Here is a 137479-nt window from a genome sequence, read left to right as displayed (position 1 = left end):
CACGTGCCGGGCGCGGGAGCCCCAGCTCCTCCTCTCCGCAGCGCCTTCCCCCCACTTTCCGCCGAGCTCCCTCGGCCCCGCCCTCTCGCCCCGCCCCGGCGCGCCCCGCCCTCCCGGGGCGCCCCGCCCGCCCCGCCGCCCGCCCCGCCCGCCCCGCCGCCCGCCGGGTGCTGAGTCATCGCCGCCGCGGGCCGCTCCCCGACACCCCAGGCGGCGGCCCCCCCACCCGACACGGCCGCCCCCCCACCCCACACGGCCGCCCCCCGGAGCGGCTGGGCGGGTCCCCGCGGGCCGGGGCGCAGGGGGAGCCGCGGGGCTGCGTCCGGCCCGTCCCAGCTGCGCTCGCGGGGGGGGGGGGGGGGATCCCGAAGTGGGAGGCCTTGGGGTGCCGCCACAGCCGCGCCCCCGCCCCGCGGGCCTGCGCCGGGCCTCGGCCCACGCGGTGGCCTTTGTCTGTTGAGGCTTCACCAGAAGCCAGTATGTAAAGACCACGCATGTTTTTGGGGGTGGGGGAATCAGACCCCCACTGTGAACAGTTGGGGCGCTCGGTGGCCGCGGACCCCCGATTCCACGAAGACAGCCCGCGGACACCGCCCTCGGCCGCAGCCCCCCCCCCCCCCCCCGTGTCCGACCCGGGCTGTTTCTCCGACGGGCGCGGGTGGGGGGCTGCCCGGGTGACCCCGCGGCCTCCGAGGCCCGTTTTTCCATCATCCCCCAAGGCTCCCCACCTGGCTCGGCGCAAAGGGAACTGTCCTGTGACTGGGGGGCCCAGAAGGCGGCCTGGGGCAGAGGGGGCCCCATGGAAGGAGGTGGCGCAGTCATGACCCACCCGGGCGGCCCCCCTTTAGAGGCGGTCCTAGAAACTGACCCCCCCCTGCGGGCAGTGTAGGTGGCTTCTGTTCTTCCCTGGGGGCGGGAGCAGTCGGCAAGGCTGGCAACGCCTGTGATGCCAGCCGTGCCCCAGGCCCCGGAGCCCCTGGGCTGCGTCCGAGGGCTGCAGACGGGATGGTGGCCCTGGATTGGATTCTTCTCTGGTCTGGGGCCCTGCACCCCGCAATGGTCCTTGTGAAATGTGGAGGTTCTGGAGGACTGGCTGGGGCCTAGCCCCCACCCAGGCCAGGCTCGAGTTCCTGGCACCTTCTCAGGAGGGCATGGCTGCTGGCAGCTAAGAGGAGCCCCCACACCAGGCGCCACGGGCCGGGCCGCACCCTGAGCCTCAGTCTCTCCTTGCTCAGCTGGAGTTGGGGCACTTCACGACTTAAAAAAGGGAAGGCAGGATCCCCTAGCAGGGGAGCAAGGGGAGGAGGTGTGGGGGGACCCTGTGGGGTGCCCGCAGACGTGAGCCCACCAGCGGCATGGTGAGGGACGGCGCTGTCCAGCCAGGCCCGCTGTGGCCGCCACCCCGCCCACCCGCGTGCTGGGCGCTCCCCTCCCGTCCTCGCTCCAGCCCCACTGGCCGCTGTGGGCCCGTCCACCATCTCCCCGGGAGGCCTCCTCCATGCTGTCCTCCCGCTCCTAGGTGCCTGAGACCTCCTCAGGCTCAGCCTCAGCTCTGTCACGTCCTCAGAGGTGCCCTCCTTGATCTCAGAGTCTGAGAAGCAAGGGTCTGGGGGTACACCCTATGGAAGGAAAGAGAACAGAGGAGCCAGCTCCTGAGGCTGCCTGTACGCAGGGAGATCAGGGTTTTGTCTTCGAGTCTAAACTTATTTGCAGCAACTTGGGGACGGGGGTGCTCAGGAGCCAGGTGCTGCCCCCTCTAGCCTACACAGGGCTTTTTGCAAAAGAGACAAAGGCAGGGCATGGGCAGGCTGGCGGGGCCATAGCCCAGCGCCCGCCTGCCCTCTCCCGGGTGCCCCTTTACGCCCTGTGCCACCTCACGGGGCACCCGGTGCTGATGCTCCCCGCCGCCTCATGCCCGCCCTAATCCTCTGCCGGGATTAAGTTCCATTTACAAACTTTCTTACATTCCATAAAACTCTCCCCAATGGAAACCGGAGCTCTTGGGAACGAGGGACTTAAGGCCGCCCGCCCCTGGCCTCTCTTCTCCCGAGGCTGAGACCTCCATCTTAGCCCTCCCCAGGGCCTGCCGCAAGGGGAGAACCTTCCAGGCCCCCCTGTGTGCAGGAGAGAAGGTGGGGCCAAGCAAGGTGAGCAGCGCAGTCGGGGGCAAGCTGAGGTCTGGGGGTGCTCGCTGAGGAGCCAGGGTTTCACTGGGCTGCCAGCACAGGTGAGGGGAAGGTGCTCTTTGCCGCGGGGCCAGCAGCAGCGGAGGCGCAGAGGGAGACAGGTGCAGTGTGTTCCGGCCGAAGTGGACCCCGTCAGGCTGGCCTGCTGGGAGCTGAAGTCAGGACATCACCTGTAGACCGCAAGTTTCAGGGAACAGCTGAGAAGCACCCTCAAGGCCACACGCACCCTGATTCATGCGTTTCCAGCTGACGGCGCCCCTTGATTTAGTCAGTAAATGCTCGGCAACCTGGTGGCTGGGGCTCCCTCCCTGGAGAGCCACCTCTGCGGCGCGGGTGGAAAGCCCGCCGCGTGAACAAGGACTGTCCCTCGCCCTCCCCGCGCGCTGCCCGCTTCCCTGGCGGGATTCCCGTGAGCTTCGCTGACTAGCGGTTGAGCGCTGGGTTGCGAAGCTCCCCGCGGCCTCTGCGGCGCCGGTTCGATCCCCGGCTGCTCCCCGGCCACCGGAGGAGGGTCCCACATGGCGCGCAGACCTCTCCTGCCGCCCGCTGCTCCCCTCAGCAGTGTCCTTCGGTCCCTCTGCCTGCTCTGCTCCCTGCTCTGGCTCTGGTGAATTCTCTCGCCCTCCCGCGCTTCTGACTGTACCCAGTGCTTGCATAAATAAATAAATAAATAAAAAATAAATAAATAAATCTTTAAAAAAAAAAGACGCAATTACTATAAAAAACAAATAAAGTATAATATTCTTAAAAAAAAAAAAAAAAGCTCACCAGAGCGCGCACAGATGCAGGCTTCCTGACTCTTGAAGACTGGAAGATGCACGGGCAGCAGTCGAGCGGCTGAGAAGGGACAGACGCTTGCCGTAACCCTGGGGTGCTGCCGTGGGCCGCAGCCGCCCGCTCTCCAGGACCTCCCTCCGCCCGGCCGCGCTCCTGAGGGCCGCGTTCCTGAGGGCCACGCCTGGCCGGGCCGGCTGGCCATCTCACAGACACGTGGCGGTTGTGAGGAAAATTGATTCCGGCCCTTAAAGGCCAGACGCGGAAGCTGGCCGGTGCCTGCCCTGAGGGAAGTGGGGCATCACCGAAGGCCTCCCGCTCGCAGGGCACACCTCTGCGGGGGACGCTGACAAGGTCCTTGTGGGCCAATAAGGACATGCAAGAGCAGCGTGACAGCCCGGAGTGAGGGCACACCAGTGCCAGGGCTGCTTTTTTTTTTTTAAAGATTTATTTCTTCATTTATACATACAAGCACTGGGTACAGTCAGAAGTGTGGGAGGGCGAGAGAATTCACCAGAGCCAGAGCGGGGAGCAGAGCAGGCAGGAGGACCGAAGGACACTGCTGAGGGGAGCAGCGGGCGGCAGGAGAGGTCTGCGCGCCATGCGGGACCCTCCTCCGGTGGCCGGGGAGCAGCCGGGGATCGAACTGGTGCTGCAGAGGCTGCGGGCAGCTTCGCAACCCAGCGCTCAACCGCTGCGCCACCGGGGAGGCCCAGGGCTTCTTTTAATCGGGTAAATCACAGGCCTCGGCTGACCAACAGGCTGGTGACCAGCAGGGATCTGAGGGCCCATGGGACTCCCCCCGGCTCCCCTGGCCCTGCCGAGCCTGACCTCAAAGGAGGAACTTCTGATGAGGAGGACGGTGACTCCGGGGAAGCCAGCCGCGTGGGGGTGCTCTGCACAGGTTGGGGAGAGGGAGCCTCCTGGCACATGGCGGGAGGGTAGCCTGGGAGGGTAGCCTCCATCCCAAGGCAGGGCTCCCCCCACAGGTGTCCGGTTACTCGCCAGAGGAGTGGCACTTGCTTGGCTCAGCCTGAGTGAGTCACACTTACTCTTTCCTTTTTCTTCCAAGATAATTGTTTTCCCTGCTTATAAGAACATGTCCTCGTTAGAAAAACTTGGAAAATATAGAAGAAGAATAAAGATTTTGAAGGTGATAATAATCACCTGCTGTGCTACCACCCAATGCCGTAACATATTGGTGGTTTTCCTTTTATTTTGCAACTTTCTTTTTTTTTAAGATGTATTTATTTATGCATACAAGAGCTGGGGTGTAGGCCAGAGGTGCAGGGGTGAGAGGATCCACCAGAGACAGTGTGGGGAGCAGAACAGGTGGGTCTACTGAAACACACTGCGGAGGGGAGCAGCGGGGCTCCCAAAGCTGACCTCGCATGAGATCCTGCAAATCACATCCATGCAGTGAGACCCGCAGGGCAGAGACCTGCAGCAGCTGGACCTGAGCACAGTGCAGGGTCTGGCCCCACCCCGCCTGGCCACAGTCCCTGCCTGCCTCTGCCTGGGACATCACCCCCACCCCACCCCTCCATCCTCCAATCCCTACCCACCCCCCCTTCTTATCCCATTTTCCACCCCCACCCTCCCTGCCCATCCCGCGCCCTCCCCCACCTGCTGCTCCGGGTGCTTCCACAGTCTTGCATCCCCTTGGTCTCAGTTCTGGGGGACTTGGCTGTGCTGACAGGGCACCCAGAAGCTCAGCCCTTCAAAAGGCAGCCCTTCCTGGCCCCCCCCCCCGCCCCAGGAAGAACCCCCAACTGCTCAGAGTACGCAGAGACCTGCCTCCACCTGCCCCAGGCTGCCCTGAAGCTCCTGGCCCGCAAGTTGTCACCTTAACCCCAGCTTAGCCTCTAAACAGAGAGACTCCAGCCCGAGTGTGCCTGGTCCCCAGGTGTGACTGTCGGCAAGTGACACACAGCTCACCTGGATCCCACCCCCTTCAGGGGATGGCGGCGTCCCAAATGAGTCACTTAGTGTGGCTCCAGGAACACCATAAACTCCCGAAGTGCTCGCTGTTACCACAGTTCTCAGCTGCCCTTGGCCTCCACCTCCTACTTCCTGAAGCCCCGCCCCCTTCCCCGACACTGTCTGCCCTGCACACCTGGAAAGTCTCCCCTTTCTCCACCCAGCGGGCTCCTGCACACCCTTCAAAGCCCTATGTGCAGGGGAGGGGGCGTCTCCATCCTGCGGTTCCTCCCTCCTCTGGCTGTCACCCTCTCACCCCAGGAACCACACAGCTCACCTCTGGAGGGACCCTGTGCACCCCTGAGAAGGTCGTTCTCAGCTCCACCCATCTGGGCTCCTAACCCAAAGTGACTTGCATCAGGCTCTAGAGGCAGCTTCCGTTCACAGGTGTCTCGGCATCAAGGAACAGGTAAAGTAAGGCCGAGAAGCAGCCAGGCCAGGCCAGAGTGACGCTGTGTGTCAGGCCGGCTCTCCTATGGCCAACGTCATGAGGATGAAACAAAAGCCTGGGGAGGGGATTCTAGATTGAGAGAGACTTAGGAAACCAACACCTAATGAAGATGCGGTTCCTGACTGTACCTACCTTATTTTTTTTTTAAGCTTTAAAGACCACGTTTTTATTTTGTTTTATTAAAGATTTATTTTATTTATTTATGCATACAAGAGCTGGGGTGCAGGCCAGAGGTACAGGAGAAAAGAGGATGCACCAGAGACAGAGTGGGGAGCAGAACAGGTGGATCGACTGAAATACACTGCTGAGGGGAGCAGCGGGGAGACAGGAGAGGTCTGCTGCGTGTGTGGGTCACGTCCCTGGCCGGGGATCACACTTGCCTGCAGTAGCTGCATACAGCTTCATAGTGCTCATGTTTAACCTTTTGTGCCTCCAGGGAGGCCCCTGTGGTTTCTATTTTAAAGATGGGTTTTTAGACAATTGGGGAAATCTGACCTTTAACCAGATATTCAATGACAGAAGGAAATGGCTTATTCTTCGAGATGGGGGACACCTAGTGTGGCACTGGAGAGGGCTAGGCCTGGGGGTGTGCACTTGGCCACCAGTGTTTAGGGCTGAAGTGTTTAAACATGTGCCATTAACTTTAAAATGGCCTAGCCACAAATTTTATATAGCATGAGATGAAGTGACTATGGTCAATGCGATAATGTTAAATCTAGGTGGCCAGTCAGCATACAGGGCTCAGCTAACCCTCCTTTCTGCTCTCCCACATGGGCCTGCATTTTCATAAGGCTTGTTTTTACTGAGGTTTAATTGTCATACAGCATGATTAGCTTCAGATATACGGCATGTTGATTTGATATATGCATACACAACTAAATGATCACCATGGTCTCTTTAACCTCCGTCCCACCCAGAGTCACACTTTTTTTTTTTCCTTTTTTTTTTTTTTTTGTGGGACCCTCACCGGCGCCCGGGGATCAAACCGGCGCTACAGAGGCTGCGGGCAGCCTCGCAGCCCAGCGCTCAACCGCTGCACCACTGGGGAGGCCCTTTTTTTAAAAAAAAAAAAGATTTATTTAATCTTTAAATACATTTTTTAAAGGATTTATTTATTTATTTATACAAGAACTGGGGTACAGGCAAGATACATGGGAGGGTGAGAGGATTCACCAGAGCCAGAGCGGGGAACAGAACAGGCAGACTGACGAAACACACCGCTGAAAGGAGCTGCAGGGACAGCAAGAGAGGTCTGCTGCGCCATGTGGGACCTTCGCCGGCTGGCCGGGATCGAATCGGCACTGTAGAAGCTGCGGACAGCTTCACAGCGCAGCGCTCAACTGCCTGCGCCACCAGGGGAGATCCTAATCTTTAAATAAATTAAAGGCCAGCTGGGGCTCGAACTCATGCTGCAGTGCCCAGCAGCCCCAGGCCATGGGCAGTTCTGGGTGGCTGCAGGTGGGTTCTCGGCAGCATAGGCGAGAGGCAGGCAGCTTCACAGGGTTTCCTCTGTCCCTCCCTGCAGAGCAAAACAGTGTGGGGGAGGGGTTTCGGGGGGAGGAAGGCGTGGCCCTGGCTGTACCCCTCGCACTGGAGCATGGGAAGCAGGGAGCATGGCCTCTCCAGGCTGACACCCCAGGATTGCGGCTGGCAGTGACAGCGCCCCTGCTCCAGGCAGGATACGGGCCGCTGGGTACAGGTAGCGGCTCATTTCATCCTCAGGACAGCCGGGACTGACAGGCGACCGTGGCCCTGGGCGATGGAACGGGCGGGCCCCGGTCACAGCACCCAGTGGCCCTGGGCTGTCGGGGCAGAGGCAGGGGTGAGAGGTCCCTGCCAGGCCTGCCCAGGACAGCCCGAGATAGCAGGGAACCGACGCCGGCCAGCCTACTGTCGAGCGCGGATTAGCGGCTCCAGAGTCACAGAGCAAAACAATTCTCCTTCACCAAGGCCTTGTTTTATATCAGTCATAGCAGGAGCCAGTGACCCGCCACTGAGGGCTCGCTCCTGGCAGCCACTGGGCCAGCACTTTACGTCTGTCATCTTGCTGTCGTGAGGGAGAGGCCTGGCGGAGTGAGCAGAGCCAGCACCCATGCCCGGGAGGCCCAAGGGCCCCTGGTCCCGCTGAGCATCAGGCCTGGCTCTGCTCTGGGTTCCCCCACCCACCAGGAGTGCGACGCATTCCCTGCTCTCAGCCTCATTCCCCTGGGACGTGGGCAGTGGGCCTCGTTGGTGTGCAGCCCAGGGAGGCCCTATTATCCGGCCCTTTAGAGATTTGCCCGTCCTAGTCTGAAGCCTGTCAGACTCCCACGTGACGGGAGCCGGTTTTCTTCCCTGGACGTCAAACTTTACTCCACCAGGCCCAGCTATGCCTGGTTGTTTCTCTTTTCATAACATTATCAGTTCGGGCCTCCCTGGTGGTGCAGGGGGTTGAGCACAGCGCTGTGAAGCTGTCTGCAGCCTCTGCAGTGCCCGTTTGATCCCCGCTGGCCACGGAACCACCCACATGGCGCAGCAGACCTCTCTTGTCTCCCTGCTGCTCCCCTCAGCAGTGGATTTCAGTCCATCTGCCCGTTCTGCTCCCCACTCTGTCTCTGGTGAGTCCTCTCACCCCCCCCGTGTATCTGGCCTGTACCCCGGTTCTTATATAAATAAATAAATCTTAAAAAATAATAACATTATCAGTTCGATCACCTAATTCATGCAAAATGGTGATATTCCCAGTCAATCTTTCTTTTCGTCTTATTTGTCAGAATGCTTATGTAAAGAGCAGCTTTCTCAGGCCTCCCCGGTGGTGCAGCGGTTGAGCGCTGGGCTGTGAAGTTGCCCACAGCCTCTGCAGTGCCGGTTCGATCCCCGGCCACTGGCGAGGGTCCTGCATGGCGAGCAGACCTCTCCTGCCGCCCGCTGCTCCCCTCAGCAGTGTACTTCGGTCCTTCTGCCTGCTCTGCTCCCCGCTCTGGCTCTGGTGAATCCTCTCACCCTCCCGCGCTTCTGACTGTACCCAGTGCTTGTATAAATAAATAAATAAATTTTAAAAAATGCAGATTTCTCTCATCTGTTTGGTTGCTCGAGGCAGAGTTCTTACAGGAAAGACAGAACAAATGCTTAATTGTTTCCCTTCCTTTACCAGTTCTCAAGATAATGACTTGACTCCTATTACCTTCCAAAGATGATGGCTGAGGTTTTCTTTATTTTTAAAATATCACTGTGAACTCGTGGATTTAAATATTTTTGATGTTTTTCAACTCGTGGTAGTTGCTTTCTTTACTGATGCTCAAATTGTCGTGACTCTGGCCTTTGGAAGTCTCTCCGGGCTGTGTTCTGAGTCCTCGGCCTTGACTAACTTCCCTGAAGAGTGACGCTACGAGGCAGTCCGCGTACACAGCCTGCATGGCCTGGGCCAGAGCTGGACTCAACCACTGACTTTTTTTCAAGGAGCCTGGTTCCTTTCTGTGGAAATGGTATTTAGACACCGCTGTCTGGATACTGATGGTGCCCACTAAAGTACTGGTCACTGTTCCTAGACCTGGAAACAATGGAGAAGGCTGCAGAATATGGTTGGTTGGCTGGTTGGCTGGTTTTCAGATCAGCTACATCAACGCTTCACAGTGAAACTGTCAGAGGAACAGTGGGGAGCAAACTGAGGTAGTGAATAATGTCTGAGTAGACTCCACTCCCATCGCCACGCCTGCCGCACCCAGGACTACAACCCCCAGCATGCCGTGACCCCGACTTCCTGGGGGGGGGGCCCTGGGAGCTAGAGGCAGAGTTAAGGGGCCATGCTGGGCTTAAACCTGACTATGGGAGTGTTGCTATCTGTTGCTTTTCCAGCTTTTGCTTGCACCCTGATACCTCAGTTCGGATGGTGTTGCTGGTAGGATGAGTCAGGCAACTAACTTTTCTCTCTCTCCCTGTTTCCCTCTTCCCCCACCCTTGTAAATGAACCTTTTAAAAATTTCTGTCTGTCTGCTTTTGGGTCTTGTCCCAAGTTATCTTTTTTTAAGATTTATTTATTTATGCATACAAGAACTGGGGTGCAGGCCAGAGGTGCGGGTGGTAAGAGGATTCACCAGAGACAGAGTGGGGAGCAGAACAGGTGGATCTACTGAAATCCACTGCTGAGGGGAGCAGCGGGGAGACAGGAGAGGTCTGCTGCACCTTGTGGGTCAGCTCCCCGGGATTGAACTCAGGCTGTCGTGATGATAGCGCTGACACTTAACCCCTATGCCACCAGGGTGGTCCTGAAACTTACAACTTTATTTTTTTAACTTTTTATTTTTAAAGGAGGTGGGATCCTATGATTGGGATCATGTATATATATATGTGTGTGTGTGTATATATATGTAGATAGATGGATAGATAGATTTAAATATACCTATATATTTAAAGATTTATATTTATTTATGCATACAAGAACTGGGGTACAGGCCCGGTGTGGGGGGTGAGAATATTCACCAGAGACAGTGGGGAACAGAACAGGCAGACTGACTGAAGTACACACTGCTGAGGGGAGCAGCGGGGAGACAGGAGAGGTCTGCTGCGCCATGTGGGTTGCTCCCTGGCCGGGGATCAAACTCGAGCTGCAGTGGCTGCGGACAGCTTCACAGGTTGCGTCTCAACCCCCTGCACCACCAGGAAGGCCCTGCAGTGTGTGGGCTCACAGCCTGGGTCACCTGTATTTACCCTGGGGTTGTCCTATAAGAAAACCTCTGGTTCAGATTCAGATTATAAGCTTTTCACTTAATGCTTTTCATCCTTTCCTGTGTATCTCCTTCTCACATCCAAAGGCCTGCTTCTCAACAGCAGCTGGGTGGTAACTCATTTGCCTTACCCCACATAACCTAGCCAAATCTCAGGATCGCAGTGCCAGCGCAACCACTTACAGGACTGAAAATAGGCAGCCTTTTCAAAAAATCAGACTAACAAATTATGAAAACGAAAGCGGGAAGGAACTCAGCAGGAGGGGCTAGACCCCACGTGACTGGGGGCCCTCGACATCACTGCCAGAACTTGGAATACTAGATTCTGCGGGTCCCAATTTTATGCTTCAGTGTGATAAACTCTAAAAATCACAGTCCTAAAAAAAAATCACAGTCCTTGCTCTCTGGGAATTTACAGAGAAACATGAGGGGACGGCAGTGTAGACGAGTAGAATGACCCTTGAGCTGGTAACCCACACAGCTGGTGAGCCCCAGGCGCCAGTTTCCCTACTTGATGCATGAGGATAAAGAGAGGAAGAAGAAATTTGCAAGAGGGGTTTTGGGGGAAGTCAAGTCGTCTCTCTGAATCATCATTTAAAAGGGCCTGCGTGGATTAGACGGCACTTGAATTGCAGCAGCTCTTGTTCTGTTCTCTAAACACGCCTGCCTCAGGGCCTTTGCACTTGCAGGTCCAGCACACGTACCCAGCACAGCGAGTGTAGACTCACACAGGCCTGACTGTACGACGGCACCTTTATTTTTCCAACAGGACAGATCCACTTTTATTTATTGGCTTCTCAATAAGTTCAAATCCTTGAGGGGTATGGCGTCACGCAGATTCTGTGTCCACAGCCTCAGCAGGAAGGTTGCTGGGGAGTTTGACACCTCCCCACCCCCCCATCCCCCCCACCCCCGCCCCCTGGCTCCCGTGGACACAGTCACCTCTCCTCTTAGTCTCATCATATTCGCTTTGCCACCAGGAGTCACTGTGTGGCTCTGTGCGCCCAGCACATCTCTCGCCTAGGAGATTCCAGCTCCCCCCGGAGCACGAGCGCCCTCAGCTTTACGATCGGTGGGTGGGCTCCCTCTCGCTCCGGAACCCTGCTCCAGGCCCACAAAGCTGGCCCTGCACCACAGCCTTCCAGGAACACGTCAGCAGCCCTGTTCCCAGAGGCCTTCACGGGGTCCGGGGTGGTACAAACGAGCACACCACTTTGGAGAGACGCTGGGCAGTGGGTGGCTTGCCCAGGGTGTCCCCGCCAGCCTGGCGGCCCGGCCTGGCGGTGTGTGTGGGAGTCAGAGCCAGGGACCGCTGCGGGGCCCGCGCACTGCCCGCCCCAGAGCAGTGTGACCCGGGCAAGTCCAGCAACCCCCCAAGGGCAGCGTCTCCGTTCGGAAGAGACGACACCCTAACACTCAGGTCTGTGACATATGGCAGCTTTGGGAAGTGGCCCGCTGGGTGCCCTCCACCCCCACCCCACCCCCACTCCAGGCCGCCCTGGGTCAGGGACAGCGAGGAAGGCAGGCCAGGGCCAGGGCGTGGAGGAGGGGCAGCCAGCTGGCTGCCAGGTCTGTTTACTCACCTGAGTCCCCAGCTGCCCCAGTGGCTCACCTGCTCGGGTAGGGAGGGAGGGGGCCCGGCTCAGCCAATGAGCTGTGGTCCTTCTCTTAAAGGCGCCAGGCTGGCAGGAGAAGCAGCCGTGCCACCTGGAGTGCCCCGGGAGGCTGCCAGGAGGCAGCTGGGCTGGCAAGGTGGCGCTGAGCCCTCCGTGGCCGCGGTGACCCCAGGTGCGGTCACTCCATGTCCCGGAGGTGCTCGCTTCAGGAAGGCCTCCTTCCCCCTGCCCCGAGCCCGCCTTCCAGGCGGCGGCCACGCCCGGCGGCCCTGGCAGGTGCCCAGGAAGGAGAGACAGCGTGGCCTTGGCAGTCACCCCCCGGGAAGGAGCCCCGAGTCCCCAGGAGGAAGCCCCCGCTGGGACCCCTGCGGCAGCCCCGGTGAGTCCTGACACCCGGGTCCGGGCCCTGGGCAGGCGTGGCGGCGGGACAAGGCCCCCGGGCGTGCCTCGGGGTTGGGTGACCTCCTGAGCCATGCTGTCCCCCGAGGAGACGAGCCCCGAGTCGCGTCAGCTCTCCCTTCGCTTCCCCTTGTCACACCCCTTGTGGGGAAAGACTTTCGCCTGCCAGCCTGGAGCTGTTACACAACCCGTGCTCATCTTCCCTCGAGGCTCCCGCGGCCTGGGGAGCCGCTGGCTGGCGGGGGGCGGGGGGCGAGGGGCCGGCTCTCCCCGGAGCTGGTGTCAGCGAGGAGCAGGGTGCTCGAGTCCGCCTGGGGGTCGATGTGTGCTCTCCGTGGGGCGCGTTGACTGGCGAGGAGCAGGGTGCTCGCGTGAGGCCAGGGGGTGGGCGCCCGCGCCGGCCTGCGGCGTCAGGGCACCGGGGAAGTGCCGCCGTCACGCCAAGCCCAGCAGCGTGTCCACGTGCTGCTGCCCACGTGGGTGCCTGCTGGCCTGGAAACGTGCCTGATGGGGCTGGCCTGCTCCCAGGCGTCCCCACACCAGGACGTCCCCCTCGAGCTGAGGCCGGGAGCCTGGATGGGGAACTAGGTCTCCCTTAGGCCTTGGCTACAGCGGCCAGGGTGGCGATGGGGACGGGCGGGTGTGAGCCAGGGGCCCGAGGCCAGGGGCACTGCCAGCTCTGTGAGCGCAAGCAAGCTGCCTGCCTTGTCTCACTCGGTGTTGCCAGGAGTTAAATGGGGGCGCAATCTAGGCGATGTTGGCCTGCTGGGGTTACTCTTCAGTGGGGTCGAAGAGTCTGTGTCCTGGAAGCTTAGATTCCACAGGTTTTTGGTTTTTTTTTTAAATTAATTAATTTATTTATACAAGCACTGGGTACAGTCAGAAGCACAGGAGGGTGAGAGAATTCACCAGAGCCAGAGCGGGGAGCAGAACAGGCAGATTGACGAAGGACACTGCTGAGGGGAGCAGCGGGTGCAGCAGGAGAGGTCTGCGCGCCATGTGGGACCCTCGCCGGCCGGCTGGGGATCGAACCAGTGCTGCAGAGGCTGCAGGCAGCTTCGCAGCCCAGCGCTCAACCGCTGCGCCACTGGGGAGGCCCAGATTCCACAGGTTTTAAGATGCACCTCAAATTCAAAGATTGACAAACCCCACAAAGTTGCATTTGGGGATCAGCAGGTAGAACTGGACTCCAAACTGAAGAATTAACCCAGCTTAGGTGCTGCTGTCTGTGTTCACGAGTATGTTTTGGAGCCAGCACAGCCCCATGTGCACGGGCGCCCCCTCCTGCCCCCCAGACCCAGTCACAGTGCCCACAGCTTCCAGGGCTGCCTGCCCTGTCCCCCACCCCACCGCCCCTCTGCAAGGCTGTGGGAGGAGGAGGCGGCGAGAGCGCTCGAATGGGTTTTGCACGGAGGGTGTGCGAATGCCGTGTGTCCATGCCTGCATGCGTGTGAGCACGGAGCTAACAGAGAGTTGAAGCATGCTCGGGCCGGGGGGCTGCCAGGAGGCCTTCGCACCTGCCCCTCTTGGGACAGGCACCTTCTCTACCCAGCCCCGGGAGCAGCTGCTCCCCAGGGAAGCCGCCTCCACACCCGCCCTGGTAACCAGCCCTGGCATCTCAGGCCCTCCCAGAGCGTGTGCAGAGGATGGAGCGTGCCTGAGGTTGATGTCTGAGTGAGAGACCGTGGGCACGGGGCACCCAGATCTCAGAGAAAAGTAAGTTGGAGGTGGATGGACTGGGGTGCAGGGAAGGGATCAGGGTAGCTCCAGTCCCGGTAAAGCTCAGGGCACTTGGGTAGAGGAGCTGGCCACAGTAAAGACAGGGCCAGGTATTTTGAATGCCTCTGTGACCCATGATGTGACCATCATGTTATTCCCCTTTTACAGAGGAGCCCCCGGGGGGGGTGGGGGCCAGGGGGCATCCGGGGTGGGGGGAGGTGGATTGTGAGTGAGCTTGCTCAGCTGACCCTGCAGAACTGTGGTTCAGATCCGTGTGTCTCAGTTGGAGCCTGGGGGCTTATCCATCCCTCCAGAAGTTGCAAATCAGGCCAAATACCAAAATCTGCAGGTTCGTTCTGTTTGGCTTACACAATGTTTGTTTGAATATTTAAAAGATTTAGGTGCCAACATTGAAAACAGCTATTTAATACAAAAATCTGGATTCTGACCGCTTTACAAACCAGGAGGACTGAGTGGCACTATGGGTCTGTAGTCTGTATGCCAAGAACCAACCTGAACTGACTACCAGCTGCCACCTTTAACCAGGACTTGTGCCCTCTCTTTAGCCACAGACCCCACCACTCCCTACTGCTTTCCTCCCAGCCCACTTTCTTGTTTGTGATGCCTGCCTGGCCCCACAGGGCTGCGTAGACCTGGGCCTTGCCCAGCACGAGCTTGAGCTGGCTGTGGACTGAGGTAGGTCATGGCACCTACCTGGGCTGTCGCTGCCACCTGGGCCAGGGAGGGCTCTGAAATCACTTCCTACATGACTTTCTGGCTGTTTGGGGGAGGGAGACCAGAAGCCTCCAGCACACCATCTTGTGGCCACTGGCTGGTGTGACGGGAGCTTGTGTAAACGTCACCAAGAGTGACGCGCCTTGCTCACTCGTCATCGGTCCTCTGCACTGTGTGGGTGTGAGGCGCTGCCCGCTCCCAGCACTGGGGTCAGCGTCTGACTTCCACAGACTTTCCCTTCATCTGCCCCAGGAAAGCTTTGCTGCGTCCTGCTGAGGCCAGGAGTAGGAGTTTTCAACTCAAGAAACATTGCGTCTTCACTCTAGGTAAATTTCAGGTGCACAGCACTAAAAGGCAGCACTTGTATGTATCACATGAAGCGCATCATTAAAAGTCCAATTCTAGTCTCCATACCCCGGTGCCCTTTGGGATTTACCCAACCCACTCACTCCGCCTTCCCTCCCTCTGGTAACCTGGAATTAGTGTTACGGCCTGAAAGGTTTTTTTACTTAGTTCATCCATTTGTTTGGTTTCTTTACATACCACGCATTGCTGAAACAATACAGTGTTTTTCCTCCGTCTCTGTCTGACTTACTTTACTAAGTATAACACCCTCTAGGTCCAGCCGGGATGCAAATGGCGTGATTCTGTCTTTTTCATGGCCGAGTAGTATTCCGTTATATTTCTGTATCAGTCTCTGTCAGTTCGTGGCTATTCAGAAGGGGCTTCTGAAGCTGTACTAAACATGGGGGTGTCCTCATTGGTATGCTCGTGAGCCAAAAAAAAACCTGTCTATATCTACATATTTATATAGATATAGATATAGATATAGATATAGATATAGATACAGATATAGATATAGATATAGATACAGATACACGAGCTGTTTGTAGCTCTTCAAATTAGTGTTTTTATCATTCTCAGGTAAATACCCAGAAGTGGGGTTGTGGAATTTGCGAGCTCTCCGTCTCTTCGCGTCACGGCTCTACCCTTCTCTCCACGTCCTTTCCAGCCCCGTTTTTGCTGTAGGGTGCACATGAGCACGTCCCCTCCCTCCCTGTTACACACGTGCACCCACATCTCGTGTCCAAAGTACCCCAAGTTCTGGGTCTTGCCTCCCCTCGTGTCTGCTTGGGGGTCTGAGGGAGCTCCCCGGGGCCACGCGGCAGCGCAGATGGGAAGGTGGATGTGCCGAGGACTGAGCCCCGTCGCTGCTCCGGTCAGCCGCCTGGGCTCTGGCTGTGGCCGGCGCTGGTGCGCCTGGGGGTGGTGGGGCAGCTTGCAGGCCAAGGCCTCGGCGGTACCTGCTGCTCTGTGGCACAGAGCTGCCACCTGCTTGTGCCAGCTTGTGCAGACAGGAAAACCAGGAAGGGAGAAGCCGTGCTCAGAGGCATTTGCCAGGCCCCGGACTACCCACCCCGCCCTCCCGAGCCACTGTATTCGCTCTGAGGAACAGGCAGCCGGGGAGGCAGGGGAGGCTGGGCCGAGGACCTGGCTCCCCGGGGCCTGCCTGGTTTGGGGCTGAGCCACTCGTCCTGCCCCCAGACGGAGGCCGCCAGGCAGCCCATGGCTTCTGCTCCACTTCCGCGGTCCCCCTGCTCCTGCCCCACTTTCCCGGCTCACTTTCCCGGGGCTCGGGAGTGCGCATCCGAGCCAGGCCTCTGGGGAGCCCGGCCCTGCATACCCTCATTTCCAGGCTCCGCCAGCTCCCCAGCCCCCTCAGCCCTGGCAGGAAGCCCCAGCACAGAGTCCTCGCCACGGCCCCACAGACCCGCTCAGAGCACTTTCAAATGTCCTCAGATGCGCCAGGCCCGGGCGAGCCCGGGGGGGGGGGGGGTGATTATGTTGAAATGGTCGTCAAGACGCCTAACAATGCTCATGGGATGGCGCCATGGCCTCTCGATGGACACTGCACAGCGAGGCCTGAGAGCCGCCGCCGTGACCGCTGCGGCTGTGGTGCCGGCGTGAGCGTGGATGTCTGGGACGTGCGGGCCGAGGCCCGAGAGGCCCCACTGGCCCTGAGACGCCCCGGGGGCTTGGGCACCATCTGGTCAGCACCTGCCTTCATGGCGGCGCAGGCTGCTTTCCTGGGGTGAGGGCTTGGTGAAAATACAGGGGGATTCTATTTCCCGTCCAAGTCCGGAGACCGTGGACCCCTCCCTGGGCGCCCGGGCAGAGACGCCCTTGCTCCCGGGTGTCCAGGCAGGAGGCGGCCAGGCCAGTGGTTTGCAAACTGCACCGCGGAACCCGGGGATTCTGAATGTGTCGGGGTGCTGCCGAGTGGGGGGGCCAGCGAGACCACCAACCGGGGAGCCTCTGGATCACCCTCGCAGCCTCAGTCTGAGCAGCTTTTTCTCTGTTTGGGCTCATTTCAGTGATTCCTAGAGGTTCTTTGTGAAAAAGGGGTCCCTTCTTTGGGTCTGAATACTCAGGACCTTTCCTTGCCCCCCCATCCCCACAATATAAAGCAGGCATGGGAGGGCCTCGGGGGGCACAAGGCCTTTTGGTGGTGGGTTGGGATCTGGGCGGGGGCTTCCGTCACCTCAGCAGCTGAGGGGAGCAGCCTTCTCTGACCAGGTGCCGAGCCAGGCGTCAGCAGGGCAGAGCCCAGGCCCCTGCCTGGCCACGACTCCAGTCGCTCATCAGCAAAACAGAGGGGTACAGGGCCCGCATGAGCAGTGGGAGAGGCTGCAGGCAGGGCCGAGAGCCTGAGACCTTCCCTCGGGGCCCCCCGCGAGCAGGCCTCTCCCACACACAGTGTGACCTGACACCCAGATTTGTCACCCAGTCTGCCAGGGGCTTCCAGTACTCCCTCCTCTTGTTCCTGTTGCCCTGACCTCTCCCCGGCCTGGTGTCTCCATGCGCCCCCTCTTCCTCTCTGCCGCAGTCCACCTTCCGACAGGGACATCTGACGTGTCCTTTTGCCCCAAGGCCGTGGTGTCTCCTCGCTGCCCACAGGGCCGTGTCTGGCCTTCGAAGCATTGGCAACCAGGCTCCTCGGGGTCTATCTCCAGCCTCACATGTCCTCCTTATCCTGCACCCCTACTTCCCTCTGCATGGGGCGGGGGGCAGAGCACTCCTCTTGCCAGAATCTTACCAGTTGTCTGCGAGAGGCAGGACATCAATGCTCAGATGACAGCGCGGGCCAGGGCGTCACGTTGAGTCTGAGCACAGGAATTGAGGCCTGTCCCCCTAACTGCCCCAGGCTGATGTGGCAGCAGGGCCCGGACAGGTGCCTCTGCCCTCTGCTGGGGCAAGTGGGGCTTATTTCTGACCTCAGCCTGGGAGCTGGGAGCACCTGCACCACCCGGGAGAGCTCCTGGGCCCCAGGCAGGAACCAGTCACTAGGAGCAGACCTTGGCCATGCATGCGGGCATTCAGGGACTCCCCACTTCCAGAAGGTGGGGCTGGAGGAAGCACGTGCACCTGCCCTCTCAGAGGAAAATGCAGCCCAGAGAAGGGACGTGGCCTGCCCCCAGTCACACAGCAAGTTGTAGGCAGAGCCTGGATGGGAGCTGATGTCTGCTTTTCTCCCCACCGTCTGGTCCTGGGTTCTGCATTGGGCCTCCTATGGGCAGGCGGAGCAACAGGCTTGGGGGTGCAGGGCCACAACGGGCTGACGTGGCACCTGTGGGCAGTGCAAGTACCTGTGACCCCAGAGGTCCCCTGGAGGCAGTGACAGGAAATAGGTGTGCTTTTCCCCTTGACGCTCTTTCCTGGGGTGTCTCGTGAGCCTGCGTCCCTCTCACATCCAAAGACACACTCCATCCGGGTGCTCTCCACAGCCTCACTCCCACCCGCTGCTGAGAGCCTTGCGTGGCCGGGCCAGGGGCCAGTCCACGGCTTAGCGTTTTTGCCACCCCGGAGCCAGCCCTGCAGCAGCAGTGGGGGGGGGGGCCTTGTCTTCAGAGGGGGGTCTCTGACATCGACGGGCCCTGCAGCCCCAGGCATTTCAGCAGAAGCTTGCTTTCTTTGCAGAAGCACCCCAACTTACCATGGAGAGAGGCAGAACTGAGAACCCCATCACTGTCCCCACTTCCAACTTGCAAGCGCCTGAGGCTGGCAGGGGTTAAGCAGCAGGCCGCCGCCACTCAGCGAGCCGTGGGAGAGGCGCTCGATGTAGCGCTTTGGAAAGCCGAGGGTCCGTGCCCCCAGAGGAGTGCGCTGACCAGCGGGGACAGCGTGGGGGCCAGGGACAAGGCCAGGGTCAGGTCTGTGTCACTGACTGTGCCGCTCTGAGCAAGTTCCTTTACCTCTCTGGGCATCGGCCCACCCCTGGCCCCAGAGGTGTGTGCGAGTGCACATTTCCAGGGTCGGAGACGGGGCTCGGCTGTGATTGTGGGCCAGGAACCTGGGGTGCTGTGTTGAGAAGGAGGCTGGGGGTTGGCCCTGGGAGGTGGGCCGTCTGGCTGCTGAGTGGACAGTAGGTTAGTGGATAGAGGAAGGTGCGTGGCGTGGCCCGGCCAGCACCCAGAGCCCTCCCAGCCCCAGCTCTGGCTTGTTCATTAGCCCCGGCTGACCCACCTGGAACGTTCCGTGGCTTGGGGCTTCTGGAGGGAGGTTGACCTTCAACATATCCTTGAAGCAACTATCGATAGCCTTGGCGGTGGGGTTGGTGAGCAATTTAAGTAACATCAGTTGGGCGTTTGTGGCTGACGGAGGGGGGAGGGGCGGGGAGGGGCGGGCAGGACAGCCAGTCCCCAGGGCCACGGGCTTTGCAAGCTGGCTGCAGGGGCTTGGACACAGCTCGGACACTGATAAATAAATGTGCACCAGCAGTTTCACCTCCATTTTCTCATCCGCAGGGAGGATTAAATAACAGCACCGACTTCTCAAACGGCTGTTGTAGGAGAGAAGGGTGTCCAGCTCAGGTGAAGCTTGCTCTAATAGGAAGGATTTATTATTGTTTTAAAAGATTTATTTATTTATTTATGCTGGGGCACAGTCCAGAGGTGCTGGGCATGAGAGGATTCACCAGAGACAGAGTGGGGAGCAGAACAGGCAGATTGAACTAAGCACACTGCTGAGGAGAGCAGCGGGCGAGTCAGGAGAGGTCTGCTGCGCCATGTGGGTAGCTCCCTGGCTGGGGATAGAACTCCTGCTACAGTTGCTGTGGACAGCCTCACAGGTTGTGTCTTAACCCATTGTGCCACCTGGGAGGCCCATTATTATTTTAAAAGTAATGATTAGCAAAGATGTCTAATATATCAAATAAACCCTCAAAAATAGGAATTCAACTTAAGTAAATTTGGTGGCCATTGAGACACAGAGCTGGGGTGGGGTGGAATGTTTCCTTGCTGCATTTTAATAAGCAACAAAGTATTTATTTAAAAAGTATAAAGGTTTAACAATACAAATTAGCACAAAGCACAAGATCAGTTCTCAGAAATAAGCACTGTTCATCTCTGGTGCACAGTCTACTGAGGATAACGTAAGATAACGGAAAATAGCACAACAGGAAAGGACATTTGGGGAAAAAAGACTGTACTCTAGGCCGTCGATGTAACCAGCTGTCTTTTAGTGAGTAAAGGGGGGTCTACTGGCAAAAAAATCCCTTTTTATTGACATAAAAGACATAAAATTTATCATTTTTCAGTGTCTTTCACACTTCAGTAGTTGTTAAATATATGCACATGGTTGTGAAGCAGATCTCCAGAGATTTTTCGTATTGCATGTTGGAAACTCCACCCATTAAACACCCCAACCCCACACCTTACGACCACCATTCTCCTTTCTGTTTCTATGAGTCGGGTTGCTTTTAAGATGCCTCATAGAAGTGCAATGGCACAGTACCTGTCCTTTGGTCGTTGACTTACTTCATGGAGTGTAAAGTCCTCAAGGCTGATCCATAGTACAGCACATGCCAGGATTTTCTTCCTTTTGAAGGCTGCATAATATTCCACTGCACATGGCCACCACATTTACCCTGTCTGTTCAAGCTCGATGAACATTTGGGTTCTTTCCACCTTTGACCATTGCGAGTGGAATCTGCTCCAGGAACCTGCTGTGTGGTTGGGGAGAGTGGAGGTGAGAGAAAGACTTAAGTGTGTGCAACCGTGTGTGAGAGGGAGGTCTGTGTGAGTGTGAGCATGTGTGCACGTGTGTGCCTGAGCTGGCCTTCTCCAGCCTGTGCCTCAGTAGGCTGGGTCCCCACGTGTGCCCTATCGTAGAGGAATGTTCCCCGCCCAAGCCAGCCGCCAGCCAGCACCGTCGCCTGGACCAGGGAAGAAGCAGCAGGCACGGCCGGGCTGCAGAAACACCCGCCGGAGAGGACACCAGTGCCCGCAGGCCACCTCCCCACAGGTCCTTCAGATGCAGGCGCTCTGCCCGAGGCTGGCCTCACACACCACCACCTCGCCCCACAGGACTGGACCACACGTTATCACTTTTAAAACCCGAGTGAAGTTTACAACAGGCTGTCCAGATTTTAAGTTGCCTCCCAGAAGTTTCGATAAATGAATGACAAGATTTTGATACAAAACCAGCTACTTGGGAGAGACTGCGGAAGTGCAGAGGCCGCTGCGTAGAGCCTGGCATCCCGAGCAGAGGCCCGCGGGCCCGGCAGTCCTTGCCACTCGGCAGCTGTGTGACTCTGGGCAAGTGCCTTCCTTTCTCTGGGCCTTGGCTGATGTGACGGGACCGGCATGGGACGCAAGTCACAGACCCCCTGGACACGGGCAGAGCCGCTGGGCCCGCTGGCCTCTAGGAGATGGCTGAGCAGGCCCCAGCAAGTCCCTGAGAGCAGAAGCTGAAGCTCAATGACTCCAAGAGCAAAGATGGCGGAAATCAACACCCGAGCGAGCCCCGCAGCCCGCAGGGGTGCACTAGTGCCTGTCCTCACGCCCTGCTGCTGCCTTAGCCGCACGCTCGCGAATGACGGGGCTGTGGAATCGGCTTCACTTTCCAGACAAGTGGCAAGCACACGCCGTTGCCTGGAGGGTTGGGTCTGGCTCCTTGTTGTCTGGAGGCTCCCGTGTGGGGCTGCAGAAGGGCTTCCCCATGAGCCGGGGCCCCTCACACTGCGGAGCTTTGTCCCGTGCAAAGCCTCTGGCCTGTTTCTCGCTCAGTCTACCCAGGTTCGGGGCAGGAAGTGGGGCAGGCGTTATTCTCTCTCCTCTTTTCAGAGGAGGCTACTGAGGCCTCGGAGAGCAAGCGGCAGCTCTTACGGCCACCAGAATTCTGCCCACCCCTCGAAATTCCAGGCCCTGTCTCTGGCCTGGTCTCTCGTAAACCAACCAAGCCCCAGACGCCCAACCCAGAGCTGCTCCAGGAGACCGAAGTCTCGGCAGGTGCAGCTGACAGACGAGCGCTCGCCGCGGACCAGCACAGCAGTGAACGATGAGGCTGTCGACGGTGCAGCAAGCGCTGCCCTCCCGCTAGCCCTAATGCCGGCGCCTCTCCCCGGAGGCAGCAGGGCTCCCTGTTCACAGGAGAGGCAGTGGAGGCTCCGAGAGGGATCTTGGCTCCCTCAAGCTCACACAGCGAGTAGATGACAGGGGTGGGATGGACCCGGTCACCTGGCTCAGAGGACAGGCCCTTGACCCCTCATGCTTCCCGGTGCTGCCGGTCAAAGAACTTTCTAAACAAAGCTGTTCCGCGCAGGAGGAGCTGCAGGCGAGGCCTCTGCTCTCAGTCTGGGTGGGCAGGGATGGGCAGTGGTCAGCGCTGGGCAGTGTCTAGAGGACAGTTGGGCTTAGGGCAGCGGCCAGCGGGCCTGCTAGTCAGAGGTCACAGGTGAAATCAGGTGAAGTCGCAGTCGAGACTCCTGGCACAGGGCTTCCCACGGAGCCTCTGGCCCGCCCCTCGGCACTGGGACCGCCGAGTGCAAGAGCAGGTGCTGTGTGCAGATCACGCTGGACGTCTGACAGCACGACCCAGCCAGCGGGGGAGGAGGGGCAGGAGGACGGAAATGACAGCAGGGCCGCGGTCTGATGCGTGCAGGGAGGGCTGCAGAGGCGACACGCCAGGGCGGGCCCCGGGCCCAGGTATCAGTCACAGCGGTGGCGGCAGCCACACTGCCCCCCACCAGGGGAGGCCACTTTCAGGACGCCACACAGCATTCAGTCCACACTGACCGTGCGCCAGGACTGGCCTTGGGGCTGGGAGCACTCAGGGCCAGCGACAGAGCCCAGACTTGTGGCCAGAGAGCAAGTAAACATCTCTCTGGGAGGATTTGTGCCGAGCTGTCTGAGGGGATCTCCTCGAGAAGGAGCCACTGGGGCTGGGGCTTGGCGGGGAGCGTGGACAGGCTCGTGCCAGGGAGGGTGGGGTGCAGGGGGTGGGCACGTGGCCCAGGCACCTGTGCCCTCAAGCTCCAGGCTGACCTGAGCTCCACGCGTGGGTCTGAGGCCTGGGGGGCGGGAGGGGGAGGGGCCCGCTGCCCGTTCTGCTCCTATTTCTCACGCTGGTGACTTTGCAGGCACTCAGGAGAGTCCTGCCCGGTGGACACTTGGTCTGGGCCGTGGCCCACCTGGAAGCGCTGCGAGGGAAGTGCTTCCTAAAGCAGCTCGCCCCACGGCGCCACGGGGGTCTCGGCAGATGTGCTGTGACTTTCCCCACTCTCCTCATTGAGGGGGCCCCCCGGGAACCCCCACCCTGGAGCTAGCAGGAGCTGATCAGGCCGGCCAGCCTCCCCCAGCGGCCCGCTTCCCCGGGCGCTCTCCGGGGCTCTCTGCGCCTTACCCATGTCGGTCTGTCGGTTGGTCATGAGGCCCCACTCCCTTCCCCAAACCCCAATTCTCAGCGTTGCCACAGGCAGACCCAGACACTCGGGGTTACCCCAAGCATTGGCTCCCAACAGCGGGGGGTGGAGGGGGGGCCTGGTGGTGGCTCAGCCCTGCCTGGGGGTGGGAGGCGCCGCGGGGGGGCGGCTGGGCAGAAGCTTCCAGCCAGCCCGGCTCATTGTTTTCTAGAAATGGGAAATCTAAAGTCTGGAGGAGAAAAGACTTTTTCTAGGTCCTATAGGAAGTAGCAGCACGACCGGAGGGGAAACCGGACCTCTTCCTGCTTCCCACCGCCCGGTGCTGCCACGGGGGGCGGGGGGGCTGCGGGGCACACCTGGGCGGGCATTCCTCAAAGTGGGTTCCACAGAACACCGCTGTATCACATGCCTTTGGGGGAAGCTGCAGTCACCCCCTTCTTTGATTCGCCATGAATGCCACTTGATTACCCTGGCTTAATTAATTAAAGTAATAAAGCAATGATTAATGACAGTGACAGAACCCATCGTGGTGGACTGTCTTTTCAGTCTGAGAACACTCTTTGGGGAGTGCCCCCAGCCCCCCAGCTAACGACCCCCTGCCACAGCCCCTGCCAATGTCACTATTATTATTACTGCAGAGCAGACGTGATATTTCACACTTTGGCTCATGGTCACACCTCCCTCCCGTGTCTGACACAGATCACTTCCTCAGTCGACAAACACTGGCAGCGTTGACTCTGGATCTCGGGAGTTACCTCACCTATGAGAAGGGCGGATCCTTTCTTTCCTCTCTATCAGAAAATAGACCTGAGGAAGCACAGGCGTAACACACCTGAAGCTCCTCAAATGCTCAAGTAATCTCTCAACCCCCCTAACCTTCTCTTAAATCTAGATAAATCCCACACCCCAATTTTAAATCTTAACTCAAGTACAGCCACCTCCAGGAAGGCCTCCCTGGCTGCCTCTCCTCTGTTGCTCTGCTCTGTGGTCCTCTCTGCTTCCCCTTTAGTCTCCCGAGCTTGTCTACACCAGATGCTTAATGACTGTGCAGGATCTAAAGGAGTAACAAACGCCAAAAGAGCAGTTGGTCCTGAGGCTTCCCATAGGGTGCTGGGCCCGTCTACTCACACTTAAAGTTATTTTTAAAAAATACCATGTGGGCCAAAGAAAACATGCCTATGGGCAGAAGTTGGCCAGGAGGTTGGCAGCCTGCAGCAGCTAGCATATCATCCGGAGGGCAAGGCGCTGCGTTTGGAATCCTCACACATCCCAGGCCCTCACCATGTAGCGGCCACTCCATATGGGACACCTCCAGCGCTGAGGCTCAGCTTCCTCATCTGCCGTAGGGTAACAGCTGCTTTGCTTTCTTCATGGAATTTGGAGACTGCTTCTCTTGGCCTTATGGTCATCACCCCTTTATAATAGTAGAGGGCATTTATTGAGACTTACTAACCACTAAACCAGAGCCTGTTCTAAACACTTGGTGTGTGTTCACCCACTCAGTCCTGACAATGCCCCCAGGAGGTGTACCCTGTTGTCATCCCCATTTTATAGATGAGGAAACTGAGGCAGAAAGGTGAAGGAACTTGTCCAACATCACAGAGGTGGTGGGCAGCAGAGCTGGGATAAGAAAACCCTTTCAGGGCCTCTCTGGTGGGCAAGGTGTTAAGACTCAGGCTATTCCACTGCTGCCTGAGTTCAATCCCCGGCCAGGTTGCTGACCCACACAGCACAGCAGACCTCTCCTGTCTCCCCGCTGCTCCCCTCAGCAGGGTATTTCAGTCAGTCTGCCTGTTCTGTTCCCCACTCGGTCTCTAGTGAATCCTCTCACCCCCTCTACTTCTGGCCTGCACCCCAGTTCTTCTACACAAAATAAATAAATAAAATTTTTTTAAAAAGATAAAACCCTTTCACAAACATTGGTTCATTAAAAGCTCTCAAAGGCGGCTCCCCTGCCTGCTTGTAACTATGCAGGTGCCTCTTTTCCTTTCTTCCTTTTCTAATAAACCTCACCCTTTAAAATGTAAAAAAAAAAAAGAAAGAAAGAAAGAAAGTTCTCAGAGGCATAATGATTTTTTTTTTCAGGCAAGTGTTTCCCTTTTAACCATTTCCTAGAGAAAGACACTGCAGCTCAGAGAAGCCAGCAGCTCACACGGTGTTGCACAGTTGGGAAGAGGCAAACCTCAGCCTCCAGGCAACTCTTTGCTCTTTTTCCTGTGTCTCAGGTAAAGGACAGGGAAGAGGTCTTGACGTGGACAGTGTGCAGGTGGAGGGGTTTTGTTCAGGGCAGAGAACAGGCTTGCCCCTTATTATTTCCACGCCAGTCCCTAGGGGGAGAACCTGCCCTCCTGGGAGCTTGGCACCCGGGAGGAGTTAGGGTCATGTTGCCAGAAAATTGCCTCCTGCCTTTGTTTTGGCTGTGGATTTCCACCAGTCTCCATGAACTTGGCTGTTTCCTGACCCTGAAATATGTATACATGGTTACTGGCTTTGTCTGATTGTGGGGTTTACACTTTCCCTTTGGTAACTGGGCTCTCTTGTGGTCGTGTGGGGCCTGGGTTCTGATCTCAATTCTACTGCCCTGGCCTCCTGAGGCAAGTCACTGAGCTTCCCTGGGGCTCAGCTCTCACCAACGAGACACAATCACAGCTGTCCCGTCCCGATAAAAGCCCTTTGGAAAACATAGTGTGATTTGATAGCAGGTGGGTTAATGTGAGGTACACCCGGGATGCACTCAAGGGACAACACAGAGGATTGCCAGGGACAGGATCTCTAACAATGTGGAGACAGCCTTTAAGGTACAGAGTCATGCAGGAGGGCAGAAAGCCAAGCTGCAGAGTGTGCAACACGGTTTCGATGGTGTAAAATATACACAGAAAAAAGACTAGAAGAAAATACACCATGTTGTCAGCAGTTGCCTCTGGGTTGTGGGCTAATGGGTGGGTTTTGCTTGATGTACCTAAAATATTTTTCTGTTTGCTAAAATTAGCACTTTGTATTTCTCCGCTGTGTATTTTACTTAAAAGTATATGTTATATTTTTATATTTACTATATGTACAATGTTTCCTATGCGGGATATAGTATAAATACCATAATATATAAACATACATTAATATATATAAAGTATATATGTCCGTAGACATTGTGTTTCTATGGAGTATACACATATGTGTTGTGTATATATACAACTTAGCACGTGGCCCCTGATATTGTGCTCCAGTTACCAGAACTTGATGTGACCCAGAGTGACCCCACATTCATTCATGAATTCCTTCATCTAGAAAATAGACTGAGGGCCTGCTGTGCAGAAGGCACCCCTCAAGAATATTACAAGGCGCTCTAAGAGGCAAAGGTACAGTCCCTGCCTGCCAGAAACATCGCCGAGGTGGAAGAGAAGGCTCACTCGCAAGACACCATGTTTTAAGGGAGAAAGTAAAATATACAATATGTTTTAGGGAAATTGCCTAAGAGTGAAGAAATCTAGCTGTGCGGATTAAATAAGATTTTGGGAAGAGATTGGCAGTTGGTGTGCTACCTGACCTGCAGGGACGAGTGGGCCGCTATTGTCAGTAACGAGAGAAACGAAAGGTGATATTTACTTGGCACATGTTGTTCAGTGACCCGGTCCACCAAAGACTCACCGGGACGGAGGTAAGTGGTACTGGCCCCTCCAATTTACAGATGGGAAAACTGAGGTTTAGAGAGAGCAGCACGACCCAACGTTGGTTGCAGGAGGCCCCAGCCGAGAGCTTCTCTCCCAGACCCTGTCTTTCAACAGCTGAGTCACTGGGAGAGAAATAAAGAACACAAAGGAGGGCCTCCCTGGTGGCGCAGGGGTTAAAGTCAGCGCTATCAAGCTATTGCCAGCTACCCACAGGACGCAGCAGCAGACGTTCCCTGTCTCCCCACCACTCCCCGCAGCAGTGTGTTTCAGTCAGTGTCCTGTTCTGCTCCCCACTCTGTCTCTGGTGAACCCGCTCATCCCCCACACCTCTGGCCTGCACCCCAGCTCTTGTCTGCATAAATAAATCTTAAAAAAAAAAAAAAAAGAACACAAAGGAGGCAGGAAAGGTGAGGCCCACGGGGGATTAGACAGGGACTCCTCAAGCGCAGGGAGCATGTGCGTCTTGCTCCCCGTCTTCCCGAGCGCACTGCAGGTGTTCAGCAAGTATTTGTGAGTGAGGGAAAGTGAGGGGTCCATCTGCTGGAGTGGAGGGTGTAAGGCTGAAGGCAGCCGGACAGGGCGGGGTATGAACTTGGGTATGAAGTCACAGACTTAAGCAGAGGTGGGGAGGGGGCGAGGCCCATCGGGGTTAGTGGCTCAGCAGGTGCTGGGCTGCATGTTGGGGAGGAGAAGAGTTTGTGAAGTTGCTGGAATTTCCTGGGAAGTGCAGAAGGTCCAGGAAGGTGGTGGGGCCACAGGAAGAAAGGATGAGAAAGAGGCTGGGAGGGCGCCTGTCTCCAACTCAGAAGTGAAAGTGTTAGAACTTGCTTCTCTATCAGCCCTTGCTTGCAAAGCCTCCCTCCTTCTCTACCAAGCCTTGGTCAGCTGAGGCCCGCACGGAGCCTACATCCTCATTTAAAGTGAACACAGGGACATCCTTAGGGAAAGGGTTGCCTGGGGGTTACCCAGTTATTAAAAGAACAGTCAGTATTTTCCCGGACTCTACCTGCCCCCTGCTTTAACCACTGCGGTTGGCTGGCATCTGGCTGGCATCTACCACACCTCATGCTGAGCCTCCCGCCCAAGAACTGAAGTCAATTTCTTCTCCAGGGTTTGGAAAAACACTCCTTAGCTGGCACTGTTTGTTTTGCCCAAGGCCCCTCCCTTGTGGACCCCGCCTACTCCTCCAAATCTTATAAAGTGGCCTCACCCCAGGAGCCCCAGTTATCTGGAAAGATAAAGATACAGCTCCAGTTCTCCCAGGAACCCAAGGTCCTTTGGAAAATCAAACTCGAAGAGGAATAAAACGGGGATGCACACAATCCCCGTCCTCAGAAGCAGAGAAGGACGTGTCCTGCTTTTTACCCGGGCCCCCGAAAAGAACTAAGTTTCATGAAGACTTGGTACTTCTTCACCCCCCCATACGCCAGCTGGGTGTTATGCCCCTTGCTGTGTGGGTGGGGCAATGCAAGCCAGGCAGGCTCAGGAGGCCGCAAAGAAGTTCTTTGAGCCAGAGATGGGAGGTGATCGAGGAGCAGGGCTCTGGGGCTCTGGGGTCCCTCCCTGGCCGCCTGTCTCCCTCTAGGCACCTGTCAGCACCATCATTCATTCCAAGTAGCTATCTGGACCTACTTTCTAATTTTTATTTTCCAAGTGGGATTTCCAGAGCGGGCTTCTCACTGTTCTAAGGCTGCGTCGGGACAGTCGCAGCCCTGGACACAGCACAGGTTAGTCTGGTCCTTGTCCTTTGTCCCCTGAAGTATATCTTGTCTTGCCTCTCTTTCTGGCCTGAGATCACCTATTGCTTAATTACGGGGTCCCCTACCCCCACCCCTGGTAAGAATTCACCTTTTGAAGAGATAGGATTCAACATTTTTAGTATCTTTCCCAGACCTATGTTTTGATGAATTTGCACCAGAAATCCTTGTGCAAATGGTCTTGGAGAGAAGAGACGCAGGCCCAATAGTGGGGTGTGGTAGACCAGAACAGGGCCGGGGCCATTAGACTGCCCTGAAAAAGCCCACTCTGCTACTGAGCAGCTTGGTGGGGGGGGGGGGGTGGTCACTGCAGTCTCCCACCTCCATCCCTTACTTTCTTCTCTGGGGTTTAATTGATTTTCTTTGTAAGGGAAGATAGCAATAGTCCCCCTCCTTAATTTCTTTTCTGAGCTTTAATTGGTTTCCTTTGTAAAGGAAAATAATAGTCCTGGGGCCTAGCTGAGTACCCCCCCCCAAGATAGTAAGGCCTCAGCTGATAATGGTGTAGAGAATAAATACTTTATCTCATTGAGTTATCCTGAGGATTAAAGTAAATGCTGAATATCAAGTATGTCTCAAGGAACTTAGCATATAGTAGCTACTCAATAAAAGCAGTTTAACACTGTGGTCTTTATTAATATTTAGAACTGAACAGAAGCCTATGGGTCAGGAATAAAAAAACCACCACCCTGAATTCAAATCCCAATTCCATCATTTTATGTAGAAAAAAAAGCACTGGATTTGGATCTGGAAGAGTCAGGGCTGAGATGTGGCTCTGCCAGACCTAGCTGTGTGGACTCGAGATCATAGGTCACATCTCTGAACATGTGCCGACTGAGGGGGTGGCGTAGACCCCCTCCGCCAGTTCCCACAGCCTCCACCTAAGACAGTGGGTCAAGCAGCTCTCGCCTTCTAGTGCCCCGGCCTGGGGGGACGGACCCCCACCCCTCAGCGAGGGTCCACACCGTGGGGCCTGGTGGTGCCTATTCAACTGGCTCTGGGCAGAGAAGCGTGAGCAGCTTGCTTGTCCACAAGAGCCTGGTCCCCTACCACCAGGGGACCCCTTCCCCTCTACCTCTAATTCCAAGCACTATGGGAAAGAGCGGCCAACTGCTATTATGCCCCTTCAGAACACGTTTCAGAGGCTCCTGTGGATCATTCCTTCAGGAAATACTTATCAATAAGCAAAACAGAAATCAGGCATTCCAATGGCGAGATGCAGGCCGATGACCCTCTCATGAGGACATGCACAGCACAGGCATGAAGACGCCTGCTTGAATTCCAGGGGTGCTCCTCACTGCCTTCCTGGTCACCTCTTTGGAGGCACCGACTGGCGGCTTGTCATTTACAAGGCACCTGAGAACATTCTCTCTCTGGACGGCAGAACCAAAACAGGCATCAGGGGCCCAGGGAAGTGGAGAGCTGTCCAGAGGCGGCAAGTGGGGGCTGTGACCGCCTGGCTTCCCCACCAGCACCTCTCCCCAGTCCTGGTTAGGACACCCCCCAGCCTTGCCCAGGGGCAGGTCCCCCAATCGGCCTGCCCCAGACAGCCGTGGTGACCCCCATTTGCTGCGGGCCCTCGGTGAGAGCCAGGTGGCATGTCGCGGGTGGGTGGGAGCAGGGCCAGCGCGCAGGCCTTCTCCCAGTGGCCTTCTCTGAAGGGGGCCAACTGGTGGGGAGGCACGCCCAGGGCGGCCAGCGGTGCTGATTTCTGGGTCCATCCCCGGTGGCAGCTGCATTCAGCCTGAAGCCACTCATCGGGCGTCACTACTGCAGCGATCGTCCACGAGGACAGAGACGAGCAGTTTTTGTCGCCTAATTTGATTGACTTTCTCTACTTGAGAACGTGAATTCCAGGAGGCGGGGGGCTTGTTACCCTGTTTATTGCCAACCCCGCTTCCTCGAAGCCCCGAGGCCGAGGCCCATGCGCTTGGCCTGGGAGCCCTGGAGCCCGCAGCAGGCCGGGGAGCCCTGGAGCCCGGCAAGAGGCCCGGGAGCCCTGGAGCCCCGCAGCAGGCCCGGGAGCCCCGGAGCCCGCAGCAGGCCCGGGAGCCCGCAGGAGGCCCGGGAGCCCCAGAGCCCGCAGGAGGCCCGGGAGCCCCATTGCCCGGCAGCAGGCCCGGGAGCCCTGGAGCCCGCAGGCGGGTGGGGGTTGGCCGGGGCGAAAGCCTCAGCTGCAGCTCCACCCCGCCGGAGCGGTGCTTCAGGAAAAAACGAGCTCCTTTTGAAAGAAGAGGCATTTCCTGCCCACAAATACTCGCTTTCGGGGCGCGGGGCCGGGGTGGTTCCCGCTGCGCCCCCAGGGCGCGGGGCCAGCCGGCGGGCCGGGCGTCGAACCCGCGGCGGGGCGGCGAGGGCGCCGGCCCAAGGTCACCGGCGCGGCGGGCCGGGGCGGCGGGCCGGGGGCGGCGGGGCGACCCCGCCGGCGGGCGGCCGCGGGGGCGCCGCCCGGGGCGCCTGCCCGGGTCGGGGCGCCCCACCCCGGCGGCGCGGGCAGGCCGGGCGGCCGCGTGGCCCGGCCCATGTGCTCCACCTGCGGCCGCCGCCCGCCGCCCGCGCGGGCCCTTTAAGACGCCGCCCCGCCCGCCCGCCCCCCTCGGCGTCCCCCGCCCCCCCGAGTTGCATCAGGCACGTGCTCGCCCCCGTCCGCCCGGCTCCCCTCACCCCGCGGCCCGCGAGGCGCGGCGCCGAAGGCGGGCGGGGCGGGCCTCGGGGCGGGGCCGGCGGCGTGCGCGCGCGCGCCCGCCGCGCCGCCGCCGCCCCGCGCCCTGGGCCGGCCGGCGGGCGCGCCCCCGCGGCGCCGCCCCGCCCCTCGCCGCCGCGTCGGAGGCGCGCGCCCGCCGCCGCCCGCCGCGGATCGCGTGGTCGCCGCTGCCGCCGGCCGCGTCCATATTGCTGCACCGAGCGGGCCGCGGCGAGAGTCGGGCGAGCGCCCGGGCCGCAGCGAGCGCCGGCGGCCGCGCCCGAGCCGACGCAGGCCCGGCCCGCCCGCGCCGCCCGCGCCTCGACGGCCGCCGGCGGGGGGCCGCGCCGCGCCGAGCCCGGGCCGCCCGGGGGCGCCGAGAGCCGGCCGCGGCGGGGGCGCGGCGCGGGCGCCCGGCCGATGGCCGCCCAGGTGGAGCCGCTGCTGCCGGGCGCCGCCGCGCTGCTGCCGGCCGAGGAGCGCGGCGCGCGGGTGCGGAAGCCGCCGCCGCCCGCCGAGGGCCCGGCCGAGCCCGGGCCGGGCGCGGGGGAGCCGGACGCCGGCGCCCGGAGAGCGCGGCCGGCCGGCGCGGGGGCCCCGCGGGCGGCGCGCGAGAGCCCGGCGGGCAGCGACGGCGAGGAGGGCGGCGGCGAGCCGGGGGCCGCGGCGGGCGCCGGGCGCCGGGACTTCGTGGCGGCGCCGCCGCCCAAGGTGAACCCGTGGACGAAGCTCGCGCCGCCGCCGGGCCCGGCCGCCGTGAACGGGCAGGCGCCGCCAGGTGGGTGCGCGGCTTCCGGCGGCGGTTGGCCGGGCCGGGCCGGGCCGGGCCGGGCCGGGCCGGGCCTGGTCCGGGCGGCGCGGGGCCGCGGGGGCCGCCGGGGCGGGGGCGGCGGGCCGGGGGCGCGGGCGGCGGGCGGCGGGCGGCGGGAGGGAGTGGCCGCGGTGACAGTTGGGCGCCATGCGCCGCGGCCTGCGCGCGGCCTTCCCGGCATTCCTGCGCCGCGGCCCCCCCGGCGGGTGCGGGGAGTCCCGGCCGCCGCGTGCGCGCGGGGGCGGGGGGCGCGCCGGGCTCCCCGCGGGTCCCCGGCCCGGCCCGCGCGGGGCGGCCGGGGGGCGCGACCGTCGGGCTCGGGGTCCCCGGGAGCCGCCCGGCCCGCCGCGGTCCCGGGCCCCCCCCCCGCCGGCGCCGCCCGCCGGGAACCCCCCGAATGGGGAACATGGAAGGGGGCGCCGGGGGGCGCCGGGGGGGGGGGGCGGGCGCCGGGCCTCCCTTCGGGAGCGGACTCGCCCCGGACCTGGGGAAGCCGGCGGCGTGTTGCAATTCTTGTGTCTTTCAAGGTTGCTTCATTTGGGGAGAAACACGGTGGGGGGGGGCACCCCAGGCCGCTCCCCCGGCCCCCGGCCCTTCCCCTTCCCCGGCCCGGGCCGCTTATGCAAAGGGCCGCGCTGAAACCTCCATTTTCTTGCAAATCCCTCCTGACCCACCCACAGAGGGAGGGAAAGCAACTTTGAGACACTCTTTGGTCCTGCTCCCCCTCTTTAACTCGCAGGGGTATAATCATCCCGGGAGAGCGCTGCTCTCAGAAGTTTAAATGGGGCTACTCACCCCGCTGCTGCTGCTCGGCTCGTGGGGAACCTGCCCTGTGGGTTTTAAATCAGCCATGACATCAGGTGGTGCTGGGTGCCTGAGCTGGCGTTTTGTGCAAGTCCCGGGCCCTTGAGAGGGTGCGTCACTGGGCTATTGATCGTGGGAAGAAGGCGGCCTGGCCGGCTTCTCGCCTTCCCCGGAGCAGAGCCACCAGCTGGTTCCGAGTGCGCCAGGGACCTCTGGGTCTGGGAGACGGCTCTGCTCACAGCGGGATCTTAAGGCAAGGAGGTGTCCTGTCCACTCGCTGCCTCCCAGCTTTGGCGGCACTTTCCCCGAGGATCGGATGGACCCAGCGGCCGTCCGTGCCAAGGTTCTCGTTGGGGATCCGGTGCCTTTGCAGGGAGAATCCTGGGCTGGCACTGTCTGGTAAGGCGCCAGGATTGCCCTCTTTGGCGTCTCCATGGGTCACTATGGCCCTTCTGCGCCGGGACCAGGCTCAGGGTGGCCCGGGAGCGGCAGGGCAGCTGGGGCCCGTGCGGTGGTGGCCGCGGAGGCTACAGAAATGCGGGCCTCGGAGCAGGCTTTCCAGCACTTGCTTCAAATGCCTATTTTTAGCCCTCCTTTTGGCTCAGATGCCAGTGTTTTCGTTCTTTAAGGGACACATGCAGTAACTGGTAATAAAAGACGTTTCGCCACGGCCCCCTTTCTTGTGGGGTTCTTTATTCTGGTTTAATTTTCTACAGCTTACGTGGGTCGTTTCAAATCTTGGGATTTGCATTTTGGGTTTTGGTATTTCCCATCCCCAGACTGTTTTGACAACGCTTAAGAGCTCTTCCTCCTGTCCCCTCGCCTCAGCTCGCCTCACGCGAGAGGCAGGGCGCAAGCTGAAAGAAGCGGAGGCTGCAGAGGTTTGGGGCTCGGGTGCCACCCTGCCTCTTGCTGGCCGTGCCCCCGGCCAGTTACCTCAGCGTGCTGGGCCTCAGGCCCCCAGGCTTCCCGTGGGATGACCTGGTGTCACCTCTCCCTCACGGCCTTCATGTCCCTCGTGTGTGGCGCTGCAGTGATGGGCGTGGAGCCCGGGCCCAGTGCTGGCAGGGCCCGGCCTGCGCCCCCGGGGGACTGAGAGATGGGGGCTTTTCCTGGGTCTCTGCCCCCCCCCCCCCCCCAGGGAGACCAGGGGCTGGAGAGGCAGCACTTCCCTCCTTGGGGTTTGGGTCAGGTCTCTCAGAAGTGGACTTTGCTGCCCCTGACCCTGATGGGCATTGCAGGGCCACCCAGAGGTTTGACTGCTGGTGCTTTGGAGTGCAGCAGGGTCAATGTTTTAAACGGAAGTGTTAATTTGCTATTCGCTTTGTAGAGATGACCTGCGGGGGTGCCGCGTGCTCTGGGGGCCCGGGGTAGGCAGCCTCAGGGGAGGCCAGCTGTGCGGTCGCCCCCACCGGCCTGCCATGGGCATCCGTGACAGGTTGTGTCACCCCTTGCACGTGTGAGGTGAGAGAACTTATCTCTTTCTGTGTCCCTTTAAAGTGCAGCCGGCTGGCAGCACAAAATGAGAACTTGGTTATCATCACGTGTCACCCAGGCGGACCCCGGGGCCCGCCCACCCCACGTTCTGGCCCTAAGTAAAGCTCCACTTTCCTTCCCAGGCTTGGGCCCCATTCCCGTTTGCTCGGGTGCAGCAGTGGGGCGTCTGGGGCATCCTCGCTGCCTGAAGATCTCTGTGCTGGTCACCTCAGACTCTGACCTGGAATCAGAGTCTGCACTTCTGAGCCCAGCTTCTGCCCGCTGTGCTACCTGGGGGGGCTTGCACGGCCGCCCTGAGCCGCCGTTAGTTCAGACTCGAAATGAGTGTGACGACAGGAGCTGTCTTCTGCGGTTCTGAGGGGCAGAGAAGGCAATATTTGCAAAGCCCGTCACAGCACAGGGCCCAGCTCAGAACGCCTGGCCAGCGCTGCCGCCTTCATAATCGCCGCTTTAAGGAGTTTTCATTCTCTGCGGCGGCCGTTGCATGTGGGGTCCACCTCCCACTTGGCTCCTCACCAGCACGGCGGGCCCGGCCGCTCCTGTCTTTCCCCGTGCCTCTGTTTCTTCTCCTGTAAAACAAGGGGCTTGGACTAGCCGCGGCTTCTAGGTTTTTCTCATTGCACTTTGTCAGTAAGACTCTTCCCCTGGAAAGGGGGAGAGGGGCCGTGTGTGCTGCCTGCGACCAGGGGGCCCGTGCCGTGGGGCCCGGCAGTGCAGTGTGCTGTCCGTGAGGGTTACCCCTCGAGCCCAGGCCCCGTGGACCCGCACATCTGTGGGAACCGACTTCTGAATGAGGAATTCCGCAGGACAGAGTACCTTACCCGTCCCTCGGCGGCTTTTAAAAGGGAGTTGTGATGGGTGGAGTCAGACGTTCAGGTTGCGCTGGGGCAGCACGCACGGCGAGTGCATCTGGCTTGTTCTAAACCCCGTGGCTGGTTCCGTTGACGCCCCTGCCACGCGCTGCCAGGTCAGCCTCCACAAACAGGACTTGAAGCTCTTTCCCTGCTCCAGACATCTCGCCCTCGGAGAGGAATTCCCTCAGAGTGGAATTCTGGCCCGGCCTGGGAGGAGGCAGCCGCCTCCCTGGAACCCGGGGCTTCTGGCCGCGAGGAGTGCCAGCTACGGGCCACGAGGTGCTGAGCTCCAGGGCGGGTTCCAGCAGTCCTGAACCCTGCGCCTCCAGGGGCCCGGCCCTCGCCTCCGGTGGGACCCAGGCACAGAGAGGATTGGATGGCTGTTGCTCTGCACCCCCACCCCGCCGCACCCCCCAAGTTTGGGAGGTGGGGAGGAGGAGCTGGCCCCAGACCACAAAAACCTCTTTAAAATGGAGAGCTTGGCAGAGGGGAGTGGCCGTTTGCAAAACCCAAGAGGAGCTCCAAGGGGGTAATTAGGGTGTTGGGGCCTGGGGAGGACCCACGGGTGCCCCGGCTGGGCTGGCATGGTGGGAGGGAGTGGCCAGGAGAGAGGGTGCAGGGGCTGGCCTGGGGCTCCAGGAGGGAAGGAGGCTCTGATACCTGGCTGTGGGCACAGAGGCTGGAGCCCGGGTGAAGTCAGGACACGCCGGAGCGCGTCTACTCTCACTGTCACCCCGGACGGCCCGCCTGACCGTGTCCTCGGTCACGGGAGCCTGGTGGGGCCTGGGCCGTCGGAGGTGGTGGCCCTGCACTGGCAAATGCTGCACGTCCAGAAGGCGCGGCCTGCAGCTGGTGTGTGTGTCTCAGCTTCTTCCCCTCTGTGCGCTGCCCGTGCCTGTCCTAGCAAGGAGGCGGCTCCAGGGGTAACTGCACGTGAGGCCCCCGGCCAGCGTCCCGGGGCAGTTAGCCTGGGGCCTCTCTGAGGGGTTTCCCCAAATCACAGGGACAGCCTGGACGCAGCGTCTCTGGGCTGTGCCCGTGGCCCTGCGAAGTCCCGGGTGTGGGGGTGAGGAGTCTGAGCCTTTCTTGGTGGCGGTGAGGTGTCATAAATACCCTCTAGACTGGCTGCGGCCCCCGCTGCACCCCCAGAGCACAGAGGCAGCGGCTGGAGGTCACTGCTCTCTGCCCCACCCTGAGAGGCAGTCAGGGCCTGCGGAGGCGCTGTGGTTGCCCGGGCGTGGTCGTCGCCCTCCTTTGCGCTTAAACCAGCTCTCCCCATTTGCTCGGGCCCCCTCCTCACACTCGGGGCTCCTGAGAGACACCCTGAGGCACTCTGTCCCTCCAGGGGCTCCCGCTGAAAGCCTGGGGCCATCCTCGCAGCCCTTTCTCTGGCACTGCCCATCGAGGGCGCAGCTCCTGGAGGGCGCAGCTCCTGAAGGGCGGCTTCCCACCTCCCGACCAGGCAGCCCCACCCATGGGCCCCGCCTTCCCGAGCCTTTCAGGGAATCAGGTCCTACCTCCTGGACTTTCACAGCTTCTCTCCCAGCAGTCCTGCTTTTCCTGGAGCTCCTGTGCACCCTCCAGCTTCGGGGCCTTTGTTCTGGAATGCTTATCCCCCGGGGCGCGCGGCTCACACCCTCGCCTTCTTCAGGCTCTGTTAAAATGTCTCTGCAGAGAGGCCTTCGCAGACCACCCTGCCCAACACGGCGGGCCGTCGCCAGCACTGCCCATGCCTGGCACACAGCAGGCAGCCCGCAACGTGTGCTGGCAAGCGAGGAGGTGACGCCTGCGCCAGCCACGCACATGCACACTCTGGGGCAGGCACAGAGGCCGCCACCGTGGTGGTAAAATCTGCGAGAAGCACATGCCGTCCACGTGGGAGGCACTGTGTGGGGAGAGTTGGGGTTCTTCAGGCGTTCGCAGGGCTCAAGCTCAGAGAAACCTTCTTAGAGGGGAAGGTGGCTGGGCTGAAGTGGCCCCGAGGTGCACTCTGGAGGGGCAGCGGTTTCGGGACGGAGGAGCTGCCTGCTCTTGGCAAGCGGCAGTGGACACCATCCGAGACTCAGGTGCTAACGGCACCACCAGAATCTTCTTTTGGAAGGTGGTTCTGGCCACACAGCGTCAGCTTTTAGGTTAAGGACAGGTCATTTGGGGTTTGCTGTCTGACTCTTTGGGGTCTGCCTCTCCTGGTGCCACAGGGACACACTTGGAAGGCGTTCCTGGAGCGTCGCCTGCGGCCATAGTCAGTCAGCTGCCGGCCCGGGCCGGGAGCAGCTGCAGTCTGTGGGGTCTCCGGCCCTTCAGAGAGGCCGGCTTAGTTGGAATGCGTCTCGGTTGGGAGGACGAGAGGAAGCGCAGTTCTGCTGGGCTGGGCTGGGCGCCTGCTTGTCCTGCCGGGCCAGCCAGGTGCCGGGGCGGGCCCTGGAAGCACAGCCAGGGGAGGCCCGTGCTGTGAGACTTCTAGGTCTGGCTCCGTGGGCTTCCCCCACATGGCCACGGCGCTGGGTTTCCGCCCTACCGCAGGCCTCGCGGCTGCAGCAGCGGTTAGCGCACCCCCACGGGGTTGGGGGGGCGGTGCAGGGTAGTGACTGTGCCAGAGACAGGCTTCCCCTCCCCGTTCCCCAGTTTCAGCCTGGCCCCACAGGTGTGCCCTGGGGCTTGGCCTTCCTCTCCTCCTCTCTGGGAGGAGGGAGTTTAGGCTGGGAGGGATCCCAGCCATCAGAGAACCTGAACCCTCATTTTTAGGTGGGGGCTTCAGGACCAGCCAGGACAGTGGAGTCGGTTCAGGGCAAGGCTGAGCCATGAACCCACGTCCTGGGTTCCCACTCTGGCTCGTGTCACTGCCTCCGGTGGCCAGGCACGAACTTTGGAGTCAGCGCCCCACTGTTTGCCTTACTTAGCCCAGCCACCTCCAGCCCCTGCCTCTGGACAGGTTGGTCATTTGTGGGCTCCAGTAAACGTGCTTTGGTCTCGAGTAGCCGTGCGCTGGGTGGGACGTGTGGGTAGGAGCAAGGAAACGTGGGTGCTCGGCTGGAACCCGGCATGCAAGACGTAGGCGTTGGTGCCATCCTCTCTTTTTGGCCTTAAACTTGACCCAGATCTTCAACCTACTGGCAGCGGTCAGGTGCCGGAGCGGCTGTCCTCATCCTCTGCCCTTTGACCCCTGGTCTTTGGCCCTGAGCATACACAGCAAGGTGGCCCGTGTCGCTTCTTAAGCCAGCCCTTCAGCCCTGCCCTCCCTGTCGCCAGCTCCGCAGTGGAGGGGAGTCCAGGGAGTCACGGGGCTGTGACCCTGGGGGAGAGAAGCCCCCGTTGTGCCCAGGGGCAGCCAGTCTGTGGGGAGGGGGTACAGAGGCTTTGCAGGGAAACCCTCCCACTCGGTCTGTGGTGTCTTTCTACAGCACTGGGTTTTTGTTTTTCATTTTTTTAAGATTTTATTTATTTGCTTTTACATAAAAGTGGGGTGCAGGCCAGAGGTGTGGGGTTGAGAGGATTCACCAGAGACAGAGTGGGGAGCAGAACAGGTGGATCTACTGAAACACACTGCTGAGGGGAGCAGCGGGCAGACAGGAGAGGTCTGCTGAGCCATGAGGGTAGCTCCCTGGCCGGGGATCAAGCCCCGGCCCTAGCAGTGCTGGTTTGCGGTGCTGGGTGTGTTTGGGGGTGATGGTGTCTCTGTTGCCAGCGCTGAGGGGAGACAGACGCAGTAAGCACTCACTAAACAGCGTCTCTGAACGAGGTGGTTGTGTCCAGCGTGGTCCTCAAGTCCTGAGGGAATGGGGCTCTCCGAGGCCCAGCCAGGTGTCCGGGCTAGTGCTGGCCTTGGGAGACCACTGGGGTGCCGCCTCTGGGGATGTGGGGACACAGGAAGTTGGAATCTCGCGGGGACGCGGGCACCTCCTTGGGGCCGGTCCAAGGAGCCAGCATGATTTTGCCTGAGAGGGTCGCTTGGGGTGGGTGTTCTGGAAGACGACATGAGGGGCCGCGCCTCAGGTGTTTGGGGAGCTTGTCAGCTTTGGACGGGTGCAGGGCTGCGGCGGCCGGGGTGCGCTTGGGCGTGTCCACTGGGTGAGGATTGAGGGCCTGTGCCGCGTCAGCCCGGGCTCAGGGGTAACGGGACACGTCGCTGCCACGGTGGGGCTCGGGTCCTCAAAGACGGGGGTCAGCCAGGGCGCCCCCAGGTTCTGGCCGGCCTGCACTAGAAGACAGTCTGTCCGGCACCCTAGAGATTTGTGGCTGTGTTTCGTTTTCATTTTTCTGTTTACAGCTTTTCTTTCAAAGTCAGGCTCTGAATACGTTAAAACAAAAAAGCCACTGAATGCACACCTTGATGGGCACGCGGCGTGGCGTGAGTCACACCGATGAAGATGTCACGGAGGAGATGAAGCCCCGCCCGGGCCTGTCTCTTGGTGACCGCTTGCCCCTCAGACGGGCCGGCGGGGCAGCAGGGACTCCGGGAGGAGTCCCCTCCGCGGAGAGGGCGGCTCTCTGGCCAGCCCGCCAGCACAGGCGCGTCCTCACAGGAGGAGTCTGCGAGCAGAGCACGGGGGAGACCTGAGGCCTAGGGCAGGAGTTGTAGTCCCTTGAAGGGACGCCCCCACCTTTGAGCCAGGGGATAAGACCCGGGGATTCAGCACTGCAGCCCGACGCCCCCACAGTGGCCGGCAGCTGTCAGAGTTGAGGGCGCCCCCATGTGACTGGTAGAGCATCTGCCCCAAGTCTCCGAAGCGCTGTCCAGCGCGCCCTCCCCGTAGGTCCTGAGAGCTGCTGAGGCAGGTGTTGGTTGTCGGGGTGGGAGCGGCCTCATGCACCCTGGCCCCGTGTCTGGGAGTGGAGGAAGGGGCTGGAGCGTGGACTTCTCTTTGGGGATAGCAGCGGCCCCTGGAGAGAGGCTCCCCCAAGTGGTGGTGCCGGCCTGCAGTCCTGGCCCCTCGCCGAGACACCTGGGGCGGCGCCCTGAGCCCCTCTCTGCTTCCCCTTCTGCGAATGAGGTGCCTGAGCTGGCGGCCTCTCCAGGTCCCTCCCTGCTAGGGTGGCGTTGCAGACCCGCTGGAGGTGGAACTTGCACTTGGGAGAAAGAGCTCCCTGAGGGGCTGCCCCTCCGCCACTCGGCCGGGCAGCGGCTCGTCCATCAGGCAGGGGTGTTCCACGCAGCGGCATGTGGCTGCCAGCCGTGCCGTGCCGTGCCAGGAGGGTTCGCAAGACGGTGCCGCCGCCTGCTCCCAGCTGGACCCGCCAGGCCTTCTGACCGGGGTTGAGCACCCGGGCCGTCGGGGCCCAGAAGCGGCGAGTGCCGCAGGGCCAGGCTCGCGTCCAGCCTCTGTGCGAAAGCGCCTGACTCGGCCGCCCCCAGAGGGAAGGTCATTCATGCTGCACTTGACTTGAGTCGTTGCCCGTGGGATTGCTGGCCGGATGCCACGGCAGAGCCACCCCTCACGTGAGGGTGGACACTCACGGCCAGACCAGCCCCCAGCACGGCGGGCTGGACGCCTCACACATGGCCCCGAGACCTGAGTGGCATGAAGTGCCCTTTGAGTCTCAGATTTGTGGGCTGGGACTTGGACAGCGCTCCTGGGCAGGGCGGGGGCGGCAGAGGCAGTGGGCAGCCTGGTGGGCAGTGTGGCTGGGCATGCGTGCCGGACGCCGTGGCAGCACTGGAGTCCGTGCCCGCAGTGCCTTCACCCCAAGGTGGGGCTTAAGAACAGTGGTGCAGGGCTCCTGGCGATGTCGGGTTTCTCCAGGGTCCACGTTGCCATCTGAGGGTGGGGCAGAGCCGTGGGCCTGCCTGGCAGGGGACGGGCAGAGCAGTTCCTGAGAGGGCAAAAGGAAACAGCCTGGCTGTGACAGAGAGGGGGGCGCCTCCGGGGTGAGCAGAGTGCCCTGCCAAGGGCCGGGGACGCGCGACAGGCCCACGTGCGGGGAGCAGTGGCTCCTGTTCCGCGGAGCCGAAGGGGCGTGTGGTCTGGCCTCTGCCTCTGGACCGGCGCCGGGCAGCTCGGCGGCCTGGGCCTGATTTCTTAGCTGGCCGTTTTCCCCTGAGGCGAGGCCACTCGAGAGGAAGTGCTCTGCTTGCTCCCGGTACTTCCTCCGTGCCTGGACCTCCGCCTCGCGCTGGTTGCGTCACACCCGTGGTGGTGGGGTGGGGGGTAGCCAGGTGTTTCCCTGGGCTGGACCTCTGAGCCCCCGAGTGGAGCTGGGGTGAGGGCCTGGGGCCACTGTGGGGCTCCCCTGGCTGGGCTCTTAGGGCCACCCTCTTCTGTTCCTGACCTGAGAGGCGAGGGTGGCCGTTCCATTTCAGGGAGGTGTTCGGGTGGGGTCGGAGCCGCCTGCCTGAGCGGAAGTCTGGGGTCCGGGTTCTGGTTTCTGCCTCCCTCTCCTTTCTCGTCGCTGGCAGCCTGGAAGGCCGGCCTGGGCTGGGGCTCGGGAGCTCTTGGCGAGGACGGACGCCCTAGTCAGGCTGGCCCCTGGCCTGCACCTCTCGTGTGTGAGCACGTCTGGCCACCCCCGCGGCCCCCACGTTGTTTCGGTTCATCTTCACAGTCACGACGCGGGGTCTGGCTGCAGCGACGGTCTTCGTTTTCCAGCCAGGGGCGGTGAGAGTCCTGTCGTCGCCTCAGACAGGCGGTGGTGGCCGGGGGCTGTGTTCGAGCTCGGCGGGCCCCACGCCAACTCTCAGACCGTGGGTGGGGCATAACCTCCCAGCCGGACGCCTGCTGCTGGGGGACCCGCAGATCCCATCAGATGGCAGAGGTCTGCAGAGGACCCGGCGCCATGGCCGTTCCCTGGGAGCCAGGCCCTGCCCAGAGGTGCCCCTCTTCAGCCCCACGGGCGGGTGCAGCCTGCTGGGGGCCTGCTGGCCTTGCTGTTGGTTGCAGGTGGGACCCCTGGGTGGGGCGCCGGGGTGCTCTCTAGCCCATGCTTCCAGCGGGTGAGAAATACTGATCTGTATTTTTTTTTTTTTAACTATTTTTTAACTTCTTTCAAAGGGGAACTTTCCCACCCGCAAGGGGGAGGGACACGCTAACTCTGTAGGAAATAAGTTGGATGCGCTCTAGCAAAAGGAGAGCAAATCCCGCCATCACGGCCCCCATGCGGCGGGCTTGGTGGTGGCCGCTGGGAAGGCGCAAGGGCCCCGGCGGCCCTCGAGAGGAGTCTGTGCCGACAAAGCGCTCTCTCCGCACAGCGCTCTGGCCCGTGCGTCTGCTCGGCCGCCGCACGCGCGCTCAGGACGCAGGCCTGGCTGGTGGCTGGGTCGGGTCAGCACAATTCTAGACTTTTCTTAGAGAGTGAGTGTGTGCGCACGCGCCCTGCTTGGTTGAAATGGGGTTATTTTGTGAACTGTGTTTCCACACTTGGGCACATGGGTTCTCGAGGACCCCTGCCAGGGTGGGGCTGTCACAGCAGCCTTGGGCGGGGAGGCCGCGTGCTTCTGACGCCGGCTGGTGCGGCCTTGTGCGCCGCGCTGCCCGCTCTGCTGGCCCCTGGCTGACTCCCCGAGTGCTTACTGAGGGGTGCTGCTCTTGCTGCCTTGGGGCCCAGCTGCTTGGGTTTACAAGTTGCCACAGGGCGAGAGGAAGGCCACGGGGCAGCAGAGGCCTCCATTCAGGTTTGTCCTGGGGGCCCCCAAGACCACAGCACAGCCCTGGTGGCAACTGACCAGCAGGAGAAGGGGAAGACTAGAGTGGGTGCAGAAAGGGGGGCAGGGGTCAGGACTTAACAATCTCAAGTGATAGATTATTCGCATTGAGCCGCCCCGCACCCCACCCCGCGCAGGGCTTGCGTGTGTCAGTGCGGGGCCACTCCTGTGCCATGACACTCCTTCCTTGAAGGGCCTGAGGTTTGGGGGAGCTGCACCCCGGTTTTCCTTTCTCCCGCAGCAGAAGGGCCGCTGTGCGGCTGCCCTCCATGTGCCGCCCGCCCCTCATCCTCGCTGGGGGCCGGCTGTGGGGCCTTGCTATGGGGGCAGAGGGAAGGGGAGCCGCACTGCCTTGGGGTGGCCCTCACAGCTTGGGGACACCTGTTCACACCTGGGGGGGTGCTTTTATGGAGAAATTCCTTCTCCAGAGCTTAGGAGATGAAGGGACCTGCCCAGGGTCAGCGTTAGGAACTCAGGAACTCGCAGGGCCAGTTTGCTTCTCACCTCTCTGGGAGCAGGAGGCAGCTGATGGGGGGCTGGGAGGGTGAAGGAGAGGAGCTTGCTGTCTGGGGCTGCACCTGCACAGCATGGCGACAGCCCGAAGCCCAACTGGGCCTGGGGGCACCATGAGTGGTGAGAGGCGGAGGCCTTTAGCAGCCTTGCCCGGCCCACCCGTCATGGCATGGCCCGCAGGTGGCAGCCCTCTAGGCGGGGACCCTGGGCCTTGGGAAGCCTTCTGGCACTTGTCACGTCATAGAAAACTCAGGCGTCTCTTGGCCAGAACCTCCAGCGGCACCGGAGGAACGACTGCCCTTGCCAGACCTTCTTCCCGCCTGTCCCTTCCCGGGAAGAGGCTCGGGTCCCCTTGGACATGAGAGGAGGAAGGGCGAGCCCGCCCTGCTTCCGGGTCTCTGCCTCCAGGAGCCCCCGCCCCACGCCACCCGTGGGCGCTGCAGAGACGGCCACGTGAACCTTGGAGGCACGCGTGTCAGTGGCCTTGGTCCGGCGTGCACAGGCGGCTCCAGAGCCATGGCTGTGCCCCACGGGTTGGGTTCCTGTGCATCGGGCGCTTTTACAAACGCTTTACAAATATGAGCTCGTTGCCACTGCAGGCTCGTTAGAGTGCAGACCTGCTCCCCACCGCGCGGCTCCAAGCCAGGACTCTGGGCACTGCCCACGGCCCTCGCCGCGTCGCCGCGTGCGCTCTTCCCGGATCCTGCCATAACCTGGAAGAGCCGGGCCTCAGGGTTGTGGGTTCGGGAGGGGACGGTGACCCCTGAGGGGAGGAACATTGGCCTGTGGCAGTCTTTCCATCTGCATCCACGCCGTGAGTGTGCGTGTGCGAGAGCGCGTGCACGTTTGCCGGCTGCGGTGACGTGCTCAGGTGGTGGCTGAGTTCCACTCCCAGCAGACACTGCTCATTGGTCTCAGGCAGTCGAGTGTCCCCTCCCAAGCGCTGTGTAAGCTGACCCTCGGGGTGGGGACTGCTTGTTCACTGGCACTGCCGGGGCCTGGCACCCGGACCCTGCGGGCACCAAGTCAGCAGGGGTCAGGTTTCGGGGTGGGGGGGCAGGAGCAGGCTAGCACGGCAGGTGATGCTCCCACCTGCCCCCGGCCTCTGTCTCTGTCTCGTGCTGCTGTGTTAGGGGCAGAGCCATGACTCGTGGCCCTTCCTGCCTCTGGCTGATAGCGAGAATTCTGTGGGGCATGGTGGGAGCAGGAGCGCCTGCCCTGGGGCTGGGTGCTGGCTGGATCCCAGGCCTTTGGGTGGCAGCAGGTGGTCCTCGAGCGTGGCCCATGCTCCGGAGGCACTTGATGCCTGCCCAGGCCTCGTGTCCCCCCTCCCCCGCCATGGAGGACATGGGAGGCCAGCTGATGGCCTCTGGGGGTGGGTGTTCCCCTGTAGGGCTGGTGTCAGGAATGCTGAGTGAGACCCGGGGCTGCCGGGGCCATCAGCCCTCAGGGAGACACCTGCCTGTGTGTGACCTCCAGGATCCTCTCCCTGGGGCAGTGGTTCAGCGCTGGCTGAGCTCCGGTGAGCCGAGGGGGAGAGCGTGGGTGCAGCGGGTCCCCGGCCTGGCTGCTTGCACAGCCACCGTTTGGAGTTTGTTAGGAAGCTAAGGCCCCAGGCCCCCTTGGGTGCCCCTTGGTGGCCTCAGAGTCTGTCAGGACTCTGCTCTGTGGCTTCCTGGCCTGACCAGCTGACTCCTGCTGGGTCAGGGGAGGGGTCGGCCCCTCATGCCCCCTCCTCTGCTGCTGTCGGCCTGCTGCCTGTCTGCCAGGCCGGGATCCTGGACAGGGTGGGCACTGCGCCCCGTCCCGGCAGCCCCCCTCATTGCAGCCCAGCTCTGCCCCTCCCCCCACCAGGCCAGGACTCACTGCCCCCAGGTGTTCCATGAGCTCTGGGGGGTAGTGCCTGCTGGTGGTGGGGTGCATCCCACAGGGCCCTGGGTCGGAGCTCCAGCGGGCAGGGGTGGGGCGGGCTTGGGCTCCATTCCAATTATGGCAACTTTGCTGCTGTTTCTCTTACAGAAACTGAAATATTTAATCACATAAAAACATTAGTGTAAAAGGGGAAAAATAGCCTGAGTCGAGACCCTGCATAGCCTCTGCCGTCTGCTGAAGCCCAGGCACTCGCGTGCTTCTGGGAAACTGGCCCCTGTCGGGATTAGCAGCGGAGACCCAGATGGACGCAATAAAGTAAAAAAAACAGCTGAAAGCCCCAAGTGTGTCCAGGACAAACCCACCTTGGCCGATTCCTGGTCCCGCCATTCCGGAACCAAAGTCTCCAGGGTGGGGGGCCGAGGACCCTCACTGCTCCTCGGCCGATCCTTCCACAGCCCTAAAGCCTTTGGTCCTTTGTGGCGGTGGCTCAGGGCCGCCGCGCCCGTGGTCAGAGCGAGCGGCGCGTGAAAGGGCGGGATAACCCCGCGCAGGGCAGGTGCCGCGGGCGGGATGCCCCGATGTGCAGCGGCGCCCTCCAGTGCCAGGTCTCCAGCGCTGCCTGGGACGTGATTCTCGGAGCCACTTCCCGGGCTGTCTGCCAGGCACATGCCGTCAGGTGACCTGAGCTTTTCTATACTCGCTCTGGACAAGTTCCATGTTTGCTTTTTTAGCGCCCCCTTGAAGAATCGCCTCAGAGATTGATGCGCTCGCTCTGGCCGTCGGCCGGTCCTGCAGCCGGTGGGGAGGCTGGTCTGGGCTGCAGGCCCCTTGCCTGTCACTGCTGCGTGGTCCTGCCGCTCCCCAGTGGCCTGAGTATCAGGTGGGGCCGGGAAGCCCCAGGATTCCCAGTTGAGGTGTAGCCTGCGGTGCTAAAGGGGTCTCGAGGCTGGCCCTGAGCACACTGAGGACCCCTGGCTTTGGGGCGCTGCTCTCTGCTGCCAGCACATCCAGCACGTCCCCCCATGCTCTGGAGTTTTCCATTTACCACGTCTGTGCGCAGCCTGTGGGGTGGGCTCAGTGCTCAGTCATTGCAGGGGCAAGAGCTTGAGGGCCAGCGAGGGGCCTGCCTGCCACCCCGATGGAGAGTGGCCTGGCCTCCCGCCGCCGCCCTTCCTCCCCAGACCACTCCTCGGCCTCTGTCCTTTGCTCCAGCTCTGTGGAGAAGCCGCTTTATCCTTGCCAGGCAGGGTGTTCAGGACGGTTGAGCGCCGGCAACAGCAGGGGGCAGTGTGTGCTGCTGCTGGGCTTGAGGCCCGGCCTGTGAGGTGTCGGGTGCGCTCGGGATTGTGTGGAGCCTGGGCGGCGCCCCAGCCTTCCGGAAGGCTCTGCAGCAGGAGCCTGCGGCTCATGCCTCCCTGTGGTGATCCTCGTGTCCCCTTGCGCACACCCTGCCCCTCCTGGGTCTCTTTCCCTGTTGGTACAAAGAGATGAGTTCTCAGCTTAGTCCGGGAACCTCCACCTCAGCAGCAGGCGTCGTCGTAAGCGATTTCTCGGGGATTCAGAAGCCTCTTAGAGCAAAGAATGCCCTAGATACAGGATGATAAAAACCAAGTGCGCTTTGCCTGAACTGGGGGTGGCCCATTGTGCCTCGACCTGCCTGGATGGTGGCCTGCAGTCCTGCGGGAGCACGGGCTGCCAGAGCCAGATACCCCAGATGTGGCGTGGGGGGCCAGGTTCCCAGGGGAACGAAGCGTTTGGGAAGCAGGACTGCTCACCTGCGAGCCGCGCTGGTGGGCGTGGGGGCCGCGCTGAGGCTTCTGCTGGGGCCTCTGGGGGACCCCGGGCTGCAGCCACCCCACACTCTAGGTAGACGCGCAGGTCTGGGCCCCCCCCACGCCTGCGCTGTGCGGCTGTGATGCCGAGGGCTGGCCCTCTGAGGAGCCTGCTGTGGCCAGGCTGCAGTCCTGGGCCTGGGCGCCGGCTGAGGAAGACCCTGCCCTCTCGTAGCTCCCACTTGCCCTGCAGAGCGCCCATCACTGTCTGGGCCGGGGGTCACCCGACTTCCCTCCCAGCTCTGCTCCCCGTCCGTCTCGTGACCTGGGTGGGTCGCTTGGCTGTCACCTGGTGGGGGATGGGAACCCACCTGCTCGGCGGGGAAGCCCCTCATGCGGTGGTGCTGACCCGGTTCTAGACCCGTTTCGGGTGTGGTCCAGAGCAATGTCGGGAGGTCTCCTTGGGAGGAGTCCACACAGGCGGGCGAATAAGCGGGGGTGGGCACCTGCCGCGGGCACTGTGTGTGGCCTTGGGCACGTCCCTGCCCTCAGTTTCGCTTTCTGAGCAGCTGGAGCAAGAGGGCGGCTCGGGAAGCCGCTGTGCGAAGCCCCCCAGCAGCAGTGGGCACCTGGCGCCGGCGGGTTGCAGCTGTGCCTATTCTTGGCTTCGGGCAGGACGTTCGGGACTGGCAGCGGCGACGGGGGTGGCGGGCCGCAGGGTCCCTGTCATCTGGGCAGGGCGGTAGGGACACCAGCTGCCCGGGTCACCGCAGGCTAAAGATAGTCGCCTGGGGCTGGCTGGGGCCGGGCGTCACGTGCTGGGAGCTGGGCTGCCCCCAGGCCAAGGGGCGCACTTGCCGCTGTCTGCGGCTGCTGCCTTTGGCGCACCCTCGAGATGGTCTGAGTGGAGGCCCCCCCCCTCTGCCCACTCCTCCCTCTGAGCGCGGCGGCCCCCTGCGTGGCTCTGCGTGGCTCTGCGGCGTGGTGGGGGCAGGCCGGGCGGGAGGGCTGGGCAGAGAGAGGCTGGGCGAGCGGCGGCCAGGTAAGGAGCGCAGCCAGCCCTGCTCTGGGGGTGTGTTCCTGCCCGCAGGCGTGGGGAGCCCCAGCGTCTCGTGGACCCCACTCTCCGCCCCACAGGGCCCTGGGCTGCAGCGCAGGCAGCGGCAGGGGCAGATCCGTGTCAGGGGACCCGCACCTGGGGTGAGCAAGGGTGGGGGCCCGGGAGACAGCCGGGTGGCCACTTCCCTGCCCTCTTCGGGCAGGACAGGAGCAGTTGGCCTGAGGGTCACCTGCTCCGCTCTGTGGCCTCAGGCTTCGCGCAGCCACGGGGCTGACTCGGAACCCCCGCCCAGCAGTCTGGGCCAGGCTTCCTGGCTTCGGGCCCTTTCGCTGCTTTCTGGCTGTGGGGGCCGCGCCCCGCGGTGAGCCCCATTAGAGGAAGCAGCTCTGTGTCCGAGACGCGTCTGGCGCCTGGTCGGTGCTCTGGGCACAGAGCTTGTGCCAGCCCGTTGCCTGCCTTGATGAGGATGGGGGTCGGAACCTCGCCTTCCCCCGCGCTCCTCACAGCCACTACTACTCCCTCGGTGGTGGAGCAGGTGCCCCCGGGGGGTGCTGGGCTGGGGCCTGGCTTCTAGAGCCTGTGGGGTCTCTGCCCCCGGGAGGGCTGGGGCTCTGTCTGTGGGCGCAGGAATTGGCACTGAAAAGCAAAGCCCCTTTCTCTGGTGTGAGACCCCAGCAGGGCGCCCCGGGTGCCTCTTGCCCTGGGCTGACTGCAGTGCCTGGTTCCCGCCGCAGGGAGGTGAGCCCGGGAGGCAGCCCCGGGCAGGTGGGCAGCCCCTGGTCCTCACAGGTGACCTTGCTGCGAGGTAGCAGTACTTCTCAGTCACGGCGCACCGCCTGCCCGGATGCCAGCCTCCAGGAGGTGGTGCCAGTCTCCAAGTAAGCCTTTGGCTGACCTGGTCCACTGGCCTGAAGGCTCGCGTCTAGGCGCCCTCGCCGCCCGCCCTGGCCTCCGTTCTCTCTTCAGCCCACTTCCTTCCCATGCTCTCCCCAGGCCCGCGCGTGCCCGTCTGTCCATCCCTCCCCCCAGAAGCTTTCACTCTGTTCCCGTCGAGCCAGGACCTTGCTCCTTGGACCCCCTAGAGCTGCCCTTCTGACCGTGTCAGCGGCCACCATCTTCCGCCCCTTCCTGCGGCGAGACAGGGAGACCACCTGGCCTTTCCCCGCGGTGCACGGGCTCAGCCCCGCGCTCTTCCTCTGGGGGCGTGGCCCGGGCTGCCTTGCCAGGGGGGCTGGATGGGCAGGTTTCCCTTCCCACACCCTCCAGAGCAGCCAGCATGTGAGCTTTCCTTTGCTGGGCAATGCCCTGGAGCCAGCCTGGCTCTGAAGGGCAGTGTGAGTGCCCCCCTCCTGCGGGCACTGCCCGGAAGAAGAGGGGCCTGGTCTGTAGTGGAGCCCACGTGCCCTCGGGGTGTCTCCCACTCTGCCGCGTGCGTGCTGCGGGCTGCAGGCTTGCTGGGTGGCTTCTCCGCCTCGGGACAGGGACGGCTGGGAGAGCAGCTTCCTGAGTCTGAGCTGAACCCTGCGCACGCGTTGAGCACGTGCCGTGTGCGGGGTCCCGGCCGCCTTCCAGGTTCTCCTGTCTCGTGCATTACAGACGAGGGTCTGAGGTTCATAGGGGCTCCCCAAGCCTTGCAGGGACAGCCATTGGAGCTGTGCGCGTGGGCGGCCATCCTGCCTCTCCAGGCGTTTGAGTGGGGGGCTGCGTGGGTAACATGCGCTCGGCCGCTCCGCTTCCCAGGGGCCCTCTGCCCTGCCACCCCAGGACCCACCGCTCGCCCGCACCACCCAGCATCCTCCGTACCACCCCACTAGCGCCCCACCCCCACCAGTCTAAGTAATCTCGCATCCAAACGGTGGGTCTGCTGTGCAGACAGCTCCCAGCAGCACGCTGGAGGGCCCAGCCTCCCGCACGCTCAGAGTGCGAAGCTTAGGTGTGGCTCGAGCGCGCCTTGCCCTCGCGCCACCAGGCTGGCTCTTGCCTAACCACAGGACAGAAGGTGCCCTTCTCAACACCCTGGAGTGCCTGGTTTGCCTCAGGGGTGGAGCAAGAGGCCACTGGCCTGCTGCCCTCCCCTCCAGTGAAGTACCCTTAGATGGCACAGAGAGTCTCCCTGCAATGGACAAATAGAGCCCCCAGGGAGCTGGAGGGAGCACTGGACAAGGGCATAGAGGCTCCCGGCTCCCGCCTGACTCCTGGCTGGAGAAGCCCTCTGTTCCCCGTCTGCAAATAGGGGGTTTGATGCTGATCTTTTTCACCCCAACCAGCACCCCACAACTTTTTTAGGGCAGGTGCAGGACAGTGAGTCTAGTTTCCTTAGAAGGGGCTTGGGACGGTGACAGCCAATGCACCTAACCTGGCCAGGACGGGGCTTGGTTTTCACTGGGAGCCATTTTACACTCAGGCCTTGCTTGTTGCGCACCGGCTATGGGTGTGTGCACACACACCTTTGCCTGCCTGGTGAAGGTGGGCGGCCAGGAGGGGACTTATAAAGGGGTGAGCAGTTGAAGTCAGCTCTCCCTTTCCAGCCTCCTGCAGGTCCTGCCAAGTCCTGCCAGGTCCTGCCAGGTTCATGGGTGCCTTCCTGGGCTTCCCCAGGCCTGGAGGCTTCTCAGGTGGCAGGATTTTGCTTCCCAGCACAAGTTCTCTCCCCCAGGGGGCTTTCCTCTCTGGGACTTGTTCTTCCTGGGACAGAGCTGAGGGGGGCGCCGTGGATCCTACGGAGACCCAGGCCCGGGGCCTGCTTTTCCAGCCAGTCTTCTGTGGCTCCGTCCTGCCGCTTCCTCTGGCTCGCTCGGGCCCTCGCAGGGGCAGACCAGCCCTTCTGTCCATCGGAGACTGAACTTGAGTGCCTGGCCAGGCCACGGTGATCTTGGGGAACAGGCTGTGAGCGGCGCAGCACAGCAGGTGTTCAGGGTTCTGGAAGCGTTTCTACAAATAGCGGCGATGCCTTTTGAAAAGCTCCCTCACCTTTTCCAAGGACGTCTTCAGGGGCACCTGCCTGGGCCCCTGCCCCGTCGCCTCTTCCACCTTGCTGCTGTAGACTTGCAGGGTGGGGTCAGCCACCACCCCCCCCACACACACTGCTCAGCCCTGGGGACGGGGTACTGTGGGCTGGGCGCCATGGCCCCAGCTCTCAAGAGACACGTTGTGGGGGTCGTGAGGAGGCAGTGGCTCTAGTGGGGGGCAGAGGCCGAGAATGCCGTGGCCTCACAGCCAGGCTCGAGCTCTGCTCATTAAGAGAATGTGGGTTTGATCAAAGGGGGGAACATTCCTTTTGAGGCCACTGGCCAGCAGTGGAGGCAGAGTGCAGGGAGAGGTGTGGGAGAGCAGGACCCGGGGGCACCTCCGCAGGTCTCTGGGAAGGAAGGTGCAGAAACCAGGCTCAGGCCTGCGCTGAGAAAGCAGGGGAGCTGAGCTCAGGCAGGCATGGGGGGCCTCCTCCCAGAACAGGGACAAAGCACACGGTTTCCTGCTTTAAAAGCCCGCGTCTGTCCCCGGTGAAAACTAGTGGAGAGTTCCAAACGCCATCAGTCGCTGCAGGCACACTGGCCTGGTGACGGACGGCCGCTCCCCTTCCGCCATGTCTGGAAGCAGAGGGTGTTTCGAGAGCATGTGCATGCGGCTCTCACGGCAGAGTTGGTAAAAATATTCCTGTGTCGTCGTTGCTGCTCATCCCTTACTGCGCCTGATTTGCGCATTGCACCTGCCTTGGGTACGCGCGCACGCAGGACCCGGGCGGGCACCCTGCTTGGCTTCGGGCACCTTGGGGCCCTGGACTGGTGTCCTCAGAGCCGCACTGTGGCTGCCTGTTCGCTTTGGCCACCTTGTCCCGTGGGCTCAGCCCCCAGTGGTGGAACCGTCGAGTCACATGGGGCTTGCGTTTTCCTGGGAAGCTGCAGAGGCAGAGGGGGTCTCCCCTGAGGGGCCAGTCCGTGTTGACCACAGGCGTTGAGGATAGTTCTGCCTTAGAAGATGCCCCCCGACTTTTCGTTTGCCCGCTTAGGGTTTTTATCTGGCCTTCACTGACTGTCCCAGGTCTCTTCACATTCAACAGTTCAGGCAGCAGAGCCAGAGGGGTCTTTGTGACCCTCCCTACAGGCCTGAGCTATGGAGCCAGCTGGCGTGGCCTCAGTGTGCCCTGCACACCCCCTCCAGGACTCAGCCCTTTTCACGAGAGGGCGTGGGGCTGAGGGGAGCTGCCTGTCTCCATGCGCTCACTGTGCACGATTTCTTCAGAAAGGGGCCAGTGACTTGGTGTGGATGTTTGAACACTATCATTCTATCCGTCATGGTCCCTCCTGGCTCATCGTCACCCCCTCTCCCTTCTTGTCCTACAGAACATTCTGCTCCTGCCAAGGTGGTGAGGGCAGCAGTCCCTAAACAGCGCAAAGGCAGCAAGGTAAGGAGTAGGGGTTGGCAACCCAAGGGGACTTCCTGGAGGTGATGGCCTTTTTCCTGTTCCAGTGAGTGGCACTCAGGATCTGGTCCCTTGGGAGCAGCAGCATGGATTGTCCTTGTGGTCAGAGGCTTTGGCCTCTGCTCTCCGGGTAGAGCTGTGTCCTGGGCAGGGGGCTGCGCAGCAGGGCAAGGGTCTCCCCAGGGCCTCACAGAACGTGCCTTGCAGGTTGGGGACTTTGGAGATGCAATCAACTGGCCCACACCTGGAGAGATAGCCCACAAGAGTGTGCAGGTGAGTTGGGGGGGGCGGGTGCATGGTCAGCCGTGCGGCAGCATCGGCACAATTCGGGGGGACCCTGCTACCGCGGCTTCCTTCCCTCTGGCCTCACCACGACTCCAGGCTCACTCCTCTGCTGGACGAGGCCTGCACAGACCCCCAGTGGCCGTGCGGCCTGGGAAGTCAGGCTTGTGGTACTGCTGTCACGACCTTGCGGGCCTGGGCCATCAGCGTGCTCGGCGGCCGCCTCCCGCTCTCGAGGGCACATCCTCGGGAGGCACCTGTGGTGTGGCTCTCCTGAGCTCCCGAGGAGGGGGCGTCCCGGTCAGCCTTCCCCCGCAAGGCCTTTGTCTGGGCCGATGGCCTAGGGCCCTTGCTGGCTGTGGCCCCTGGCCCAAGTTCACAGCCAGGTTGGTGCGGACAGCCCAGGGGCCAGCATCTCCCCCTTGGCGGACCCCATGGCCGCAGCGGGCCCGTCACTCCTCCCCGCGGGGCCTCCCTTCCCAGCGGGCTCTTCGCCGGGCCAGCCGCTCTGTCCCGGCTCCCAGCGGCAGGGACTCCCCTTCTTGCCCTTCCCGCTGCAGCCCCAGCCCCATAAGCCTCAGCCGGCCCGGAAACTGCCCCCCAAAAAGGACATGAAGGAGCAGGAGAAAGGAGAAGGGGGCGAGAGCAAGGAGAGCCCGAAAGCCAAGTCGGACGAGTCTGGGGAGGAGAAGAACGGGGACGAGGACTGCCAGCGCGGGGGGCAGAAGAAGAAAGGTGGGTGTCTCGGGCCCAGGGCCGTCAGACCCCCGGCTGAGTCACCGGAGGCCCCAGGGAGGCCCAGCGACCCGGGCCACGCGCTTTCATTTCCTGCTGTCATGGAGAAGCATTTGGGGAGCCTCCAGGCCCCAGCCCCGGGGTGGGGTGTGCACACGTGTTCAGAGACGGGCGGCGGGGGTGCGGGCCCGGCCACTTGTAGGCCCGAGTCTAGCCGCCTCGCGGCCGAAGTCCCGCTGCTGCGGCGTGTGCTGGCCGGGCCGGCAGTGCCAGCTCCTAGCACCTCTGTCTCCCTGTGGCGGGAGGCCCTGCCCTGCAGGGAGAGGGGAGGGCGGCCCCTGCCTTTTGGAGACGCCTCCTGGAGCTGGCCGCTTGGCTTGGCACACGTCTGCAGGCAGCGGGGCGTGCAGGCTTCCCGTGGTCGCCGCATCTGGCCCAAGGGTGCTGCTCTGACCAGGCGAGGGCCTGCACGGCGCACCCACGGCCTGCTTGTTTGAGACACGATGGAGGGGCCCCATGTCGCCACATTGAGAGCCGCAGCCAGGGCAGGGGCGGCTGGGAGAGCTCCCCTTGCGGCCCTCACGAGCCCCTGCTGTCCTTCAGGGAACAAACACAAGTGGGTTCCGCTGCAAATTGACATGAAGCCCGAAGTGCCCAGAGAGAAGCTGGCCTCGCGCCCTGCTCGCCCGCCGGAGCCTCGCCACGCCCCCGCCAGCCGCGGGGAGATGAAAGGTCTGCGGGGTCCGCTGGAGGGACTGGGTGTGGGGGCCCCCTCGGGCCTGACCCGCTGCCCTCTCCCTGCAGGGGCTGAGCCTGCCGCCTATGTGCCCGTGCCCGTGGCCCCCCCCACCCCAGCCTGGCAACCAGAGACCAAAGCGGAGCCCGCCTGGCCCGACCAGGATGAGACGTCGAGTGTGAAGAGTGATGGGGCTGGTGGGGCGCGGGCTTCCTTCCGTGGCCGTGGACGGGGGCGCGGTCGCGGCCGGGGACGCGGCCGGGGTGGCGCTCGAAGTACGTGAGGCCCCTTTGGGCTCCGGGATGTCCGAGGGTGCGCGGCAGGGGCGGCGGGCGGGGCTCTCCTCGCCCTCACGGCCCTGTTCCCCCCCCCCCCCCCCAGCGCACTTTGACTACCAGTTCGGCTACCGCAAGTTCGACGGTGCAGAGGGTCCTCGCACCCCCAAATACATGAACAACATCACCTACTACTTCGACAACGTCAGCAGCACGGAGCTCTACAGCGTGGACCAGGAGCTGCTCAAGGACTACATCAAGCGCCAGATGTGAGTGGGGCGCCCCCGGCTGCGTGCGGAGGGGCTCGGCTCTTCCTTTCGGCACACTTTCCATCACGCGCCTGCCGAGGCGGCACCGCAGTTGCCCGGAGGTCAGACAGCACCACTGACAGAGGCGGGCGGTGTCTGCGCTCGCCTGTCGCCCGCAGGCGTCCGCCCAGCCCCTCCCGCCGGGGCCAGCGGTGCCCTGAGTCTGCCCGTCGGGTGGTGGCGGCTCACGGCCTGGGACCATGCTCTCCTGGAACTTGGCTCCTGGCCGCTTGAGACACAGCCCTCGGCGGGGCGGGGGAGGCGGGAGACCTCTCAGATGTGCCTTCTGTCAGCCCGGGGTGCGCAGGGAGAAGGGACTGGCCCTCTGGGTCTGGGTGTTTATGGAGCAAGAGGAGGTGGCGGCTCAGGAGGGTTGGCCCCAAGGCGGGTCGTGAGCAGAGCAGTTCTTTCTTTCGCCTTGAAGACTGTGTGCCCAGCAGGACTGGGACGTCGGGCTCCCTGGGACACTGTGTGGCCAAATGGGGAGCGCATGTGTAACTGTCTCTGCTCCCCGCCAGTGAGTACTACTTCAGTGTGGACAACCTGGAGCGAGACTTCTTCCTGCGACGGAAGATGGACACTGATGGCTTCCTCCCCATCACGCTCATCGCGTCCTTCCACCGAGTGCAGGCCCTGACCACTGACATCTCGCTCATCTTTGCAGTATGTCTCCCCGCCCGGGGCTGGGTGCCGGGGAAGGGCAGGTCCTTGCTTACGGAGCTGCCGTTCAGGCCAGGGCAGAACTCCCTGGAAGACGCCCCCCCTTGCCCCCCAGCTTCCTCCTCCTCCTCCTCTTCTCTCTCGCCTTTTGAAATATTTCAGGCTTTTATAAGAATAGAAAGGTCCGATGAACCCACCGCCGGCCTGGCGGTTGCCACCAACTCGGCCGGCCTTCCTCTGTCTCTCTTCCCGCCTGTCTCCGCTCCCAAAAGATTTGGGAGGCGCCCTCAGGCCATCTGACAGACAGTGCAGCAGTGTTTCCGTTCCTCTCCCTGACAGACAGGACTTAACAGTTTCTTAATGTCATCAAATATTTAGTCGGTTGCGCATTCACCTCAGGAATTTGAGGACGCAGAGCCCCGAGACCACGTAGCGTTCAGTGCGTCTCCCCCCTGCTGTCTCTCCTGGCAGTCGTTACTTGAAAACACCAGGTAGTGTGTTCGGTAGGATTTCCTACAAGACACGGTGGTGTTGCGTCACCTGCACTTCCATAGTCCTGACCGTTCATAAGGCAGTGATTGGATTCAGAGGTTTCCCTTCCTCGTCAAGAACCTTTACGGGTAGGGTAGGCTGTGGGCGGACGCATGTCTCTGCCACGGCCCGGTGTCCAGTGGCTGCAGTGGCTGCTGTAGGCTGCCTGGTGTTCATTAGGGACTGGAGAGTGGTGGCGTGCGCCGGGTCCTGCCCTCGGTCCTCGCGACAGCCAGGATGCTTCCTGAGGGGCAGCTTTGCCTCGGCAGCTACCCGTTACCAGGAGGTTTGGGGCGGGCGGGCAGGTAAGGGCAGTCTCTGCCCTCGTGCACGAGTTTTCAGAGCTGAGTTGACCCCTAAAAGCGTTCAAAGGTCACCAATGAGTTTTGGGTTTTTGTTTTGTTTTGTTTTTTTTAAGTATCATTTGGTGCCTTCACAGACTTCACAACTCACACCCATTGCAGTTAACACACTGAGCCATGCCCATCTGGAATTGGCCATTTTGTCGAGGACTTCTAACCCCTGTTTCAAACAGATGGTATTTATGGCATTCAGATTCCACATAGCCACTTTACAGGGGGTGCTTGTTACTACCTGGCTGATCATTGTTTCTAGAAGTTCCTTCTCATTAATAAAACACATTATGACCCTATAGTGATATTTTCTGTTCAAGTTCAGGACTATGGGGTCTTCACTTAATAACTAAGGATCTTCTGTACCTAACTCTCCTTTTCTGCCAAAAATTGTGATCTGTATTGACGTCAACGTAATTATACATTTTCCGACTCCACGGCTGACAGGCGTGGTTCTGACAGTGCTTCCACGAGCACGCGGAAAGTATTTATGATTCCGAAGTCACGGGGCATTCATGGAGGTCTGGCTTAAAATGCCCTCCCCTCTCAGTGTCTCCCTTTCTTCCCCCGAAGACACCATTTGTGAATCAGTCCCCCCATTACGAGTCAGTCGGTGCCACTGTGCTTGGCAGCCTGCCCCTTAGAAGGCGCTGCCATCACGGTTTCTGCCTTTGGCTTCTGCTCCACTGTGTGGAACACTGCAGGGGAGACGCAGTGGCCACTTTTCGTTCCTTCTCGCCTTTCTGCAAGTGTCTTAGCGGCGGTCTCTGCCAGTGTGGACTGGCCGCACGCCGGCCGAGGGCCATCAGCCTGCCAGCAGGTGTCCCCACCCCGTCAGCCATAAGAGACTTGTCTTCTTTCCACCTGTCCCCATTGCAGTTTACCTGGGGTCCTGAGGTGGTCTGTGATACTTGGGTTTCCCTTACACACTCAAATGCCAGTGAACGCTCAAGCTGCGGCCCTGCGGCTGGGGCATCCCTCTCGTCTGGGGGCGCTGTTCTTGGGTCCGGGCGGGCGGCACTGGGTCTGCTGACGGTGGGGGTTCAGGCTCACACGCCACCCCACATGCCTCCCCCACCACTCAGGCCCTGAAGGACAGCAAGGTGGTGGAGATGGTTGATGAGAAGGTCCGCCGGAGGGAGGAGCCTGAGAAATGGCCTCTTCCTGGCCCCCCAATAGTGGACTATTCCCAGACCGACTTCTCCCAGCTTCTCAACTGCCCAGAGTTTGTGCCCCGCCAGCACTACCAGAAGGAAACAGGTGGGTCTCTGGCATTCGTGATCCTGCTGGCGCTGGCTGGGAAGCGCCTAGAGGGTGACATCTCGCCTTCCCACCCTTCAGAGTCCGCGCCGGGCTCGCCCCGTGCAGTCACCCCCATGCCAACCAAGACAGAGGAGGTCAGTAACCTGAAGACGCTGCCCAAGGGCTTGTCTGCCAGCCTGCCCGACCTGGACTCGGAGAACTGGATCGAAGTGAAGAAGAGGCCTCGGCCCTCCCCGGCACGACCCAAGGTGGGTGGGCCCCGGGGCCTGGACTAGGGGCAGGCCCAGTAGCATGCCGGCTGTGTGGCTCAGGGTCATCCTGCTGCTGAGGTCACCGGAGGTGCAGGAGAGCCAGTGAGCCTGTTCCGTCCTTGGGAACCACCCTCGGGCCCAGCAGCCACTGGTTCCTAGCTGCCTTCTTGGAGGGGCTGCAGACTGGCTGCGATGTCCCAGCCTTCTCCGTGCTGGGCTGTTCTTTTTGCCCTGTCTGAACCCCTGGGGCTACATTGTAAGTGCCTTTCCCTTGAATTTCCCCGTATTGCCCTGGGCGAGCCCAAGGCTCTCAGAAGAGGGAGCAGGCGTGTGGTCATCTCCAGGCATGGGCCTCTCCCTCTTCAGAGGAAGAGTCAGACTGTCCGTGACATAGCAGGCAGTCCTGGGTCTGACCTGGAACACCGTGCAAAGCGAGCTCGTGATCAGGTGTCTACTGGCCCCTCTCCAGCCCCTCTGGGAGAGACCTGTGGTCTGCAGCTTGTGAGCAGGCTCAGATGACCTCGGGCCCTGGGGTTTGTGGAATTGCAGGCTCTCTTCCCCACCCTTCCTGCGGGGGCTCCCCGCTCCAAAATTTCCCTCCCTCTGGCCACAGTCCTTGAAAAAGCTGGTCAGGCTGGAGTTGTGGGGAGACGTGTTAAGTGGAGCGCATGCCGTGTAGGCCCCAGACTTCAGGGGCTGGAAAGGCAGGGCCAGGCTTCACGACCCTGCACCACTGGCCCCTCGTGCTCGTAATGAATGTAGGTTTAGGTGTGTGGGCAGCTCTTTGTCCAGCAGAGGATTGTTGAGATTTTTCCCCTCCCATCACAGATAAATTCAGCCTGTCCACACTAATGTCCTTTTCTTTTTGCTTTCTTTTTGCTGATAGCATCGTTTTCGCTTGCTGGGGTACATGCTGCTATTTGCGCACCTCTAACCATCACCACCTCCAGGCAACCCTCCATTCCCCATGCTTCTGCCCCACTGGTTAGTGGGTCGACTTTTTCCCCACTAAACTGAGCTCCTTAAGGTCAGGGACCCTGTCTTGTTCCTTAGTCTGCTGCTAGACCCTTCACACCCTAGTCAGCGGGTGCTTGCTCTTCATCAGACAGCAGAGCAGCTGCCATCACCAGGCCCCAGGCCGGGTCCTGAGGACGTGCTGGAAAGCGGGCAGCGGTGGTCCTTGTCTCGTGAAGCCCCAGCTGCTGGGGCATGGTTGGGTAGGCGAGAAAGGATGGCCGCCCAGGGGCCGAGCGGGCACCCACAGCCAGTGCTATATGAAGGGCAGAAGGCGGAGGCCTTGGTGTGAGCTGTGAGTGGGGGTGCCTGGAGTCCCCGGCGAGGTGCCCTGGGTCATGACTCCCACTCCAGGTCTGACACTGGGCCTCGCTGGCGCTCGCAGGGCCTCAGGGACAGCTACGTGGACCCCAGGTCATCCCTCCGCCCTGGCCTGTCTCCATTCTAGAAGTCCGAGGAGCCCAGGCTGCTCCACCCCACCTCCCTGCCTCCGCAGCCGCCCTCTCAGCCGCCACCATCCAGGGAGCAGGAGGAGCAGGAGGAGCTGGATTTCCTGTTTGACGAGGAGATGGAGCAGATGGACGGACGGAAGAACACCTTCACCGCCTGGTCCGACGAGGACTCTGACTATGAGATCGATGACCGGGACGTGAACAAGATCCTCATCGTCACCCAGACGCCACCATACATGCGCCGGCACCCGGGAGGGGACCGCACAGGAAACCACACCTCTCGAGCCAAGATGAGCGCCGAGCTGGCCAAGGTCATTAACGATGGGCTCTTCTACTACGAGCAGGACCTGTGGACTGAGAAGTTCGAGCCCGAGTATTCCCAGATCAAGGTGAGGCGCGGCAGAGGGTGGCGAGCGGGGCCGGTGACGGCAGGCAGAGGGGGCTGCTGAGCCGCCGGGACTGAGCCTGGAGCCTCGCGTGCGGATAGGAGTGGTGTTGACACGATGCGGGCCTCCGGGGGCGCGAGTGCGCGGGGAGCTGTGCCGTGTGCAGGGGGCTGGTGGCGCCGGGGTGAAGATTAGACGGCCCTCGAGGAGCCAGGCCGCAGACAACGGTGGCGATAAGGGCAAGGCCGCATGTGGAGATGTGCAGGAGGCCTGCAGTGAGCTCTTGGGTGCTGCAGAGCGGGTCGGGCACGAGCTCGCTCCCCTGGGCTGCGCGCTCTGCCCAGTCACTGGGTGTGGCTGAGGGCAGAGCGCCGGGCCCGCCCTCCCACTGCCTGCACAGCTCCATCCCCAAGCAGGCTGGGGCGGTCCTGCCGACTCCTCGTCCCGCCCTCCGTCCTCTGCAGCAAGAAGTCGAGAACTTCAAGAAAGTCAACATGATCAGCCGGGAGCAGTTCGACACACTAACCCCTGAGCCCCCTGTGGACCCCAACCAGGAGGTGCCCCCTGGGCCACCTCGCTTCCAGCAAGGTGAAGGGGCTGACACGTGGGACCTGCCAGGGGGTGCTGGGGCCTGCAGGGGGCTGCCCGGTTGCTGACCACCTGGCCTCTGCAGTTCCCACAGACGCCCTGGCCAACAAATTGTTTGGTGCCCCAGAGCCCTCCACCATCGCCCGCTCTCTCCCCACCACTGTCCCAGAGTCGCCAAACTACCGCAATGCCCGCACCCCTCGCACCCCCCGGACACCACAGCTCAAAGACTCAAGCCAGACCTCACGGTTTTACCCCGTGGTGAAGGAGGGACGGACACTGGACGCCAAGGTGAGTCGCTCCTGCGGCACCAAGCGTGCGTGCAGGCTAGGCTGGAGGTGGACGGGCGGCGTGCAGCTGTGCCAAGGCCTTGAGGGGCGTAGGGTCCTGGGTGGGTCGGGCTGTCCTGCACCCGGCGTGCGTGCAGTGAGGTGGGCCTGCCGGGGCTTGGTTCGCGGCTGCGCGCACGTGTGAGCAGCCAGGAATGACTTCGCAGACCCGGTCGTGCACACGAGGGGGCACTAGTCCTGTAGGGCTTGGCTGCCAGGCCTGTACAAGTGCGATAAAGAACAAATCCTGGACTGACCCTTGCAGATGCCTCGGAAAAGAAAGACAAGACACAGTTCCAACCCCCCCCTGGAGAGCCATGTGGGCTGGGTGATGGACTCCCGCGAGCACAGGCCCCGGACGGCCTCCATCAGGTGCCGGCCACAGCGGGTGCTGGGGCGTGCGGGCCCACAGGAGGGTTGAGGAGGGGGATCTCCTGGGTCGTTAAAGGAAAGGGACGCACGTGTGAACGCCAGGAGTGAGGGGGGTCCAGAAACCCCAGGCCCAGGGAGAGGGCGGCTTCTCTCGGTGGTGTGGCTGGCTGTGCCCGCCTCAGACAGCCTGGCCAGAGTGAGGTTCCAGGCCCCAACCCATCTATTGCCCCAGCTTCTGACAGGGGGGCCCAAATTCCTTTTCATTTATCTCTGTCAAATGGCCCCAGATCCTCTGATTAGGCAAGGTAGGGAGCCTCTGACTTAAGCCCTCCACTCTCTGCAGAAGTCACAGGCAGAAGGGGCGTGCTTTGAGGGAAAATAGAGGTGGATTAAGCCCTAATAGCTCATCAAGGGAAGCTCACTCGCTAACTCAGGGGATTGTAGGGGTTCTACGCCCGGGGCTGGGTCTCCTGCAACTCCAGAGCCTCTGAGCCTTGGCTCCTCGGTGAGATGCTGCAAAGGTTGGCACAGGAGTGGCGGGCAGCGGGAAGCTCACACGTCGGTGCCCACAAGCGCCTGGGTTCCGGCTGGCACGGGGCTGCTCACACCACACACACTGCTCTGGGAAGCCCGGTGACGGCATCTCCCCTGGTCTCGCAGCTCCAGCCCCTCGGAGGGGACACCAGCGGTTGGCAGCTATGGCTGTACCCCCCAGTCCCTGCCCAAGTTCCAGCACCCCTCCCACGAGCTGCTCAAGGAAAATGGCTTCACGCAGCACGTCTACCATAAGTACCGTCGGCGCTGCCTTAACGGTGAGGAGCGGCGGGCGGGCCAGGGCCTGTGGGGTGCAGGAGGCTCGGAGACTGCTTCTTGAACATTCCTTTTCCTCCGTCGATAAAAGTGTTGTCCTATTCTTGCAAGGCAGCTGGCTCAGCCATTGGCCTGTGTGGTCTCTGTCACTACTGGGTGCTCCTGTCACTACTGGGTTCTCCCAGACTGGGGCTTGCTCGGCCTGCAGCCTGGTGTTGTGCAGCCCTGGAGCGCAGAAGTCTTCGTGTTCTTAAGGAGCCATGGGGGGCTGGGGGAGAGGAGTGTGGCCTGCAGAGCTGAGGCGCTCCACGCCGCCCTTTGCAGACCCTCCTCCAGAAGGTGGGCGTGGACGGACCCTTCTCAGGTGGCTCTCACGGGTTTCCTTTTTATCACAAAATACGGGACCTTTTAGCTGTGGGCTTTTCCAGCAGCGAGTCATGGCCGCTCTGGTGTAGCGGCAGCATGATCGCAGCCAGTGACTCCGCGTGGGCCCGGAGAGGGCACAGAGGTGCTCGGTGTGTTCTCCGCGGGCCATGTGTCCGCCCCCAGAGTCCCCCGTGCAGGTGTTTATTACTGAAAAAGGCCCTGCGCCCCTTCCAGCCCCACCCCCGCCTCTTCCCCCTGGGCCTTAGCTGGACCTTGGGCCCAGGCAGCCGCTCCTCCCTCGCTCACCGTGGGCGTGACTGTTGGCTCTCGGCCTCCTCCCTCTTGGTGCCGAGCAGCCTCCCACCGTGGCAAGCTGTGCCCCTCTCTGCGGGGTGGAGGGGCCGGTGGCGGGAGTGCCGGCCCGGCTCTGGGAGTAGGGTGCCCCAGCGCTCGCGCGTGATGTGCGGTGGGCGACCTCCTTGGGGTCTCGATTTGCATTCCCGGTTTCTGCTGGTCTGAGCCGCCTCTCGTGACCGTGACTGTGAGCCGGCCACGTGCCGTCTTCGAAGAGCCTGTTTCTCTGGTTTCGGCCCTTCGCCTGTTTGTTTGCCCGGGCTCGCCTGTGCTGTCGCGCGCTCCGCGTCCTCACGACACGGGCCCCTCGCCTCCCGCGCACACGCACTGTTTACAGACGTGCCTGTGCTGGGGGTTGTCTTGTCTCCTGCTCGCAAGGCCCTTGGACACACCAAAGCTTTTCGCTTCCAGTGGCGTCCGCTGTGTCTCGCCGCTGCGCTGCCTGGTGGTGTGTGGGGCCGCGGTGTTCCTGGTGTGGTTCCTGAGGGGCGGCGGGTCGCGAGCGGGAGGACACTGACGCGCTGCACCCGCGGGTTGTGCTTCTTGCTCTGACTGCCCTCGGGTGCCCCGTGCGGGGTAACGGGGTGGCCCGCGTCCTTGGCTGACGCACCGGCTCCTGGGCAGCACAGGCCCTCGGTGCATGCGCTCGGGAAACGCCCCTGGGAGAGAGCAGGGTCCTCGGTGCCGGAGCCGGGCACGGGATCCCGTTGGGCCCCAGATCCCGTTGTCCCCAAAGAATGGGCCCTGAGGGGTGTCTCTCTCCTCCCCACAGAGCGGAAACGCTTGGGCATTGGCCAGTCTCAGGAGATGAACACTCTCTTCCGCTTCTGGTCCTTCTTCCTCCGAGATCACTTCAACAAGAAGATGTACGAGGAGTTCAAGCAGCTGGCCCTGGAGGACGCCAAAGAAGGCTACCGGTGAGGGCCCTGGCGCTGCCGGCCTGCGCCCTCCGCCCGCGCGTCTGCTTCCGTCTGCCGAAGAGCCGTGTTGTGCTTGCAGTGGTGTGTTCACGCGTCTCCAAGCCCAGAGAGGCCAGGGCTGTGCGGCCGAGAAGTCCCCTCACGCCATGGGGTCCTTCCCATGGTGCTGGGGCCGCTAGACTCTGTGGGTCTTCTCTAGAAGCCCGTTGCACGCGTGAGCCGGCGCACCTGTGTCACTTCCACACCCGCTGGCTACCCAGAGGCGGCTGCCTCTGCTCGCCGTGAGCAGCCCCACGCGAGGTCTCGGTTGCCCCCACCCACTTGCTCTGAAAATACCGCGCACGACCGGTAGCGTTCTTGCGTCTGTTCCGCTTCCTTGCCGCGGCCGCCCGCCTCCTGTGTGACTGATGGGGTTAAACCACCACAGCCCTAGCGAAGCGGGGAGGCAGAGCGTTCTCGGCTGTGTGGTTCCGGTTGCCCGTGGGGGCTGCGGTCTGCTCTGCCGCCCCTTGCTTCACTGCTCAGTGCTGTCGACCCATGGGTGGCTGACGCCCCCGTGTGGGGGCGCCGTCACGTACTCCGCCGTCCTCCGTGAGAGGCGCTGCGTTGCTTTCAGGAACTTGCTAGAGAAAATTTTAGAGTCCCCCAGGTCAGACGTGCCCGTGCGCGGTGGGGAGGGGCGGGGACGTGCAAGAAGCTGGGAGGGCGTCCAGGCTCGGGACGAGCCGAGAACTCCAGGCACCCTGGAGAGGCTGTTGCGCCTCCTTTATGACCAAGAAGCATCTTCCACGTTTAGATATTTGTCTTCCTATAGAAGTTACTTTGCTTTTCGTTGTAAGTGGAGAAAATACAGAAAGTTACCCTTCTGTATTACCTCCCAATCTGAAGGGCTGCCGGTGAGCGCGCCCGTGTGGGCAGAGGCTGGTGTCTGCTGGGACGGCCTGTGCCGGTGCCCGCAGCCTGCTGTCGCCATGCGCGTCTGCCGTGGCTTTGCTTGACCGCTTTTCTCAGACCTTCACATTTTCTTACTAACGCTCCTCTGCCGTTTGGCTCTTCTGTAAAACCCTGGTCTGCGTCAGGGTGGTGCCCTTGGCCTGTGCTTCTGGAAGGGAGACTCCAAGGCCAAGGCACGAGCAGACCTGCTGGCGGGTGTCTCGGTGCCCTCGGGAGAGCTGCCAGGGGCTGGTGGGCTTTTTCTGCCAAGGGACAGACGGTACATCTCGGGCTCTGTGGGGCTGAAGTCTCCTGTGATCAGGGACCAGCCGGCTGGCCCTTGGCAAACGAGACACCCCCACAGGCTGCCGAGGCGGCCCAGCCAGAGCCCCTGGGGACACGTGTCCTCAGCCCTAGTGTCGTGGCTGCTGTGCGGCTTGCCAGGCCCCGCTCACCCGCCTCACGTCCCCCCAGGTACGGCCTGGAGTGCCTTTTTCGATACTACAGCTACGGCCTGGAGAAGAAGTTCCGGCTGGACATATTCGAGGACTTTCAGGAGGAGACGGTGAAGGACTATGAAGCTGGTGAGCAGAGCTGGCGCTCGGGGGCCTGGTGTGGCGAGCTGGGCCTCGGCCCCGGGGCAGTTCCACGGGAGGCTGCGTGTCACCTGCCGCCCACCCTTTTCTCCCCACAGGCCAGCTCTACGGGCTAGAGAAGTTCTGGGCCTTCTTGAAATACTCCAAAGCCAAAAATTTGGACATTGACCCCAAACTTCAAGAATACCTCGGCAAATTCCGACGTCTCGAAGACTTCCGAGTGGACGTGAGTGGAAGTCTCTGTCCTTTTCCCTGGGTTGTCCTGGAGCAAATGCTGGACCAGAGACGGGCACGCCTGGGTGCGGGGCCAGGGCCCAGTCCCTGGCACGCTTGGTCGTGACCCTTCGCTGCCGTGTCCTGACCTGGCCAGCGTGTTGACTAGGATGGGCACCTCTTCTGGGAGAGGCCAGTTCCAACCCAGAGGCCTGTAAGCTGGTGTCTTGGCACCTGACAGTAACACCCAGCAGCGACTCTGGCTCACTGCCCCAGGCATGCCGGGCCGTGGGGCGATGGCAGCAGAGGCGGTGCTGGTCCTGCACAGCCCAGTCGCCCCGGTGGCTCCGGTGCTGGCGTCTCACAGCAGCCTCCTCATTGTACCCTCAGAAGGCAGGGGGTGGACAGGGCTGTTTGCACGGCATCACTGCCCACCACGGCTGCCCTGTGCCACTCCAGCCTGCCAGCAGAAGCTGGGTTGACTCCACCACCTTTGGATGCTGCCCTGGGGGCGGTTCTGTGCTCGCATGGGGGCCTGTGGGGAAGGGGCTCTGCCTTGACTGCCGGGGAGAAGGCAGCTGTCCTCGAGGTGCTGGGAGCCAGGCTGCAGCAGCGCAGGGTCACTCAGCGCTGTCCAGCTCAGGGCCTGCAGGGCTGAGTCCATCCCAGGGAAGGCCTTTGTGCCAAATGCAGGCCGCACACCACCTGGTATCCCCTGAGAAGCGCACACCCCCCCAGTCCCATGGGGAGCAGGGGCTTGCAGGGGTTAGGGCTTGACAGGCCTGAGCAGACAGTCTGTGCCCCGTTGTCCTCACCTGTCAAGTGGGGGAGGGGTCTGCATCCCCACGAGGTGGGGCCTGCGGGGGCGGGGCGCGTGAACAAGCAGGATGTGGGGTGGGGAGTGCTCCTTACACCCTGTGTCCTCCTCTGTTGCAGCCCCCCATGGGTGAAGAAGGCAACCACAAGCGACACCCCGTGGCAGCAGGAGGTGGTGGCGGAGAGGGCCGAAAGCGGTGCCCCTCCCAGTCTTCTAGCCGGCCCGCCACCGTGGTCAGCCAGCCCCCCACGCCACCCGCCGGCCCGCCTGTCCGGGAAGATGCCAAATGGACAAGCCAGCACTCAGACACACAGACTTCGGGAAAGTGAAAAGCCCCTTAACCCGGGTCTTGGGGTGGGGGGAAGGGAGGGGGTGGGCAAGCGTCCGTGGGGGTGCCCGGCCCCAGGAGAGGGGGCAGACGAGGGCCGGCCTGGGGTCGTCAGGGAGGACCTTTGTGCTGAGTAGTGTGTGTGCACCGGCCGGGCTGCCAGAGGCCCCTGAGCAGGAGCGCCCGCCCCTCCTCTCCCTGACTCCTCCCACCCGGCCATCTTCTAAGGGGGAGGGGAAGAAGGGAGGTTTTTTATATATATATATACATATATATATATCAAGTTTTAAATTATTGATAGTACGTCTGGATTACCAAAATCACTCTGCAGTCCTGCCCGCCGCCGGCAGGCCGCCCCGGTCCCCACCCGTGGCCTCCTGCTCTCCCTCCAGCCAACTATGCAGCCCACAGAAGGCCCCGGGGTCCCATGGCCGCGCCCCCAGGCCCCAGGAACACCGGCCCCGGCCGTCGGGGCTCGCCATCACCACGTCCACCCGCCCCCTGCTGTCCCCACCGCGCCCTTCTGCCATCCGGGAGAAGGAAACCAAAGGATCTGAAAGGGGCTGGGGTCGCTTCCGCCTCGGCCCACTCCCCTCCCCGTGCCCCTGCGCCCACGCCCAGAGACGCTGCTCATCCCAGAAGACTATTGAGAGATGATTTATTTTATTTTTCTCTGACCTTTCCGTCCTTGAAAAAAAATGGAAAAACAAGCAAACAAAAAAAGGACAAAATCAACCAAAAAAAAGACCAAAAAAAAAAAAATCAGAAGACCACCCCCCCCCAACTCACAGGAAGTGATGTCGTTCCCTGCCCTTGGGGTTTTTTTGTTTTGTTCTTGAAAATAATATTTTTTTAAAAGTTGCCTTATTGTGGAGCGGGAATCTGAAACGCCCAAATGCCTGTCCTCCTCGCCGGAGTCACCTCACAGAGCGCCCACCGCTCTGGACACGGATCCCGTCGGGCCGGGCTCCTCCTCCACGAGCGCGTGGACAGCGCCCCCCGCTGGAGGCGGGCCCGCGCCTCGACGCCCCGCTGTGGCCCCAGGGCGGGCGAGCCTGGCTCGCGCCTTCGTGTCCTCTCTGTGCTCCGTCGCCTCGCGCCGGCCCGGTCCTGCCGCGACCCTTCCTCCTGCCCTGGGAGCCCCAAGGCCGCGTTGCTTCGGACTGTCAGAACGCGTCGGCCTGGACCGGGTGGCCTGTCCCAGCTGGACCGTGCCCTCCTCGGGCGGAGTGAACCCCTGGCCGCAGAGCCGTGGAAATGTTGCTCCAGGAGCGCTGTCCCCTGGGAACCGGCGCCATTCTCCCGGAGGGCTACTGGGGGGGCCCCCCTCTGCAAACCATCTCTGCTCACCCACCCCTGCCTGGGAGCAAGGGCTGAGGGGCGTGGGCGCCGGGACCTGCCCGCCGCAGCCGCAGCAGGAAGGTATATGTGGACATAGAGTGTACCTGCTTCCTCTCCGGCCCGACGCTCAGTTGGGCTGTGAGCGACGCCGACGTGGCTGGAGGCTGCTGGCCTCCCAGGCCAGGGCGGTGACAGGACCGACTGCGCAGACTGGGCTGTGTCGGGTGCACATGGCGAGTGTCCCCCCGGGGGCTTTGGGCTGTGTCACCTGCTTCCTCTGCTGGGCCAAAGACCCCGGGGAGACGGGCTCCCGTGGCAGGGCACCCCTCGTTCCCCAGCTCCTTGTGGCTCCGGCTGGCACCTCGCCTTGTCCGCTGCCTCCTGTGCTCAGGGTGCAGGACGCCCCTCGGCTCTCCGCGCACCAGTGTCCGGGACCCACGATGAGCGTCCGCTCTGCCCTGCCAGGGGCCTGATCCTCTGAGCATCTGCTGTCTCCTGCGTCACGCCAGGCCCTGGACCGACCCCTCCCCGCACCCCACCCCCTCCTCTGTCGGGTGGCTCAGCCCTGTACTGTATCAGCACCGCAGAAACCTCAGCGTGGGGCTCCGCTGGGCTCGGCACGGCAGGCGGGACGTGTGGGGAAGGCAGGCTGTTACCCAGAGTTTGCTCCAGGCCGGGGGCTCCATCCTCCCCCAGATTCTTCCCACAGACACCCTAGAAAGAGGAGGCCCTTTGGGGTGGGGAGGCGAGGACTTCATCTCAACATAGGTGGGGGGTGGGGGGGGCTTTTTTCTTTCTTTTTTTGTAACATGTTAGGAGTTGATGTTGCAAAGAGTAGTTTACATCTTCACTTTCTGAAGACACTTGAATTTAGGACCGATGTATCTGTGACGAGCATGCCAGGAGGGCCGGCCCGGCGCTGCCACTCCCACCCCCTCGGGGCGAGATCTGAAACACAAAGCAGCGGCCTGCCCCTCTGCTCCTGCCATCGGGGCCGGCCCACCCCGCCTGGACCCTGGGTTCAGATCAGGGGTGCTGAGCCCCCATGTCCAAGTTGTTACGTTTTGTTTTGTTCCATTGTAGCTCTTTTTTCCCTTTCCTGATTGATTTTGCAAAAGAAAGCTGCTCTGAAGGCCCTGGACGTGGGGGACGGGGCGCAGGGGCCAGCTGGGGAGAGGGGTGTCTGCCAAAGGCCTGGTAGAGCGGTCTGGATCATCTGGTGCCCTCCGAGTGGGACCCCGGTTATCTGCTGCGTGGGGTCCCAGGACCCGCCCACCCCCCTCCGCCTCGGGGATGGTGCAGGCAGAGGAGACCAAAACCCACGGCCCATTTCTCACGGGAGAGGAAGACCCGTCATCTGGCTTTGCGGAGAAGGTTCCACCTGACGCTCATAGTGCATTCTCTACCATGTGCTAGGATATCACATTCAAAAGGACAGAAAAGAAATGTAAAATACTTGAATGAGCTTGTATTATAACATTAATATTATTGAGAGTACCTGCTTTTCAGCCTGAAGTGATTCATTCATTATTCTAGTCCTGCTTTTAGTCCTTTGTAATTTGTGGTAATTATGCTTTTCTTTTTAATACAAAAAAATGTATAAAAATAAAAACTTGAAAAGGCAAAGTGCCGGCCTCCGTCCGGGGTACCGCTGCTGGGCGTGGCGGGCGGAGCTGGGGGCTCAGCTTCGGCAGCGCCGGCCTCCCGGTGAGCCCACGCAGGTCCGGGGCTCCCCCACCCGCCTCGAGTCACGTCCACTCCCGTTCTGGGCTGCATCGCGGCGGCTCTGGCCGACACCGTGGCTGGCGACCCCAGGCGGGGGCCTGGGCAGGATTGAGTGGGAAGGGACCTGGGTGGGCTGCCGGGCCCTGGCCACAGCCTTGTGTGTCCCTTGGACAGGAGGGGGGCGCGGCCTCTGCCCACCAGCGCCCGAGCAGCCCTGCGGGAGTGTGTTCCAGGGTCGCACGCTGCCTTCGTGCAGAGGCTGCCGCCATCCCAGTGCCCACCCCACCCCCGGGCCGGGAGAGTGGGGGCAGCTGACAAGGGGCACTGCTGTCACGACCCGGCATGGCGGGGAGAGAACAGGCGGCTGCAGTCGGGGGAGACAGCTTTATTCCCACCTCGCTCCTTTGGCTGTTACTGGGAATGGGGAGGCCACGGCCTCAAGTCTCCCTCGTTCGCCCCCAGGTTTGCTGCACGAGCGCACGGGCCCCGCCCAGCCAGAGGCCTGCATGACCGCCCCGTCCCCGTCCCCGAGTCCAGTGCTGAGACGGAAGGCCGAGCGCGGGAGGCGGCATCCCCCTTCCTGCTCGCCCCTGCTCCCCGCCCGAGGATGCAGGCGGGCCTCCCCCGGTGTGTGCTGGGAGCAGGTCTGGCCCACGCTCCAGGCTGGGAGTTACGCTCAGGCCAGAGCGGGGCCGCAGGGTGCCTGGCCAGCCCCACGGCCCATCGCGGGGTGGAGGAATCCTCCGTGGCAGCCGTGCCCTGGGTGTTGAGTGCGTCGTGAAGCGCTCGCAGAAACGTGACGTGACAGAAGAGACGGAATGTTAAGGAAGTGACCCAAGTACGTGAGGGAATGTGGGACCTGGTGAGGTGGCCTTGGGGACACCTCAGGCATGCGCAGGACGGCCAGGCAGGCATAGGCCCTCTTAGTGCATTTTTTTGGGGGTGTCAGGGATGCTCTCTGAAAGTGGGGTGAAGCCCAGCAGGAGAGTGTGTCTCTCGTAGGCCTTGGTCTGCTTGAAGACCGTGTCGGTCCCGTGGAGGTGGTCCAGCACCCCCAGCACCCCGTAGCACTGGTTGAACCTGGAGGGCGAGAGGCGTGGTCCCTCTGTGGGTGTTGCCCCGTCACGGGTCAGGGCCCCTCCAGACGCTCCGCCTGGTCCTCCCGTGAGCCCCGCGTGGCATGCGGCCCCACCCATGCCAGAGCTCAGCTGGCTCGGGGCTGGGCCCCCATGCCAGGACCCCCGGGACACACTAAGACACAGCTCTCCAGGCCCTGCTCCCCACTGCTGTGACGCCTGCGCCGGGGTGAGGCCCGGGAGTCTGCGCCGAGAAGCGGGGCGCGCCGCTCTCCTGAGGGGACACGCGCCCCAGCTCTCGCAGGCTCCAGCACGGAGTGTGGCGGAAGCCCCCAGGTGCCAGCCCCCCGGGGGTCCGGGCCCAGCAAGGCCAGGACCTCCCCGGTGAGGACCCCGCACCCACATGGCCTGCGGGCCGGGCCTTACTTGAGGTGGTGGTAGTCGTGGAACTCGGGCGAGGGCAGGAAGGGCAGGTGGTAGCCGCAGTGGGAGATGGTGGTGATGATGAGGGCCAGGGAGAGCCACACGGTGAGGGAGGACAGGTGGGAGCCCATCAGCAGGGGCCCCGCCAGCACCGGCACCATGTTGGAGGCCTGCAAGGGGAGGGAGCTCAGGCAGGGGCCGGGCGGGGGCGGGGGCGCCCCTCCGTCTCTTCCTGAGTGGACGGCCACCAGCTGCAGGGTGGAGTCGGGGTGCTGGGGGATGTGGCCGGCGAGCTGACTCGAGGGCAGCGCAGCCCGGCAGGCGTGAGGTCAGCAGAGCGGCCGCTGTCCCGCAGGGAGCAGGACCGGCTGGTCGGGGAAGCCGGTGGCCCCACTCACCACGTGCTCGATGGGGTGGGCGTAGAGCGCCACCACGCCGATGGGGGCCGTCCACTCGTGGTGCTTCTTGTGGATCTTCTTGTAGAGCGCCGGGTGGTGGAGGAAGCTGGGGAACAGGCAGTGGTCAGCGCTCCGCCCCCGCCCCCCAGACCTTGAGAAGCCGAGGGGGCGCGGGGCGGAAGGCCGGGGCCAGCACCAGGTGACTGGCCCCGCTCCCGCCCCCCAGCCCCTCCCTCTGCCTCGGCTCCTTCAGCTGCGCAACAGGGAGGAGGCCCGGGAAGCCCCTGCGAGGGACATGGGACTCGCCCCTCGGGCAGGACAGCGGGGCGGGCAGCAGGACGGCCACCCACGCTGCCCAGGGCGCGCCCGCGCCGGCGCTCACCGGTGTGAGTAGTAGAACATCACCTCCTCCACCAGCGTGAAGAGCGCCAGCTCCAGCAGGAACCAGTGGAAGGTGGGCAGCTCGCGGCGGCAGGGGTTCTGCCACCGCTTGATGACGGGGTACAGGGCCACCATCATGGGCAGCGAGATGCCGAACTGGTTGAAGAGCACCGTGCGGAGGGACTGGCGGAGCTTCACGGGGTCCACCTGCCAGGGCAGGGGGCAGTGAGCTGCGGTCCCCACCTTCCAGGAGCGCGGGGGGGCGCTGGCCACAGCCCCCACCCCCACCCCGGCCCCGGGAGCCCTCAGGGAACCTCCCTCTGGGCGGCCTTCTCGGGTCTCCCCGGCCTGCACCACACCGTGGCCTCCCACCCTCTCCCCTGCCAGGCGCTCGTCCCCAGGCTGCCCAGAGTGGAGCCGGCGCTGTCGCCTCTGCACTGCACAGAGGCCGAGGGCCCCAGGCCCGTGGGCGCAGAGGGCCGCCTCGGGCTACTCACACCCCCTGGGCCCAGCTCTGCTGCGCCCTGACTGCGGCGGGGCTGGCGCTGGGCGGAGCCTGGGGCTGGCAGCACAGCCCTGGCAGCAGGAGCTTGTGGGAGCAACTACCTGCTCCCAGCCCTGCGAGCTCAGGGCCCCCCGCCCCGGCTTCTGTCTGAACCCCCAAGGAGCGGCAGACTGGCCTGAGGGTGAGGGTGCCGTGCAGCTGTGGGGCCTGCAGAGGAGACGCTGGGCCTGGGGCGCCCCTGAGCCAGGCGCAGCTGTGTCTCCTGGGTCTGGGGTGCTATTTCTCAACCTTCCCCTGCTTTCTGGGTGCCAGGCTAGGGCAGAGCACCCTGAGAGCTGAGCTGATTCACCCCAACACCCGGGCGGACAATTAAAAGATGATGGTCTGGTCTGGGAAGGACCGGGACGAGACTGGGTGGAGCTGGGAGGAGCCCGGCTTCAGAGGCAGCTTCTCCCTGGTGTGTAACGCCAGGCCCTGCAGACAGGGCGCCCGGCCGAGCCGGGCGGGAGCTGGCCTGCTCTCCCTGCTGGGGCGGCGGGGGCCTCAGCCGGCCCCCCTGGTGGATCACGGACAAATGAAGGTGAGTGTGGTAAGTGGGGGAGCGCCTGCCCCAACGGCCCCCGTGTCATGCTTCGGTCATCTGCTCCACGAGCCCCTGCATCCCGGGACTCGGCCTCTGCGGGCGTCCACGGCACGTGGCCCACAGTGTCCAGCAGTCAGGACATCCGCTCTGCGTGGGGGACCCCGTTCCCGCTCTCTAGCGCCCCGCTCGGGGACCAGCTTGCTCAGCCGAAGCTCCTGGGCCAGGGCGGGCCTTGGCGGGCGGCACTCACGGGCTCATTCTTGCCCTGCTGAATCCGGTAGCGGGAGATGCAGTGAGGCTTCCCAGTCATGTCCACCACCAGCAGCAGCCCGTTGAAGGCCCAGAAGAGCAGGGCGGGCACCTGGGTGGCACCTGCGTGGAGAGAGGCGCATCAGGGCCGTGTCACCCCTGGGACTGCGCTGGACGCCCGCTAATGGGACGAGCAACACGGCGGGGGTGCGGGAGGCCGCAGTCTGCTTGCCCGGCCTGGCTGGTGCTGGGGCCAGGGTGCCCTGGGCCCTGGGGTGCCCAGGAACCTGGACAGGTCACTCAGGAATGTCTTCGCTGTCTTAGTTGTTAGCGTGGGACGGGGACCTCTCAGGTCCTCAGGGACAGAACAAGTCGCACAGCACGTCAGAGGCGCCACGGCCGCCGGCGGGCTTGGGAGGCTGTCAGTGGCCGCCATCCTCGCTGAGCCCTGAGGGCGGGAGAGGCGAGGGTCGTGTTTGGGGCATTATTTTCCTCGAGCACCGGACAAGGCGCCGTGGGGACTGGTCCTGCGCTCGCTGCGGACTGAGCAGCTGGACCACGGCCCCTCCGGGGGCTGGAATCGAAGGCCCCACCCGTGTCACCCCCCGCCGGCTAGCAGGACTCCCGCGGCTGAGAAACCTGTCTGTCTCCTTACACTCACCCTCCCCCGGCTTTTGTGAAAGCTGGAACTCTGTTTCCTCAGGACACCAAGAGCAGGGAGGCCCGCAGGCCTGGCCGGACATTCAGCTCCCGCGGGGCACCCGTGTCAGCACCCACAGCGCCCTCCCGTGGGGGCGTGGCCGGCACCCACATCTCCACGCTGCAGCCTGGTGTGACAGTGCTGGCCGGGGCGTCAAATCCAGATGGGCTTGGGGCACACCCGCTGCCCATGCAGCCCTCAGAGTGCCCTGCTCTCCCTCGGAGCCAGTGCCCCGGGTGTGGCCGCCGCCGGCAGCTGGGCACGGGCCTCACAAGTTACCCAGCTGGCTCACCGTGTCCTTTGCTCCCCTCCGCTGCATTCACTATTCCAAGGGGCAAGGACGCGTGCGTCCCCTGTGCCCTGTGTCCCTCCTCCATGCCCTTCCTGCTCCGTCAGCCACCACACCTGTGCCAGCTGGTTCCTGCAAAGCATGTGGCTGGCGCTGCGGGGACACAGGGTGGGCGCAAGCCCCCAGGGGGCAGGCACAATCCAAAGTGAAGAACAGTCAGAGAGACCGGAAGAAGGAGTAGCAGGAACACGCATAGGTTCGTGGGCATAAATGCCGGTCATGGCTTTTAAAAAGCTCATGGACTGTTCCGGCAGCTTCGATGTCCGCGCGTCGGCAGCGGGGCTCAATGACACGCTTCCACCCCAGGACTAGGCCGAGCACCCGCAGACCGCAAGGAACCCTTTGCCGGCTGACGCGGACAGGCACTCACAATCTCGTACTGAGAAAACGAGCTGCTGAAGCAGAGCTGGGGTCAGGAGTGCCCCAGAGAGCCAGGGCCCCCCAACTTACACCAGGGTCTCGTGGGCTGTGGGATAGGGGGCGATTTTCACCTTCTTTCTGCTGCTTTGAACTGTGAAAACCCCAAGAGCTGACCTGGAACTTTCTCCGGCTCTGCCACTGACAACTGCAGCTATCTTATCTCCCCGCTATTTGCTGATGGCAGGGGCACCCCGGCAGAATGCGAGCGCCCTCCCCCACACCGTCCACGCCCCTGCAGCCCGCATCGTGCCTCCCCGTGGCCGAACGGCCCCAGGCGGGTCTGCCACCGGCCTGGCTCATGCTGGAGCCCAGTCACCGGGACACAGAGCTCTGGCTTCGGGACAACCGACCCACCTCCCCTTCCAGGCGGTGCGACCTCGTTTATCGGTGGGTTGAGCAGACACTTGACCTGGGCTATCTCTATCTCCCCCACACACTTAGCTTAACACAGGGCAACCTCTGTGACCACGGCCCGAGGACTGCGTGTGAGTTGGGGCATCCCCGCGTGGGCAGTGCTGGGGGGCTGGTGTTGCCGGGGTTGTGCCTCCCACCAGGCCAGGTCTAGCCGTTCGCTGTCGGCAAATATTTATTGACTGACCCGCTGGATGTCAAGCCCTGAGAGCTGGAGAGGGACAGGCCTGGCCTCTTGCACTTGGGGGCCTGACCGCTGGCTCGGGCACTGCTGCTCTGCCTTCTCCTAGACACCCGGAGACTGCCCTCCCAGGCCGGCCACGGGCTCAGCGCACCCGGACATGGTCAGAGTCCTGGCCTTGAAGTCCTCACTTCTGAGGCTGATGAGCTGGGAATTCCCAAAGCGGAGGACACAGCGGGGAAGCACCCGCCTGCTGGCGGCCCCCACCCATGTGCTGGCGCCAGTCCCTCACCTATAAAGTAGAGAATCCACTCTCTGCCTTCGAACGTGGTCAGCAGGCTCTCCCACTGGGTCTGCCAAAATTGGCCAGAAGCACCCCAGAATCTCTGCAGATGCCTTGGAAGAGAAACCATTCCGGTGTCCGGTGAGTCTGGCGGGTGGACAGCTGCTCGGCTGTCCGTGCGGCCCCAGACCACCCCCCACACCCCAGGTCGAGAGTTTGACTCACCATGTGACCGAGTTCCAGAAGGCCACCAGCAGGAGCAGGCCGGAGCCCAGGATGAAGGCCGTCCTCCTCATGGAGCCCCAGATGTGTCCCTCCTGGCGAGGACAGAGAGGGTCAGGCCCGGCGCCCCAGCCCCAGTGCAGCTCAGTCAGAGGCCGGCGCGCCCCGCCTCGCCCCTGCAAATCTGCCGGCTCCTGCCAGGCCTGTGGGAGGCTCTTCCTTATCAAGGGCGCCCGGGCTGAGTCTGGGTGTGTTTATGAAAATGAGAGCTCGAGGGGGCAGGAAGAACTGACCTGACCCTAGAGAACCAGCCGGCGTGTTCCCACCTGAGCCGGCGCCTTCCGCGGCCAGGGCCGTCTCGGTTCTTCTTGCTGGAAGAGGCGCCCCATGACCTGTGCGCAGGAACCACTGGGCGCTTTTAAAGCTCCCCAAGCACAGGCTCCTCCCAACCCAGTGACACAAGAGTTTCTGGGGTGGGGCCCCGGGCCTCTGTGTTTTTAAAGCTCCCAAGCTAATTGCCCTGGTAGGCAGCTGAGCCGCACGGCAGGCGGCTGAGGAGAGGGCACCGGTACGTGGCCTGCTGCCTGGCCAGTGTCCTCCTGCCCTTGAAGGCGGGCAGCAGCCCCCCACAGGACAGTGACGGGATGGGGCAGGCCCGGGTCCCGGCACAGCGCGGGCACTCTTCCCAGAGCTGGGGGCAGAGATGCCAATGGCAGGCCCCGTGCTGGAGAGGCCAAGCCGCTGGGCTTCCAGGTGTGGGCCAGCCACGCTGCACGGCCTCCCGGCCAGGGGGAGGCCCAGCCGTGGACTGACCGGCCTGGCCTGGGGGGACCTGGGGGCCAGGCCTTTGAGATTGGGAGGCGAGGACTGTTATGATGGGCCCAGTAAACGCATCCGCACGGAACCGCTGCTTCTCAGCTCGCCCTGTCCCGCTTTTGACCAAAAGACCAAAAAGAAATTAGTCTGTTTCCACGGCCGGGGGCGGTTTGGAAGATGCTTGTCAGGGTCCTGAGCTCTAAACTGCGTCTACCTCTCTGTCCCTCTCTGTGTCCCTCCCTGCCCCCGCACCCTGCCCCGCTGGACAGGCCGTACCAATCAGATGAACGTGCTATTCTATCCAGGCCGGTCAAAGGTCACCCACATTCTGGCTGGGGTGCTCTGCCATGTCTCTCAGGCTGCTCCCCTTCCCTGGGCTCAGAGGTCCTTTTCCCGAACTTCCCCCACTCACTGGGAGCTTTCATTTCCCTCTAATCAAAGCAGGCCGAGCCGAATCAGACCCTCAGTGCAGTTCAGGGACGGGAGTTCTGCCTGCTCCAGCGGCCCAGGCAGGCCAAAGCCCAGGACAAAGTTCTCTGTGAAGTGCGGGGCCAGGAAACTACCTGGGCCAAGACCGACCATCCCGGCCCGTTCCCTTCAGCGCCTCTACGTAAAGGGACCCCTGCATGAAGGGTGCTTCCGCAGCTGGGCCACGCTGGGGCAGTACCATAGCCTGTGGACAGGGCCCTGGTCCTGAGGCGCCTGGCCTGGCGTGACCCTGCCCAGACCCCCAGGCGGGCCCCAGGACTTTGGGGGGGGCGGTGGCGCCAGCCATGAATATGCAGGACACAGGCTTCTGGTGGGAGGGCCTGCTCATGCCCCAGGGTGGGGCCGTGGGAGGGGGGCGGGGGGGCCAGCTCACCTGCTGTGGCTTGTCCTCCTTGTCCTCCCCGAGTTGGCTGACAGCTGCTCCCTTCATCTAGAACAGAAAGCACCGTGAGTCAGGCCAGGAGCAGGAGACAGGCGTGGTGCACGGCTGCACCAGCATCCCAGGAGGATGCGCGGGCCCCACGGGGCGCACCAGCCAGGGGCTGGGCTGAGCATCCAAAGAGGAACCTCCGGGGAGGCTACTTGTGAGAGTGGGCAGGGGCCACCCACTCCGGTCTCAGTCACGAGGACCCCTAACTCTGCGCCCTGAGCACCCATGGCCCGAGCTGCGAGGCCTGCAGGACCGAGCCGGCGACAGTGACCACAAGGGGTGGGCAGGAAGGCGCGGGGGCAGCTGGCCTGGGTGGCCGAGTACTGAGACGCCAGGGCCCCTCACACCGAGAACGAGGAGCCCCTGTGAATACCAACCCCACCTTGATATCAGACTCGGTGTTTGTCTCCAGAGAAGATGAGCAGAGAAAGAACTCGGGGGCGATGACAGTCACGGTTTGCAGGTGACGTGGCGGTTTCCCTGGGAAATCCAGACGCCGCCGCAGAGCTCCCAGAGCTGTGCAAGACTAGCGTTGAGGGGCCTCCCCAGTGGCGCAGCGGGTTGAGCGCTGCGCTGTGAAGCTGCCCGCAGCCGGTTCAACTCCCGGCCGGCCAGGGAGATCCCCACATGGCGCGGCAGACCTCTCCTGGCTCGCCCGCTGCTCCCCTCAGCAGTGTATTTCGTCAGTCTGCCTGTTCTGCTCCCCACTCTGTCTCTGGTGAATCCTCTCACCCTCCCGCGCATCTGGCCTGTACCCCGGTTCTTTATGCATAAATAAACAAATCTTTAAAAAAAAATCCTATTGATAGATAATTCACGTGTCACCCACTAAATGTGCACGTTTCTATCACTTCTAGGGGCTCCACAGGGTAGGCTCCAGAGTGCTTTCACTCAGGGGATACTTTCACGGTGCCAGAGAGCGCCCGCTGCAGCCACCTCTTCCCCCCACCCAGCCCCAATCCGGACCCAGGCAACCTTCACCCCCCGCCCGCTGGTGGATTGGCTTGTTCTGGACACTCCCCGGGGCCTGACGCCTCCTCTAGCTGAGGCCCCGGCAGGAAGGGACCCTCAGCTGGACCCACCACGAACACCGGCCACATCGAGGCACAGAGGCTGCTCGCAGTGCGGGTTTGTGCGGACCCAGAGGATTCACCAAATAATAGTGTGGTCCACTCACCGTCCTGGCTGACCAGAGCTGGGCCCGGACCCTCAAGGTGGGTGAGGGCCCCACAGGCCCTGGGAGGGCTCTGGTTGGGCAGGGCCATTTCCGGTCTGACAGTTTGCTGCCCGGGGCCCAAAGCGGCCACCGTGGGGCTCGGGCTTGGCTGGAAGCCATAGGTGTCTCGTGACAAGGTCCAGACGTCACAGGGCCAGGCTGGCCTCTGAGGATGTGGGAATTTGTTGTGCTTCTTGGCACTTGGTTGCGTGACCTCCGGATTCTGCTGTTGTTATTTTGGGCCAAACGTGGGTCCGTGGCGTGGAGCCTGAGTAGGGACTCCCAAGACGCTGCCCTACCCGGGCAGCGCGGCTGGCGGGGACCTCTGTGCTGGCGGCCGTGGACACCACCAGAGCAGCTGGTAGTTGATCTTTAAATCCCGCGGTGTGCACGTGGGCAAAGGTGGGGGCTACAGAGTCGACCGCCCACCAGGCTGCGCAGGGTGAGCAGGGCCACTGAGGGCAGCAGTGCAGACCCAGCCGCTCCACGCGGGAGGACAGAGGCAGGGAGCCTCCCGCCAGCCACCCAAGAAGAGACCAAAGCTGCCAGAAGACCCCAAAACCGCCAGCGGAACCCCGCTAAGTCAGCAGCTGGTGCTGGGAGATCACACTCAGGAATGGGGCCCGGATCCTGGTATCCAGGCGGTGTGTTTTCTGGTTACCCCCCTTCATCCGATGACCTGTTTGAGCCACTGAAGTTTACTTTCACGCCACCCCCTATGGCTGGGTGTCAGGCCGGGGCCAGCCGGCCCAGTGTCCTTGGAGGCCTGTCCTTAAGGCTCTGCCGAAGATGTGTCTGTTGACCGGCTCGCCTCTCTGCAGAGGCTCGGGCTGGAAACCGGCTGCCGGGTATCTGAGCGGCAGAGCAGGTCGTGATGGGGCAGGAGGCCAGGGGCCAAGCCCCGCACCCCGCCCAGTGGGGAGCAGCGGCTTCTCCCCACCAGGCTGCAGACCTCTCTGGCCTCCTACCCATGTGTGTATGTTGTGCCAGTTCTGTTCTCGGCTTGAAAGTCTCTCAAGAGAACTTTGCAGCTTAGCTGCGCTCAGGATGCCTACGCTTCTTGGGGCTATCAAAGTGCATTCGGTGACGCATCAAGGCCGCCAGCCCTGAAATCCACCAAGTGTTCTGGCACGTTTAGCCTCATCCGAGCGCCGTCCAAGCCGCTGGGCGTGACCGGAGCCGTGTCATCTGTCTCAGTCCCAGGCCTTCTGGCCCATGGTTCAGCAGCTATGAGAGCGTTTTCACCTTTCACTTTGTTCATCTGCAGTGAGAGGGTTTCCTTTTGCCTCCCTCCTTTGGAGACTGATGTAGCCTCTTCAACACACACTTTCTGGAGGAGACACACAGATGCCAGCAGGAAACACCTCCTTGATGAAACGGCAAATGGCGTCTGCACCAGTGCGGGGCAGGAACTCCGGCTGCGTTCCCTCCCCGGCCGGGAGCCAGTCCCAGCGGCTCCCAGACCACCGGGATAACAGCTTGTCTTCAAGGAAGCTAAAGTGGTTTTTGGTTTGTTTTTTAAACTTCCAGGATGCTGGGGCCTCCCTGGTGGTGCAAGGGATGAAGCATCAGCACCATGAAGCAATCCTCAGCCGCGACAGCAGGAGTTCAATCCCTGGCCGGGGAGGTGACCCACACGGCAGCAGCAGACCTCTCCTGCCGCGCCAGCTGCTCCCCTCAGCAGTGTACTTCAGTCAGTCTGCCTGTTCTGCTCCCCACTCTGTCTCTGGGGAATCCTATCACTCCCCCCCCCCACCCCGCACCCTCTACCTCTGGCCTGGACATCAGTTCTACATTTAAAAAAAAAAAAAAAAGAAATGGTTTACTTTCTCATGAAATGCAAATAAAACACCCAAACAAACGAGGCAATCCAGTTGTCTCCTGCCCTGGCCCTTTTTGTTTTAGCTGCCAGTAAGGGCAGAGTTAAATGTAATGCTGAGCTACGGGGCACAAGTAAACACCCCCCTACAGAGGATGGAGGGTTCGTTTCAGTCTACCCAGTAAAGCACATGATGTAGCCTCGAAAGGAATAAGGCAGTTGAGTGAGGGTCTCCAGGTATTAGGTGGAAAATACCATGTGTGGACCATGTACACTTGTGCAGATGTATGCACCTGTGCCTGCACGCAGCTGTGCCTGTGTGTGCATATGTGCCTGTGTGTGTATCTGTGCCTGCGTGCATCTGTGCCTGTGTGCACCTGTGCCTATGTGTTCACCTGCACATGTGCAACTGTGCCCATGTGTACCTGCACCTGTGTGTACACCTGTGCCTACGTGCGTCTGTGCCTACGTGCGTCTGTGCCTATGTGTTCACCTGAACCTGCATGTGCACCTGTGCCCGTGTGCACCTGCACCTGCGTGCGCACATGTGCCTGTGTGCACCTGCGCCTGCATGTGCACCTGCTCCTGAGTGTGCAGGCTGTGCATGTGCACACAGACCACCAGACCTCAGAAGAATACCAGCTGAGACACCAGTTGCCACGCTGGCTTCTGGTGAGAGGAGCGGGCAGCTAGGGGACAGGGTAGAAGGAAGGCCATCCTCTTACCCTGTGCCCTGTTCAGGCTTTTGAATTTTGAAATATGCACATATTTTACCTAGTTAGAAAACCACAGAAGCATCAACATTTCTTTACACAGACTCAGTGCGCAAACATGGGCACCCTGTTCTTAAAGACGCCAGCGCGGTCAGCTCCCTCTCTGCTCTGATCAGTTTCCCTTCGCTCCACATCACATTCCTTGTCACTCCTGGCAGCCTCCTGGAGGCCTCGGGGCTGCCTGCTCTGCCGGTGTGCCCACGTCCCCCTCTCTCAGGGGTAGAAATTCCCATGCCACCCCCACTCGTCGAGGTGGCTCTGATTACAGCCGCTGCTGGTGTCTCCCTTTTGTAGGGACTTTTCCCCAGAAACAAAGCAAGAGCAGAGACACACTAGGCTCTTTCCTCTGTGGCTCGCCCCGCCCCACGCGCCGGCGCGGCGGCAGGTGTCTGGCGGGTGTCCAGCGTGGCCCTCATCGGGGGTATTCGAGGGGCTCCTCCGCACACACCCTTTTATTGGAAGTATCACAAACTCATTTGAGATGAAGACTGTTTATGAAGTGTAAGTAAACAGAACCAGATATTAACAGTAAACAAAAACCAGAGAGACCAAGGCCAGGGCCAGACTTTGACCCAAAGGCAGCGGCCCTGGCCGAGCGCAGCAGGCGGGGTGCCCTCTGTGCCCACTGTGGAGAGTACCTGCTGCTGAGGTGGAGCGATTGGGGCTGATAGAGGCCAACCTTGGGCCCGTGGCTCCACGTAAACCTTCTGGCCAAAGGGAAGAAGCCACTTATCTGTGGGAGATGGGTCAGCCTTATCTGCTGGCATCTGATTTCATTAGAAGTGACCCTAATCACCGAATCGACCATTTATTCTTTGGCTAAGCCAACATGCCCAGTGCTATCTCCAGAGACAGTCATCGAGCCAGCCGGCTCCTCGCCTCCCGCCACCTCACTCTGCTGACTATTTCACACCCAAGCAGCTCCTTGTCAGCCTGTCTCCCGCCTGCAGACTCAGCAGCACGGGCCGGCAGGCAGGGCCCCGCCCAAAGAGTTCCCTCCGCCTTGTTTGCCGGTGTCCTGCTCAAACTGGGGGTTCTGGCAAGCAAGACCGAAGACCACAGCCATCAAGGATCTCATGGGTGGAGGTGCTGTCACCCCACATTTCTGCTGGGCTCCCCCTCCGACTTGCTCTCTCTGCTTTTGGCAAGAAGCAGCAGAAGCAGAGAAGGGTCCTTGCACAGCCACTTCATGCAGAACTTGAATCCAGTGCTCGTTCTATCGGCTGAGTCTGCAAAGCAGAGACTGTGCCGGTGTGGAAGAGCGGCCGGAGGGCCGGAAGGGACCCAGGACTTGGGGTCAGTCATAGCCTTGAAGGATGGGGTTGACATTGTGGGGGGCATGGGAGTGTTGAGTACCAAAGGGAAAACAGCATGTCTTCTCTAAAATATTAATCATTCTTTCGGGCCTCCCTGGTGGCGCAGGGGTTGAGTCTCAGCACTATCAAGCTACCACCAGCCACTGCAGCACGAGTTCCATCCCTGGCCAGGGAGCTACCCACATGCCACAGACCTCTCCTGACTCGCCCGCTGCTCCCCTCAGCAGTGGATTTCAGCGGATCCGCCTGTTCTGCTCCCCACAGAAGCTCTGGCCTACACCCCAGCTCTTGTATGCGTAAATAAATAAATCTTTAAAAAATACATTAATCATTCTTTCAAAAATCTCTTACTGTGTGCCGGGGTCGATGCTATACCTGGGGTCACCAGGGTGCAGGAGGCATGCCTCTGGCCCTCTTTAATAAAGCGACACTGTACAACCTTGATTTTGCAAACGAGAAAGTTAATGGGGGGTATGAAATAGCCCCAGGAAGCAGACACACCAGGGAAGAGGAAGAGATGAAATGCACTAGAAGGAAATAGCCTGATGCTTAATAACAACGAGTAGGGTCCCCTTCGAGGGAAGGGGGTGCAGGTTGTGGGATAATCCAAACAGATGCTTTTTGGTGTGGGGTTATTTTGGAAGTGGATGATTTCCCCTCCCCAGTTTTCACGGCAGGACCCCCACTGTAGTAATGACAGCGAGGCTAGAGTTATGCCAGACCCCAAGACTCCACTCCTGGGAAATCTGCAGCCTGATTTCTCTAGAGTCTGGACTCCTGAATAATTCCACAGGGTGGACGAACTTTCCACGTTCATAGGTGTGAGGTCCACGGGGAATGTGCACTGTTTCTTAGTGAACATAAAATCATTAGGGTCATTTCCTTTTAGGAAAACCCTGAAGCTCTCCTGTGCTGCCGGGTCTCTTCCTGTCTCAGCGAAGGAACCAGGCCTAGAATGTTGAAGTGACTCGCTCCAAACTCCACGCAGATGCTGGAAAAATCCAGGCTTCTTGACACTGCCTGGTGCAAGAAGCAGAGCTCCTACTGGGGCGGGGGACTCCTGAATGCAGGGGGGAGTCCCAGCCCCAGCCCCGGAAGGTTGCTCTACCTGGGAAGTGCAGTCCTCGGCCCCACTCACGGGGGTCCTGAGCTGTCATTGCCAGAGCCAAGTGGGCTCCGAGGAGCTGCTGAGACCAAGGTGGGTTGACAGGTGAGGCAGGTGAAGAAGGAAAAAGGCTCAACTCAGACAGAACGGGGTCCCTCGGACAGCTGGAGCCTTGGCCCCTCCCTCCTCCCTGCTTTCCCAGGAGGCTACCAGCCCTCGAAACTTTCAGAGGTTACAGCCCAGGACTTCCTGCCCCAGGCCACAGCCGGCCTGCCCTGTCCACCTTGAGGCCCTTGGCACTGCCAGTGGCCAGGAGTGTCTGTGGAATAAACGCCAGGGAGGGGGACAGCGAGGAGCCTTCCCTTGCGCTGTGAGAACGCGTTGGGGACGTGCCGGCCTCTGCCTTGCACTGGCCACTTCTCTCTCCTCGGCCAGGAGCTGGAGCCCAGAGCATCTTTGTTCACTGCCCAGCCCAGACAGCTGGCTGGGAGGACACGAGACAGCAGCAGCCCCCCGTCTGCTTCCTTTCTAGCTGGCCCCCAAACCAGGGTGCTGCTGTGTGGGCACCCTGAAAACCACTCCAGCTCTATCCGGGAACCTTTGTGGGAACCACCAGCCTCAGGCACCGCTGAAGCTGCAGTCCGAGCTGCTCAGTCCCAAGGCGGCAGCTGGACAGCTTGGCTACGGCTGGGCAGCACCTGGCTCACGCGCCTATTTCGGGTCTTTACAACCTTTTTTTTTTTAAAAAAAAAAAAAAAAGATTTATTTATTTATGCATACAAGAGCTGGGGTGGGTACAGGCCAGAGATGCGGGAGGTGGGAGGATTCACCAGAGACAGAGCGGGGAGCAGAACAGGCAGACTGACTGAAATCCACTGCTGAGGGGAGCAGCGGGGAGACAGGAGGGGTCTGCTGCATCCTGTGGGTCAGTTCCCTGGCTGGGGATTGAACTCATGCTGCAGTGGAGGCGAGAGCTTGACAGCGCTGAGACTTAACCCCTGCGCCACCAGGGAGGTCGGGCCTTTACAGCTCTGAGACCGCTGTCATGGCTTCTGTCATTGCAGGGCCCGGGCAGGCTGGGGGACAAGCCCTCACTGCGGGGCTTCCTGACGGTCTCTCCTGGCTGGGTTTTCTTCTCTCGGGTTCAGAATTCCTCCTGCTCCCCCGCACTTTTGCAGCCAACTCTGGCGGCTGAATTACCTGTCTGCATTACCCGCCTGTTGCCAGGACAGCGAGACAGCACAAGAGAGACGTCTGGGGCAGACTCAGGCAGGGAACACAGCCCCTGTGGGAGATGCTTGGGGAACTCTGCCCCTCGGCCAATGTCCCAGGCCGTCCCGGAGGCCGACCTCCTGAGAGCCAGGCCCAGAGCCCGGGGTGGGGCACTGGGGAGAAGAGGGTACTTTGCCCCTTTAAGTGAACTTGGCCCGTCCTGACCCTGGCGGGCAGCTCCCTCCCCGCACCTGCTCACCTCTGCAGAGGACACTTTCCCAGCCCCTCCGAGGTGGTCACAGCCCGCTCTTTCTCTCCTCCAGCCGCTGCCCGCTGCCTGCTGCCTGGTGGCTGCAGAGTCCTGGCCGCCTGTTGCCTGTGCTGCCGCCTCACCCAGCCGCCTGTTGTTATTGGGGTGGGTGGGGAGCTGGCCTTGGGGATCGTGTTACGGGGCAGCCGAGTGGCTGGGCCAGGCACGTGATCACACAAGTTTGGGTCTGTGTGCGCTGGAGACAGAACCTCCTTCTTGCAAAGGAAATCCCCTTAAAGCTCAGAGGAAGCGCGCCTGAGCTTCTGGCCGGAGCCCAGAGAGCGCCCCAGGCCAGATGGGAAAACGCTTGTTTCCCTTTTAAAAAAATTACATCTTCGTCAATTTAAGCAAATCTGATTGTCCCGAAGGAGGCAGGCGCAGGCGGGAGGCGCAGGCCCAGATCAGGGAGGCGTCGGCGGGGCGGGCCCCCAGGGGGGGCCACCCAGGACCTTTCCCCTGTTTTCTGGCTCCTGTTACCCCAGAGCAGGCAAGGGTCGGGGGAGCCACAGAGCTTGGCTGGCAAGTCTGGGTGCAGGGAGGAGACGCTGGGGAGGGGGTGTGTGTGATGGAAACAGGTGAAATGAAGATACAGGGCGCGAGACACCAAATAGCGAGCGCTCTTGAAGAAAAGCTGAGTTTGATTTTTAAATTTCTAAAGAGCATTTCGAATTGATGATCAGTACATCTGATAAAAAAGTAACAGCAGGGCCAAAGTGTGCACTGTGGCAGCCTCCTTCGCTCCACCCCAGCCTCCGATGACACAGTTTATCAGTCACCTTGCCCTGGCCGCCCAGCTCGGTAAACACTCAAGGCTGGCTTGCAATTAATTACTCTCCGGGCAACAGCTTCGTGCTCTTCCTGCTGTCTTCCAGAGGCGCCCTGGAATAACCTCCCTGAGCTCCAAGTCCATTTTCTAGAAAGTTGAGGTGAACCAAACCAGCGCAGTTGAACTAAATGATGTCACCTGTGGACAGTCTCCCATGTCATTTTACTTAGAGTTGAAGTTTCCAGGAACCTATTGCAGGCATTTAAGTGATTACAGACTTTTTTTTTTTGGCAATGACTCAGTTTCTTTTCTTTTTCTCTTTTTTTTAAAGATTTACTTATTTAGGGCCTCCCCGGTGGCGCAGCGGTTGAGCGCTGGGTTACGAAGCTGCCCGCAGCCTCCGCAGCGCTGGTTCAATCCCCGGCTGCTCCCCGGCCACCAGAGGAGGGTCCCACATGGCGCGCAGACCTCTCCTGCCGCCCGCTGCTCCCCTCAGCAGTGTCCTTCGGTCCTTCTGCCTGCTCTGCTCCCCGCTCTGGCTCTGGTGGATTCTCTCACCCTCCCCCGCTTCTGACTGTACCCAGTGCTTGTATAAATAAATAAATAAATCTTAAAAAAAAAAAAAGGAAAGAGAAGCAAGTCTAGCTAATCACATTTAAAAAAAAGATTTACTTATTTATTTATACAAGCACTGGGTACAGTCAGAAGCACGGGAGGGTGAGAGAATTCACCAGAGCCAGAGGGGAGAGCAGAGCAGGCAGACTGATGAAGTACACTGCCCAGGGGAGCAGCGGGCGTGGCAGGAGAGGTCTGCGTGCCACCCTCACCTGGCGGCTGGGGATTGAACTGGTACTGCAGAGGCTGCAGGCAGCTTCGCAACCCAGGGCTCAACTGCTGCACCACCAGGGGATGCTTCAGTTTATTTTCTTAACCTCACCCCAGATTGCAGCTATGGATAGTGTGTGCTCTCCCGGCCGGTCCAGTCTGTTCAAAGCACCCATCGAACTTGGGGACCGGCCCCGGAAGGCCCCCCTCCTCTGGTAACTCTGCTGTGTGCTCAGCCTTTCTCGTTCCTGGTACCCCAGCCTCACGCGGTTGCGCTGAGCCCTCCGCCGGAACGGCCTTTCGGTCCCCTGTGCTGCTGCTGCTCTTGCTGGCCCTTTCACCTCCTGTGGGCAACTGTCCCTGGAATGGCCGGTAACTGTTTTCTGTAATTATTTCACACAGGGGCTTCCTTCTCCCCACACTAGCAACCCGACACATAGTAGGTGCTCAGTATAGCTCTGCCGCTGGGCACACCTCACGCAGAGGAACCTGGGGGGGGGGAGTTTGTCCCTGTCCGTGGGGATCTGGTTCTTCTCCTCCCCTCCCCCCTTCCCCTCCCCCCTTCCCCTTCCTCCTCCCAGCTCATTGCTGGGCTTTCTTGTCCTGTCAAGGTTGGGGAAGACGCCCCATCCTGGCTGATGGCCTTTAAAGGACGTGCTCTGGAGGAGGGGCTGGGCTCCACCTGAGCACTGCCCCCCAGGTGTGCAACCACAGGCCCTCCCCGCCAGTGCCAGTCTCAGTTTCCCCAGGGGAGTGACTTGGGTTGTGGGTCCCTGAAGCCCCTCCAAGTTGGCAAACAGATGTTCGAGAAGTGCAAAAGAAGATGCTCTATGGTTGTCCTAGAAAAAGTCAGAGGAGAGGGGTCTGTCACAGGCACCCACAGGAAGGAGGCAAGTGAGAGAGAGGGAGAAGAGCCGGCTTTAGAACCCACTGGCAGGCCTCCCTGGTGGCGCCAGGGGCTAAGCACCGCACTATGAAGCAATCCGCAGCGTCTGCAGCACGAGTTCCATCCCCGGCCATCCAGGGAGCACCCCACACAATGAAGCAGACCTCTCCTCACACTCTTGCTGCTCCCCTCAGCAGTGTATTTCAGCCAGTCTGCCTGTTCTGTTCTGTTCCCCACTCTGTCTCTGGTGAATCCTCTCACCCCCCCACACCTCTGGCCTGTGCCCAGCTCTGGTATGCATAAATAAATAAATCTTTAAAAAAAAATAGAACCCACTGGAGACTCCCAGAGGACAGCTCTGACTCTTGTCTATCTTGTGTGCCCCCTGCGCGCTCCACTGGCTTCTGTTCCTGTTTGCCAAGAGCTGCAGGGGCAGCGATCCACTTGCTTCTCGGTAAAGGACGGAGGATTCGGCCAGCAGCTGCGAACTTTCACACTAACAATCATGGAAAGGATGTAGCAGCAACTGAGTCTCCATGAGAACCACCTGGTAACGTTGCCTGATATTTGGCAACCTGTCTGGCTCTTGGGAAAAGCTCTTGAGTGTCATTCAAGTTTTCAAAAATATTTGCAGATTTATAAAAGTCCGTTTTTATTCCCTGTCCGCAGAAGTCAGAGTTACCTTGACACCTGTAAACAGGATTCGTGTTCCTGCGAGGACACCCTCGGGGTCTCCCCACACAATGTGAAGCGAGGACAGTTTCAAGGCCCAGGCCTCACTCTCCTGGCCTCTGCTTTCTTCCCAGCGTCATCTTGAGCCCCTCTGTTGTGCTCAGTCCCAAGCGTGCAAAATTCCTTTCTTTCTGTCTGAACGCGCTGCTCTGGTGGGTCCTGATCCTCTCCCCTCTGCCGCCTTCCCAAAGAGGTTTTCTTTTTTTTTAATTTAAATTTTATTTTTATATTCCCCATACAATTACAACTCCCTTATTTTGACCCCAATCCCTCCTTTCCCCACCCCCCACCCCCCATTGAGTGTCTCTGGTTCATAGTTGTTTGTTGATTTTGATATTTTCTTTCTTATAGTTAGTCTTTTTCCTGGTCCCTTATTTAGGTTTTCTAGATTCCTGCTATGAGTGAGACCATCCGGTATTTTTCTTTTTCTTTCTGGCTTATTTCGCTGAGCATGATCCCTTCCAGCGCCATCCATGTTGCTGCAAACTGCGTGTGTTTATCTTTTTGGATGGCTGAGTAATATTCCATGGTGTATATGGACCACATCTTCTTGATCCAGTCATCTATTTTTGGGCATTTGGGCTGTTTCCAAAGCTTAGCTATTGTAAACAGTGCTGCTATAAACATAGGGGTGCAGGTGCCCTTTGGAATGGATGTTTCTGTGTCCTTTGGGTAAATACCTAAGAGTGGAATTGCTGGATCCTATGGAAGCTCTATGTTTAGTAGGTCCAGAAATCTCCACACAGCTCTCCATAGTGGTTGGACCAGTTTGCACTCCCACCAGCAGTGCAGGAGAGTTCCTTTTTCTCCACACCCTCGCCAACATTTGTTGTTGCTAGTTTTTTTTTTAATATGTACCATTCTCACTGGTGTGAGATGGTATCTCACGGTAGTTTTGATTTGCATTTCCCTGATGACAAGTGATGTTGAACATTTTTTCATATGCCTGTTGGCCATTTGCATTTCCTCTTCAGAGAAGTTTCTTTTTAGCTCTTCTGCCCATTTTTGACTGGACCATTTACTTTGTTTTTGTTGAGTCTCTTCACCTCTTTGTAGATTTTTGTGATCAGTCCTTTATCATTAGTGTTGTGTGCAAAAATGTTCTCCCAGTCGGTGGGGTTTCTCTTTGTTTTTGTTATTGTCTCGAAGAGGTTTTCTTTAACTCCTTTTTTTTTTTTTAAAGATTTATTTATGCATATAAGAACTGAGGTGTAAGCCAGAGGTGCGGGGGGTGAGAGGAGTCCCCAGGGAGAGTGGGGAGCAGAACAGGCAGATCCACTGAAACACACTGCTGAGGGGAGCAGCGGGGAGGCGGGAGAGGGGTGCTGTGCCCTGTGGGTAGCTCCTTGGCCAGCAGCTGGAATCAAACTTGTGCTGCAGTGGCTGGTGATAGCTTGATAGCACTGTCTTTAGCCCCTGCGCCACCAGGGAGGCCCCCTTCTTTGGTTCTTTGACCTCTAAGTAGTTCCCTCTGTCTCACCCCCACACCATCCAATTTTTCTTGGTCACTTTGTCCCACATTTCCTTCACGCTAGCTGTGTTGACAATTTCTCACTACCTTTCACTTCTGACTTGTTTGAACAAGCAAGAAAGTCTTCTCTACTTGGGCGGCTTGTTTGCCTGTCTTATTGGCAGTTGCTGGCCCCAGAGTTACGCTCTGAAAGCAGGGAGCCGGGGCTGGGTCACGCCAGGCATCCTGGGCCCTGCCCTCGCTCATGGGTTACAAGCAACGCCGACAGCAGCCCAGGCCCCTGTTGGGCTGGGGATCAGGAAGCTTCAGCCCTGCGTGACCTTAAGTCATTTCATTCCTTCCTGTGAATTTGGGGGACCACATTAGTCAGAACATCTTTGTGTCCCCCACCTCACCCTCGCCTTTGGAAAGTTGAAAATCTGTGATTATTATCCGTAGGTTTTTTTTTTTAAAGATTTGTTTATTTAAACAAGCACTGGGTACAGTCAGAAGCGCGGGAGAGTGAGAGGATTCACCAGAGCCAGAGTGGGGAGCAGAACAGGCAGACTGATGAAGTACACTGCTGAGGGGAGCAGCGGGCGCGGCAGAAGAGGTCTGTGCACCATGTGGGACCCTCTCCTGTGGCCGGGGATCGAACCAGCGCTGCAGAGGCTGCGGGCAGCTTCACAGCCCAGCACTTAACCACTGCGCCACCAGGGGAGGCCCTATCTGTAGGTTTTTGAAATGTTATTTTTGTTGACCCCAGGGAAGAAGGAAATGCAAGGAAAACCAATGAGATACAATGAATAGATCTGAGATCTGTTTTTGGATTAAAAAAAAATGAGGGGGTCTCTCGGGTGGTGGCACAGGGGTTAAAGTCAGTGCAATCAAGCTATTGACAGCCACTGCAGCATGAGTTCGATCCCCGGCCAGGGAGCTGATCGACAGGACGCAGCAGACCTCTCTGGTCTCCCTGCTGCTCCCCTCAGCAGAGTGTTTCAGTGGATCCACCTGTTCTGCTCCCCACTCTGTCTCTGGTGAATCCTCTCACCCCCTCACCCGCACCTTTGGCCTGCACCCCAGTTCTTGTACACATAAATAAAATAAATATTTTTTTTTAATGTTGCCATTTACAGGAAAATGGAAGGACGCCTGAGGGAGTGACATGCAGGAGACCAAGGCAGATGCCCAAGACAAACACTGGACGTGCACATGGCGAGTGAGTGAATGGAGTAAAATACTTACAAAAACTAGTGGGTGCTAATAAATGGAGTGAAGCTTCTGAGGTTGCGCGGGAGGAGGGAGCAAGGGCCGGGGGATGGACGCCATGGTGGTGGGGAAAAGAATCCTGTCAGATTTACTGGGCACAGCAGACAGGCTGGGCTGGCCAGGCCGCTCCGTGGGGTCTCCAGGAGACCCATTTTGCAAGCAGTTCTCCAGTTTGAACCTGCACCCTTCCAGCCGAGGGTGCGCACGCCTGTGAAAAGCTGACCTCACTGGAGTCACCTTAAAATCAGGCCAGGAAGGCTGAGGCAAAGCAAACCATGTCGCCTGCATCCACCTGGGCTGGGTCCCAGCCACCCGCATTCCAAGAAGCCGCTGGAACGAGAAAAGCCTGTCTGGAAGGACATTTAAAGAGACCTTTACCTGGTGACCCTCCACCTGAGCATGACCTCGCCCTGCAGGGCCTGCCCCCCCACTTGTTTTGTTTCCTTCCCCCTGTCAGCCCCCTCCCCAGCTCTTCCTCCGTCCCCATTTTGGGGCTCCAGCCCGAGCCTGTGCTCCCAAGATGACAAACCTCTTCTGCTCCCAAATAAACACATCGTGGTTTGGCTGGAACCTCGCTCTCCCCTCCGTGGAGGCGAACGGCTTTACTGTCTACACTTTGCGGTTTTCAAAAACAACAGCATTTTTCGAATGTGAGTTGCCATTACTGGGCGTCCCCCTGCGCCCCCCCCCCAACCAGGGCGGCCCCCCAGACGGCCCTCGCTGGGCCACAGGGCCGGGGGCGCCGCCCGCCTGCGGGGCGCGGCTGGGTGCGGGTTTATTTCACGTGGATCCTCGGAGCCCGAGCAGCGAACACCCAGTTCTGGGGGAGAGGCCGGGGGGAGGTGCTGCTTCCTGCGCCATTGTCTCGGCGCCCCCGGCCCGCAGCAGGAAAAAACAAAATTCCACGGCAGGCCGCGGGCCAGGCGTTCTCGCCAAAGAGGGGGGGCCCCCGCGGGGTGCGGGGTGCCTTGAGCGCCCAGGCCGGACGGGTGGTTCCCTGGACGCCCCTGCACCTGCCCCGGCGGGCGCGGCCCCCACTCGGGGGACACAGCGCCGCAGCCCCCCCACCCCACCCCGGGCCGGAGGAGGCCGACCCCGCCGGGAACTGGGGGGCCGCTCACCCGCCCGGGGACGAGCTCGTGGGGATCCGGCTGACGCGGCGCGGGGGGCCCGCCTGCAGCCCCGGGAATGGGAAACGGATTTTGGACACTTGGGGGGGCGTTTCAAGGCCGGAGGGCGACCCGCCCGGCGGCCGCGGGGCTCGTGCGCTGCCCACGCGCGGCGGCCCCTGGGGGCGCCCGGGCCTTCCCGAGCCGGGCGCGGGGCGGGGCGGGGGCGCGGGCCTGGCCCCCGCGGAGGCCGAGCTCCTCGCCCGGGCGCGGGACCCCCGCCCGGAGGGGCCCCGCCGGCGCCCGCGCGCGGCCCGTTGCCATGGGAACGCGGCCGGCCGGCTCCGAGGCCGGGGGCAGGCGCGCCGGCGGACGTCACATGGACAGAGTTTGGGGGTGCTGCCGCACCCCGGTCACCGTTGGCTAGGAAGGAGGACGCGAGGTAGCCGTCGGCGCGGGGCCCCCGGCACGGAGGGGCGGTCGGGGACCCCGCGGCCGGCCCGAGCCCCGGGACGACGCGCCGGCACCCCCGGCCCGGGGCGGCGGCTTCGAGCTCTACCGGCCGGGCCAGCGGCCGCGCCCTCCCGCGCCGCCGGCCAGGCCCCGCCCGAGGGTGGGTCTGGGCCCGCGCCCCGCGCCCCGCGCCCCGCCCCTTCCTGGGCGCGCGGAAGGAGCCCGGGGGGAGCGGCCGCGGGGTGGCGCCGGGCCCGCGGGCGGCCGAGTCCCGCATGCGCCCTGCGAGCCCCGCCCCCGAGCTGGGCGCCGCCTGGGGCTTCTGCGCCTGCGCGCGGTTCCCGCGAGCGCTCGAGTTGGGCGAAGACGCCCCGAGGCCGCGGCGCGCAGGCGGGAGGAGCGGCGTGCGCAGGCGCGCGCGCGGTCGGAGTGACGCGCGCGGAGCCGGCGAGTCGGGAGGACCCGGCGGGCAGAGCGGTGCGCCGGGGTGTGGGCCGGGCGGAGCGGCGGGCCGCTCTGGGCACGAGGCGCCTGTCTCCCCGCCCGAGCGCCGGGCGAGCGGATCCGGGGCCGAGGGAGCCGCGCGCCGGGCCGGGGCCGCCGCCCGCAGCCGCCCGCCCTCCCGCCCGCGCGCCGCGGCCCTGCGCCCGGGTGAGCCGCCTCGCGACCCGCGGGGAGCGGCGGGGGGCGGGGGCGCCGCGAGGGCGGGGCCGGGCGGGGGGCCGGAGGGGCCCCGGGGCCGGGCCGGGGCGCGCGGGGCGGCGCGGCGTCTGGGGAGCCCCTCCGCGCCCCCGCGGGAGGCGGCCCGGCCCGGCCGCGGCGGGAAGCGCGACGGCCGCCTGGGGGGCCCGGCCTGAGCTCCCGGGCCCGGGCCTCTGCCGGCGGCCGCGCGGGTGGCGAGGGCCGCGGCGGGGCGCGCGGGAGGAGCGCGGGGGGCCCGCCGCCCGCGGAGCCGTTGCGGCGCGGGGCTCGGGCTGTGCGTGCGGCGGAGCAGCTCCCGGGGTGAGGGTTCGCACCAGCCCCTGAGGCAAACACTGCGTGCGACCGAAACTGGCCGTGAGGCTTCCTGAGGTACAAGGAGCTGGAGGAGGTGCAAGGCGGGAGCCCCGCCCCGGCAGCCCCCCCCCTGCCCCGGCAGCCCCCCTCCCCTGCAACCCCCCTCCCTGCAGTTCCTCTCCCCTGCAGCCCCCCGCCCCGGCAGCCCCCCCCCGCCCGGGTAGCCCCCCTCCCCTGCAGCCCCCCTCCCCTGCAACCCCCCTCCCCTGCAGCCCCCTCTCCCATGCATCTCCCTTCCCCTGCAGCCCCCCTCCCCTGCTGCTCCCCTCCCGCCTCTCTTAGGAAGGTGCCCCCTGCTTCTCATACATCCAGCACAAACAGTTGGCACTGAATCTTGCAATGTGGTGCTGTTCTTTGGTTTTAACCCAAATAAAGTTACTAGATGACCTTTTGGGGCTCCTTGGTGAAGGCACAGTGACATGTTGGCGTTGAGACATTGAAAAAAGACTAACCGGAGGAGCAGGGCTTGTTCCCATCCTGAGCTCACTCAGGGGCCTTTGCCCGTTGGCTGGCAAGGGACAGGCAGAACCGATGGCATCATCTTCCTCCTTGCTGTAGTGACTTCTCTCTTTCTGGCTCTGGCAGACGTCTGAGTGAAAGGTACTGGGTGACTGCAGGTTTTGAGTGGCACTGCCTTTAGGGCTCACGCTGATCTCCCCAGGTCTGTCCTAGGGAAGGGTTTGGTGCAAAAATATCTTTATTTTTTTGCCAGTGGTCCCTTAGCATTTGTCATGTTATCACAGCAGTTAGCTCTTCATCAGTGCTCACCGTAGCTAATTCTCTTGGAAATGGAATTTCTACTGCCTTTTAAAATGTATGCCTCAGGGCCTCCCCGGTGGCACAAGGGGTTAATAAGCACAGGGCTGTGAAGCTATCCGCATTGTCTGCAGCCGGAGTTTGATCCCTGTTGATCCCCAGGGGGCTGACCCACCCTGCTGACCCACCCTGCTGCTCCCCTCAGGGTATTTCAGTGGATCCGCCTGTTCTGTTCCTCACTCTGTGAGTCCTCTCACCTCCCCCACCCCCACCACCCCGCACCTCTGGCCTGCGCTCCAGTTCAGTTTTTAAAAAAATAAAAAATAAAATGTGTGCCTTTGATATTTCAGTTTTCTTATCTGTAAAAGGTAGGATTTTCCCTACTGTTATTATTAATTTTTTTAAAGATTTATTTATACAAGAGCTGGGGTACAGGTCAGAGGCACAGGAGGGTGAGAGGATTCACCAAAGACAGAGCGGTGAGCAGAACAGGCAGATAGGGGCCTCCCCGGTGGCGCAGCGGGTTGAGCGCAGCACTCTGATGCTGTCCACAGCCTCTGCAGTGAAGATTCGATTCCTGGCTGGCCAGGGAGATTCCCACATGGTGTGGCAGACCTCTCCTGTCACACCTCCTGCTCCCCTCAGCAGTGCTTTCGGTCTGCCTCTGGTGAATCCTCTCACCCTCCCGCGCCTCTGGCCTGTACCCCAGCTCTTGTGTAAATAAAAAAAATCTTAAAAAAAAAAAACAAAACAGACAGATGGACCAAAAGTACTGCAGAGGGGAGCAGCGGGCAAGGCAGGAGAGGTCTGCCGCGCCGTGTGGGTATCTCCCTGACCGGCCAGAAATTGAACCCACGCTGCAGAGGCTGCGGACAGCTTCACAGTGCTGCGCTCATCCTGCTGCACCACTGGGGAGGCCTTCCTTACTGTTATTTTGAAGCAGAACCCCACATATTATATCTTCTAGTACTTACCTAAAAGATAAGCATACCGTAAAACCATAGCCACAGTGTGCAGTGTTTTATTTTGGGTATTGTAACATACAACAGAAGAAAGGAAAAACCAGCCCAAACCTGTCACACTTCTCATCATAGCAAAGTGTCGTCGTCTTTCTGTTTCCCTCGCAGTGTGAAGCAGGATCCCACCGAGGTCTGCACACTGTGATTAGTTCTTCGGGGCTTCTCACTGTACTTTTTGGGTCAGTCTTGCTGGTGCATCTCTGTGCTGTCATTTATTTTTTAAAAGATTTATTTATGCATACAAGAGCTGGGGTACAGGCCAGAGATGCAGGGGGTGAGAGGATCCACCAGAGAAAGAGTGGGCAACAGAACAGGCAGGCTGACTGAAATACACTGCTGAGGGGAGCCGCAGGCGAGACAGGAGAGGTCTGCTTCCCCATGTGGGTTCCTCCCTGGCCGGCTGGGGATCGAACTCGTGTTGCAGAGGCTGAGGATTGCTTCATAGTGCAGTGCTTAACCCCTTGCACCACCAGGGAGGTCCTGGACTGTCATTTTTATTTTATTATTTTTTAAAAGATTTATTTATGCATACAAGAACCGGGGTACAGGCCAGAGGTGTGGGGGCGAGAGGATTCATCAGAGACAGTGGGGAACAGAACAGGCGAATCTACTGAAATACACTGCTGAGGGGAGCAGCGGGCGAGTCAGGAGAGGTCTGTTGCGCCATGTGGGTAGCTCCATGGCTGGCCAGGGATCGAACTCGTGCTGCAGTGGCTGCGAATAGTTTCCTAGGTTGCTTCTTAACCCCTTGTGCCACCAGGGAGGCCCTGTGGCGTCATTTAACATGTTCCCCTGTCCTCTTGGACTCCTGTAAATCATTAGTTCAGTGCAGAGGCTTGGCCAGATTGCAGTTTGATTTTGGTGGCAGGACTGTTCATGGTTCTGGTGTGTTCTGCCAGGAGGCGCGTAAGGTAGTGACTGGCTTTACTGAGGAATAATTTGCCTGCTGTAAAGCAGCATCTTGACATGTAAGTCTAGTGGCTCATGGTGAGCTGACCGAGTCTGCAGTCAGCTTGTAACCCATCGGGGATAGTTCCGTCACCTCAGAAAGATGCCGTCCCAGACTTTTTGGGATGTGACGGCTTCCGGGAATCTGCCGTCCACTGGGAGTGACGGGGTGCAGACAACCCGCGTCCTGCACGCGCTTCTGGCTGGACAGGCAGCTGTTGGCTGCTCGGTACAGTTTATGTCAGAGACAGGAGGCAGCCTCCCTGGTGACGCAGGCGGTTGAGCGCAGCTGTGAAGCTGTCCGCAGCCTCAGCAGCCCCTGTTCGATTCCTGGCCGGCCAGGGAGAGTCCCACATGGCGCGGCAGACCTCTCCTGTCTCGCCCGCTGCTCCCCTCAGCAGTGTCCTTCAGTCCCTCTGTCTGCTCTGCTCCCCGCTCTGGCTCTGGTGAGTCCTCTCACCCTCCACACACATCTGGCCTGTGCTTTGGTTCTTGTATGATGAATAAATAAATCTTTAAGAAAAGAGAAGAAAGACAAGAGGCAGCTTTTAAGGCTAGGGAGTCACTAGGTCTGTCTTTAATGAGCTAAGCCAGCGGCCTAACTCTCCGCGGGGCCGGGGGCGCTCGGGCACCGCGAGGGGGTCGCCCGCAGTGCCGCGCCTCCCGTCTTACTTGGCGCAAAGGGGTCCTCTTGCGATTGTCCCTCTTGGTTCTTTTGACACGACTTGATAGCGTCGCCGGGAAGCCCTGTGTCGGGGGCTTGGCAGTCACCTGCGTCCCTGTTCTTTAAACCTGCTCCTCGCTGCTTGGCGACCAAGGGCGTTTTCCTGCTTGGGTCCCATTTGTGGCTTGTGCGGAATGTCCCGCGCGGACCCCCGCTTCCCTGCAGCGATTTAGGGTTGGGTGTGAAGCACCCCCATGAGGAAGTGTGTGGTTGAGTTAGGACAGTGACTGGGAAGCGGCACGGGCATGGCCGCGGCCCCCCGCGGGGAGGTGGGGCCTTCACCGTGGTCGGGGCGGGAGTGGGGTCCACCTTGGGCCTGAGCGCCGCCCTTCCTCAGTGTCCCCGCCTGGCGCGCAGGCCTCCCGCTCGTGGCCCCTGCGCAGACGGAAGGGAGAGAACGCGCTGGTGCTGCCTGTGCCGAGCGCCCCGTGGGTGGGGGAAGGTGCCGGTCTGCTCGCGTGTGACAGGTGCCCCTGCAGAGGCAGCCGCGAGAGGCGGGCGCCCGGGCAGGCAGAGTCTCGGTGGGTGGCCCGCGGCCGCAGGCGGGGTCCTGGGGCGTGAGGAGCGGGAAGGCCAGGTTCACTGAGTTCGGGGTTCTGCCGCTGCGGCCGTCGAAAGCCGAAGGCAGAGGCCGCCCTTGTCTGCCCTTCAGAAGCCGCGCGCGTCCTCACCGTTCCGGGTTCCGGGACCCCCGCCCGGCCCGAGCCCCGGCCCGCTGCAGGCTGCCGCTCCCGCCGTCCTGCCCGAACTAAGTGCGGGTGGGGGGGGTGGGGACTTGCTTTGGCAGCTTGTTCCGGGGCAAAACGTGTTGAGTTCTGTCCTGGGAGCGCGGCCCCTGCCCCCAGCCTGCCGGGGGTGGTCGTTTCTGGTGGAGCGACTCCACCGCTGCCTCCTCTGCTCGGTGGAGGTGGAGCCCCGCGCGGGCGGGCGCGGCGTGTTTGCAGATCGCGTGGCGAGCCGCTCTCACTCCCGTGTGGGTGTCCAAGGGCACGGTAGCCAGTGGGGCTGCCTGACGCGTCCCGAGAGGCCGGGTGTGGCACGCGTTCATGGGCCTCTGTGTTGTGGGGACAGGATTTCCTTTGTCGGGGTGGAGACGCCTCCGAGCCTCTGGGGCAGGTGGGGAGTCACCCGCGTGGTCGCGGGAGGTTCTAGTCTCTGGTCTGGGTCCCCTGGGGAGGACGCGAGCCTGCGTGGGTGGTGGCGGCTTCTGTGCCGGAGGCCACGGGCGCCCTTGCTCCTCGCCGTCCCCCAGTGGGGAAAAGGCGCCCCGGCCAGGGCGGCGACGCCCCGGGGCTGGCTGTGGCGGCCGCCTGCAGGGAGCTGTTTCCCTGTCCACAAGCACGGTCAGAATGTCCCCCGGTGCCCCGGGTGCGCGCAGCGAGTCCATCTGTCTGCCCTCTGTCATCGGCATTTCCCTCGGCGCGGGGGGGGGGGGGGGGGGCGGGGGAGCCGCCCCACCCGAGATCACCGCCTCGTTGGGCTGCGTTGACTTTCCCTGCTTTTATAATTTGGGGTGATCTGAGCCCTTCCTCGGAGTGTCGGGCGCAGGCGGTGGCCTTGTTTTGGTGAGAAAAGGGTGCTCATGTGGCTCTCCTGTGGCAGTGGGGAGGGCCCTGCCCCCACCAAGAGGCCCCATGGGCACAGGGACCCCATAGGGACGGCCACCCCGATCACACCAGTGCCTGGGGTTGTGGTGGCCATAACCCGCGCCTTCCTGGCCCTCTCACTACTGCCTGTGCCCCGAAGTTGCAGCTACAGCCTCTTGGTGGGACAACTCCAGGCCAGAGTAGACATGGGACTCTGGTCCCGGGGCCCCCCAGCCACAGGGGCCTGAAACTAGGGGGCCTGGCGGCCATCCCAGATTACTTAAGTCATTTAGTTCCTTCAGGTTGTGCGTGTGTCTGTCTGTCCAAGGGCAAGTGCCCTAGGGTAGGAAATAGGAAACTGCTGTCATGGACTTACTGTTTGGCCCGAGCTGGTGAGGGGATGGCAGGCGCGCTTCGTGACGTTGGGGGGTGTGTGTGGACTGACGAGCTCTCACGATGTTCCCAATCCAGGTCAGCTGGCCCTTCAGCCTGTGTGCTAACGGGCTGGGCGGAGAGCCGCCTCGCCGGCGCCTTCAGGATGCCCGCGGCCCTGGTGGAGAACAGCCAGGTCATCTGTGAGGTCTGGGCCAGCAACCTGGAAGAGGAGATGCGCAAGATCCGCGAGGTCGTGCTCAGCTACAGCTACATTGCCATGGTGAGGGGCCGGGCAAGTGGGGCACTGCGGTCTGCCAAGCAGGCAGGTGGCCATCCAGGGGCCCCCAGGGTCCTCCCCGTGGGGTCGTGCAACTCTAAAGACCTGCCAACAGGTCGTGTCAGCCCCGGCACAGGTGATTTTTACAGTTTAAAATGATTGCTTGCCAGAACTTCCATTTCAAGAGCCCTCACTCCAACTCCAGATCTCTGGCATCTCTGCAAAGAGTAGGAAGAACCTGCGAACTCGAGTCACACTCCACCCTGCCTGAGTGGCTGTGGAAGGCGTGGCGGTGGTGCCCGGGGCCTTTCAGGAAGCCAGGTCCGCCAGGCCCAGGCTCACCCACGGCCTTACCCATTGGCGCTGCTGCTGGAGCTTGTGGCTCCTGCGGGCGCACTCACAGAACGAGGTCCTTATCCTGACAGCCAGAGCTTTGTGTGGTGTAGTCTGGTCTTTTTACTCAGGTCACAGTAGCTGGTAATTGCTTTTATTTATGCATACAAGAGCTGGGGTACAGGCCAGAGATGGGGGCGATGGAGGATCCGCCAGAGCCAGAGCGGGGAGCAGAACAGGCAGACTGACTGAAATCCACTGCTGAGGGGAGCAGCGGGCGAGTCAGGAGAGGTCTGCTGCGCCATGTGGGTCACCTCCCTGGCTGGGGATGGAACTCGTGCTGCAGAGGCTGCGGACAGCTTCATAGTGCTGTGCTTAACCCCTTGTGCCACCAGGGAGGCCCAAGGAATGGCTGTTTTCCTGAACTATATTGCTTTGTTCCCACGCTGCTCTTAGCCTAGAGTGTCCTTAGCCTAGAGGAGCTCCCCGGAGCTCCTCGTCCCTCCTGTGCATGTCCTGCTGGTCACACAAAACTTCACAATTTTACTGCTGCTGTTGGTATCAGGAAGATCAGACTTTTATGATAGATTTTTGCGCCCAAACTTGGGGCTTTTCCCCTAAATTCCCCTAGTCCGAGGTGAGAGTTTGTCAGCACGGGGTGGCGCAGCCTCCTTCGCGCTGTGAGCCCCTCCTGTCCCCCGCGCAGGACACGGAGTTCCCCGGTGTGGTGGTGCGGCCCATCGGGGAGTTCCGCAGCTCCATCGACTACCAGTACCAGCTGCTGCGCTGCAACGTGGACCTGCTGAAGATCATCCAGCTGGGCCTCACCTTCACGAACGAGAAGGGCGAGTACCCTTCCGGGATCAACACCTGGCAGTTCAACTTCAAATTCAACCTCACGTAAGTGTCTGGGACCCGCCTGGTGCTGCTCTGGGTCTCTGCCGGCTGCTGGCTTCAGGCTGGTTTTATTCATTTCGGGCTTCATTCCCGCCAGCCCAGGTGGGGTGGGCAGAGCACTTAAACGGGGCGATGGAGGGTCTCGCGGGGAGGGCCCGCTTAAAGAAATCCTACAGAGCAACGATAGAGAGACCGTAGGCCAGTTAAAAATAGGCAGAGAATGTGAACACACATTTCTGCCAAGAGCGCCAAGGTGGCTAATGAGCCCAAGAAAAGGGGCTCCCTGCCCCGCCCTTTGGGGAGGGCGGGGTCAGTCAGCGCCACCACGCCATAGCACTGCGCGCCCACCAGGGGGCAGCAGTCAGGCGGGTGCAGATCACCTGGGGAACCTGCCTGTGCAGGTGGTGGCAGGCAGTTACCTGCGAGAAGTGAAAACACGGTCGTGCCACAGCGCACTCATGGCCGTGTCCCGGGGAAAGCCCCAAGTGGAGGCGGCCTGTGTCTGCTGACCCCCGGCCTGCCAGTGGAGGCTGTGGGCAGCAGGGTGGCCACGCGCGGTGGGTTCAGATCAGTGCACAGCGGGGAAGATGCCCACCCCAGAGGCCGCGGCTCCCCGCCTCTGCTGTGAAGTCCTTGGAATAGGGCGTCTGGCCGACAGAGGCGGTTCCCGGGCAGGGAGGCTGGACGCAATGGCTCACGGGTGTGAGCGTCGTCGTGGGGTGACGAATGGCTTGTGATGGTCATGGTTCCCAGCCCAGTGACGGCACCAGAAGCTCCCGGGCTGGGTCCTGGAGATGTGAGCGTGTTTGACGTGGGAATTTTATGTCCAGGAGACGGTTCAATGTGGGGGGAAACCCGTCCCCAGCTAGGACATCACTCTGAGGACAGTCCTGCGCGACGTGGGGTCGCTCTGTCTTCTGCGTGAACGTGTCGTCATGTATAAAACGGCCTGTTCATGGGCCTCCCCGGTGGCGCAGCGGTTGAGCGCTGGGTTGCGAGGCTGCCCGCAGCCTCTGCAGCGCCTGTTCGATTCCCGGCCGCCAGGCGAGGGTCCCACATGGCGCGCAGACCTCTCCTGCCGCCCGCTGCTCCCCTCAGCAGTGTATTTCGGTCTGTCTGCCTGTTCTGCTCCCTGCTCTGTCTCTGGTGAATTCTCTCTTACCCTTCCGCACCTCTGACTGTACCCAGTGCTTGCATAAATAAATGGATAGATCTTTGAAAAAAGAAGAGGGAAAAAAAAAAATTAAAACGGCCTGTTCGCGCCTTCCGTAAGCTGGAGTGGACGCTGGCCAAGAGACTGGCCATGAAGTTCACCATCGAGACCATTGTCAGCCGCAACGTGGTCGTGTCAAGAGCATTTGCCTCGCGGTGGGGGCCCACGTGCGGGAGCGGTCCTGAAGCTGCACCCACTGAACAGGTGACCCCAGGGCCTCCCCGTCCACAGCCCTTGGTAGCTCGGCAGTGCAGGCGCCTGGCTGTGTTGGGGCTGCAGTGTGGCGCGGCTGGGTAGCGGTCCACGGTGTGGACACAGCAGACCCGGCTCCCTGCATTTCGCTGCATCGGGGTTCGCAGATGCTGCATTTCTTTAGAGCCCATCAGTGATAGGATTGGGACTTGTTGGGGGCCGAGGAGATAATCGACATTTTCTGGGGATGAAGTCTTTTCCGTCTTGTTTGTGGTGCTGGGGGTTTCCGCTCGGGCGTGCGTCGCCTGCAGGCAGTGCCGGGCTGTCCCGCGTGGGAGTGTGGACGCAGCTTCTTAGCGTGCTGCCCACTTCACTGCGGCGGCTGGGCCGGGCCCGGGCCTCCAGGAGAGCCTGGGCACTGTCTGTGGACTGTCGGCCGCAGGTGGGCACTTGGGGGGGTCCCCCGTTCAGGGCCATGTGGGTAAGGCGCCCGTGAGCGCAGAAGCGCAGGTGTGTCTGCAGACCCCTCGGGGCCGGCGCTGTAGAGAGGGGAAAGCTGGAGGGGCCCTGTTTGGCTGCCTGTCCTGGGTGCCGGTGTGTTCGCCGGGCCGGCCCCGCTTTGTTCATCGGGAGCCTTTGGTGACTTGGGGGCAGGTTTTGGGTTTTTGCTCACGTTTTGAAGATTTCTTTGCGGTTCAGAGAATAATTGTGGGAGCTGGAGATGATCCGAGTCTTGAAGTGCAGTTTGCGGCTCCACCAAAACCCGCCGCCCGCGCCCGAGATCACCTGATGCGCAGGGCAGGAGCGGTGTGTGCTTGAAATAAGGCTGGTTTAAGGCGGAACCAAAGGTGTGGCCCCGCACTGGTCTTGCCTTTATTGTCTCCGTGAACAAACAGCACTTTTTACTTAAGCCAAGTAAGCTGTGAGCTAAAAAGTTTATATTTCACACTTAAAAACAAGCTTCACAAGGTAAAACCTAATGCCTTGATGGTCCCTGTGTTCTTATCTGAAGTACAGATAAAGCTGTTGTTACAAAACAAACAGCTCCTGCAGCAAAACACATGGGGCAGTGGTTTGTAAACATCCATGTTTCTAGGTCGCCAGTGGTGTCTGTGGGGCCGCGGGGCTGAGGCTGGGGTGACCACTTGCCGTTCTGACGGCAGCCACTGCTCTCCGTGGGGTGAGGCCCTTGTCCTTCCGTTCCAACGATGCGCTCCGACAGCGGCCGCCCTCTGGGTTAGTGGGGAGACCCCGGGAGGGTGGGAGCGGGCCCTTGGGCCCTCAGGCCTTCCGGGTGCACTGCCTGCCGCAGCACCGTGGAGCCAGCTCAGCACCGTGGAGCCAGTTCATGGCTCTAGGGTCCAAGGTGCTGGCCGGGATGTATATCTGCCCCCCTAGGGAGTCAGGTGTGAGCTTCAGCCAGGCGGGGTGTGGCCCAGGGTGGGGCGAAGGGACTGCCCTTCCCAGAGCAGGACACGCCCAGGAAGGTGACAGAGGGCGGAGAGATGAGAAACAGCAGGGTTATTTTTTAATGGTGTGGAGCCAGTTTCCTCACAGCACATGCCTCAGGCCTCTTGTATGCAGTCAGGAGTGTCACGTCAGAACACTCTGCACCAGCTCAGCCAACGTCAAGATAAAAGGCTTGACTTGATTCCACACTTAAACAGAAAATAACTTTTGAAACTATATTAAAAATATACTATTCTCGTATTACTGAGAGATCACAAAAATATAAAAACTCTTGCCGTCTGTGGCAACGTGGATGTCGCTGGAAGGGATGATGCTCAGTGAAATAGAAGGACAAAGAAAAATATCGGGTGACCTCACAGCTGGCATACAGGGGACCCGAACAGAGGTCAGGGAAAAGGCAACACTTGCCGGCTGACCACAGCAGGTTGAGCACAGCGCTGTGAAGCTGTCCGCGCCTCCGTGGGGCTGGTTCGACCCCACGTGGTGCGCAGACCTCTCCTGTCTCCCCGCTGCTCCCCTCAGCAGTGTACTTCGTCAGTCTGCCTGTTCTGCTCCCCACGCTGGCTCTGGTGAATCCTCTCACCCTCCCGCGCCTCTGGCCTGTACCCCAGCTCTTGTATAAATAAAAATAAATCCTTAAAAAAAAAGTTTGAATTTAGTGGAAAAAATTAAGATCAAGACCTTTTTTTCTTTCCAAAATCTAAGTTTATGTGGAAAACAAAGGAACCGTGAAATCCAGTGAACAGGGTGGCTCATGCTTTTGTGTTTTGTGGTGCTAAGAATAGCCACGCCTTGGGCCTGGAAGGCCTGTCTGGGCAGGCGCTGTTCCCCGTGGGGGTGCTGTTCCCTGTGGGACTGCACGGCTGTGGGGCCCGTGGGGCAGCTTGTGTCTCTGTGGGGCCACACAAGAACATGGGCGTTTTTCATCTTGTGCTAATTTCAACAGCTTTGCTTTGGCTGATTTTGTTTTTCTCTAAACAGAAAATGGGGTCTTTTATCACCTCGTCTGTGGGGGATCGCCCCTCCTCCGCCCCTGTCAGAGGTGACGCTGGCCCTTTGCAGAGGGCCTGGCCGTGGCCTCCAGTTAGGGAAGCGTTTCAGAGACACTCGTGTGCCCGAGGGGCTGCTGTCGCTGGCCGCGCTGTGCTGAGCAGTCTCGCGCCCCCTCCCCCCGCAGGGAGGACATGTACTCCCAAGACTCCATCGACCTCCTCGCCAACTCGGGGCTGCAGTTCCAGAAGCACGAGGAGGAAGGGATCGACACGCTACACTTCGCAGAGCTGCTCATGACCTCGGGGGTGGTGCTCTGCGACAACGTCAAGTGGCTTTCGTTTCACAGGTGGGTCTGGGGGACCTCCTGGGGGGGCCTCGTGGTGGGGGCGGGGATGGAGTGCTCAGGGACTGACCGCCACAGCCCTGGTCAGGAGCAGCCACAAAGCCGCGGTGGTGGCTGCCGCGTGGGCCCAGGTCCTCAGCCCGTGGCTGCTCACGCTGCTTGTGTCACAATGGCCTCGTGCCAGCTGGGGGGGGCCAAGCTGGTCGTCAGCCAGATTCCCGGAGAGGATGCCGCACCCCCTTGCCTGTCTCTTTGGGTCTTCAGTAACACCCCCATTGTGGCCTGGGGTCCTCCTCCCTGCCGCTGGCAGGACTCTGGTGGGTGCGCGGGGCTCTGAGGCCTGCCGCCCCCGCTGCTGGGGCCTGCCACCCGCTCCTCACTGCACTTCCTCCCTCTCTCCTGCAGTGGCTACGACTTTGGCTACATGGTGAAGTTACTTACGGATTCCCGCCTGCCAGAGGAGGAACATGAGTTCTTTCATATCCTGAACCTTTTCTTCCCGTCCATTTACGACGTGAAGTACTTGATGAAGAGTTGCAAGAACCTTAAGGTACACAGTATTTTCTTGGTACCGCTGACAACCAAAAAAAGACAAAAGCAGATCTGTCGTTTGGTTTGCTGTCCCACGCTGAGCGTGCCCGGCAGGGCGTGTGCAGAGCCACCGGCACGGGAGCTGCATTCCTGGCCAGGCGAGCCCCACCTCAGGCCCATGTGCCTAGTGGGAGGCAGAGGCTGGGGCTGGTGTGGGCCAAGGCACCGGCAGGACTTAATCGTGGACCATTTAAAGCCTCACCACCCTGATGAGTTTTTTTTTTTTTTTTAAAGATTTTTATTTATTTATGCATACAAGAGCTGGGGTACAGGTCAGAGACGTGGGGGGTGAGAGGACTCACCAGAGACAGAGTGGGGAGCAGAACAGGCAGATTAAACGAAATACACTGCTGAGGGGAGCCGTGGGCGAGACAGGAGAGGTCTGCTGCGCCATGTCGTTGCTCCCTGGCCGGCTGGGGATCAAACTTGTGCTGCAGAGGCTGCAGATTGCTTCATAGTGCGGTGCTTAACCCCTTGCGCCACTAGGGAGACCCCGATGAGTTCTTTTTTTCTTTAACTTTTGTGTAGAACTGAGGTGTAGGCGAGGGGTGAGAGGATTCCCCAGAGACAGAGTGGGGAGCAGAACAGGCAGATCCACTGAAACACACTGCTGAGGGGAGAGACAGGGAGACAGGAGAGGTCTGCTGCGCCATGTGGGTGTCTCCCTGGCTGGGGATGGAACTCAGGCAGCGGTGATAGCCTGAGACTCAACCCCCTAGGCCACCAGGGAGCGCCCCCCAGTGAATTCTTGACAAGGAAGGTTTGCTGGCTCTGACTTTATGGGCATTTACTATTTTCTCAACCTGCTTCACCATCCTAGGACTCAGGCTCAGAAGTCTGACAAAACTGATGATCAGAAGGGCGGCGCCTAGTGCAGTGTCTCCTGGGGTAGCTGCGGGTGGCCCGTCCCACTTGCCCTCACCAGGCCACGAGGGCGGCTGCCCCAGCTGACTGCAGTCAGGCGCGTGGGTCCATACTGTTGTCTCTGCCTGCTCCCATCTCCAGGGCGGCCTGCAGGAAGTTGCCGATCAGCTGGATTTGCAGAGAATCGGAAGGCAGCACCAGGCGGGCTCAGACTCACTGCTGACGGGAATGGCGTTCTTCAGGATGAAAGAGGTGAGGCTTCGGGGCTGAGGTTGGTTGAAAGTCTAGTTTCTGGTGGAAGCTGATAACCACTTTGAAAGCATTTTGTTTGGGTCCAATTTATTAACCATACTTTGAGAGGCAAAGCAGCATTGTGGATTGGAGACTGCTTGGCACGCCTGAGCCACACGGGTGCTGGTGGCCCTGGTAAGTTCCATCCTTGCGGATTTTGCTTCCTTCTCATTATAGAAGTTGTACGTGAGTGCTTCTGTTAGACCACCCGTGTCAAGTCCTGTTAATTGTCACATACCCCACAGTCAGCAGGACACACTGGGGAGAGAATCAGCTTTTCCTCTAAGCTCAAGACCAAGACAAAGATGCCCACACTCGCCACTGTTACTCAACACAGAATTGGGGCTCCCAGCTAGCGCAGTTAGGGGAAAAGAAAAAAAGAAAGGGCATCCAAATTGGAAAGGAAGAACTGTTACTTTTTGTAACAGATGACATGTTATTGTCAGAATAGACTCCACCAGAAATTTGACAGAATCGACAAATTCACTGAAGTTGTAGGATTAAAAAAATCAATACGTAAGCATCTTGGATTTCAATAGACCAATAATGAGCTGTCAGGAAAAAAAAAAAAAAACAGTCCCATTTACGGTTACATGAAAAAGATTAAAATACCTAGGAATAATTCTACTCAAGGAGGCGAAGGACCTGTCCACAGAAAACTGTAAGATACTGTAAGAGAAACTGAGTAAGAAAAAGTTAATGGAAAGACTTTCTGGACTTAACGGATTACAAGAATCATGAACAAGAATTAATAGCCAAAGCCACCGACAGATTCAGTGCAAGCCCTGCCAAAATCCCTATGACTTTTTTTCACAGAAATAGAGCAGATAATCCTGAGATTTGCGTGGAACCATGGAAGACCCTGAGTAACTAACGTGATCTGGAGAATTAAGAAAGCTGGAGGTGCACTCCCTGATTTCCAGCCATCTCACAAGGCTGTGGAGAGCAAAAGAATATAGTACTGGGTGTAAACGCAGACACGTAGCTCATTGGGACAAAACAGAGAGCCCACAAGTAAACCCAGGCACGTAGGGTCCATTTATTTATGCCAAAGGAGCCAAGACTATCTCATGGGGAAAGATAGTTGCTTCGATACAGGGTGCTGGGAAGCCTGGACAGCCACGCACACGAGAGCAGACCTCGAGCACTGTCTCACGCCAAACACAGAAATTCACTCAGGTGATTCAAGGCGCGGGGGTAAGACCTGCAACCGTAAAACGCCTAGAAAACCTGAGAGGTAAACTCCTTGAATTCAGTCTTGGAGGTGATTTGAAAAGGCAACCTACTGAATAGGAAGGAATATTTGCAAATTGTGTCTCTGATAAGGGCTTGATATCCATACACATAAGAACTCCTACAGCTCAGTAACAGGAGGTCAGTCTGGTTGAAACATTGGCAGAGAAATAAGAGAGACTGTTCTGAATGAGACACACCGAGGCCAGGAGGCACGTGAAGAGTTGCTCAGAATCACCCATCAGGAAGTGAAATCAGAACCACCACTTCCTACGTGTCACAATGGCTGGCATCAAGAGCGTGCCTGTGGGAGTTCAAGTTGGGGCAATCACTGTGGAACGGGTTTTCTCAAACTTTTTTTTTTTTTTTTTTTTTGAGGCATGTTTTATTTATTTGTTTGTTTTGTTTATACAAGCACTGGGTACAGTCAGAGGCGCGGGAGGGCGAGAGAATTCACCAGAGCCAGAGCGGGGAGCAGAGCAGGCAGAAGGACCGAAGCACACTGCTGAGGGGAGCAGCGGGCGGCAGGAGAGGTCTGCGCGCCATGCGGGACCCTCCTCCGGTGGCCGGGGAGCAGCCGGGGATCGAACCGGCGCTGCAGAGGCCGCGGGCAGCTTCGCAACCCAGCGCTCACCTGCTGCGCCACCGGGGAGGCCCGGTTTTCTCAAACTATTAAAGCTGGAACCACCATGATACCCTGCAGTTCTCCTGGGTCCAGAGAAAAGGAAAGCACTGGCTGAAAAGATAGATGACTTGGAAGCGGCGTCCATGGCCGTCAGTAGATGATTGAATAAAGAAAACAGGGTCAGCACAGCCCAGGGGATAGGGCCAGTCGGGAAGAAGGAATGAGGTCTCGCCATCTGTGACGACGCCCGAGGGCGTCCGCAAGTGAAACCAGTCAGAAAGTCAAGCAGCGTGTCCTCTCGCGCGAGGCACGTGCAAAGAACAAAACAAACGGACATGCGCAGCAGAGACACCTGGCTGCAGAGAAGGGGCTGGCGGTGGCCAGCGGGGAAGGAGCAGCTGCCTGTGTTGGTGGGAGCCGGACTCACGGGGCGGTCCCGAGGCAGCGCGTGTAGGTGCTGAAGTCTGAGGCCTCACACGCGCGTTGCGTGAACTGCCCCAGGGACGACATTTAAAAAAAAGTAGGCGCTCTTGAAAAGTACAGTGTCCAGGAAGGGGAGCCTGTGTTGAGAGCAAGGGCGGAGAGCTGTGGCGCCCGTGGGCCTTTCTGGGTGGAGCGCGTCCGCTGGTGCGCGGGGCGAGGCGGTGCTGGCGTGGCGGGGGGCCCGGCCTGGCTCTCACCGCCTTCTCTGTCCTGTCCTGCAGTTGTTTTTTGAGGACAGTATTGATGACGCCAAGTACTGCGGGCGGCTCTACGGCCTGGGCACGGGGGTGGCCCAGAAGCAGAACGAGGACGCGGACTCCGCCCAGGAGAAGATGAGCATCCTGGCCATCGTGAGCAGCATGCAGCAGTGAGGGGCGCCCCTTCCCCGCCCCCCGTGGCCCGCGCCCCTTCCTCCCAGGAGGACCGGCTCCCGGGAACCACCCGCCGCCTGCCTGGCAGAGGCTTGCTTCGCGGAAGACACAGGTGTCTGCCTAGGCCGGGGAGCGCGGCCTTTGCTCTGAATTTGTAAACAAGCCTCCCTGCTCTTCCTCCCCAGCTTCCAGCCGCCTCTGCCACCAGCATCCAGGCTCCTCGCTACCTTTTTAAATGCCCAGGACACCAGGAACAATGAGTAAAATGTCTATAACGTTACCCGTTGTCATTCTTTTTCTTGTTCGTTGTCGCTGTGCCCTGAGGAAGACGCCGGGTCCCGGCCCGCCGGGGGCGCAGCGGACGCCAACGGGTGCTGCCTGCGGCGGCGTGTCCTCCCGCCCCCCTTTCCTGAGCCTTCTTCGGGACACATATGGGCGCTTTGCTGGCCTTTCCGCGCGGTCTCGGAGATGAATTAGAGCTGAAACTCGACAACCCGGTCATGAAAACTTGGCTCAAGAACAGATCCCTGCCCCGGCCGCCACTCTGGATCCGCTGCAGGACGGGTAGCGCCCTGACCTCTCGCCCTCGGCCGTTTCCTTGCGCCGCCGAGGCCGCCGCGTTTGACTCATTTTACCTTTACCTGTCATGAAATACCCCGGATTTGCTCCTGATGGAAAAGCAGGAGGCGCGGCTCTCTGGATCCCAGGCCTGGCAGCCTCGGGAATGTGGCGTCAGATGGGCCGTGGGTAGCCTCCCCGCCCCCCGCTTTCCTCCCGGCGCCCTGAGGTGGAGTCGGCTGGAGCCGGGGTCCCCGGGGTCAGGTACTTGTAAACCGGGCAGTGAAGGGCCTGGGCGGCTCAGCTTCCGGGGCCACGACCGGGCTGGCGCACGGGACTGATTTTTTAAGACACGCGTCGTGACGTGCCAGGCTCTGGACGCCTGCGCCGGACCGCGTGGAACCCCAGCCCCGGCGGCGGGAGCGGGAACCCCCCTCGAGCGTGTTGTCTTTTAAAAGCTTGTGGAAAACTCAATTTGAAATGATTAAAAAATGTCAGGTGTTATAAGCCGGTATTTAAGATGCTTGTAAATATTATTTATGTTTTTAATTTTGTAAAATAAAGATTTCTTTTTAACCGCTGGAATGAAGGCTGGTCCTTGCTGGCTGTAGAAGACGGGGTTTGCTGCGGGTAGCGGGGGGCAGGCCACGTCCCCCGCTCTCAGCGCTGGTCCTCCCGTGACCCCTCCGCAGCGCTAGGCTGGACGACGAAGGCGCTTGTAACTCGGTTTCCTGGGGCCGCCGCAGCGCGTGGCAGCAGCAGGCCCGCTGGGGTGAGGATACAGCTTCCACCCCTTTCTGTTGGCGCACAAACGGGTCGGTCCGTGGGGCACGGGAGCCAGCTGGGCTCTGGGCTGGGCGCTCCCGTGGAAGGGCGGGGTCTGGTGATGGCCGCGGAGGGTGGCGCTTCGGCCCGCAGGTGGCTGGCCCCCCACCCGCCCTTCCGGATCTGGGCGAACACGGAATGAGTCTCGGTGGCAACTGAAGATGGTGCTTGGGGCAGGGAGGCCTGCGAGGGAGGGGACAGCCCGGTGTTAGGTGGGGTCTGGCCACGCAGGGGAGGGGCGGCGTGTCTAAGTGGACTGGAGGAGCTTGCCTGCGACGGGCGTGAGCGCTGCCATGAGGAGCTGGGCTAAGCCCCACGGGCCAGGCTCTCCGTGAGTACCCGCTGCTTCCTAGCAAGCGCCGGCGGCAGCGGCACAAGCAGCTGCTGGGTCTGTGGCAGTGAGCGGCGGCTGGGGTCTAGAAGCAAGGCCGTGGGCATCCCCTGGCCAGTCCGGGGCGGGCCAGGCAGGGCCCAGTAGCCGGATCTGCCGGGAGGGAGTGGGGCTGTCCGGAGTGGGGTGGGGAAGGGCTGAGTGGCTCCTCCCGGCTCTGCCAGCGTGGGCAGCTGGGCGGTTGTGGGGCGTCGCTCTAGGCTGTCATGGAGCCACTGCTGGTGTCACCGAAGCAGTCACGAGGCTAAGGGGTGGGTTTTGCTAACCGGAGCAGAATGTAGGCCCCGGGGCTGCTGACAGCGCGGGCGGAGGGCCCACCTCTGCCCCCTGCCGCGGCCACAGCGAGTCCCCAGGCCTGTTTCCGTCTGTGGCCAGTTCTCCAGCCCCCCGAACACCACTTCTTAAAGGCCATTCATCTGTGTGAAGAACCACGAGGACCTAAATCCCACAGCGCTTCCTTTTGTGTTGAGCATTTTTAAAACCCTAAAGGTAGGTCTAATCAAAACCAAAACCAAAACCAAAACCACCCAGTCAGCCAGGCCTTGGTGCGTGTCCATCCGGGCGTCCGTCCTCGCTGCCCATGGCCCTCCCCTGGGAAACAGCTCACATCAGAAAATTCTTCCCAGGGAACCCCCAAAAGAAAACAGCTCAATGACGGGGAGGGGGCCCCTCCCAGCCCCACCCCGGCTGATTTCACACTCAAGCGGCCAGCAGGTTCCAGAAAGGGGTTCCTGACACTCAGCCATCCACGGGATGGGGGCGGAAACCAGGCGTTTCTCTCCCAAGAACACCTGCTGCTTTTAATTCTCCAAGGTCCTGCGGCCCTGGGAAGACCGAGGACCGGCGAGACAGCAGTGGCCTCTTCCTGAGCTATTCCGACCGTCACTCCCCACAAGAAGGGATGACGCAGCCGAGTCAGTGCCCGTCTGTCCACGGCCTTCGTAGGTGGCGTGTCCAGACGTGCTCACGGGACACGAGAAAACCTGCTGTTTGACCCCTTCCTGCAGTTCAGACAGAGACAGTAAGGCCGACTTCACACTCCAACTCTGGCCTTGGCAGGGGAGCCCAGAGCAACAAGAACCAGTGAAAAAAGAGCGAGTCACAGAACGCAGCCAGCCACCTCGGACGCGGGCAACATTTATGACCCAGCAGAACCTTGGGAGAGGCAGCGTGTGAAGGACACGGGCCACATGGCCGCTCTGCGGGGTCAGGGCCCACAGCCCCGAGTCCGGGCGGAGCTGTGCCGTCTGGGCCAGCGTGAGGTCACTGGTGAGGCGGGTGGCAGAGGCCAAGAGTCCAAAGTTCGGACCAGCTGCTTCTGGAGGGCCGGCAGCTCAGGTGCAGAAGGCCTGGCAGTGCCGCCTGTGCGCCCTGGAGCGGCCGTACTCCTGGAGGAGCTCGCGAGCCCGCCGCTGCACATCCTGGGGCACGGCGCCGGGGCACTGGGCCTCCACATGGAGCAGGACCAAGCAGCACTCGAGCACGTCCGGGAAGGGCCAGGTCTGGGGGGAGACACAGAGGATGTCGGCATTTACAGGAGCCACAGGCCCCAGAGGGCCCCACGCCCGCCCATCCCGAGAGGTGCCGGCTCCTCTTGGGAGGTGAGACTCCGGCGTCCGCCGGGGCGGCCCCCTCGAAGGACACCACCTTCCTGAATGCTCCAGTTAGTGAAAGACGAGATTTTCTTGTCACTTTGAGAACAAACATACCTTTCCATATGGAGGCAGTGATTGGAATCTGACCTCTTACTTGTTACGGAACGGGCTGGTCTAGCAAGACTGAGGCACTGAAATGACCTCTTGTCAATCCTGCTCTCACACAAGGTTTTAGCCAACCAAAGGCAGCACCCGGGATCCTACAACTTCAAGCCTGTCCAAATGCACAGACTTCAGAAACTGAAGAGCGAAGCCGCCGGCGGCCTTGAAGTTTCGCGGCAACATCTGGTAACACGTGTAAACACTGTGCCCCCACACGCGCAGCTAGAAACCTACCTTGACACGCTCCGGACACTCAGCTATTCTGGCATTCGCCTCCGTAAGCCGTTTAGTTAGTTCAGGCAGAGAAACCGGCTCATTTTCTTCTTCACTGGTAATAGCATAAAGACAGCAGAGTCACCTGTCTCACGGTGGCTAACTTTCCCCTCTCCCTATGAACGAAAGCCCCTTTGGCACCCGGCCCTTCATCCCCCATTTTAAAATACAGAGGTCAAGAGATGCCAACAGGAATGTGATGTGACATCAAATTGCCAGAACACGCTTTCAGCCTCAGCGCTGAGGCCCTGGCCTCGGACACAGCACGTGCAGGGCCTGCAGGGAGCTGGCTTCGTTGGGGGAGGCGGGGGGTGGCCGGGGGATGCTGACTCTGATCCCAACGGGTGCATTTTTTGAGCAACGTTCTTCATTAAGAACGTTTAATGTCAGTAACGACAGCCCAAGCCCCTGGCTGCGAGGCCCATCGTGACCCTGAATCGCCCCAAATGCCTGCAGCCGGTGTCCCGTGGCAAGGGCCAGCCCCCGCAGTGACGCGACGGCCCCCTCAGGGACATGACCGCCATGCCAGCCCTCTGGCCCCATGGGGTTCCCTCAGCTCGGTGGGCAGTGCGTTCTGTGAGTGCTCAGACCATCGAAAGCAAGTCATTAACAGCGTAGTAACTCAGCTCGACGCTTCACACGATTGATTTTGGGGGTGAACTTTCTTGTTGCATAGAGGCGGAGCTTTGCTGTGCCGGGTGATGAGTGACACACGCTTTCATTTAATTCGCAAAACCACCACCTACAGATGAGGAACTGAAGCTCAGACGGTGGCTGGGCCCCCTACCTGCAGGGTCCGGACCTGACGGGGCGACCCAACCCCTCCATCAGCTCCAGCTGACTTACCACCGGCTCTGAGCATTGAGGGAGGGCAGTTCTGCTTCTGGTTCCGGTTCTTCCTCAATGGACCCATTCACCGTGGATTTACAGAGCTGACTCTTCTGGTGCCGGCGGATCATTTCTGCCAAGGTCTCCTGGACTTCGGCCACAGTCCTCTGGGAAGCCTGGAGACTGGCATGTTCGTCTGAAAGAAGCCCCCAGCAAGCAGCAGGCAGGTGTGCCCCTTCCTGGGCAAGGTGCTCCTCTTCCTGGACAGGGTGCTCCCCTTCCTGGGCGGGGTGCGCCCCTTCCTGGGCGAGGTACTCCCCTTCATGGGCGGGGCACGCCCCTTCCTGGGCGAGATGCTCCCCTTCATGGGTGGGGTGCTCCCCTTCCTCAGTGAGATGCTCCTCTTCCTGGGCGGGGTGCTCCCCTTCCTGGGTGGGGTGCTCCCCTTCCTGGGCAAGGCACTCCCCTTCCTGGGCAAGGTGCTCCCCTTCCTCAGTGAGATGCTCCTCTTTCTGGGCGGGGTGCTCCCCTTCCTGGGCAAGGAACTCCCCTTCATGGGTGGGGTGCTCCCCTTCCTCAGTGAGACGCTTCACTTCCTGGGCGGGATGCCCCCCTTCCCAGGCGGGGTGCGCACTGGGCTCTGGCTGAGCAGCAGTGGACGCAGCTTGCTGGGGGCCAGCACTGTCCGGCTGTGGACTCTGCTCAGCAGGGGCTGTCCTTCCGTGGGCAGCCCTGGCCCAGACCCCGGCTGCCGGGCAGGTTCTGGAGAGAGACCACCAGAACTCATACAGACGTCCGTAAGCGAAGAAGGCCTCCAGACTCCTGAGAGCCGCTGTGGCAGGGGCCTGCTGCTCACCCAGTTTGTCCCTCAAGGGGTCACAGCCTAGTGGGAGAAAAGGACTTCCCGTGAACACACGGCAGCTGCCAGAGCGTGGCTTCCCGCCTGCAAGCTCTGAAGGCCAGCCAGGAGCCAGAGGGGCTCCGACCGTGCTCTGGGCACCCCAGGGGGTGAGAGCCCACAGCGATGCTGAAAAGCACGAGGACCCTTCAGTGACGCTGCTGCTGCCGGAGGCCCGTGCACCCGCCTGACGGCCAGCACCTGGCCGAGCCCTCAGACTTGCAAGTCCCCCCGCCATCCCCACAAAGTGGCACCATGGGCCAGTCTCGCTTGGGGCCCCGCGGGGCAGCCACTCACCCTCAGGAAGAAAGGCGGCGAGCACCTCCTGCATGACGGTGAAGCTGCCCGCATCGTAGCTGCGCACCACGGCCCGCAGCAGGGCCTCCACCGCCGCGGCCCAGCAGGCCTCCTGCTGGCTCAGCACCGCCAGCGTCAGGTCATGGCAGACGTGGAGCAGGAACTGGAGGGCGGGCCAGAGTCTGTCAGCGCCCCACGGCTTGCACCCGACACCCAGCTGCCCCACAGGCCCACCGCCCCGCCGCCAGCGCTAAAGCTGCCCGTGCCAAGGCCCTGGCACCGGCGTCCGTCCTGAGCAAAAGCGTCTCCAGAATTCGAAGCGCAGCTGAAAGTGAGCGACGATCCAGGGCACGGAGACTTCCCGCCCACTCACCCGGGCTCCTGCCCCTGCCCCCGCCCCACCCCTCAGGACGAGCTCTCCGTTGCTGGGTGCGTGCCCCCTGCCCCCCGTTGCACAGCTAGGTGTCCCCACTCTGGCCATGGAGAGCTGAGCCCCTGGATGTCCACACACAAGTCTGTGGCCAGCACAGCCCTGCCTCAGGGACGCCTCTGGGCTGGCTCGCTGCTCTGCAGTGCCCGGCAGTGGGAGAGGTCTGCTTTCTCCAAAATAATGTTCCCTTGTTTTCAAAAGAAAAAGTCACCGGTCCCTGGGCGGCTCGGGGGAGCAGGCAGGGCAGCCCCGACTCGTGGGCTGGCTCAGGTGCTGCCCTGGGAGCAGGGTGGGCCATGGGGCCCTCACCTGGATGGCTGATTTCACCGAGAACCAGAGAACATGCGAGAGCAAACCCTGAACCACCCCTCAAGGAAAACAGGAAGATGTGAGAGCTGACGACCCCGTGGGGGGAACCAACGCCCTCTCCGTGGCCCCCGTTCTGTCCTGAGGGGCCTCTCCAGGCCACCTGGGCCTGCCCGGCTCGGCCATGGTGCGGTACCTGTTTGGAGGCGGTGTTGGTGGTCGCGCTCGGGTACTTGACGCTGCGCAGCTGCTGAGACGCTGTCCGCCGCCGCTCGGGGGTGTCCAGGCCCAGGGCGTCCGTCCACACGGCCGTCACCCACTCCACGAAGGGGCCGTCAGGGCCCGCAGCCCAGGCGTTGTGGGAGCCGCAGGGGCCCCTGCTGTCAGGGGGCTGCCTCTCCTCCAGGCGCTGAGACAGAAGCTCGAGGAGGCAGAACACCAGTCTCTGGCCCTGGGGCGGGGCAGAGGGGGAACCGTGATGCCGGGCAAGCACAGCTCCTCCCCATGGGGCCCACGACCCGTGAGGAGAGGCGTGGCCTAACGACGCCTCTCCAGGAGCCTTTGGGGGAGGCCTACCCAGAGCCTGTGGTGCTGGCGACCATTTTCATACTGGAACCCCGGGCCAGACCCCCAGGACAGAGGCCTGGTGTGGGAAAAATGGGCAGCTTCCCTCACCCCGACTTCAAGAGAAAGGGGTGGGGGTGCTGGGGTGGCAGCCGTGCGGCTGTGAGGCCGGGGTGGGAAGGGCATGGCTCAGGGGCTGCGGGAGAGCAGGGCGCGGGCCTGGGAGGTCTCCTAGCCGGGCTCGTGGCGCCGGCGCCCTGCGGCAGCCCGGGGAACACCTGGGTGCGGCTCGGGAGGTCTCGGCCACACCACGGCGGTCCTCGCCAGGACGTGCAGGGGGAACTTTCGGGTGTTCTCGCTTTGGTAAAAATGCTATTTAAGAGAAAATGAAATGCCAAATAATGATTCTGGAAATCTTTTTTTTTTGATTGTGGGCAAGTTAACATCTCTCCAGACTGGGTCGTTTTCTACATGAACAGACTCTGGCCTCCACTTCTCTCTGGCGGTTCCAAGGGTGGAACCTTCTTCCGTCCAGCCAAGCAGTGTCTTTGGACCCACTTACTCTGAGAAGGAAACAGGAGCCTGAACTCTCTGCTTAGCGTCTGACCCACAAAGTTGTCCAAAATGGACCCGTCTCTGGGCCCAGACAGAGCGTGGACACCCTGAGAGCTGTTTCTGTCAATGTGCCAGGAAGGCGGCAGCTACGTTGCTCATTTTTAACCAGCTGGGAAGGAATGAGCACCGAACGGAGAGCACGGAGACTCCTCACGCCCCCAGCACCTGGTTTCCGTGCCCCCGCCCCGGGCTGTTGATGGTGACGAAGATGCACCGGCCCCACCAGGGAGGCAGAGGCCCCTGGAAGGCCTTGCGCATCGGCATGGCCGGGCCTGGCCGTCGGGCCTAAGGTGATTGTAGGTTGGCACAGCTTGGATTGTGGGCCCAGCTGTCCCTTGGCACCTGACTGGCCGCCCGCCACGTGACTGCTGAGACAACCACACCCACCTCCAGGCTGGCATGGAGCCGCAGCGCGTCCTGGGCCCCCACCCAGTTTCTGGTCGGGAGCAGCTCCTGGGCACAGCGGAGAGCCAGGGAGGCGGAGAGCTCGTCCTCGCCTGCGATGGAAGCCAGCTCCGCAGCCGTTCTGAGGGACGCTGCGTCCCCCTTTTTGGCCAAAACTTTGGCTGCGTCATATGCGGAAGTGGCCCCTAAGTAGCTGTGATTTAAAAGAAAGCCCGAATGAGGAGTCAGAAACAGGCTCCGTGCCCGCCCCCAGGACAGACCCTCCGCGCCTGTGGGCCTGTGGGCCAGCCGGGCCGAGGGAAAGGGCCCCGCCTCGCTGAACCGAATCCACCAGGAGGGTTCATGTCCCCGCTTGGCCTGTTTCATGGCCCAACATATACAAACATCAGGGGGGCCCTGGTGAGCTGAGTCAAACGCACGGGCCCTTCCCAGGCCCCTCCCCGCACTGCTAACACTGCTTTGCCCCGGTCCTGCTCTCCCTGCCCGGTGGCTCCTGCCCTGGGCTCACCACTTGGCGGCCACAGCATAGTGGCCATCTTTCTCCAGGACGGCTCCCCAGCTGAGGTACAGGTCCTTCAGGATCGGGTCCTCGGGGCGTAGCCGGGCCTTGGCAACAGCGATAGCCTCCCTAGAGGCAAGCACAGGCAGTAGGCCGTGGGAGTCGGCTCCTGGGCCAGAGCCCCAGGCGGGGCGCCCCCACATGGAAGACGTGCAGCTACGCAAGTACTGTCAGCTGTTCCATCAAGATCCCGCAAGGCTCGGACGGAACACAAAGGCCAAGCAGGAGAGGACTTAGCTGGACAGAGCACAGCAGGGGGTGTGTGCGAACTATGCCCAGAGCTCACGCGGGGCCTGGACACCTTGAATTGTTTTGTTGTATGTTGGAGGCGGCCACCCTGCGTAGTAAGCAGAAGGGCCTTGACCCGAGTCTCTAAGGCATGTGAAAACACATGTGTCTCGGAGGAAAACCTCTGAGTGACAGGACTTGGTGTTAAGAGCCTGGAAAGTGACCTGCGTGGAGTCGGGCTTCTACATCTCCACAGCCTGAGAATAATAAAATGGAGAGACCCTGCGCAGTAAGCAGAAGGGCCTTGACCTGAGTCCCTAAGGCATGTGAAAACACATGTGTCTTGGAGGAAAACCTCTGGGTGACAGGACTTGGTGTTGAAAGCCTGGAAGTGAACTGTGTACATCTCCACAGATTGACAACAACAAAATAATGAGCGAACTTCCCAGGCTCAGGCTAGGAGGCGATAAGATTATGTGTGTGAGAACTAACCGCCTGGTATCCTACTGTCTGAAGTAAATAGATAATAGTAAGAAAACAGACTAATCATTCATACGTGTTATCATTATGTGGTATGCTTTGATGTTACACCTGCTACAATTAAAATAGTATATAATAAGCACTAAGACAATAAAGATTTGCTGCATGCTGGACATGACAGTCCCCCATGTCTGATTTCCTTCACCGTCGCGGGTCAGGACTCACTAGAAGTCCACAGTTGTACGCACACAGGACAGACTAGAGACACCAGGAGACAGGAGGACGAGGATCTCCCTAAACCTGGCCTGAGAAAGCTCATAAACTGCCAGAGAATGCTGAACTTCTCTTATGCATCTACATAAGAGAATGGAAAGCACTGGAAATAATATTTGGGCAAATATGAAAAACAGTTTCAAAATTATGGAAGTTTTTAAAAAGATGACTGTTTCAAACAAGAATCCTAATAACGCAATGCGGGTTACCAGGTGAGATGCAGAACTACAGCAGTGGGAAGGGGAGGAGCGGGGACAGGAGTGGGGTTTACATGCAAGGCGTGGAGAGCACCACCCAGCAGTAAATTGTGACAGATTCAAAAGGCTCAACAAAAACCCTAAAGAAACCATCAAAAAAAGAATGAACAGGGCCTCCCCGGTGGCTCAGTGGTTGAGCACTGGGCTGTGAAGCTGCCTGCAGCCTCTGCAGGGCCAGTTATATCCCCGCCGGCCAGGGAGCAACCCACATGGTGAGCAGACCTCTCCTGTCTCGCCCGCTGCTCCCCTCAGCAGTGTAATTCATCAGTCTGCCTGTTCTGTTCCCCACTCTGTCTCTGGTGAATCCTCTCACCCTCCCGCACATCTGGCCTATGCCCCGGTTCTTGCATAAATAAAAAATAAATCTGGGGGAAAAAAAAAAAGGCAGATAAAATAAATAACTGCATAAAGACAGACCCAACCGCGTGCTGGTGTCAACAGATTCCCGCCTTTTCTGCTCCTGAGCACTGAGGCGCACAGTGCAGCTGGAGGGCAGTAACCTGGATGGGAAGGAGCCACAGGAACCCCAGGACAGCAGTTACATTTAGAGAAGGGATGAGCAGGGGGGCGGGGAAAGGAGGGTTGGGGTCAAAATAAGGGGGTTGCAATTGTATGGGGAATATAAAAATAAAATTAAAAAAAAATTAAAAAATAGAGAAGGGATGAGCACAGAAATGGGGAAAGGCACAACTAAATCTGGAATGTTCTGTGTGTGAAAAATAAACCAGGGCACAGAGAGCCATTGGGCTCACTGGCCGAGTCTCTCCTTTTACAGGCCAGTGAGATTAAAATCTACCCTCTTGCCATTTGTCTTGTCATCTGTCCCTGTCTTCTTCCTTTTATCCTGTGTCCTTTCAGACCAACGGCTGTTTTTTCAACTACACTCCGACTCTGTAGCTACTTTGTTCATTCTTTTTTGATGGCTACTTTAGGGTTTATGATGAGCCTTTTGAATTTGCCACAGCCAGCTGACATCCTTCTGTGCGATTCATTCAGCTGTTCTTTCATTTTAAGCTCTTTTTTCCATTTGTGTTACTTCCACATAAATAAGTTAAAGAGCATGGCACATACAGATGAAAGGCCCCGTCTGCTGATACGGGAACATTTGTTCCTCGTTACAGGTGGGGCACTGATGGTTGTTCAGCTGGTGTGCGTTTCCGTGCATCTGAGGATGCTTAAGCGGCATAAAGGTCTGACTGGCGATCGGATCACTTTCCATAGGAGGTGCAGCTGCGGGTTGGTGACAGCGCCACACTGACCTGTAGAAGTGGTTGGACTTGAGCAGGTCCACAGCTTCGTACACCTTGTGGATAGAGAGCAGGTGAGCAGCAGCCTTGACATACTGGTCCTGAAAGCACAGCTGCTTGGCAAATGCTTCCACAGCCCACAGCCACACGTGGTACCCAGCTGGGACAAAAATAAAAGGAAAACGGTGGTGCAGTCAGCAGGGGTGGAGGGCGGGGGGGGGCAGGGGATAAGAGCTACATCTAGGTTGGAAAATGTCTTGTTTTACGTCACTGCACTCGGTGGAACATTCGGATTCTGGCTCAGCCATCGTTATAGGAAGTGTTGTGTTTCATCTACCTGTCCTAGACCCACATTTTGCAACATAAATGTTCGGTTATGAACAAATTCAAAAGACCCACGAGCGTGTGGGAGTCAGGACAGTGGTTGCTCTTGGGGGCGGGAGGCAATGAAGCCGTGTGTGGCGTGGGGAATGGTGTGTCTGCTGAGGGTGCTGGCTTCGGGGGTTGTCAGCCTGACAGCACCACCGAGCCCTGCTGTGGTCCACATCTGGAGCTTCCTCATTTCCTACCCTGGGTAGCGTCACTCTTCCTGGATGCATGGCGATGCCTCCTGCAGGTGGACAGACCGCACCAGCCTCTACTGAAGGACACGAGGTCCTTGGGGCTTCTGCCTCTGCAACTTTGGTGGCAGGGACCGTCTGCGTCTGTCCTCGCACACCTGGGCCGCCAGACGCCTAGCCTGCACTGCCAAGTCAGGGTTCGTGCCTGTGGTCTGCCAGTTTATTAGACACCCAGCTGTCCTGCAGGACATTTTAGTGGCCCCCCATGGAGATGTAGGCTTCGGCTGAAAGGACGTACCGACGGGCGCCATGGCCACGAGGTTGTCCGTCAGCTCCCCACGCTCGGCGGCGGATTGCAGCACGCCCTTCAGATCTCCCTTCCAAAGCATGAGCTGGTGGAACAATTCGGGGTGGCCGTTCTCCAGGTGGCTTTTTCCTGTGTGGAGCAGAGACAGTGTTTGGAGATGTTTCAGACACAGCTGCCTGCATGGACTTCTGGAAGAGGAAAGGCGGGAAGAAAGAAAAGGAACCCCAGGTTGCAGGGCAGGTGCCAACAGGCACCCTCTCCCAGAGCACAGACAGCCTGAAGCCACTCGCTTGTCACCCTCTTGCTTTCACCTGCACCCAGCAGTGCTGGGTCCTCTGACAGAGGCTGGGGTGCATATGGATGTGCCGGCAGGGGGGCGCAAAGCCGCGCTGGCTGACAAGTGAAAGGACACAAAGCCCCAGGCGGCAGCCCATGCGGCACGCGGTCACCGGGCCTCACCTTCCACGTCGATCATCCTGTACAGCGCGGCCCGGTCTGTGAAGAGCCCCAGGTGGAACCTCTCCTCAAGGTCGGCCGACACACCCTCATTTCGCTCTGCCAGGTACAAACAAAAAGTCAGGTGAAGTGATTACAGAGGTTACTGTTTTATGTCCCCATTTCAGACACCCGGAAACTGAGCGGGGCTGTGCCCCTCCCTGGCACAGCCTGCAAGCAGGCCGCAGGGGGCTGCGGAAGGGGTACCTCTGGCGTGCTTGGCGGTGGCCAAGACCAGGCAGTCCTGGTGAAGCTCCTCTTTGGGCCTGTGGTCCAGGCTGGTGCTCAGGGGCAGCGTGGAGCGAGCCTTCCGCTTCTTGAGTAAGGCTTCTGGAACACAGCAGAGTGCCGGCTGAGAACAGAAGCCAGCCACACGACCACGTACACCCAGCGTGTCCATCAGGCCCAGCCCCAAGCACCGTGGCCCTGGTGGTGCCTGTGTCCCGAGGACGCCCTGACGGGACGCGAACACGCGATGCCGACCTGGCTTCTCTTTAGGGCCCTCCTTTCTCAGCGAGGCGGCTTTGCTGTTCAGGGAGGCGCTCGGTTTGTCCAGGCCCGAGGCCACAGGAGCACAGGCACCCGGCGCCCGAGACACTGTCACGGGAGAAAGAAAAGTGGGTGAAGACAGCCTGGAGCCCATCTCCCGATGGAGGAGCAGTACAGGGCCTGGTGCAGTGTGACCCACTGCTGAGCACGGGGAACCCTGGGAAGGAAGCGCGATGATCCCCCACCCCCGCCTCATGTCTGTGCTCCAGGAATCTGGAAATTTCATTCTTAGAACCTGACTGAGTGACTGAAGGGGAACTCACAAGTGTCTGGCCACCCCCACTTTATACCCCGGGGCCCTGGAGCTCCCAACTGGCTCAGGTGACAAAGGACGTCACCCACCGGGGGGCAATGTACTACTGCCCCTTCAGTCGCACAAACCAGGAACAACTTTACTGACAGGAAACATTCAGGGCGGGTGAAGGGAACGCACGATCTCGAGCTCACACGCCATGAACTTGAGCACAGCTGCTGACGTACAAGGGTAAAGGATGCTCTGTGCAGCCATTTTGTGGTGAAAAAGTAGAACTATATCCACTGGACCTCTGGCTCTCTACCTACCCAGACCTGGGCGGGCAGCCCTATGGGATGAGAGGGTCTGGACCACACATTTCTGCCACTTTCATCCTGCCACGCCCAGCAAACGACTGTTCTAGAATCAATGGTTCGAGCTTCTCTTCCACCCCGGCCGTCCACTGGACCCCCTGCACACACAGGTGATCAGAGGCTTAAGAAGCCTTTTGCAACACGAGCACAATTCTGTGAGGCCCAGAGGCCCACCTCGGCCGGGCGCTAGGACAGTGGGGTGAGAGGCGGAGACGTCGCAAGCTGACTCGCGGGCCGCGGCCACTCACCCACAGAGGCTGTGCTGCAGGGGGACTCTGGCCGCGGGACCTCCTCCTCGGCCTCCGGGTCGGACACGCCGTTCTCCAGGGGTGCCGCGCCCTCCCGCGGGCCCTCGTCCTCCAGCCCGTCCGGGAAGTCCTGCTTGCCCGGCCCCCTCAGCGGCGGCTTCTTCTTCTTCTTGGCCTTCGGCTTAGGTTGAGAGAGCCTTTTTTTCTCCAATTCAATACTTTTCTTGCCTACGGGAGTTGCAGAGCACATGCCGTGAGACAGCCTAGGCGGTGCCGGCCCACACCTCCCATCTGGTGAGCAGTGTTTCTAGCCCCTTCCTTCCAAAAAGGTCCGAATCATAGCCCCAAAGTGGCCAGGACCAGAGCAAGCCCTTTCGGGACCTCTTTGAATCATAAACCCGAGCCCTGACTGCTCGTGAGTCTTCCTACGTGCCGGACACCCCAAGGGGACCCACTATGTCCCACAAGCCCTCAGGCTTGGCCCCCTTAGGCTGTCCCTCCCCCGCCATGGTGACAGCAGCAGTTGCCCCGCAATTCCCTGTGTCTGGCTGCGCCCGATGTGTGGGACGGGATGAGGACCTGCCCTTTCGGCTGCAAGTTCAGGGACTGAACTTCCGCCCGTCCTGCTGTCTGGCCATATGTCTGGTGTTTGATTGGGGGATCTGCAGACTTCTCCCTGGAAAGCTGTGCCCCCTTAGAGTCCACCACCCCCAGCACCCCAAGGTGGGAGGCAGGCAGGCAGGCGTCACAGGCCAGGCTGACTGACCCTGAGGCGGCCGGGAGTGCTCCTGCGCGGAGGTGAGCCACTTGTGCACACAGAAGTCGTCTGCCCCTGAGTAGATGCAGTCCGGGTCCAGCGGGGACCACGCCACACACAGCAGCCGGCCGCGGTGTCCTCGGAAATTGTACAGCGGCTCTTCCCGGAGAGCATCCCACACCTGAGGCCGGTGGCGCGGGACAGACAATTTCCGGTTAGCCCGTTGCTTGGAGGGTTTAAGAATTAAAAAGTGCCGTCTCAGCACCGCGGGTCCTGCGGGGGCCCCTGGGCCCTCCATGAGAAGAACTGCCCTGTCCTGAGCCGGCGGTGAGGGGTTTCGACAGGACGCCCACAGCACAAGCCCGGACACCTGCACGTGCTGCGCCCAGGCGTGGGCCGCCCTGCCCAGAGCGGAGTCTTCTGTCCCTACGCCCCTGGCTCTCCTGAGTCACTCCACCCTCCACTGCAGACGGCAGCCCTGCGGGGCGTGGGGCTGTGCAGACCAGTCCGGGAACAACAGCGAACACGGGCCCGCAGGGCAGTCAGGCCGCCAAGGGCCGCCTGGCTCTGCCCACCGCAGAGCCCCGCTTGGCGCCTCCCCTTTATGTTTTAGAGCTTGGCGGTTTCTGACTTAACAGTGGAATCTCAGAAGCGGCTTCTGCGACTGACAGCTCCCATTTCTGTGTCAGACGAGGAGCAAGCACTTCCACGTCGACCCATCATCCTGTTAAGTCAGGATGAAGTCTTAAAAAATAAGCGTTTTCTCTTTCATCTAAGCAAAACACCCCCTCTTTGTCTGCCAACGGCCCAGACATGTGGGATGAGACTAAAATGCCTCCTGGAGCCCCAAGATCCCTTTCTGAGTAAAGTGAGAATGAGTGCAGGAAGGGGCAGGCGTGGGGCAGGCTGGAGGCCGGGGAGCGCCCATGGGTGGGGAGCAGCAGGACCTGAGCTGTGCCGTCGTAGGAGGCAGACACCAGCCTTCCATCGTGATGCGGGCTCCACGCCAGACTGGTGATCTTGGCGGTGTGCCCCGAGAGGGTCCGGTAGGGCTCTGTGATGGTCACTGGGGATGCGGGGCTGCTCTCTGAAAGACAAGGGGACGCATCATCTCTACCAAAGTCAAGAGAGGAGGCTGTTAACACGGCAGACAGCGAGAGTTTGCTGCACGCACAATCCTGCTCTCAGCAGACTCCAACATAGTGGCTAACGGGAGCTAGCCAGGGTCCCAGACGTCTGCAAAAACGTGAGCTTCACAATCTTTCTAGAAGCTGCCAAAATGAGACAATGCCTTCTGCACGTGACACCAAGGCGGACGCATCAGCACTCACGTGGCATTCTAGACAAAAACGTGAGCTCAGAAGTCGGACCCATGTCCTTCATAAAGATGGCTCCTCGCACCCCTAACTGCGGCTCATCAAGTTGCAGAAGAGGGTTCAAAGAAGTTGCAGGCCCCTTGAGAACGAGTCATACAATCAAAAGCACCCAGCTTGCAGGCAGGGAGCCGCCCCTTCTAGAACACGGCGGCCGTGCAGTTAGAGGGCGTGGCGTGACGCTAGTCTCTGCCATCACCTGCCGTGGGACTCGAGGAGGCAGCAACATCTCTGGGCCTCGATTTAACCACCAGTTAACCACCAGGAGAACAAGGCCCAAAGGATTTAGACACCATCAAGCATGGGAGCCGGCGTGTCGGGTGGGAAAGACCCAAACCCTGGGAGGGGGTACAGGCAGGCAAGTCTTTTTGGGGAGCAATCAATACAAATATAAATATATATTTTCCTTGTCTCTATCCCTTCACCAAGGAATTCCATTTCTGGAAATTTTACATAAGAAAGGTTCTCATTCAAATTCATAAAGACGTAGCGCAAGGGTGTTCGGTGCATGATCCCTGAAGCACAGCAACTGAACGCTGACAGTACTGACGGAGAATGGCTCGACTACGGCCTGCTCACAGAATGGAATGAACGGGTATCTGTGAACAGCAGGAAGATCCTTAGGTAGCGACAGAGAAAGATAGAAAAGTCTATATTGTAAATGTAGAAGAAAAACACGGCGGAGTGCGCGCGACGCCCCCTGGGCAAGGCTCGGGAGACCTGCCCCCAGGCGGCAACGCCAGGCCCGTGCTAGCCTGGTGGTGGGCACGAGAGCAGGCCGAGAAGGCCCAGGGTCAGCATGCAGCGAACCATAAGGACTCGGAGGAGGCCTCGCCTTCCACAGTCACGTTTCTGTTCTGTCTGAAAGGGTAAGGTAGAGGTGCCACTTTTGAAGGCAAAACAGTAACATTTCTTTTAACACCGAGGAGAAAGGTGATCGGCGCTGGGCGGCGCAGCCCTACCTAGGACAGCCTGCAGGTTGTGCACGTAGATGACAGCGTTGTTGGACCCGGAGGCCAGGAGGCAGCTCAGCTCAGGCCGGCTGCCGTGCCCGTGGTGCCAGCTTAGGGTGTTCACCAGCTTGTGGTGCTGCTGGATGGTGCAGACCAGCTTCAGGTTCGGCACCTGGAATATTTCTATGGACCTGGAGAGAGAAACAGCAAGGTGAGGAGGTGGGGAGTCCGTCAAGGCCAGCGCAAGCAGACACCTCCCTTCCCCGGCGGGCAAAGGTGACCCGCATGGGTGAGTCTGTCGCTGTCCCGGCCTTTCTCGTGCAGAAAACCAGGGCGAGAGGCAGTATTCTCAAAAGCCCACTCAGTGGAGGGTCAGCTCCTATGGGTGCCAGGCGCACGGGGAAGCTACAGAAGAGTGAGCGTGGCGGGCGGAGGGCCCGCGAGCATGTCGGGAGGGTCTATGGAGGTCCCCACTTTAAAAGAAAGTGGGGGAGATTTCAGAGTCCCGGGCAGCAGAGACCTTTGTGGAGCCTAAAGGGCTGAAAGAGAGCAGGCAATGCTCTCCCTGGCGCTGCTCCCGGTCACCCCGCGCACAGAGGGGGAGCCAGAGTATCGAGCACAGCAGGCCCCAGCAATTTTTAAGGCACGCACACACGTACCCGTCTTCGTTGCCGAGAGCCATGGTCTTGCCATCTGCCTTCCAGCTGATCTCCGTGTGCACCGGCAACTTGTACTAGAAGCAAAGCGGACCGACCTTGACTAAAACTCAGTTCTCCACGTGGCTTACAGCCAATGGAAACACGAGGGGGGACTGCCCCGTTTAAAAGTGCGCCCCCGCACAGCAGCTACTCCCCCACACCACGCACAGAACCTCGCCACCCGGCAGGACTCAGAAGCCCATTCCCCACCTGGGGAAAAAGGCCAGTCGGGGTGCACAGCTGGGGGTTCCTCAGAGAAGCCCATTCTTCCATCTCTCCTCCTCGTCCAGCTGCCTCTCCCCAGCCCCTCGTCCAGGCTGCCCCCCCCAACCCACTTCCCCGCCGTCTCCTCATGCATGTGAGAGTCCAGATCCCGATTTGCAGCCCAGGCTGGTTGCTCCCATTCAGCTGCCAGCCCGCCCCTTAGGTCGCCCCTGGATGTCAGGCTCAGACGCACGTCAGGCCGCGAGGGGTCGAGGCAAGCCAGTGAGTCAGTTCACCAGTGACTGCTGCTCTCACAGAGCACGAGATACAGAGGTAACGAGCAGCGACAAAAACACTGGTTTTAACATAAGGAAACCTCAACGTCTGCAGTTTCACTCCGAAAAAGTTCTGGCAGACAGGACTGAGAATGGACTGAGAAAGCAACTGAGACTCAGCGCGGGAGTCCGGGGAAGGGCCTGCGGGAATCACGCGTGATTTTTGCAGCTTTGATATAAATCTGGCCGCCATGTTATCCAGCTGCTTTGCCAACACCAGGAGGCAGCTGGCCTGAGAAAGATGATTTACATCCCAGAGCTGAGAGGATGCCGCAGTCACTGCTGCAACTGAGACAGAATGTTCTGGGTTAAGTCCCTGGCTCTGCTCCAGGGTGAGCCTCCCCAGAATACCGAGTGGCCGCGCAGACAGAGTCGTGGCTGGTGCAGGAGCTGAGTAGACGCACCTTGATGGCGTTGGTGTCCCGGATGAGCCTGTTGATGTCAGAGGCCTCGCCGCCCAGCTTCCAGGGGTTGTGCTGCAGGACGACCCCTTCGCCCCCACAGCTGTACAAGGTGAGGGAAGGTCTGTCACCTTCTCCCCCTGCATGAGGAGACAAGGAGGCCCCGTGAACATCTGCCGAGGGCCGCAGGCCTGAGACGACCCCAGCGCTCTCGGAGTGATGGAGCCACGGTGGAGCCACAGCTGTCTCACGGCCAGCGGCTCAGGGAAGTTCACCTTTTGCTAAACACCCTCACTTAAAAAGACGACTTAGTGACAAGAGAAAGGCTGAGGGGACAGAGGGTCAGGGGCCAGCACCTGAGTCTAAGGCCGCTGCACCGCAGGGGACAGCGGAACCAGATCAAGTTAAAAAGTGCCGGCTGGGTGGCGGACATGGCAGGCGGCAGAGCTCGGTGCGAGCACCCAGCCCAGCAGCGCGCTGGGCAGCTCGGGCGGGTGGTTTGCTCATCCCTGGCCCTGGGTGCTCCAGGAGTCCCCACCAGTCACAGCCTGAGCCCCTAGCACACCCCCACTCTTGTCAGCGTGAACAGCCCAGGACTCTGTCAGAGAAAGGCCCGGACTTACCCAGCGAGGTGGGCGGGACCGGCGGCCCCCAGGCTAGCGTGTACACGGTCTTCTTGTGGTACGTGCTGGAGATCTGCGGGGGCCTGGAGGGGCATGAGAGAGACTGAAGCAAAGCGGCGCAGCGGGAGCAGACCGCCTTTCTCTGAAAGGTCCCTCGACTGACCCACTGACCAGACGACTCAGTTCCAAGTGCACTCTAACCAAATGTTCAAACTAGAATATTCTACAAAACAACTTATTTTTAGTCCTCAAAGTGGACAGGTAACATCGTGGGGGGAGGCTGGGGCGCTGCTCTAGGACAGAGACCACCGCGCCCAGGGACCCACACGAGGGCTGCCGTGGGGCCCGGAGAGCCAGTGACCATGAGGGCCGCGGGGCCCAGCTGACCGCAGCACAGACGCGACCCAATCACAGCCGTGAACCAAGATGGACAGAACGGAATGCTCTGCAGTGAAGGCTTCAACTTTCACAGACGCCTCAAAACTTGTGTAAAAGAATGGTAGAGGAGAAACCAAAGCCAACGGCTGGTTGGCTCCGGTGGCTCCCAAAGGGCAGATGGGCGGCCCCTTGGCGCCTAAGGCTAAGTCTTCACCATTCGGGCACCAGGGTCCTACTGGGAAGCTGCTCCTGGCTGGGCAGGCACCCTGGTGGGGAGTGCAGGGCCCAGGACCCCTCCCCGCCTCAGCTGCGCCGGACCCAGCCCTTACCTGCTGGAGTAGGTGTCGTACAGCCCCACCTTCCCATCATCCGTCCCGAAGGCCAAGCAGCCTTCCTTGGCCGGGTGCCAGCACAGCTGCGGAAACAGTAGGGGGCACGTGAAGGGGGTCCTCGTGGTCAGGGGCTCAGGAGGGCCGGTCTTGCCCCCATGTCTCATCATTTTAAAGGTAACAGATTCTCATGACCGGTGACAGAGAAGCCAAAGTCACCTGCGGCCTCACCATGCCACACACCCATCGCCAAGCTCATATCTTTTCAGACAGAAACCCACCTCTACGGACACAATTAAAAATAATAAAGGTGGGTTCAAACACGTCACTGACGGGTGTGGCCTACCGCCGAGGGGCACACAGGCCCGAGACAGTGTGGGCAGCCGTCCAGACCACAAGCCCGATCCAGAGTGGACTGCGGGTGATGGGCGAGGCCGGCAGGGCCCTCTGCTCTGCGAGTTTCATGCGGGCGCACCCGCCCCTGGCAGCCTACGCTTGCGTGGGCGGGAGCTCCCCAGGGAGGACGCCCCCTTACCGCTGTGACCTTGGACTTGACACCCTGCCAGAAATGTTTCACGTCGTAGTTGTTCTTTATGGAGAGCGTGTTCCAGACGCGGATCATGCCATCCCCCACGCCGACGGCCAAGCAGCCGGTGTCCACCGGCGAGAAGGCCAGGCTGTAGGCGAAGCCCCCGAGGGAAGGCAGCGTCCAGCAGCACTCCAGCGTGGCCATGTCCCAGCACTTGATCTGAAATAGTAACAAAACCAACATTTCAAAGAGGGTGGGCCAAAGGGGGGGCGGGGTAAGAACTGGAAACAAAAACACCTGCCCTGAACCATAGCAGAGCCTCCCCCTTCCCAGACTGGCAGCCCCTGCTCTCGCCGTGCAACAGCTTTGGGTCTCCAGTAAGCATGAAGGGGCCTCGAGACAGCGGCATTCACAGCGGCTCTCTCAAAAAAGCACGCCTGTCACAGCCAGGGAGGAGGCCAACAGAGGGCGCCAGGGAACAAAGCCACTCCAGGGGAGACCCCCCCCCCAGCCAGGAGGCGTCTGCGACCTGAAAGAGACCCCACACCTCTGCCCGACACACCCAGTCTTCACCACAGCCCCCCCAGCTCCAGGATGGTCATGTGCTCACTGCCCCCCAGTTAATGTGAATTCAGAACCCAGAGACGGAGTGTTGGGGTGCACGGGTGAGAATTGCCGAGGGTGTAGGAAAGCCCACCCATCCCACCAGGCCCAGGCCCCACCCACGAGGTGCTTACGTCTCTGTCCATGGAGGTGGAGAGCAGCAGCTGCCTGTCGTCCTCAGTGCGCAAAGGACACAGGTTGAAGACGATCCTGGCATGGTGCTGGCCCTCCGCGGCAGCGCTGAAGAGCGTGTACCTCCGTCGCCAGGACTGCGCCAGGTCCCACAGCAGCAGCTCACCCCTGGGAGGACAAACAAGTGTGAGTTTGAGGTGGCCACAGGCTGGAGCGGCCTGTGCAAGGTCACTTCAAGTCGCTGCAACCTTAAGGAGAGATGGCAGTTCTCAAACACAGTACCTCAGGAAGCACGGTGTCCCGTACACTGCCTGCCTTTTTGACGACGGAGTTATCTTTTACACAGATTTCCCTAACGGTTTTTTTTTTTTTAAGATTTATTTATTTTTATAAAAGAGCTAGGGTACAGGTCAGAGGTGCCGGAGGGTGAGAGGATTCACCAGAAACAGAGCGGGGAGCACAACAGGCAGACTGACGAAATACACTGCTGAGGGGAGCAGCGGGTGAGACAGGAGAGGTCTGCTGCACCATGTGGGATTCTCGCCAACTGGCCGGGATCAAACCTGCGCTGCAAAGGCTGTGGACAACTTCACAGTGCTGCACTCAACCTGCTGCCCCACCGAGGAGGCCCACCCTAACAGTTTTGATTATAAAATGTTCCTTAATTTGTACAGCCCCAAAGATGCTTTAAGATGCGTCTCTTCTTAGGGCAGTAGCAGGAGGGGGGTTTGAGGGTGTTTCTACATGCTGTACCTATACAACCTTGTTTAAAAAGCAGAAACCTGATGTATTAATGTCACTTATCTCTAGTGACAAGAGGCCTGTGCACAGTCAATTTTGCTTAATGGCCACCATCACCCCAAGACAGGAAATGGCTCGGTTGCCCTGCTTTGCGTGTGGCGAGCTGGAGCTCAGAGAAGGGAAGGGTCTTGCCCAGAATCCAGAGCGGACAGGAACAGACTGGTCGGAATTTGGTGCCACCTGCCTCCAAGCCTACCCACCACCACCAGGCTTCACTTGGGGGTCTCCCCTAGCGTCAGTGACTCAACACCCGGAGAATTTTCATTACAACAGCCATCAGGAGCAAGGCCAGTACATTCTCCACCTGCTGTCTGGAAAGTGAGGCTGAAGTGCCCGAGCTGGGGGAGACCCCAGACTTACCCAAAACAGCTGGACACCAGCTGCGTGGGCTGGTCCTTGGGCCAGTGGAGGGTCAGCCAGAGACGCTCTCTCACCGCCGGGTCGACGCCACCGCCTCTTCTCTTCAGGAAGGGCAGTTTCAGAACCATCACCCCTGTGGGTGAAACCAAGGCCGGTGTGCCCTCGGGACTGCAGCCCCTCGGCCCCCAGCCCCCTGCCACAATATAGCATGTGGCACCTGCCTCCATTCACTTGGCAACTGGAGTTCAGACCTCACTTGCTCAGGGCCAGCGCTGGACACTCCCTGGCTGACCCAGGTCAGCAAGCTGTTGCAGGCCGTCCTGGCAACTTAAGCCCATGAAGACTATTGTGTGTCTGGGAACGTGAGTTTCCAACTGGACTCGAGAACCCAGGTAGTAACAAAACCCGAGACTCTTCCCTGCTGGAAGCCGGAGGGGGCTCCTTCGGTGGGCAAGAAATCCGGGAGGGGGCAGGTTTATGAGCCCACAGCTGTGGCGGGAAGCCACTCCCTCAACCTGCTGCTAACCCTCTCGGGGTCAGAGGACCAGTGGGGTGTCTAAAAGAGCAAGACAGGGCCCAACGGATTGAGAGTCAGATCTGAGGTGGGGCCCAGGCACCGCCAACTGACCCTGCTGCACAGCCAGCTGGGAACCCACGGAGCGCGTGGCACAGGAAAACCGGCCACAACTTTCTGGACAGAAAGGAAAGGCTGCTCGGACAGCCGGCACTCTCCCAGCAGTAGGACGCAAGAAGCCCCCACATGGATGGCTGCGGTGCTCTCACCTCGGCCCCGGGAGCAGCTCCAGAGGCGGATGGTCTGGTCTTTGCTGCCCGTGGCCAAGTAGCAGCCCTTCATGCCGGGACCGGGCGCTGGGGCTCTCCCGTTGGGGATTTCCGGGTCTTCTAGGAGAGAGGCAGCAACGTTGTCCTTAATTTGTGTACGTTTAGGAAAGAGAGGGAGCTTGAGAGCGTTCCCCATATGCAGCTGTTACTTTCACAGATCTGATCCATCACACCTGAACCTTCAACTGTAACTCAGGCGAAGGAGCCCCCCGCGTGCTCTGCTTTCTCCCCACCTGGGCCCTCCTCCTGCGGTGCGGGCAGGCAGTCCTCCCCGGGCACGGGGCACCAGGCGATGCAGTGGATCTCGTCATCGTGGCCCCGAAGCCTGTGGATCACTTCTCCTTTCTTGCTGAGGTCGATGAGAACCACGATGCCGTCCTTGTAGCTAAAAACCACGAGTCAGAAACGTTACTGCCGAGTGCGGCCAAGCACGTGCTCTGCCCCAGCCTACCGGGGTGCGGGCAAAGACAGGACATGATCTTGTATTGTCGCTTTTCGTGTTTCCTATGATTTTTACCACCCTCTCTCCCCACTGATGATACCCTGGTTGCTGAGCTCCGCTGTGCGGGGCCTGGCGGAGTCTCGACGGTGGGATGGTTGCGCCTCCCACGGTACGAGACCAGCAGGCCCAGCAATCGCGCTAATGACAGGGACCCGTCCCGCCACACCCGAAACCCGACTTTTCTAACTGCTCACACAACAGAAGTTGCAGATCTTGAGATTCTACATTTGCACGCCCCAAGGTGGTCGTTTTTTAGTTCAGAAGGAACTGAGACTTCTAATAGCTCTTTATAGAACGACCAGCACTGGGCGCGGAAGTTTCTACCACCCAGACTAAGGAAAGTCACTGGCAATGGAGCCAAAATCCTCAGTACGTCCCACTGAGCAGACCTGTCTCTCCTCTGGAGGTGAACTGCTCTGCAAGTGTTTTGTAATATTATTCCTAGCCTCTGTTTCTACTCCTAGATGACAGAGACATATTTTGTATATTTTAAAACTTCATATAAATATCAGGCGGTCTTTTTTGAATCTAATTTCATTGATCTGCTATTTACTAACATGACTGTATAACTTGTGGATACAGCTCACACCTCAACCTGCACACATGATGTAGTCCTGCCCCCAGATGCTGTTAGTGAGTCACCCACACTGACATAAATAGTCATTTACACTACTGTATAGTACTCCACGGCAAGGCCACACCACCCCATTATGCATTTTGAAAGCCTTCCGCTTTTTGATCTTACAAAGCAGCAATACCATTAGCATTCTTGTGCACACCTAAGGCAGCCAGGTTAGAGGCCTAGTAGTAGCACTGCCAGGATGTGAGACACATACATCTCTACTTCACTAGAAAGCGCAGACCGCTTCTCCAAAGTGGTGCTCCTATTCACGTTTCCCCCCTCCTAGACAGCTCTACAGGGAAAAACACCATCACAGCATTATCTCAAAATAAATTTTCCGGCACCCAGACCCCCTACCCTTCCACGAGTCAACCAGATGCCACCCATCAGAACAGAAGCCCGTCCGCTTCAAGCAGACAGCATCCTGCTGCACCAGGTCCTCAGCTTTCCTGACCCATGCGCTGGCCCCCCAGATCCTCGCTGCCCCTCCTGCACACACGCAAATCTTGCCACGACCCTCCCACTTCCGCCTCATCTCCACCAGCACAAAAACACGGCCTTGGTATGTATGCTCCAGGCAGGACTCCCTTGCCCTGTACACACCTCCTCTGGCTTCCCGTCTGTGCATATTTTACGACAAATGTGAAAGCGTGGACCTCACGTGTACCTTTACTACCTCACCCCGCCTGTCTCCTGAATCAGCCCCCACTAGACTGTCCCCCTCATGTGTTATTGAAAGCACTTATGCCCCGTCTTCAAACTGGAGTGAAGGGACATCTTTGGGCGCAAAGTAAATGGAATGGCGAGGGATGGTGCCCACTCCAGCACCTCAACCCTGGGATAGGTGAGGAGGTGGTTTCCCTGCCAGAGCACTCTCCCTGTCAAGAGGGAGCAGCTGGAAGCAGAGAGACAGGGCAAGTCAGCCGACCCTAGGAGCAAACATCACATCCGAGGGCCAGCAGAGGGGACGGGAGAGTGTGAGCTGGTGCGTCTCTGCACGAGGACTACCCGGGGCTGAGAAGTCCTTCCCTGATTCTCTCAAAAGGTCTCTCTCAAAAGGAGGAAAGTATCACAGAAACCACAGACAGAAATAGACAAAGAGGGAGAAACAGTAGGGCCTGGAGGGCACAGGAACAAAGGATGCTACCCTCGGAGGAGAGGGTAGCGCCTGGAGACGATCTAACCTGAGGACTAAAGGGACTGAGGTGCTCCCCAATACGGAGAGCACAGCACTCACCCGATGGCCACCAAGTCGTCATGATGAGGCGAACAAGTAAGACAGAAAATTGTCCTGGGCTCTACAAAGAGGTACTGGCTGTCATTTCTATGAAGCCAGTAACAGAAAACGACTCCTTTTTCATCTCCAGACACTATTAAGTCCTTCACTCGCGGAGACCAGTGCAGCGCTGATATTGTGTGCTTTAAGACAAAACAGGAACATACTTACTTCTCATTTGTAGACGTGGGATGTTTGTTTCTAGCTGGTATGACAGGTGCTTTACCAACTGTTAGAACCTCTTGAGTAGACGACACCAAATTTGAATTTTGGCTACTGGGAATCAAAGAACCATTCAAAACAATGTCTGCCTTTTCTTAGTTTACTGCAGAGTTCGTAAGATTAAGTGGGTCTTTTCCTTCCCTGTTTCTCTCAAAAGGTCTATCAAGTAATCATCTGGTTTAGAAACAATTCCACCCACTCATGTACAGCTCAAGGCTGAAGTCTTTTTCATGTTAAGAAGCTCCGAAGGCCACATTTCTCTGTTGTGAGTACTGGGCACTACCAGCAGCCCACACTTCAAAGGCAGGCTAGGCCTGAATGAATGACTGCTTATGGTTGCATCCCAAGTAAGTTATTTGCAAAAACTGGCAAGAGTGCAGTTTGCTGACCTCTATGGTATATGGATCTCCTGCCAAAGTTTCAGGGCACCTTACCATACAGAACTTCTGATCTAATGAATGAACACTAATCAAAGTTCTCGCCTCTGGGCCTCCCTAGTGGCACAAGGGGTGAGGTCTCAGCACTATGAAGCTGTCAACAGCCACTGCAGCACAAGTTTGCTCCCTGGCCAGGGAGCTGACCCACAGGGCACAGCAGACCCCTCCTGTCTCCCCGCAGCTCCCCTCAGCAGTGTGTTTCAGCAGATCTGCCTGTTCTGTTCCCCACTCTGTGTCTGGTGAATCCTGTCAGTGCCCATACCTCTGGCCTGTACCCCAGTTCTTGTATGCATAAATAAATCTTTTTTTTAAAAAAGTTCTCACCTCTTGCAGAGATTAGCAAAACTGTACTTGAAGCAAAAGAACTCCAAACAAAGGCACCTGAGGGGCCAGTGAGCCACCATACCTGATGGAGGGCATGCTCCGTCACCACTGTTTTCGTCTCTACATCCCAGATTTTCACAGTCCCATCGTCGGAGCTCGTGGCACAGAGGTTGTACTGACCCGGGTGATGAGAAAAAGTGAAGCCAGAGACTCTTTCCGTGTGTCCCACCAACTCTCCTACAACTTCAAGCAAAACTGGCAGGTTAGTTAGGGTGCTACCAAGGAGGACTGGGGGCACAGCCCGTGGGATCCCACCTATCTCCTACGGCAAAAAGCCAGGGACTAACAATCAGAAACTGCGGGCAGGTGTGATCCGCCCCAGGCGGCCTCGGGGGCGTCCCTTTCTGGGTCTTCTCAGCTCTTGGGGCTGGGCTGCCGCCGCCCCTGCCCGTGCCTGGTTCAAAGGCCGAGCAGCGGCTCCAATGGGGACCGCGAGGCGGTTCGCACCAGATGGGCCCGGGCCCGGCGGTGTGCACAGGACGGACGCCCTGCGCGCCGCACCCCAAGCGGGCTCCAAACCCAGCCTGTGGCCCGACCCGCTCATCTAACGGAAAGGGTCGCGCACACCTCAGGCCGGCGCTAGTGCCCGCGGGGGTGCGGGGCCTCCGGGCCGGGCCGGGCCGGGCCGGGGGGTGGGGCGGGGGGGGCGCGGGGCCGGACCCGGAGGCCTCCACCGCGGACCGGCGGCGCCACGTGCGCGCGCGGGAGGCGGGACCGCTGCGCCCGGCCCGGCCTCAGTTTCCCCCCGCCGGGAGGGGCGGCCGGAGACGCCGACCGGCGCGCGGGGGCCGCGGGGAGCGCCGGGCTGGGCCCGACCCGGGGGGTTACCTCGAAATGGGGGCGTCCCCGGGCTCGCGCCCGCGCCCGGGCCCACGCGGACCAGGAAGACGGAGGTGCGCGCGGCGAAGCCGAAGAGGCCCCCGGGCACGGCGTCGCTGCACCGGGCGCAGTACCAGTTCGGGGACGGCGGCAGCGTGCGCGGCTCCGGGGCCATGATCGCGGCCGGCGGCGACCAGACCCGCGCCCGGGCCGTTCGCGCTCCACGCCGGGCCCCGGGGGCGGAGCCGCCCAAGCCCCGCCCCTCCAGCCCTGGCTACGGCGTGCGCCGAGGCCCAACCTCCGCGCGCTCCGCCCCGCGCGCTCGGGGCCCCGACTGCACGCCCCGCCCCGCCCGCCCCAGGGCTCCGCCCCGCCCCCTGCGCGCCCCGCCCCGCCCCGGGCCCCGCCCCTGCGCGCCCCGCCCCTGCGCGCCCCGCCCCGCCCCCAGGGCCGCCACGCCCGCGGCCCGGCTTCTCGCTTCCCGCGGCGCGGCCGTGGGTCGGCGGGTGCGGTCGCTGTGCCGGGGAGCCGCGCCGACGCTGGGTGCTTTGAACGCCCCGCAGGAAGCCAGCTCGTAGAAGACAAAGGCGGCGTGCAGA

General features: G+C 60.6%; 4 protein-coding genes across 6 annotated transcripts; 2 read left to right on the top strand and 2 right to left on the bottom strand.

Annotated features, from left to right (window-relative positions):
- Positions 1–31789: 31789 nt before the first annotated feature.
- Positions 31790–66481, top strand: LARP1 (La ribonucleoprotein 1, translational regulator; the record flags this gene model as incomplete). The annotated part of the gene is made up of 18 exons (XM_084243694.1): positions 31790–32147; positions 52529–52590; positions 52816–52881; positions 53451–53625; positions 54229–54357; positions 54743–54905; positions 55463–55607; positions 57574–57748; positions 57830–57999; positions 59465–59857; positions 60319–60442; positions 60528–60733; positions 61037–61143; positions 61804–61955; positions 63446–63590; positions 65001–65110; positions 65221–65348; positions 66272–66481. 18 exons carry the CDS (start codon positions 31790–31792, stop codon positions 66479–66481), a joined length of 3018 nt encoding a protein of 1005 aa, XP_084099820.1.
- A 3978-nt stretch (positions 66482–70459) lies between these two features.
- FAXDC2 (fatty acid hydroxylase domain containing 2) lies at positions 70460–75801 on the bottom strand (the record flags this gene model as incomplete). Its single annotated transcript, XM_084242687.1, has 7 exons — positions 70460–70626; positions 71049–71215; positions 71444–71549; positions 71826–72031; positions 73163–73284; positions 75515–75618; positions 75731–75801. The coding sequence occupies 7 exons, from the start codon at positions 75799–75801 to the stop codon at positions 70470–70472; spliced, it is 933 nt and encodes a 310-aa protein (XP_084098813.1). The 3' UTR covers positions 70460–70469.
- Positions 75802–99330: 23529 nt separating this feature from the next.
- On the top strand, positions 99331–109458 carry CNOT8 (CCR4-NOT transcription complex subunit 8; the record flags this gene model as incomplete). Of its 3 annotated transcripts, XM_084242684.1 has the most annotated exons (6): positions 99331–99447; positions 100484–100677; positions 104727–104888; positions 105291–105435; positions 106482–106592; positions 109194–109458. In XM_084242684.1, the coding sequence occupies 6 exons, from the start codon at positions 99331–99333 to the stop codon at positions 109341–109343; spliced, it is 879 nt and encodes a 292-aa protein (XP_084098810.1). In that variant the 3' UTR covers positions 109344–109458. The 3 variants fall into 3 exon arrangements, with proteins under 3 accessions (XP_084098810.1, XP_084098812.1, XP_084098811.1); XM_084242686.1 differs by lacking the exon at positions 104727–104888; XM_084242685.1 differs by lacking the exon at positions 106482–106592.
- Positions 109459–112333: 2875 nt separating this feature from the next.
- GEMIN5 (gem nuclear organelle associated protein 5) lies at positions 112334–137055 on the bottom strand (the record flags this gene model as incomplete). Its single annotated transcript, XM_084242494.1, has 28 exons — positions 112334–112619; positions 113109–113202; positions 113994–114858; positions 115171–115333; positions 116103–116357; positions 117473–117683; positions 117999–118118; positions 120547–120694; positions 121393–121530; positions 121861–121956; positions 122104–122226; positions 122380–122493; positions 123300–123527; positions 124066–124237; positions 125004–125143; positions 126392–126573; positions 127042–127115; positions 128024–128160; positions 128644–128726; positions 129351–129436; positions 129886–130098; positions 130617–130782; positions 131776–131908; positions 132559–132678; positions 132852–133003; positions 134980–135161; positions 136084–136244; positions 136890–137055. 28 exons carry the CDS (start codon positions 137053–137055, stop codon positions 112452–112454), a joined length of 4890 nt encoding a protein of 1629 aa, XP_084098620.1. The 3' UTR covers positions 112334–112451.
- Between the last annotated feature and the right edge of the window lie 424 nt (positions 137056–137479).

Source organism: Talpa europaea (genome assembly GCF_964194135.1).
Source record: "Talpa europaea genome assembly, chromosome: 9".
NCBI lineage: Eukaryota > Metazoa > Chordata > Mammalia > Eulipotyphla > Talpidae > Talpa > Talpa europaea.
The sequence above is the reverse complement of the archived record's forward strand: the minus strand, read 5'-3'. Positions and strand labels throughout refer to the sequence as shown.